Source organism: Rhipicephalus microplus, chromosome 2 (genome assembly GCF_043290135.1).
Source record: "Rhipicephalus microplus isolate Deutch F79 chromosome 2, USDA_Rmic, whole genome shotgun sequence".
Taxonomy (NCBI): Eukaryota; Metazoa; Arthropoda; class Arachnida; order Ixodida; family Ixodidae; genus Rhipicephalus; species Rhipicephalus microplus.
This window is the reverse complement of record NC_134701.1, coordinates 156,291,885-156,436,063: the sequence shown is the minus strand read 5'-3', so window position 1 is coordinate 156,436,063 and position 144,179 is coordinate 156,291,885. Positions and strand designations below refer to the sequence as shown.

General features: G+C 45.4%; 1 protein-coding gene and 2 long non-coding RNA genes across 4 annotated transcripts; 1 reads left to right on the top strand and 2 right to left on the bottom strand.

Annotated features, from left to right (window-relative positions):
- Window positions 1-38,487: 38,487 nt before the first annotated feature.
- Window positions 38,488-124,248, bottom strand: LOC142786481 (uncharacterized). Of its 2 annotated transcripts, XR_012889068.1 has the most exons (4): window positions 124,052-124,248; window positions 59,692-59,863; window positions 57,039-57,115; window positions 38,488-38,591 (listed from the first exon to the last, which is right to left on the bottom strand). It is a non-coding gene; the product is annotated as an uncharacterized LOC142786481 (long non-coding RNA). The 2 variants fall into 2 exon arrangements; XR_012889067.1 differs by lacking the exon at window positions 59,692-59,863.
- A 3,725-nt stretch (window positions 124,249-127,973) lies between these two features.
- On the top strand, window positions 127,974-137,746 carry LOC142796418 (uncharacterized). Its single transcript, XR_012893827.1, has 2 exons — window positions 127,974-128,303; window positions 130,321-137,746. It is a non-coding gene; the product is annotated as an uncharacterized LOC142796418 (long non-coding RNA).
- Window positions 137,747-139,940: 2,194 nt separating this feature from the next.
- On the bottom strand, window positions 139,941-141,613 carry LOC119170659 (serine hydrolase-like protein). The gene has a single exon (XM_037421885.2). The coding sequence runs from the start codon at window positions 141,238-141,240 to the stop codon at window positions 140,257-140,259; it is 984 nt and encodes a 327-aa protein (XP_037277782.1). The 5' UTR covers window positions 141,241-141,613; the 3' UTR covers window positions 139,941-140,256.
- Window positions 141,614-144,179: the final 2,566 nt, after the last annotated feature.

The window sequence follows — 144,179 nt, the reverse complement described above, 5'->3', positions numbered from 1 at the left end:
ATGTAGGCTCCTCCAAGCCCAAAACTCAACACAACCCTGTGTGATCACGTGACAACTGTTATAGCTGCTGCAAAGCTGCCTCTGAGCACCGCGCGTCGGTAGACGCCCTGCGTGTTTACACTGAGCGATGGACTCTGCGATTAACAAATAAAAAACACCAAGCCTGCGCGGAACGCGCTGCACAGTCACAGCGAAAGCTGGAAGAGCGGTCTTTCAGAGCCTTTATCAAATACTTTTTGGGTAATTGCTGCAAACACACTTACAGGGTACCCACTACACCATAAATCATAGTTTTTGAGCAGTAAGGAGGCATTCACTATGACATTCCTGATCATTCTTCAGAGATGCGTCGCACCTGCTTCATGCGTGGTAACCGCTTGCTTCATGCTACCCGCAGGTAGTTTTGGCCCATTTTTATGGGCTGTGCTTGACGAAGGTGAAAAGTTATGGGTCTAGCTTGTGTAATGGGTTGGAGCATGCATTTGATGACCCATTCGTTACGCACTTGGCATTGTGGACGCCTTGTTGTTCCTTTGCTGTTCGAAAATGCAAGGATATCTCGAGCTGAGGAGACTCTTCTATGTCACCTGTGGCTTGGAGTTGCCTTCACGAACGCATACTTTTATCTCTTTGGAATGGCCAGCTATTCTACATGCACTTAGTGCAGCTGCGAAGAAACCATCATACGCACCTTCTGTGTGAGTGCACCCATTTCAACGCGCAAAGACATCTGACTGCAGCTCCGGATAGACCTTGATAGACCTGGATAGACCTCTGGATAGACCTGGATCGGCCTTTGTCGAAACAAAGGATTCTGGGTCATTGTCCGAGCCCATCTTCAGCCCAGAAGGCTTTGAAAGCATTGCTGCACTTTTTGCGGACAACTGGCCTCAGAGACAGAATTTAGAGTCTTATACTCTTTGATGTTGCCTTTCCTCTGTCACAATTTTTGTTGTAATTTCTCTCTCTGTCTTCGCAACATTTCTTCTTAACATCTTTTATTCCCCTCACCCTTTTCCCCAGCAGGGTAGCCAGCCACCCTAAGAACTGGCTAACCTCTCTGTCTTTCCGCTTAAACTTTCTTCCTCCTCCTTATTACTCCTTTTAACGCGATTCCTTTCCCGACAGCCTCACAGATATTTATTTATTTATTCACAATACTGCCAGTCTCCAAAGAGACCATAGCAGGCGGGCACTACATTATACAGTTACAAAGAGCACTTAACACTTTCAGGATCGTAAATTGGTAAATAATGTGTAAAAATACAAACCAGCAATCTTGAAGCATACAATCAGCACTTATGTACACCATACACACCAAATACAAGTGAATACTGGTTTGCATGTTACAGAAAAGCAGACATATCAAGGATGCTAAAAGACGTTATTTTCAATTATTGATAAGAAATCGCACAATGACTGGGCATTACTGGTGAAAGGAGTTAACAAATTCCATTCGTGGATGGCAACTGGAAAAAAAGAGTATTTAAACGCATCATTGTTACATTTATATTCTAATAGAGTATTTGTATGTTGGTGCCGGGTAGCTCGTGTTTGCGAATATTGAACGTAGTTTGAGACATCTATTTTGAAATAATTATGTAGGAGTTGATAAAGAAATTTCAAACGTGCCTGCTTCGTCCGTGTTTCGAGCGTGGGAAGCCCAGAAACAGCTAGAAGGGTAGTGGGTGAATCAGCCAGTTTAAATTTGTTATGTATGAATCTTATGGCCTTTTTTGTACCTTTTCTATTTTTTTATGTTAGTCATGGTATGAGGAAACCATCCAGTATTTCCATATTCAAGGAGTGGCCTAATGAATGTTTTGTAGGCTAGTAGTTTTGTCGAGGTGGGTGCCAGATGGAGCGATCTGCGAATAAAAAAATAGTTTTTGCATAGCAGAAGAAGTAACATTATCAATGGGAGCGTCCCACCTTAGATCTGATGTTATTGTTAAGCCTAGATATTTATGTCTCTGTACATTCGTGAGAGCAGCACCATTTATGTTATAACGAAAGTTAGAGGGTTCTTTTCTCCGTGTTATCGTCATGCATGCAGATTTTTTTACGTTGATTGCCATCTGCCAATGAGAGCACCATTCTGCAACGGTATTAAGAGACTTGTTGAGAGAGAGGTGATCTTGTTGATTGTTAATTTCACGATAAATGATACAGTCGTCGGCGAATAACTTTATTTTACTATCTATATTAGTAGTTATATAATTTATATAAACGAGAAGTAACAAGGGTCCAAGCACGGAGCCCTGGGGCACTCCTGACATCACTGGTACTGTGTCTAATGCAAGATGTTCAAAAATAACAAACTGGGATCTATTAAACAAGAAATCTTGAACCCAAGCAATAATTTCTCCATCTCCGATAAGGCTTCTTAATTTAGCTATTAGCTTTGTATGACAAACGCAATCAAATGCCTTGGATAGGTCGAGTAGGATTATGTCGGTTTGGCAGTGATTGTTAATGCCTAGCGCGAGGTCGTGTATTACTTCGGTTAACTGTGTTATGGTGGATAAACCTTGGCGAAAACCATGCTGGTTATTGGACAGAATGCCTTCTTGTTCAGGAAAAATGGTTAAATGTTTTAGAATGATATGCTCGAGTAGTTTACATGCCGTGCTGGTTAGCGATATTGGTCTAAATTTTGTTTCAATGGATTTATCTCCTGATTTGTGTATCGGAATAATTTTTGCTATTTTCCAATCTTCTGGTAGTTTGGATGTTGAGAGGGATTTCCGAAAAATAATTTACAGGTATCTGCTGCACCACTGTGCGTATCGTTCAAAAAATTGATTTGGTATATTGTCCGGACCACAGGCTTTTTTGGTGTCTAGGCCAAGCAGAAGATTAAGAACACCGGCGTCTGTGAAAACGAGTGGCTGGATAGTGGGACCAGGCCACGGATGTAAGTCCGGCATGACACCATTATCTTTAGTGAAGACAGAACGGAAGAATTGGTTGTATCTGTTGGCTTTATCTTTTTTTTTTCAATGGACGAAAGCTTAGTTGTGAGTGTGTTTTTTTTTTTGGCGGAAGTGATGCCAAAATCTATGTGGGTTGTTTTTTAGGAAGCTGAACAGTACAGTGTTGAAATAATGACTTTTCGCTTCTCTGGATTTCTGTTTAAAAGTTTTTACTGCAAGCGCTAGCCTGGAAGCGTTAGATGGGTTGGTGCCTGGTACCTTGTTTGCCTTGCGAATCCTTTTGAGTTGGCGTTTTGCATGTATTAGTTCACGTGTAATCCATGAGTTAATTTTTAACGGTTTTTTTAACCACACAGAAATAAAATGTGTTACACAGTGCGACACTATATCTTTGAAACACAACCAGACATCGTTTACATCAGACAAGGGATCTGAGGCCAATTGCGAAAACACTGAGAATTTATGAGTCAAGTAGGTTTGTATGGAAGCGTCATTTGCTTTGTCAAAATTTATTATGGTTTGCGCTGCCGTTTGCATCGGTATTGAACAATCTAGCGGTAATAGACACATCGGTATTCTGTGATCTGATATTCCTTCAATTATTTCAACCTGTGTTTGTTCTAAAAGGAAGTTATTACTCAAGAAGATTAAGTCAAGTACACTGCGACACTCGCCTTTTACCCTTGTGGGGCATTCCACAATCTGGCGCAGGTTAAAACTTAGCATCATATCGACGAGTGCTTCTGAAGCCTTTGTCGTGTACTGCATGGTAGCCCAGTTAAAGTCGGCAAGGTTGAAATCCCCCATAAGAATAACCCGGCACTTTCCAGCATGTTGGTGCAAATACTCTTGTATGGCGGTTATGCATTCGTGCCCACATCCGGCGCTTCGATAGATGCAGCCAACAACTATACTTGTGCTTTTGGTAATAATTTTACAAAAAACTGCCTCAGCATCTGCTACTTCTGGAAGGATAATTAGTGGGATTGATTTCTTTATTACTAACGCCACGCCTCCACCACGTGACTGGCGGTCTTTTCTAACAAGTACATAATTTGGGGGAGCAACTTCATGACTCGAGATGGATGCCGATAACCACGTTTCGGTAACTGCCACTATATCGGGTTCTCGATCGAGTAGTATGCTTTCAAATGACTGTACCTTATTCAAGATACTGCGGGCGTTTATGTTCAATAACGTTATTTTTTCTTGCGCTGGCTTTGGCGCGTTGCGGGCCAGCTTGCTTTGTTTTTTCTTTGTTCCACTTTGTCGTACTTCTCTATTTCTACCCTTTCGTTCTTTTCGTCATCCCAGGTGAACACACGGTTGTTAATGAACAGCTTATTATATGCTAATGACACTTTATTTTCGCGGTTTTGCTTAGCACTGTCCCAGAGTTTTTTCTGGTTTCTCCGAGTTTTCGGCGAAAATCCTCTCCTATAGAGAAATCTGTGCCCTTCAGTTTAAAGCCGTTTTTTAGTACCGCAGTTTTTTCTCTGGCATCAAGTAATTTAGGTATGACTGGCCTTGTCTTGTTTGGTCCAACTCTTCCTAAGCGATGAATGCGCTCAATGGCCACAGGTTCAAGTTGAAGAATTTTTGTAACTGCCTGTTCTAGGGTTTCACTTGTTTCTCCTTCCGGTTCCGATATGCCATAAACGATTAGGTTTGACCTCCGGCTGTGGTTTTCCAAGTCGTCTATTCTTGCTTCAAGGCCCCTGATTACCCCCTTCATAGAAGCCATTTTTTTGTGGCATGCCGCGACTTCAGCCTCAAGTTTTGTAATTACGTCAAGCTTGTTATCAATATCCGAGAGTCGCTTTTCTTTGATATCCTCAATGTCTGCAGCAATTTCCGTCAGTTGTTTAGCAATCTTTTCGAGCTCGGGGCCGGGATTGCTTTCAATATCTCCACCTATTAACAGCAGTTTCTTGAAATATGTCATGCATGATTCACACACAGCGCAATACTGCTATGGGCACGGCAACACCAGCAAGAAACGGTCACTTGAGCGGATGCATTTTCCATATTGCTTCCTGACCTGAAAAATGTAGACGACCGGGCAATTTGTGAGCCGCATGTCGACGGTGCCACCGTGCCCAGTGACAGAGGGTTCCCTGAGGAACGCATATATAGTCCCGGACAGCGCAGACGCCAGGTGGTGCTCCAGGGCAGATGGGTGGATGCATGTGCCGGTAAGCTGATGCAGTCGATAGTCGAAGAAGATCCGTGTCGGCAGCGTCGGCACGTGGTCGCTCGTTGCACGTTGGTCCAGCGCAGTCGCAGTCGCCGCGGTTGTTCCGAGGCCCACATCGCATGCGCTGTGCAGCAGGCCGAAGACGAACTGAAAAATGTAGATGAACGGGCAATTTGTGAGCCGCATGTCGACGGTGCCACCGTGCCCAGTCACGGTGGCATATGCAAATCTCTTTATGCGTATCGCAGTCAAAACCGATGTGTCCTTGTGTTGTGTGTGTCATCGCAGTCGCATACAACTCTGAGGAATATAGGTGATGTCGTGCTTATATTGGCTGCTTCTTTAATGAACCGAGCCACACCTGGAGTTCTCGCAAATGCACAAATCCTTCAGCCTCTGACTTCTATATTTTGCATCATGATGAATTCTTACTATATTACAAAGCTATCTACACCGCTTACGTATTTAGGCTCAGAGGTGCTTCTGGTGATTCTACACTAATGCCTGTGGTGTACACGTATCCCGAAGGAGTACGGCCACCAGCGTGGATCCGGTCTTAGCGAGCCGCAGGGCACGCGTTAACCGTCGCCGTGGCGAGAACACGATACTGCTCAAGTCGCAACACTTTATTGTGGCAACACCAAACGCAGTACAGCCCGTTGCAAAAAGGCGCGGCGGGAAAGCAAGTAGGCTTATCCACGCCACGGGCACAAAGTACTACACAGGGGTGCCACGAGCACGTCTCCGCGGTAAAGGTGATCCACGGAGACACCGGAACAAAGGGCCCGGTTGCTCGAGCGAGGGCAAAGGCGCTCGCGTTGGCTTCGAAGGGAGACGGGTCGGCGTAGCTAGGCCACGCACTAGGACACCGTACTGCCCTTCGGCCGTGAGTACGCAGCGGGGCAACAAAAGGTGAGCGTTCGCATCGGGCGCGAGGCGCCGTCAGCGAAGTCCGACGAGCCCCGAGCGACGGGACTCGACGGACGGAAAAGAATGCGTGGCTCACCGTTTGAAGTCCCGGACTGTACTCACTGCTCCCGACGCAGCGCGCGAAAACCTCTCGGGAGGCTCCCCGCGCGGCGCCACAGTCAAACATCCGCTACCGGGTGAGGGAGTTAAACGTCACTCCGCCCTTCCCAGCGCGGCTGACGGCAAAGGAGGGTAGGCATGTCGGGACATGAGAAAAGAGGCGGGAAAGCCCGCGCAAAGGCAGCGGGCCAGCCTCAATTCCCACATCCCCCTCTCCTAAATTTGCCCTTTACAGGTCTGCAAAAGGCAGCCGGACGTCACCCATGCAGTTAAAATGACACTGCTATGAGCGACAGCTAACCTCAGTCCAGCCCTGTTACTGCTGCTAAAAAAAGATCACAAATGAGAAACAAACCATAAATAACGAAGTAAACACATGACACTATAAAGATAACTGCGGAAGGGAGCACAGAAACGTGGCACTAGTGTTCGTGGTGCTGAAGGGGGATAGCGTCCACTGCGCGGAGGGGCGGGAAGGCGTGACAGTGTCCGCTGGGTGCGATGCCCGAGTGCGAGGTCAGAGGTACCGGAAGGGGGCTGACTGATGGCTTGTTCCTGCTCTCGATAAGCCACGAGTCCGACGAAAGCCGCTTCGGTTGTTCGGGGCCGCCCCGCATTTCTGGCTCGATGACGGAGCTGGGCGTTGCGGGTAGCCGGGCCTCTCCAGTGGTCAGGGAGGCCGAACCCGAATTGGCTGCGAGGCGCCTTGGCGTTGGCCGGCAGCATATAGCTGCTTTCAGCTGGCCTCGCGCAGGAGCCATGGTGGAAAAGGCAGCACGGCTTCTTCGGCGACGGCCAAGAGCAGAGCACAGCCAGATGGTCTGACGTCAGTGGGTCAATGACCCCCCAGCACCTCCAGTGTCCGCGTCGATGGAGGGCAGCCATGACGCACTCTTCGCGGCTCGCACTGAAGCGTCACGCACTTACACACGCACACACACCGCCGACGGCTGCGCGAGCGTAGGCGCAAAGCGTCCTTCGTCTCTCTCCCTCCCGGCAAGCACCGACACACAAGGTCACACACAGCTCCCTTCGCGGTAGACGAAACGAACACGGAAAAAAAAGTAAAAACAGAGCAAAACGACACTCAACATCTGACAAAAAACATAAAATACAAATATCACTTAATATTAGACAAAAGAAACAAAATACACATGAACACTTCAAAAAAAAAAAGAAACACTGGCAGCAGACAGAGCGGGGTCAACTTCTTTACGAGAAAAGGCCGTAAAGAAGCTAACGTATACTGAGGCTAGACAGTAAACTGAGGGCCTTCGGTTGCGGAGAAGTCCGCCGTCCGGCGCGAAATCACAAAGGTGACCGCTTCCTCAGATTATACCGGTGCGGGGTCCGAATGCGGTCCGCCGCTCCGGGTGTGCCCGTTGCTTGCGCGAAGTGCCGCAGGGCACTGGCGCAAGCTCGTCAGACCATGACAAAGGGCTTCAGGTCTGCGATGTGGGCACGGCTGTTTTACCAAAGGGGATCTTTCAGCTAGTGCGCGCCACGGACGCTCACTGACAATCGGTTCATCAGACCGGGTGGTTTGCCACCCCTTGGCTCAACCGTTTGTCAGACGTGGCAGGCACGGAATAGCGATAAAAGCCACGCTTCGTGCCGGGCCAGGTCACAACATTGCTCAGTTTGCAAAAACTTTCGAGCCACTCAGGTGACCGGCCATGGATTCGTCGTGAGAGGATCGCAACAGTGCGGCTCTCAGACTTTTGGGCATAACCACCTTAAACGGGTCTATGGACTCGTCGTCAGTGGCTATATATTTCAGCAGGAGCCCGTCATGGTCCAGCAAAATGAATCCGCCGGGGACTCAGCGACACACGCTGTTTCAGCCCCCTAATCGCGCCCGCCGCAGAACAAGCAGCGTAACGGCGCTCCGCGCCTCGTCAAGACAGTTTAACGGCGCCCGCCGCAAAGCAAGCAGCGTATACGGCGCTCCGTCCCTCCGAGACTCGAAACGGATCACTCTGCTGAGCCTTCAGTAGCTCTTCGCTGCCGAAAGCAATTCCCATTCTCCCAAATGGGGGAGTCTGGTATCGCGCCCACTCAGGACCGCAGCAACCGCCGCGTGAGTCGGCGTTACGGGTTCGCTCTCGGCCTCGTGGCCTTCGGAAAGCTCCCCCGCTCGGCCGCTTCGCGGTGCGCCGCTTACCTGGTTAGCAGCCAAGGTTTGTCCGCATGGGGACTCACCCTTCTCGCCGAATGGCGGCGAAGCTGCTGTTTCGCCCCCGACGCTTGCATGTGCTAAGGCACCGCGAGCGGCCGTCGCACCGAAATCCAGGTTCTCGGCAGACAACAAGGGGCACGAGATAGCGCGTCAGCTACCACGTAGCGGTGTATTCACCACAAAAAGGGGTGACGACACAGGCGAGCGCCGAAGCGCGCCCGTCGATAGAGGCGGTGGCCTCTTGCTGCAACGCGGCATGCCACGAAGCAGACAACGTTCGGGTATGGCAAGAGGCCCATTCCGAAGCGACGCGCCATCTCCAAAGGGAGCGGCTAGGCGCCTCGTGTCGTCACCGCAATAGGGGGTGCCGACACGGACGGGTGTCGGAGGCGCTTGTGCGTAACGTTCGGGTAGGGCAAGAGGCCCATTCCGAAGCGACGCGCCATCTCCAAAGGGAGCGGCTAGGCGCCTCGTGTCGCCACCGCAACAGGGGGTGCCGACACGGACGGGTGCAGAATGGTTCCCGTCCACAGAGGCAATGGCCTCCGTGTGCAACGCGGCATCCGCTAAAAGGGACAGCGGACAAAAGTCCCGCGAAGCAGCCATGTTGCGACGAGCCCGAATCGCGCAGGCGAACTGACTCGCTAAGAGCAATCAAAAGCTAGAGCTTTTGATACCGCGTTGGGCGCCAGTGTGGTGTACACGTATCCCGAAGGAGTACGGCCACCAGCGTGGGTCCGGTCTTAGCGAGCCGCAGGGCACGCGTTAACCGTCGCCGTGGCGAGAACACGATACTGCTCAAGTCGCAACACTTTATTGTGGCAACACCAAACGCAGTACAGCCCGTTGCAAAAAGGCGCGGCGGGAAAGCAAGTAGGCTTATCCACGCCACGGGCACAAAGTACTACACAGGGGTGCCACGAGCACGTCTCCGCGGTAAAGGTGATCCACGGAGACACCGGAACAAAGGGCCCGGTTGCTCGAGCGAGGGCAAAGGCGCTCGCGTTGGCTTCGAAGGGAGACGGGTCGGCGTAGCTAGGCCACGCACTAGGACACCGTACTGCCCTTCGGCCGTGAGTACGCAGCGGGGCAACAAAAGGTGAGCGTTCGCATCGGGCGCGAGGCGCCGTCAGCGAAGTCCGACGAGCCCCGAGCGACGGGACTCGACGGACGGAAAAGAATGCGTGGCTCACCGTTTGAAGTCCCGGACTGTACTCACTGCTCCCGACGCAGCGCGCGAAAACCTCTCGGGAGGCTCCCCGCGCGGCGCCACAGTCAAACATCCGCTACCGGGTGAGGGAGTTAAACGTCTCTCCGCCCTTCCCAGCGCGGCTGACGGCAAAGGAGGGTAGGCATGTCGGGACATGAGAAAAGAGGCGGGAAAGCCCGCGCAAAGGCAGCGGGCCAGCCTCAATTCCCACATGCCAAAAAGAAAAAAAAAACGTTGAGCGGGAGATTACACTAACACACTATTGACAAAGCTTATCGCTTTCTGTAATAAAACGAGCCAGTCGAACAGCCAAGTTTGGGACATTATCGATGATCGGTAGTTGCAAACAAGTTCTCTTGTGTAACAGCTGTGGCCGATTTCTTGTGGCAGTCTTCGTAAAAAGAAAATGGGCAGTAGTTTATTCCAACTAAATTGTGCCTTAATGTATAAGTGACCCCTACGCATCCCGTCAGTATGCCATTGTTGGAGCTGCTGTTGCTGAACGATGGTTGCAGAGCAAGCAGCCGTGAAAAGACTGCAGCAACTCCTGTAGGAACTGGGGCGTTAACCTACCACACGAAACTAAACATCGGCCGACAGTACCCCCACAATTTCGAGACATGTGTCTTGTGGAATTCGTCTATACGAGCATGTGCCTCACGTGTATGAAGGAGAGGGTTTGACGAAGTACGCGACAGGATTTTGATGTTGTTCATGACACGACCAAACAATCGTATTCTTCAATACCTTCTCGTACCAATTTTCTTGTACAGCAAGCTAAGGAGGCGATTACGAGAGAACGCAGATGTAGGAAGCTAGGTAGATAGACAGACACGTAGATAGAAACTTTCAAAGGAGCTTTTGCTCGCTAAGAAATGATACGTAATTAAGAACGGCAGGAAGGTGAAGGTCAAAGCTTGCAATACAAAAGTACGTAAACAGGCGGTGTGGGCTCGAAATAACAGGGGAGTGTCTCAAACACACGCACCCTGTTCACGGATTCGCTCAATATAGATACCGATACATACGATATCCAAAGGCTTACCTTTTTATTCAAAAATACAGCTACAGTGACCTGTGTTGGAATATCATGAAACTTTCAGAAATAGAGAAATTCTCGATTTCCGAAGTCCTACATTTTAATCATAAACCCACTAATTACCCGTTAAAAAGAAATGAGTATTTCAGGTACCAATATATATATGGCAGCGATGGCGTAGTGGTTAGAACATCAGCCTCGCATGCAAGAGGTCCATGGCTCGAATCCCGGTGCCGCGCAGTTCCCAACCGGATTAAAAAATAGTCCGCGTGGTGATGGAACTGCATTAGAGGCCTGGTGTGCGGCCTCACTGGTGACCACCACCGATAACACCCTCACTCACCAGAGAAGAATAGGCCACCCTGGTGCAGTATCTGGCGACTACCTCCCATATTTATACGTTAATTAACTCACGCCCCTCAGTCCCTAGCGGCTGCGAAGCAACAGACCATGGCGGCGGTCAGTTCTTCAACGCACTAGAGGGTGCTAAGAATCTCTTGATCCGGACAGGCCACCATTGGAACCTGATTTTGGCAGCGTTTCACGCTGGAACCTTACCTAGTGATGCAAATCTAGCTGTAATATTCGAGGAGCTAGAAGGCATTAATTGGGATATAATAGGGCTCAGTGGGGTTAGGAGGACAGATGAGGCCTATACAGTGCTACAGAACGGGTTTCCTTGCTGTCGGGCTTGGCTGACAGAAGAAAACTGGGAGTGGGGTTCCTTATCCACAGAAACATTGCTGGCAAAATAGAGGAACACTATAGCATTAATGAAAGGGTGGTAGGTGTCGTAATAAACTCAATAAGACACAAGATGAAGGTAGTTCAGGCTTATGCGCCCACATCCAGCCATGATGACGCGTCAGTTGAAAGCTTCTATGAAGACGTGGAATCGGCAATAAGTAAGGTAAAAACACAGTATACTATACTGATGGGAGACTTCAATGTAAAAGTAGGGAAGAAACAGGCTGAAGACCAGGCAGTAGGAGATAATGGCATCGGTACTAGAAATGCCAAATTGAGGCTGCTACAAGAATCCGCAGAACGCAATAATTTACGGATTTTTATTACCTTTTACCGAAAGCGAGGGAACCGTAAGTGAACATAGAGTAGCCCTAATGGCGATAATAGGAATGAAGTAGAATTTATACTTAGTGCACACCCAGGTATCGTGCAGGATGTGGAACTGCTTGGCAAGGTACGATGCAGTGACCATAGAATGGTACGGTCCCGAATTTGCCTGGAATTGAAGAAGGAACGACAGAAACTGATACGCAAAAAGCTAATCAATGAACTAGCACTGAAAGGGAAAGTACAGGAATTCAGAGTCTCGCTTCAGAACAGGTACTTGGCTTTTATCGAGGAAAACAGCCTTAGCGTTGACGCAATGAATAATAATCTGACGAATATTATTACGGAGTGTGCAGTGGAAGTTGGAGGTACTGTATTAGACAGGACACTGGCAAGCTGTCCCAGGAAACAAAGAATCTCATTAAGAAGCGTGTAAGCATGAAAGCCTTAAGTACAACAGACAAAATAGAGTTGGTAGAGCTTTCGAAGTTGTATAATAAGCGTAAGGTATCCGATGTAAGAAGGTATAACATGGAGAGAATTGAACACGCTCTGAAGAACGGAGGATGCGTAAAAGCAGTGAAGAGAAAACTTGGGATAAGCAAAAACCAGATGTATGCATTAAGGGACAAATAAGGCAAAGAAGAACCAATATGAATATGATAGTAAAATTAGCGGAGGAGTTTTACAGAGATCTGTACAGTAGCCAGCAAAACCACGACCTCAAGATAAGAACTAGCAGTAAGCCAGATGACACCCTACCAGTAATAATAGAAGAAGTCAAAAAAGCCTTGGAGAGCTTGCAAAGAGGCAAAGCTGCTGGTTGGGATCAGGTAACATCAGATCTGCTGAAAGATGGAGGACAAATTGTGTTAGAAAAACTAGCGGCCCTGTTTACGGAGTGTCTCCTGACCGGAAGAGTACCAGCTTGGAAGAATGCTAACATCACCCTAATACATAAGACAGGAGATGACAAAGACTTGAAGAGTTACAGGCCAATCAGCTTGCTCTTCGTAGTATACAAGCTATTTACAAAGGTAATTGCTAACAGATTTAAGACAACATTACGATTCATTCAACCAACAACCAAAGGAACAAGCATGATTTAGAACAGGCTACACAACAAGTAACCACATTCATGGTAGAGAATCAGGTAATAGAGAAGTGCTTAGAATAGAGCCAACCACTATACATAGCCTTCATAGATTACGAGAAGGCGTTTGACTCAGTAGAAATATCAGCAGTCATGCAGACATTGCGGAATCAGGGCGCCGACGAACCATGTAATGCCGCGACAGTGCCTGCATTCAAACAACGCGTCCATCACCGCGTGCACTGGGACATACATGTGTGCCGTCTAGTGTTGCGCAGAGACGATGATGATAGCACGTGAACCCAGCTGGCCCCTGCTGATGTGCGCCACGCGCTTGGGACTCTTCTTGAAGAAGTAGAAGAAGAGGAGACATCTTTGGTGTTCTGCTGTAACGTGGTACGACCATAGTCCCTTTGAGTTGTGGGCACAGGCTCGCCCTTTAATAAATACGTTTTATTACACCCCGAGTCCTTCAACATCGTTACATTTCTGGTGGAGGTGCTGCGTGATGAATCAAAGCCCTACGAACGCAAGACAGCGTAGCCCCGACCACAGCGAGTTGATCCTGGAGAGCTGACACCTGTGCATCAGAGGACCAGTCGCCGTCTTTGAGGCGATTCACCAGAATTCAGTCCACTCCACTTCACGCCAAGAAAACTCAGTCAATGGACGCCGCCACCATGACAAGTCATGTAACACCAGCCCAAGTGGTGATAAATCAGCCTCACCAGCCACCAGTATTTCATGGCGACTCGTATGAAGACGTAGAAGATTGGCTGAACCTCTTTGAGAGAGTGGCACGTTTGAACGGTTGGGTCGAGAGAGAGAAGTTCCGCCGCGTATACTTTGCTTTGGAGGACTTCGCAAAGACGTGGTATGAGAACCATGAAACCTCCTTTACGACCTGGGATGAATTTCGGCGACAAGCTCTGGCGACTTATACCAGCGCGGATCGCAAAGAAAAGGCGCAGGATGCGCTCGAATCCAGGAACACACTCACCAACGAAAGTGTCGCAATGTATATCGAGGACATGATCCGCCTGTTCAAGCGCGCAGATTCCCATATCACTGAAGACAAGAAGCTACGCCTACTCATGCGCGGGGTGAAGCAAGAGCTATTAGCTGTTCTCGTCCGCAACCCACCACGAACAGTTGCGGAGTTTCATACGGAAGTGACAGCCATCGAGAAAACGCTAGAACAGCGGGCTCGACAGTACACTCGAGACATAAACTACGCACCTGCCAATGTCATCTCTGGACGCCAGCGAAGTGACATGGACGCCCTGCGAGAACTCATCAGGTCGGTGATCAGGGAAGAGCTCAGTAAGTTGCAAGCACCTCACACTACAGCAACACTGTCTGTCGTCGACGTAGTACGAGATGAACTGAGGCAGATGATACGTAAGCCGGAGCGTGTGCCACAGCCGATCCAACGCAACCCAACGTACTCTGAAATACTCAGAGAACCCGCGGCGCACACCAATGCAGCAGTTGCGATGGCCTCTCCTTGCCCACAGACGGTACGCAGCGCACCTCGTTCACTGGAACCGACGGCTACCTACCTGCCACGAGCCCGTGGTGTAGCTCGCTACGTGGATCAAAGGCCCCGGAAAAGTGACATCTGGCGTGACCATGAGCGCAGGCCTTTGTGTTTTCATTGTGGGGAAGCAGGTAACCTGTATAGGTTCTGCCCTTACCGACAGGCAGGATTAAGGGGCTTTCCGTTGTACGCACCATGCCCTCGAAACGGTGAACGGCCAACGGAGATCGAAGAGTACTTGTCCGCGTGCCAGAGCCCACTCACTTCACGCCAACATCAGCCAAGATCACCGTCGCCCAGGCGTTACCGATCACCCAGCCCACGTGCCTCTTCCACACGGTCTGGGCACCGTTCTACAAGCCCACACCCGGAAAACTGAATCAAGCGACCTATGGAGGTGAGGCCGCTGATAACTACAGTTGCGAAGATCCTCCATTACGGTTTCAAGGTGACGATGCTATGTTTACAGAGGATATGAGCAGCAGTGCGAAGATTACTTCAGATTTGCGGTTGAAAATAGACGGATACGAGCTAAATGCTTTAGTTGACACCGGCGCTGATTATTCGGTAATGAGTCACAAATTGGCAAAGAAACTGAAAAAGGTTGTGACAAAATGGAGTGGGGCACAGATACGCACGGCAGGTGGCCACACTATTACACCGCTCGGCAGATGCACCTCAAGGCTCGAAATAAGAGGCTTTACTTACGTTGCTGACTTCATCGTGCTGCCGGACTGTTCAAGGGAGCTTATACTAGGAATGAATTTTCTGCAAGCCAATGGAGCCATAATTATTCTGCGCAGATCCAGTGTAACTTTTTCGAACGAACAAGCTATGTCGGTGGAGGAATCGGAAAAGCGACAGATTACTGCTCTGCGCGTTGTTGATGATGACGTCACAGTGCCACCACGCTGTAGTGTAATGGTGCTAGTTGAAAATAAGGCATTTCGTGACCACGAAGGAATAGCGGATGGAAACGTAGAGCTCTTTTTAAAGAAAGGAATTTGCGTGGCGATGGGTGTTGTTCACTTAAGGAATGGCCGCTCAGTTGTCCTCCTTACGAATTTTGTGAATGAATGTCAGCACATCTGCGCAAGGTATGGCTATCGCGTATTTACACGAGTTCTGCATGGCGACTGAACTATGTAGTTTAGCGACAACGCCAACCTCTCCACAAGAGACCTGCAACGTCGACGCATCAGTTAACGTCAACCATAGGCTCCCAGAATATCAAAAGAAACAATTGTTCACCCTTATAAAAAAGTTTTCGAACTGCGCTTCAACGTCCTCTAAGGTGCGACGCACGGCTATTGCAAAACACAGGATTATAACAGAAAAAGGCACGAGACCGATTTACCAACACCCATATCGAGTATCGCAAAAGGAAAGAGACGTCATCAAGAAACAAGTGGAGGAGATGCTTTCAGATGACGTGATCCAGCCTTCCAGCAGTCCATGAGCGTCTCCCGTAGTGCTTGTTAAAAAGAAAGATAACAGCCTTCGATTCTGCGTCGACTATCGGAAACAGAACAGCGTAACGAAACGGGATGTATACCCTCTGCCGCGTATCGATGATACACTCGATCGACTACGGAGTGCGAAATACTTCTCCTCCCTTGACCTCAAGAGCGGATATTGGCAAATTGAGGTGGATGAGCGCGACCGTGAAAAGGCGGCATTCATAGCCCCAGACGGCCTCTACGAATTTAAAGCGCTTCCATTCGGCCTGTGCACAGCGCCAGCTACGTTTCAGAGAATGATGGACGCTGTCCTCGCGGGACGGAAATGGCAGTCCTGCTTGGTGTACTTGGATGACGTTGTCGTTTTTTCCGCTACATTCGACCAACATCTAGAGCAACTCCGCACAGTAATAAAGCCATTCGTTCAGCAGACTTGACCATCAAGCCAGAAAAATGCCACTTCGCTTTTGAAGAGCTTCGATTCCTCGGACACGTCGTCAGCTTCGACGGCGTTCGGCCAGATTCCGAAAAGACAGCTGCCATCGCGAAGTTCCCGACACCCAAAGACAAGAAGTCAGTACGTCGCTTCCTGGGTTTATGCGCGTACTATCGGCGATTTGTGGAAAAACTTTCGAACATTGCTGAACCACTTACTAATTTGACAAACGACGAGGTGCCCTTTACGTGGGAAAGTGAACAACAGGAAGCATTTGATGAGTTAGGAACACGCCCCGCCGCGGTGGTCTAGTGGCTAAGGTACTCGGCTGCTGACCCGCAGGTCGCGGGTTCGATTCCCGGCTGCAGCTGCTGCATTTCCGATGTAGGCGGAAATGTTGTAGGCCCGTGTACTCAGATTTGGGTGCACGTTAAAGAACCCCAGGTGGTCAAAATTTCCGGAGCCCTCCAGTACGGCGTCTCTCATAATCAAATGGTAGTTTTGGGACGTTAAACCCCACAAATCAATCAATCAATGAGTTAAGAACACGCCTGCGAGCCTCTCCAATTCTCGCCCACTTCGATAAGACTGCCGAAACTGAAGTTCACACTGATGGGAGTAACGTCGGCCTCGGAGCGATTCTAGTCCAGCGGCAAAACGGCCAAGAAAAAGTGCTAGCGTATGCCAGCCGCAAGCTTTCGAAAGCTGAGACAAATTACTCTGCAACTGAAAAAGAGTGCCTCGCGGTCATCTGGGCCATAAGTAAATTTCGGCCGTACCTCTACGGTAGACTATTCCGAGCAGTCAGTGACCACCATTGCCTGTGTTTGGCTGGCGAATCTTAAAAATCCCTCTGGCCGACTAGCAAGAGAGAGCCTTAGGCTACAAGAGTACGATGTTACTGTGGTATACAAATCTGGGAAAAAGCACAGCGATACCGACTGCCTGTCACGCGCACCAGTGGAGACGAGTGAGCCGGAGGAAGAAGACTTCCCGTTTCTAGGCGTCGTCCAGGCATCAGAAATCGCTCAACAACAACAAAATGACCCCGATTTGCTGCCGCTTATAAAGCGTCTCCAAGGACTCAACGTTAAAGTCCCACGCAATTTATCCAGAGGGCTCCCTTCGTTCTGTCTTCGTGAAGGGGTCCTTTACAAGAGGAACTTCAAGCCTCATGGTGACAAGTTTTTACTCGTTGTACCTGCACCTTTACGAAACGAGATTCTGCACGCATGTCATGATGAGCCAACATCTGGACACATGGGTGTCAGCCGTACATTCGCCAGAATTCATCTAAAATACTACTGGCCAAAACTGTTACCATCAGTTCAGCGCTATGTGAAAACTTGCCGTGAGTGTTAAAAACGCAGAACTCCATCCGTGAAACCTGCAGGCCTCCTCCAGCCAATAGAACCACCGCATGTCCCATTCCAAGTCGGTATGGATCTCCTAGGCCCGTTTCCGACATCGACTGCACACAAGAAGTGGATAGTCGTAGCCACGGACTATCTCACTCGCTACGCTAAGACTGACTCGCTGTACACCGCAACAGCTCTTGAAGTTGCCAAGTTCTTCATCAACAACATAGTCCTCAGACATGGTGCACCAAACGTCATAATTACAGATCGTGGCCCAGCTTTTACTGCAGACCTAATTAAATGTATGATGCGAATGACCCATACAGACCAGAGAAGAACTACAGCATACCATGCTCAAACAAATGGCCTAACGGAGCGCTTGAACAGAACTCTGACTTATATGCTTTCAATGTATGTCGACGTTAAACGTAAACTGTGGGATGAAATATTGCCCTACATCACGTTCGCATATAATACAGCCGTTCAAGAAACAACGCGAGTGACACCATTTGAACTTTTATTCGGCCGAACAGTCACCACTCCACTGGATGCCATGTTACCACTGAATGATGAAAGCAGCAATCCACCTGGCCTAGACGACTTCCTGCAAAGAGCCGAGGAAGCACAACAGATGGCGAGATACAGAATACGCCGCCAACAGCGTATCGACTCCTATCGGTACAATCTGCGTCGTACCGAAGCGCATTTTCAACCAGGTGACAAAGTATGGATATGGACCCCAGTGCATCGCCGTGGACTTTCTGAAAAACTTTTTAGCCGCTACTTCGGGCCTTACGAAGTACTCCATCGTGTAAGCGATGTAACTTACCAAGTCAGATCCGCTATACACGGGAGCTCAAAACGCCGCAACCCTACAGAGGTTGTACATGTAGTCCAGATAAAGCCTTACTATGAAACATCACCGGAAGACCAGTGACGCCTACCACGATTCTATTCATCGCCTGACGCATCGGGACGATGCTTATGAGGAGGGGGATTATGCCGCGACATAGTGCCTGCATTCAAACAACGCGCCCATCACCGCACCCACAGGGACATACATGCGCGCCGTCTAGTGTTTCGCAGAGACGATGATGATAGCACGAGAACACAGCTGGCCCCTGCTGATGTGCGCCACGCGCTTGGGTTTCTTCTTGAAGAAGTAGAAGAAGAGGAAACATCTTTGGTGTTCTCCTGTAACGTGGTACGACCATAGTCCCTTTGAGTTGTGGGCACAGGTTCGCCCTTCAATAAATACGTTTTATTACACCCCGAGTCCTTCAACATCGTTACAATATAAACATCCTGTAAGAAATATACAGGAGATCAACTGCTACCATAGTGCTTCATAAAGAAAGCGACAGAATACCAATCAATAAGGGTGTAAGACAGGGGGATACCATCTCCACAATGCTATTTACCAGGTGCTTATAAGAGGTTTTCAGAGGCCTGGAATGGGAACCGTTACGCGTAAGAGTTAATGGGCAGTACCATAGTAACCGGTGCTTCGCCGACGACATTGCATTGCTGAGTAACTCTGGGGACGAATTGCAACTCATGATTACAGAGTTAGACAGGGAGAGCAGAAAAGTAGGTCTTAAAATTATTCTTGGCAAAACGAAAGTGATGTACAACAACCTTGCAATAGAACAGCGTTTCTAGATAGGTAATAGTGCACTTGAGGTTGTAAAATGCTATGTCTACTTAGGACAAGTAATAACCGCGGAGCCGAATCACGAGACTGAAAGTACTAGAAGATGAAGAATGGGGTGGAGTATATTTGGCAAGCACTCTCAAGTCATGACAGGTAGACTGCCACTATCCCTCAAAACGAAGGTATAGAACAGCTGCATCTTGCCGGTACTTAGCTACGGAGCAGAAACCTGGAGACATACGAAGAGGGTTCAGCTTAAGTTGAGGACGACGCAGCGAGCAATGGAAAGGAAAATGGTAGGTGTAACCTGAAGAGACAAGAAGGGAGCAGAATGAATTAGGAAACAAATCGGGGTTAAGGGTATCATAGTTGAAATCAAGAAATGGAAATGGACATGGGCCGGACATGTAGCACGTAGACAGGATAACCACTGGTCATTAAGGGTAACTAACTGGATTCCTAGAGAAGGCAAGTTGGCTAGGTGGAGACATAAGTTTAGGTGGACAGATGAGATTAAGAAGTTTGCGGGTATAAATTGGCAACAGCATGCACTGGACCAAGTTGACTAGCGGAACATGGGAGAGGCCTTTGTCCTGCAGTGGACGTAGTAAGGCTGATGAAGATGATGATGATGATGATTATGATGATGATGATATACATATTTTGCAAATGCTTGCTTTTTTGTTCAGAGATACACGACCAATGAATTTTATTCCAATGGTATGAAAATTGTGGGGTCTTGCGAGGAGAGCACCACCATCCAGGAATGAAAGGACACAGCAAAAGTGGTCGGGCGAACCAAGTTTTCTGTAAATTTATTCAACTGCGTTAACAAACGACGATATCGTCAGCGGAATGAAACACGTCCTTAAGTGACAGGCTAAAATAGCCTTGTACAAGAATACCAATAACACACTCAAATAAACAACAAAACAAACAAAAGGTACCATGAGTTCGGCGTCGCCAATGTTCGATTCATCACTAGGAACCGAGGGGACACGTCCCGCAGTTCCCGTATCCCGCGGATCCTTTTCAAGGAGACGTTCATCGCGATCACCACCGCAACGGCGAAAACGCTCTATAAACTTTTCTGCGCGGTCACATAGCCTGTCCACGGGGTGGCACTGCTGGCGCTACCACGCCGACCGTAATGATTATGATGATGATCCAGCCCGAGCACAACGTCGCCTCTCGCTCGGTGGTTGTCACACTAAAAAGTGGCTTATCCAAGAGACCCTGGCGCTTTAAGGCGCAAACAACTCTTCAGGAGGCGATAGCACGCCTACAAATTTGAAATCTAGATATACTCAATTTTCTCTCTTTTTTTTTCTAAAATAGACCCGCCGTTAAGATTTACTAAAATGGGATCAGACATTTGAAAATTCAGAAATACAAGATTTAAAAAAACCATGTTAACTGTTTTCGAGAGCCCACAACCACATCACCGAAACTGTGGACTTCGAGCTTACTCGCACGACATTCGTCCATTCACCACAACTTTTATCGAATTCATTAACCTGTTAGCTGATGCCGTTATACTCTCAAAGAACGCTGGCTTCTATGTCTCACTTACTAAGTGTGAATTCACCGTCAAATTATTGACAATTCTTGGCTTTTTAATTTCAAAATACTGAAACGTCATAACCCAGCAAAGTTGGAAGCTATTCTATAAGTGTTAAGGCAGTGCTTTCGCAGATTCGAACCACAAGCTTTCACCGACCCTTCATCCCAGCTTTTCTCTTCTCGAGCAAATTGTAAAGAGGAAAGCTTTTCAGTTATCACAACACAGTGAGTCAGCATATCAGGCCTGCCACGCCACCGTGGTCTAGTGGCTGAGGCATTCGGCTGCTCACCCGTCGGTCACGGGATCGAATCCCGGAATCAGCAGCTGCATTTGCGATGGAGGCGAAAATGCTATAGGCCCATGTGCTCTGATTTAGATGCCCGTTAAACAACGCGAGGTGTGTGAAATTTCCGAAGCCCTCTACTACGGCGTCTGCCATAATCATAAGTATATAGTTTTGGGACGTTAAACCCAACATATTATTATTATTATAAGTATTATTATGTTATTAGCATATCATGCCATCCGCAATGCCCTCTATTTAGCATTTACTCTTGGTTATTTCTTATTTCTTGCCCACATCAGTGCGACTGCAACTGTTTCTGTCTCATGTTTTAGAATATTACTATTACTCTGTTATTACTTGAGTATGGAAGATGGGCGTTGACCTCTGTTGAAAAAAGGCTGAGCAGCTGTGTGAAGTTGTGCCTAGCGGTACATTCTGGCTGTCGGTCGCACAATCCGCAATCTTGCGAACAAGAAATTTTGCGTTTTCACAGATCAGTAGACTGCGCAATGCCTCTATAGTAGATTTCTGTTACCGTTCTGGTAAAACAACGCTACACACCATCAATTTTATTAAAATAGAATAACCTTATGAAAAATCGAAAAATAAATTTCTTTTTTCGATAAATGAAAATCCCCCTGGCATTGTTCATTTGCTGTAACAACCGCAAAGAAACAGCGCAAATGGTGACGTGAGACAGGAGAATGTTACAGCGCTGTGTCCTCATGTTTTCTGTCACCCTGCATAATTTCTTTATGAAAGAAGTAGATAGTATAAGGCAAACTTTTTTCGTTAACTCTTGCTCGGGTGAGGGTTTTAAACAGATCGGGCCTGTATAACTACACATTAACACACTGCAGTGACACTGCCACTACCGTGGTGGATATTTTTTAATGGTACCAAACTATACGGTTGGTTGATTTTACTATTATATTGCTAATCACTCTAAGACGAGCTCATCTCACCGGCGCGCTCCCAGAGCTTACCGTCCTCTGCCAGGTAACGTTAGAGTGACGCGGCGCAGGAAACACAACTCCGCAAGCAGCCCACAAATTTCACAACCAAACACCAGATGACCTCCGAGATTGAGGCACAGCAAGAGCTTGCTACTGCGCGCTATGTCGGAGGCCATAGTCTTGGTACGTTGTAGTTTTTTTTTTTCAGATTTTCGCATCAGAAAGGGGAGGGTGTTTGCTATACTTGTTGGGTGCTTAGAGACGCATGCACGCAGTAGTTGCGGCACTTAGTACTGTTGCAGTACTTATTTCCATAGATTGCAGAAGCGCTCCTCGTTCAATTATTTTTATTCCTGCCAACTCATATCATGTCTGACTTATGTCTTGTTTTTTCCTTAATACTATGCGCTTTTTGTACCTTGCCTATTCATCAGCACCAGTTATATTTATTGTTTAGCAACGTAATTATCATTAGCCAGACCGTTATGTATACGGGTTTCGCATCCTGGTTGCACCATACAAACAATATTTACAGCCTTATAAAAACACACTTTGTTCTGGGTGCTCTCAAAAACCTGACAAAAATGTTAAATAACTGATTAAGTGATGGAAAAAAAGAACCCTCATTGATAGCAGAATGTTCATTAATTTTTAAGGAGGTTAGCAGAGTTGCCATTTTAGAACCTGCATTAGCCTAAGGACTAATAAATAAAGTTCTTGTCACTGTCCGTCATCAAAACTATTTGGGGGAAATAACACAAGAACACCTGCAAGGTACTCACTACGCAATTAAACTTCAAAATTTTTGTGTAGTGAGGACGAATTCACCCCACAATTATACACAAACTCTAAAGAACCATATGTGGTCAAAATTTCTTTAGCCCTCCACTACGGCGTCTCTCATAATCATATAGTGGTTTTGGCACGTTAAACCCCACATATAATAGCAATAATAGCGAAAGTTGGGCTAGTTGGTGGTTCATGCGTGGGATGTAAAAACAGCGCAAAATATATAGACAAGGACAGATGAAGAGACGACACCACGCGGTGTCGTCTCTTTATCTGTCCTTGTCTATTTATTTTGCGCTGTTTTTACATCCCAAGCATGCCCCACATATAAATCAAACCATTATACGTTATTTTTCGCAGAATACAGGTGCCCGCTGCCCACCAGTTAGGTATTATGTGCACCTTGTTGCTGTTATGGCTGATGACGATGATGATGGTACAACATATTTATTTATGAAAACAAAAACAAAAAGGGGGAGAGGAGAATGTCAAGGATGGTTTCCCCATTCCACGACACCATTCGACGCTGCAGCACGACCGGCTTGATCCAGTCAGGAGACCCCTTTGGGTCTTGACGTCAGGTCGGACGAGGACGGCTTCCCAAGGCTCCGCCAGTAGCGTGAGTATCATAGGCGACTGAACCTCCATAGGCTTGTTCCGGCAGTCCCATGTGAAGTGTTGCAACGTCGGTCGTGACTGGCACCACGGACTTTGGTTTACATATGCATTGGTGTTTATGTGATGCCAGCTTTCCAAGTGTGGATAGGTGTTAACCTGAATTTGTCTTAGCTGCGAACTTCGTCAAGTTTAAGCGATTTGTGCGGTGGAGCATACCGCTGCCTTGTCTTCCGTTGACGCTCGAGTATATCGCGTGCAGTGCAAGGTTCGTACTCATTATTGGTGTCGTTGTTCACTCGGTTGCTCAAATCACGAGTGGAACATTGCGCCAGAGCATTACCCGAGAAACCCTCGTGGTCTGGGCACCAAATTATAGCATGGTCGTGTATCAGCCTGTCACCTAGTATTTTCAAGGCGACATTCGGTAGGGCATCACGGAAAAACATTCTGCGGGCTTCCTGGCAATCAGACAAGACTAATGCGGAGGCGTTCTCTGCCTCTTTAGTTCGAATAGCTAGCGCAATCGCCGCCGCCTTCACCGTCGCTGCACAGGTTGTTTTAATTGACGCTGCGGCCGCTTTAGTGCATTGATTGTACTGCTACTCTAACGCAGCTCTTGTTCGATTTAGTGGCATCAGTGTATACTATACTTCGTGGCTTTCGCCAAACTGTTTTTGAAGCTGGCGAGCTCTAGCGTGTCTTCTCGCCCCATGGTACAACTTTCTCATGTTTCGCGCAATGGGGCAGACGGTTGTGTGTTGGCGTGTTTCCCTAACCATGGCAGTGATGTTCTCCCGGCAGTATTGTGGTCTAGTAGGGTATCCCTAGTGAGTGGGGGTTTCTCTGCCGGCCTTTGTAAGGAAAGTGCGAGAGAAGTGTTGCTGCCGCAAGCTCTTCGAGAGTGTTGTACACACTAAGCGCTTCCACTTTGTCAGTGGGTGCATTAAGCGGCATACCTAAAGCTGCTTTGTATTCTCCACGTATTATGAAGTCAATCTCTTTAATTTCCGTTGGTGTGAGCTCCTTATATAAAGTCCATGTGTAACTATACTAAGGATAAAGCCTTGTACCAAGCGTAGAGTTTCTCCTTCGTTTAGCCCTTTGCCCTTTCTTCTTATTCTGTGAATCAATCGAGCGATGTTTTTTAGTGTACATTTCAGCATTTTGATTGTATAGCTTGCTCTTTTGTGGCTTTGCAGCCATAGACCTAATATTCTCATGATTTGTCTCTCCGGCAGTGTTTCATCTGCTATGCTTAGTTCTATGGCTGATTTGTTTCTATAATTTTTGCCATGAACGCGGATAAATTGTGACTTATCTGGTGCACATGTCATGCCATTATGTTTAGCAAACTACTGGATGGTGTTGATCGCTTCTTGTAAAGTTTGCTCCTTCTTTCCCAGTGAGCCTTTGTTGACCCACAGAGTGATATCGTCGGCATAGAGCGTGAATTGGAGATCAGAGATTCGCTCCATCTGCTTTGCTACTCGATTTATCGCTATATTAAAGAGGAGTACAGAAAGAACTGCGCCTCGCAGTGTGCCTCTATTTGGCATTGGAAATTTTCGGGAGCGTATGTTCCCCATGCCAATGGCTGCTGTGTGGTTGGAAAGAAATGATTTGATATAGCAAAATGTTCGAGCCCCACAATTCAATGATTGAAGTTCTTCCAGTACAAGTCTATAAGAGACTGAATCAAATGCTTGCCTCAAATATAGTGCTCTGACTACGTTCTCGCCTCCAGTGGTAACATTATGAATCACTTCATCTTTTATTCGCAATATATCCTGCGTAGATAAATGATGTCTGAATCCACACATGTTGTGAGACAGATAATTCTCGCTTTTTATATATTCAGAAAGCCTGGTGTGCACAACCTTTTCAAAAAGCTTGCTTGGGCATGATGTCAATGAGATGGGCCGAAGGTTGCGGAGCGTTTTATTCTTTCCAGGTTTTGGAAGAAGAATTATGATGGCATCCTTCCATTGGCTATAGAGATTTCTCCCCCTTCCCAGACTTTTTCGTCAAAGTATTGGGTAATATTTCTAGTTGCCTATCGCTCATATTTCTCAACATCACATTACTTATTCCGCCCTCTCCCGGAGCCGGACGAGCACGATGAAGAGCTATGATCGAACCCTTTATAATCGGTTGGACGCAACAAACAAGCCACTCGTTACGCGAGTCGCATTGTGTGACCCGTGATAGTTGTTTTACTCTCCTATCACCCTATACTACTTAGGTTACATGCTTGACATAGCACGTGTGTTGGGTACTTGTTGTTGATGCTGTGGACAAATACGACCATGAATTTCCGCATAGCCCTTCCTAGTGGGTTTGACGATACCATTACGAGTACCTGTAGAAGTTCCTTACACGCACCTTAAGTACCTGTTTTTAAGTAAAGCCCTCGTATTTCCGAGTTGCATTGAATGACCCACTCGTTACGCAATTCACAATATTACGCCTGGCTGTTTTTTTTTTTTTGTAGATCTGAGATGCTCATTCAGCGTTGAGCGGCATTGCCGTTTGCGTTGTCGGCGTAACTGATCGAGCGAACGAGTTTGATGGAGAGCGAATGCACTCTGTTGATATAACGACTCGCTAGTCTCCTACCTCGCTTCTTTCTTCTGTCGAGCGTCCTCCCCCTCAATTGGAGTTCGTGCACATGCAAGGCTGGCAATGCACTGCGGCTAGACTTGGTTGTTTTTGGGTAAGAGCAATGAGATGAGGAGGAGAAGAAGAAGACAGGCCTGCAGTGCCCAGAATGGTGCGAGCATTCGAACATTGGCAGTTTACTGTAACAATGTGCAACGAATGTTGCATTGAAAGAACTGCAGATAGCCAAAAGTTGAAATGCAGTTGCCATTGCTCTAAAATAAAAGTGCTCTCCGAATTCGTATTTAGGAGTATCACTATAATCAATATTTTTTTACTCTTTTACTATCGCACATTGTGTATGGTAATAATATTTTTTACTAGACACGACACCTGTATAGGGTCTTTATGCGAAAGAGTCCTTCGCTACCCTGCATGGTTCCGTACTGCCTCCTTGATCAGTCCATCTTTGACCAAGCTACGATGCCAAGAGATGATGGCATTATGTGACGTTACGACACTGTGACGTGATGATAACTTTATAAGGAAGTTACCAATTTTGGTGATCTGTGGCGTCAGAATGACGTCATTTGTCGACATGATCCCGTGGTGATGATTTTTTGCGTTACTAAAGTTGACGCCACTGATACGGGACGCCGATGGCATGAATTACTTTTAGAAATTTCAACAAAGGAGTAGAAAGGAGCCTCTGGGGTATTGATAATTACATATTTATGTATATCGATTATTTTCCCCCTTTCACACATGGTTCACTCGTACCAAGAAGTGAACGTCATAGAGGTTTTTAAGGTAAATAACATGAGCCTTCGCTTCAACTCAGAGCTGCCAACGAACCAACCTTGAGGTTTCTAATTTTACGATTTGTTTTGATAATATATATGTTTGATCTGGTTACTGTCCATGAAATGTCACATCAGTGCTATAATACAAGTCTGGGCATTCAAAAATAGTTAAGAATGGCATTGTGATAGCGTGGCAACTTTGCTGAAATCATGTGCCTTTTTCGTAGGCGATAGCTTCAGAAGTCAAGTATATAGTGAATAAAAATGAATCTGGCTACCGCCAGAAGTTGTGGAAATCAATGTGCAACAATTTATTTGAAGTTGTCAAAAGCTGCGCAGAGCGCAAGCAGCCACTTCAAAAAAAAAAAAATGGTGGCGTGTCTGCGTGCTTGGCCAAAGAGCGACATTTATTCCGTTCAATAAGAATTCAGTTGTGAATAAAGCACAATGAAATTCTTAATTTCTCTGTGTTCGTTTCACATGCGCTTAACAAACTTTGCTTTGAACACGAATGTTCGCCAACTATAGTCCATCTCGTCCTCTCATAGCGTTTATATGCAAAGCTATGTACCAGTACACCAGATAAGGATTAATGGTGCAGCCATACCGTATGCAACACATCACAGAAAGTTACGAGCAATGACTAACGGACATCTGTTGTGGCCGAAGCATGTGTCGATGCTTAGGTCCAAATTAGGTAGCTTTATTCAAATGCTTAATTGTAATGCACGCAAGAGAAAGGGGGTCATCAAAGAGATCATTGCTCTAACCGTAGAGGCGCTTTTCGTAGAATACCTGTGATACAGCTTACTTATTATAACAAGCCTTCGCCCATCCTGCCAACGTACGTTGAGAAGCTTGCAAGCTCGAACATTCAAAACGAGTCTAGGGTGCCCACGCTACCTTTCAACGAAGGAAGCTATTGCGGAAGTACGCATAACTCTCATCAGCGGCTATCTTTCATGGAAACCTTTGAGGGCATATCTTCGAATGCTGATCCGTCAGGATCGCCAGCCTCTCTACGATCCGTACTCACCAATCGCACAGCCCTTTTGCAGTATCAATTTGGCGCCGCGAGAATATATCCTTCTCTCGGGTTTCACTACGGCAAATGTTGAAGAGATACGACTGCGGATATTATCAAGACCATCTTTGAGCGCCATTCGCAATACGCTGTGTTTATGTATGTGCTTAGCACTTTAGCTACTACAATAATTTATTCATGACAACGGGCGTTAGACGTCGCAACGAAGATGCGCCACTAGGCGGCAACATGAGTACGTCTACGTCAAATGGTGCTATAACTGCCAAACACCAGTAGACCTTACACAAACTCTCATAATCAGTACACGATAAGCACCACTTCTGCGCAGAGAATTTTCACTTTCGTGTTATACCGATTCCTATGACGGAAGAATCAAACATGCTATAAATGCGAAGCATTCCTTAGTGAACTTCGGTGACATTGAGCGTATCTATCTATCTATCTATCTATCTATCTATCTATCTATCTATCTATCTATCTATCTATCTATCTATCTATCTATCTATCTATCTATCTATCTATCTATCTATCTATCTATCTGTCTGTCTGTCTGTCTGTCTGTCTGTCTGTCTGTCTGTCTGTCTGTCTGTCTGTCTGTCTGTCTGTCTGTCTGTCTGTCTGTCTATCTATCTATCTATCTATCTATCTATCTATCTATCTATCTATCTATCTATCTATCTATCTATCTATCTATCTATCTATCTATCTATCTATCTATCTATCTATCTATCTATCTATCTATCTATCTATCTATCTATCTATCTATCTATCTATCTATCTATCTATCTATCTATCTAGCCACTTACGCTTGGGTGCGCTCGTGATCATCACCTTCAACTTGGCGGGAACCAAAATTAGCATGGGAGGGTAAGATAGCTGTGACGAATATGACGCGCCCCGCCGCGGTGGTCTAGTGGCTAAGGTACTCGGCTGCTGACCCGCAGGTCGCGGGTTCAAATCCCGGCTGCGGCGGCTGCATTTCCGATGGAGGCGGAAATGTTGTAGGGCCGTGTGCTCAGATTTGAGTGCACGTTAAAGAACCCCAGTGGTCGAAATTTCCGGAGCTCTCCACTACGGCGTCTCTCATAATCATATGGTGGTTTTGGGACGTTAAACCCCACATATCTATCTTGACGAATATGACGCGCTGGTCAATACATGAATTAAGCCACAATCCCGTCGCGTACGTCGTCAAACACTGCCCGTCAGACAGTGGCACATACACACGGGCGGTTATGTGCCGCTGGTATGTGGCACATACCCGCCCACAAGTTATTGACAGTATCTAACCAGGAACGACGTGAACACACATGGGCAATTGTAATGCGTCAGCGTTAAGCAATACCCGACACCGGTAGCGTCGACCCAACTAAAGCATAGAATAAATGTCACTGTTAAGAAAAGCCTGACATTGGCATCGCTGACCCCCCGACGAATGCAAATAATAAACTTCGGGGTCCCAGCTGAAATAGAACACAAGCATTCTGCGTGGCAGTCAAGCATTCTACCACCGGGCTACGCCAGGCCTCGGAACTACTTTTCAAAAACGCAAATCTTCGTGAAAGGTCATTAGCGGTTGCAGTACTACGTACCCAATTTTATAATTTTCACACATGTTTGATACAGCCGTCACGTCGTGCTAACATCAATTGTGGTGAGGTGCCATGCACTGAAATTGATTTATATAGCAGTGTCCAGGGCCAGCATCAGCACGTCATATCACCTTCTGGTTTTGCTGTTACGCATGTTCCAGTTGACATCGTTGCGCAAGTTACGACAATTAGTGTTATATCTCTTCAACACATGTCTTCAACATATGTCTGTGTGCGCAACATTTGTATATATATATATATATATATATATATATATATATATATATATATATATATATATATATATATATATATATATATATATATATATATATATTCAGCGTCATTTCATAACGTGTCACTCAACAAAAAAAAATGCAACATGGTCACCTTCAATCCGCATGCTTCGCATAACGTCGATTCTCAGGTACGTGGAATCCGCATTTTTTTTACTGTGAAAGCAGTTATCAGGTCATAACAAAGGTAGCGTGCGCCATAGCTGTCCGCCTTCACCATCACCGGTGCCCGCGACCACTATCGCACGATAGAAAAAAAGAAACTAAGAGAATAAAACAACCACCGGGCCTGCGCAGAATGCACAGCACAGTAAGAGTGAAAGCTGGAACCAGAGCCTTTTTTGAACAATCCTTGGGTAACGGCTACAAGCAGACTCTCAGGGTACCCACTACCCCTTAAATCATCATATTTTTTCAGTAGTAGGCAGGCATTCACTATGCCATCCTTCGTAATTCTTCGTAAAAGCGGGGTAGTCGCGACACACTTGCAAGGAAGTTTGTGCAACCTTTTGATGCTGTGGCTGATGACTACACCTGAAGCACAAGCTTTTTAAGTACTGCAAGCACTTTTGGTATCTATCTATCTATCTATCTATCTATCTATCTATCTATCTATCTATCTATCTATCTATCTATCTATCTATCTATCTATCTATCTATCTATCTATCTGTCTGTCTGTCTGTCTGTCTGTCTGTCTGTCTGTCTGTCTGTCCGTCCGTCCGTCCGTCCGTCCGTCCGTCCGTCCGTCTGTCTGTCTGTCTGTCTGTCTGTCTGTCTGTCTGTCTGTCTGCCTGTCTGTCTGTCTGTCTGTCTGTCTGTCTGTCTGTCTGTCTGTCTGTCTGTCTGTCTGTCTAGCAGCTTACGTCTGGGTGTTTTTGTGATCCCCGCTTAACTTGGCCTGAACCAGAATTAGCATGACGCGGTAAGATGGTTTGACGAACATAAGACGCTGTTCATGACATGGACAATGTCATGATCTCGTCGCGTGGCACATACTCGTGGCACAATCTTTTAGAATGGCACATACAGTGGCGCATACCCACGGGTGGGTATGTGCCACTGGTATGCGTGTATGTTCCACGAGTGATTGACACACCCTCTACCCGGGTGCGACAAGAACACGCATGGGCAATTTTAACGCGTGAGCGTTAAAGGGGTACTGACACAAAATGTTCGGCTTCCCGTGTTTCCTCTACGATGTGTTGCTTGGGGCCTGCTAGTCATAACATGACAGATTGTTTGCTGCGCACACGACAGATAATTAATTACAGGCCCCTAAATATCGACCAGTTTCAGTTTAGGTTTGATAGAGCTCGAAAAAAGGAGAAGCCGTCGGGCGCCTCGCCACAGTGGTCTAGTGGCTAAGGCACCCGGCTGCTGACCCGCAGGTCATGGGATGGAATGCCGGCTGCCGCGGCTGAATTTTCGATGGAGGCAAAAATGCTGTAGGCCCGTGTGCTCAGATTTCGGAGCGCGTTAAAGAACCCCAAGTGGTCGAAATTTCCGGAGCACTTCACTACGGCGGCTCTCATAATCATATGATGGTTCTCGGACGTGAAACCCCACTTATCAATACACCGCGAGAAGCCGCCGGGTAGAACTACCGCCACCTAGAGTGTGCAGCCCTTGATTTCGTCAACACACAGAACTGTGACACACTTCCGCACAGTCTGCATAAAGAATTACTTTCGAATTGGAAACGACACTGCTGGGTTGATTGATTGATTTGTGGGGTTTAACGTCCCAAAACCACCATATGATTATGAGAGACGCGAAACGACACTGCTGGGTCGCCAAACACAAAACTTTCGAAGTGTGCGCCCCGGTCACGCACTGACGACCAGCGGCCGAGAAGTATAGACTGCGTGAAGAAACGCGGCCAAAAAAAAAAAAAAAGCTAAGACGGCATCAAAGTTTGTTTTATGGGCTGCAGCGTAGTGACATGAGGAAAGGGGGGTCCTCAAAGGGTCCCCTTCGAGGGTTGTCAACAGCACGATAGAGTCAAAGGTCACGCATACTTCAAAATTATTTTAAATACGTTCAAAACTATATTCACTGATGATATTTCGCAGATGATATACGAATGTTACCGTGAATCAACCCACCACGCGAACTCGGCCACGATATTTTGTGTCAATACCCCTTTAAGAAAACTGTGACAGCAGTAACGTTGACGCGACGAATGCAAATAAATGTCAGGGTTCCAGCAAGAATCGAACGCAAGCATTCTGCGTGGCAATCAAGCATTCTACCACAGAACCACGCCAGGTCTCGGAACGACTTTTCAAATAAACGCTAACATTCGTGAAATGTCAACTATGCTTGCAGTGCTATCTATATAATCTTATGAAGAAGAAAAACAGGAGGAAAAGAACGGCAGGAAGGTTAAGCAGCCTATACAGCCAGTTTGCTACCCTGCGCATGGGAGAGAAATGGGGGAGATGAAAGATAGAGAGCAGAGAGGAAAGAGAGATAAACCCAGCACATTCGGCAGCACACGCGCGCACACCCAGTCATAGTCCAGTCTTGTCTTTCGCGGTGTGTGACATTGCTGTCACAGCCGTTTGTTCAAGTCCGTGTCGCGTAGGAAGTTCAACAGAGATTTTGTCGCCTTCTGTTGCAATGTCTTTGATTTATATGTGTGATTTAACGTCCCAAACGCACCATGTGATTATGAGAGACGCCGTAGTGGAGGGCTCCGGAAATTTCGACTACCTGGAGTTCTTGAACATGCACCCAAATCTGAGCACACGGGCCTACAACATTTCCGCCTCCATCGGAAATGCAGCCACTGTTGCAATATCTTCTCTCGGGCACTTGACACGATAGTGTCCACAGACATTTTGCTGTTGCCGATGCGCGCAAAAACGGACGCCAGTGACTTTCTCTCGATGTCATACAACGGACAGTCGCACAAAATGTGGTGTGGCGTCTCTTCGCAATGCCAGGCATCGCAGAGAGCGTTGTTGGCCATTCCTATGGAAAAGAATAAGATTTTGTAAATGCCACTTCTAGCCATAAGCGATGCAGAAGGTGGTTTCTCTTCGGCCGAGCCCAATGGGCATGCAGAGAGCCATCAAAGAGGACAGGTGGTGTTGACAATTCAACTCGTTGCTTGGTGGGCACCATAGTGAAAACGTGATTTCACGCGCAAGTCGTTGAAGATTACTGGCAGCATCTGTCTGCGAAAGTGGTATGGCTTCTTCTCGTGTTCCTTCAAGAGCTGCTCGCGCGGCAGTATCGGCTTTTTCGTTCCCTATGACGCCGCAGTAACTTGGCAGCAGTTGCTCCGCCGCGATGGTCTAGTGGCTAAGGTACTCGGCTGCTGACCCGCCGGTCGCGGGTTCGAATCCCGGCTGCGGCAGCTGCATTTCCGATGGAGGTGGAAATTTTGTAGGCCCGTGTGCTCAGATTTGGGTGCACGTTAAAGAACCCCAGGTGGTAGAAATTTTCGGAGCCCTCCACTGCGGCGTCTCTCATAATCGTATGGTGGTTTTGGGACGTTAAACCCCACATATCAATCAAATCAGGAAAAAAAAAGTAACTTGGCAGCCACTGAAACGTCAAATGATGCCCTTTCTCGTGTGAAGTGTGAAGAAGGCATCAAATTTCGAAATCAAGCTGTTCGTATGGCTCGCGATGCAGTGCGGAGAGCGCAGATTGTAGGGCAGCCCTTGAGTCGCTGAAAATCGACCATTATTGAGGTGGTTCCCGATTGACCACACAAAGTGCAGCGCGCAATGCAGCTAGTTCCTCTGCTGTAGATGCCGTGGAGTGGTCAGTCCTAAAGCTGGTGGTAACACCTCTTGCTGGGACAACTACTTCACCTGACGAACACTGGTGGTTCGTAGAGCCAGTGGTATATATATGTACAGTGTCTGAATATTTCACATGCAAAAGAAGGGACAGTTCTTTCAGCACGGGCGACGAAAGCTCAGATTTCCTCCAGATCCCTTGTACACTAAGATGCACTGTGGGTCGAATAAGACACCAAGGGGGTATCGATGGTTTATATGCAGGAGTGAATCCCGAGAGAAGTTTCTCGTTGTACTTCACAATCATTTTATTGAACGATGCTTGGAGCCTCTCTGAAGGCAACAGTGCAAGGTGATGACAGGGAGCACGTGCAAAGTGTCTGATGTGCGTTCTCAGGACATGTAAAACAATGCGAGTGTGTATCGGATAATCACCAGCAATCGCAATTGTTGCCTCTGTTGACGTACATCTGGGCAGACCTAGGCACACTCTCAGTGCTTGGGCTTGGATTGCCTGTAGAACTCTAACATTGGTCTTGTAGGTATTGCTAAACACGGGCAAGCTATATCTCAGGAAACCGAGAAACAGGGCTCTGTAGAGTTTCACCATTACGTCTACTGACATCCCTCCCGTATTTCCTGCCAGGAACTTGTACAATGGGGAAATAACGGTCAGACACTTTTTCATATAGGCCACATCCGGATTCCAACAGAGGTGCCAATCAATAATGATGCCCAGATACCCGTCGGTTCTGGCGTAAGAAATCAGTCGCCTGCAGATTGAGATTACATAAGGGGTCATTGCTTTGCGAGGGAAGGCCACCAGCGCGCATTTTTCTGGTGATACGCTGAGACCTTGTTTTAACAAGTAGTTGGCAATTATAGCTGCTTTTTGAAGCCGGGAACGTATCTGAAGACGTGTGACTGCCGAAGTCCAGACACAGATGTCGTCTGCGTATGTTGAGATTTAATGGTACTTGGCAAGTATTCAGCAAGGCCAATTAGTGCAAGATCGAATAGCGTCGGACTAAGACTCCACCTTGAGGAACACCCCTGGAAGTATAGCGTCGCGTAGTTGGGCCATCTTCTGTTAACACAAAGAATGATCTTGCACCCAGGTAACTCAAAGTCCACCAAAAGACTCTACCACCAAGGCCAACCAAAGCAAGAGCACCCAAAATGGCTTCATGTAGTACATTATCATACGCGCCTTTCACATCTAGAAACAAAGCTGTAGATAGTCGCTTACGGGATCTTTCGTGCTGATTGATTGATTTATTTGTGGGGTTTAACGTCCCAAAACCACCATATGATTATGAGAGACGCCGTAGTGGAGGGATCCGGAAATTTCGACCACCTGGGGTTCTTTAACGTGCGCCCAAATCTGAGCACACGGGCCTACAACATTTCCGCCTCCATCGGAAATGCTGCCGCCGCAGCCGGGAATTGAACCCACGACCTGCGGGTCAGCAGCCGAGTACCTTAGCCACTAGACCACCGCGGCGGGGCCTTTCGTGCTGAACGTACGAAACTAGATCAACGACATTGTCAATGGAAGAGCGGTCGATCGCGTCGGAAACCAGCCATGGAATTCGGATATATCTTGTACTATTCAAGATACCAGTCCAAGCGGCCTAGTATCATCCGTTCTATTATCTTCCCTACGCAGCTGGCCAATGATATTGGGTGGTATGAGGCGAGTTCGTGTGGGGATTTGCCCTTCTTGAAGATGGGTAACAAGCGGCTTACTTTCCAGTCGTCAGGAACATTGCCATCCTGCCACGAGATGTTGTACAGGCTCAACAGTTCTCTCCTTGCACCTTCCCCGAGGTTGCACAAGGCTCCGTACAGAATACCATCTGGGTCCGGAGAAGTTGAACGCCTGCAGAGAGGTAGTGCCGCCTCGAGCTCCTCCATTGTAAAAGGGAGGTTCATGTGGTAGTCACGGGAACGGGGGACGTCACCTCTCACAGGAGAATCTGGACGAGTGGCTGAGTTGGCGATATGCGAACAGAAATCTTCTGCGACATCGGTGTCTTGCCTCTTTTGAAATAGCGCGAGCGCTTTGAATGGAAAACGCTGTTCCGTAGGGTGACGCAGACCTTGCACTGTTTTCCAAATGTGTGAGAGTGGCTTGCGAGGGTCTAGTGACTGGCAAAACATTGTCCATCGTTCCGGCGCTAATATATCCACGTGACTCCGAGTCTTCTTTGCATCCTCCTGGCTTCCCTAAGATCAAGAATTGGTTTTGTACGCCGATACCGACGCTCCGCCTGGCGTCGAAGTGCTCGGAGTCGCTCCAACTTTGATGTCGAAGTCGTTTCGTGTGAAAGATATCGTCACCGTGCGAGTGGCATTATGAATTGTGCTCTTAATTGTTTGCTCTAACCCAGATCGTAGGCCATCCCTGCAAGCATCTTCCATGTCAGATTTGAAGTTGGTCCATTAAACTGCTTGAATGGTCGTCTATGGACCCCAACTAGGCAAGCCTTTGATGCTAAGGTAGATAGGAATGTGATCACTTCCTCGTGTCTCAACATCTGGAAACCACTTAGCGTATCTCGCGAGGGAGTTGGAGACAAAAGCAAGGTCGAGACAGCTGCTGTATGTCACTCCTCGAAGAAAAGGGGGGCTACCATCGTTCAGGAGAGTAAGGGCCAAACCTCATAAGGTCGAAAATGCACGCGACAGTGACAAGCGACGCGACGTAGATCGTCTTCACGCGATCAGTCGCTAGCGCAGGCAAACCTCATTCACGCGACGGCTTCGGCGAGCGAACTCCACTGTTGCTGGCATGAGGCCGTCTACTCGCACAAAAAAAACGCGTAGTGAGCGGTATGCAATATAAAAATACGATATATTGTTGTGTAATGGAACGGAAAGTGTTTATGAGTGCCTTGCAGCACTTTTTTTATATGCACATGCGTAAACATTACGTTATTTTTTGTTGCGCAAACGTGACTCGGGCAGGGTCACGTGCACCTATGTAGTCTTTGTCTTTTCCGGTTGCTCACTATTGGCTGCTTGAGCCCAAGCTTTCCGGGCGATGAGCGACGGTTTCCAAATGTGGAGAACCGAGCGATTGCGCGAAAACGAGCACGCGACACGTCGCGCGAACGCCCTGTTTCGTCGCTCATAGCATCGCTCGTCGCTGTCGCGTGCATTTTCGCGCTTATGAGGTTTGGCCCTAAGGCCATAGTTGTAGGCGATGTTTGCTAACCTGCGTCCTCTTGCATTTGTCCGCATACTTCCCCATGCGTGATAGTGCGCACTGCAATCACCTATGATGATCCAGAGTGCAGGACACACTCTTAAAATATCCCCTAATCCCCTGGAATCGAGATTATTCGACGGCAGTATATAAACGCCTATGAGAGTAAACATGAGTTTGTACTTTTTCACAGTGACGCAGACATACTGATTGTCATCGTTAGACGCAAATGTTTGCACAACATACTTGAGGTCACGAGGAACAAAGGCGATGATTTCGCTGCGTGCACCGTTTGTTGAAGACATGACAGCTTTGTACCCTGAAAGTGTTATTGGTTTCGACAAATTGGGTTCACAAATGATGATGAGTGGAAACACGTTGGTAGACACACACTGACGAAAATCTGAAAAGCGAGATTTTAGTCCTCTGGCGTTTCATTGGATGACGAATGCAGCCTTTGCTTCTTTACGAAATGATGAGGTGTGAGTAGCCATCTTCCTAGTTGAGAGATTCAAGCACTGGGCTTAGGGCGTCCAATACTCCAAGCGCGCTTCGAGCAGATGGTGTCTTCATGTCGACTAATATCGCTCGAATGGCTGCTATTAGTGAACGCAGCACCGAGATTACTTGACGATAAATCTTTCATGCTTGGAGACGGCTCTGGTGTGGTGGCTGCTGAGGTTCCTTGGCAGAAGAGCGGGTCGGGAGCGTGGGCCATTCCTCCAGAGAAGGAGGCTTCTCCGCTTCTTTCGTAGAAGGGGTGGGTCCTTTCGCTGCGCTACTAGGTGGAACCGCTAAAGAGTGGGAACTAGCATTTCGGGAATGTGCCTTCTTTGAAGATTTTCGATGATGCCGACGTCGACGCCGACGCCGGACTACTTAAGCTGCCTTCCTGTGTGTCGAGTTGTCTCGGGCCATTTGTCTGGGAACCGCGCGCTCCTTTTGGATTCGAGGACAGTCTTTCGACGAGGCAGCGTGAGGACGAGGCTGCACTGCAGTTGGTGCATTTCAGAGTAGTCGCCCGGCAGGCATCTTCAGCATGAGGTTCAGCGCAGCGGGGACACAGTCGTAAGTTGGGGCATACGACCTCGACGTGTTCTAGCCTGAAGCACTGATGGCATTGAAGTGGCCTTTGGATGAATGGCCGAATCGGATGTCGGAAATGTCCAACTTTAACGTGGGACGGTATGCAATCTCCCTTGAAAAACACATTTACGCAGCATGTATTTCGAAGGCGCCGCTCTTGCGTGATGACAGTTCCCTCGTTTTCAGGCTTGATGAGGGTAGACAAGTCAACATTAGGAATGTAAATGTCGAAGTGATAAATTACACCGGCAATTGATTTATCATCTATTGGGGTAAAGGGTCGCATTTTAATGCCGTCTAGCTCAGTCATTTGCTGCAGCCGTCCTAGCGCACTGACATCGTGCACGTCTATGTCGAGAATATCCTTCCTTGGGTTTACTCTTACGTCCTTAATTTGATGTGGCACCACACATTCCAGGGCAACGGAAAGGGCTTGCCTGTTAAGAAGTCGTAGGTTGCTTGAAGGACCTTCCGGCACGAAGATGATGACGTGCGGCCAGCGCGCAGGCCTTGTCTGTACAGTCGCTGTACTTGCAGGAGCTGGTGCTGATGTATTCACCGTCCTTCTCTTCGCCCTCGTACACCGGACAGGTATAAAGCTCTCATCGGATGTGTCGTCTTCAGACACAGAATAGAGATCGGTGTCTTCAGTGTCACTGGGAGAGCCAGCTCTGTTCCTTGTGGTTCACGGGAGTGTGTACCTCTGACCAGGCGGGCCTCTGGCATGCTCCACGGCCATCACCGCAAGACGAGGAGGCGAGGCACCTCGAAAAACCGATGGTTTCACTAAAAAATACAGAGCGCAGAAACAAGCATTCTTCTAAAGAGACACTTCTTCCCTAGTTTTTTATCATATAAATACTTATGTAATTTTCCAATTTTATGAAAATTACATATGTACTTATATGATACAGCCCTCATGCCGGGTTAACGTTAATTCTGATTAGGTGCCATGCGTTAAAGTGATTTATGTTGCAGTATCCAGGACTACCATCCTCAACACTGGTGCTTCATATCAGCTCGGTGTTGCTAATGTCCATCTTGCTGTTGGCATCGTTACGCAACTGTAAACAAGTGCTAATATGACACATGTGTAGCTGTTTAGCGTATGGGCATGCGTGTATTTGTACATATATTTAGCGCTACTTCACAACGTCTCACTCAATAAAAAATAAAACATATTCACTTACCTGCAGCATGCTTCGTATGGTATCGATACCCAAGGTACATGGGTTCTGCCGAATTTCGCTAACTTAAACACAATGAGTTTTTTGAGCCAGCAGTTCTTACATATGTTACAAATGGGATATTCTATTCACTGGGTTGCTTCAAGATTGAGATCGAGCTTCGATTTGATTTATTGATTTGTGGGGTTTAACGACCCTAAATCACCATATGATTATGAGAGACGCCGTAAAGGAGGGCTCCGAAAATTTCGACCACCTGGGGTTCTTTAACGTGCACCCAAATCTCACTACACGGGCCTACATTTCCGCCTCCATCGGAAATGGAGCCGCCACAGCCGGGACTTGATCCCGTGACCTGTGGGTCAGCAGCCGAGTACCTTAGCCACTAGACCACCGTGGCGGGGCGAGGTCGAGCTTCCATTTAAATGGCTAAAGCTGTTATATGCTTATGATCAATCAATCAATCAATCAATCAATCAATCAATCAATCAATCAATCAATCAATCTTTTTTTATTTGTCGCAAAAAATATACACGCATTGAGGTAGTATATACAGCCTACGGTTATATGTATCGCAATACATTTATAAAAGCAACGTTGGTACTTCTGGAGTCATAACGTTAAGATATAAAAGGGGGGATATTGGCCACAATAATGCAACGAAGGCACCAATGGCGCACAGAGACCCTGTGAAAAAAAAAAAAAAACAATTGCATAAAACGTGGTTTGCCTTCGATTGCACAAACGCGGTAAATTATTTTAGGCATGATCTTGTTCTCAATAAATGTTATTCTGCATCTGCTCGATGTTGCTTGTAACTGCTATCACGAACTGAATAAGAAAACTCGAATTTGGCGCGGCGACTTGAGCGAAGACTAGCGGACATGTCCTCAAACGCTGGCAGAAACGTTGTTACAAAACCTCACAGGTGGCAGCAGCATACCTTAAACGGACGAGCGAGGACAGCGGTCCGTGCCAAGGAACCCACTCACCGACATTTCCTGCTCAGTCGCAAATAAGTGTTTTATTGTCTCCCACTACTTGGACCATTTATCACAATCGGTACGTGCTTGTAAGAGTCATTGCTTGGTTCCGCCACCTCGTGTTTTTTAAATAAATCATTTTGCTGCTCATAGAGGCCGCTGGCGCTTTAAGTAAAAGGCGCGCGTAATTCAAATGGTGGTGAAATCGCATTGCGGTGGTACATTTTGTAGACGCGGGCCTCTCACTAGTGACAGAAGATTTTAGTCGCCTATTGGCACACCACAGTCCATACCATGCATGAAGATTATGATGTCCCACAGGCCATTTTCCGATACGTCATCGGTATTGAGTGTACGATTCATTATGATAATGAGCTTTGAACATTACACAGACGCTAGGGATGAAAATAATGGTGGATAAAAGACAAAATTCGGCAGATACCACTTACCTTGGGGATATACGATGGGTGAAGCGTGTGGTGGGAAGATGATCGTGCTGTTTGTTTGTTTATTGAGTGACACATCATGAAACGACGCTAAACACATCAACGCAGACTTGTGTCGAAAGGTTCGAGATGTTTATTTAACCAGTTGTTTGCACTTGCGCAACGATGCCAACAGGAAGATGAGTATTAGCAACATCTCAAGCGATAAGCTGGTATGAAGCACGCGTGCTCATGAGGATGGTAGTCCTGGACACTGCTCCGTGGATGAATTTCAGCGCATGGCACCTAACCGCAACTGACGTTAACAAGACGTGATAACTGTATCATAAGAGTGTATATGTAATCTTTATAAAATTGGATAGCCAGGACTGCAAGCTCCATTGATATTTCACCAATATTAGTGTCTATTTGAACAGTAGATTCGACAGCGGGCATGGCTGTGTGGTAGTATGCTTCATTACCGCGCAGGATGCTAGGGTTCAATTGCTGCTGGGAGCCTCACATTTTTTCTTTGGATTCTCTCCGGTCAACGCTCACGCGTTAAAACTCCCCATATATATTTTCGTCGTTCCTGCATAGATGCTAAGTGTGGATCACCTGTGGCACGTACCCGCATATCAGTAGCATATACCTGCCAGAGGATATGTGCCACTGTTTGGAGGAAAGTGTTTGAAGACGTACGCGGCAGGGTTGTTAGATTATTCATATCTTGACCAGCGCGTCATATTTGTCAAGCCATCCCACCCTCCCAAACTAATTTTGGTTCACGCCAAGCTTAGGGAGTAAACGCGAGAGCACCCCGACGTAAGCAGCTAGATAGATAGATATATATAGATGGATACACAGATAGATGTCAAACTGTCAAGCGCCAGGAATTCGCAAGAGAGCGCATCTCTCGACGCTAGCTTTGAAGCAGGTGACTCTACTTATGCCGCGCGAAGGACGCCGAAGGATGATGGATACCGTATACCGCGTGGAGAGCCAGTTTTTTTTTTTCCCGTCGAGGTCGGAACTGTCTAAGGCTCTTTCCCAAAGCTCTTGTTAAGTGTGTTAGGCGTTTGGGCGGTATAAAAGGGGATTTTCCACAGCATCCTACTGTATGGCGAAAAGATACGGTTTTTCATGTAGAATCGGCACGGCGTAGAGAATTATGCAGAGGCTATCGGGCGATTTCTTGCTGGGTGTAAGAGTGTGTTGACCTGTAAGGAATAGAGGGGCTCCATCAGCTTTCTTTGTAGCAATCTGTGTGCAAGGTAAAGGGTTTGCGGGCTACCCCGCACTTAGTCCTTTGGGAGCGTAAGCTACACTGGCAGAAGTCGAGCAGTTTCGCGTGGCTCATCAAGAGCCATGCAGCGCATGCCCGAGGAGCAGTGACGTCAGACAGCAGCGCATTGATAGCATTCCGGGCAAGGCCCATGAAAGCTCCTAGTGTGATGTGTCACTGGTGGGCTGGCTGGCGCTCGACTCGCGTGAGCTCCCTCGCTCGTCCGTCCGTCCATTCGTCCATCCATCTGTGGATCGACGGCTGATGCTCTGTTTGCTACTATCAGTGTCAGTGTTTTAATGTAATCTGACTTTTCTTTTACCGGCCACCAGTTCGGCCAAATAAACAGTTTGATATGAACATCCAGTTTGCTCCCTTCGGCGACGTCACGCCCCTGTGACATCTCGTCCATCCATCCATCCATCCATCCATCCATCCATCCATCCATCCATCCATCCATCCATCCATCCATCCATCCATCCATCCATCCATCCATCCATCCATCCATCCATCCGTCCGTCCGTCCATCCGTCCGTCCGTCCGTCTGTCTGTCTGTCTGTCTGTCTGTCTGTCTGTCTGTCTGTCTGTCTGTCTGTCTGTCTGTCTGTCTGTCTGTCTGTCCATTTGTCCGTTCGTCCATCCATCCATCCATCCATCCATCCATCCATCCATCCATCCATCCATCCATCCATCCATCCATCCATCCATCCATCCATCCATCCATCAATAATCAATCGGCCTGTAGCTGGCGCTACGTGTTTCGTGGCATAGCCGAGCTAAGCCACTGCTAATGTTTTTCATTGTCTAGGCCCTCACGGGAGTATATTTTGTAACTGCAGCAAGTTAGCTTAGATGAGATGGAGACCCCTGGACTAGAGGATGCATGTTCTCAGAATAGGCTTTCCGAGCGTTGGCTCGGTGCGCCCTTATTGGCTGGTGATCTCGTTGCCATGAATGCCGCGATGAGCTGGCGCCCAGGTGGTCATGAGTGGTGATGATCGAAGCACGCATCTCAGTGACGAAACGACGCCGCCACCGTCTCTTACACCGTTGATAGCGTAATCGACGGAGACGTAACATTTGCCGGTACGTGATCAGTCGAACTATAGTTACACAACACAACCAGGGCAACGTCAATGAATGTACGCGCATGTTCACCTGTGTCCGCGCGGCGTATGACAGGCTACTCTATGACTCATTTCCGTTTTCCTTTTACGTCTGCCAGGGCCAGCTCTCAGCTATGACCCAATTCTTAAGGGTTTCTATGTACGTTCACCAGGCACCCACTGGCTCGAATTTTAATACGATGAGCGAGAGAGTGAAGGGGAAGAGAAAGAAGGAAAAATGAAAAGAAAATAAGCTAGACAAACGGGAGGAGGGAAGAGATAGTGGTAATCTTGAAGTGCGGTTGTTTTGGCCGGCTGCTCTTCTCACCTTCCTTCCAAGTCATACTGTTTTTTTCTTCTATGCGTCAATGTTTGCGCTCATTTGTTACGTGTATGGGCGACTTTCCGTTAGAGCCGGTCGCTGCAGCGGAGCTTGGCTTAGCGGACGGAGGTTTTAAATCACGTGCGGGTATCGTGAGGGTGACGTGCTGGTCTGGTGACCGCGTGCGTGTTGCGCATTTTAATTTGTCCGCTGTAAGGCTCTTGGGTTGGAGCGATGGCGCACGGCGGTAAGAACAAGTCAAGGTCATAACCAGTCAAGGTTGGTCTTGCGCGGTGATCTCGACCAAGGGAAAATGCCGTTTAGCAAAAAAGAACGAAAGAATAAATAATTTTTCGTCCCGCTGTCTCTGCCTTGAGGAGAGATGAGCGAAAAAAAATCCCAGTCTATCCATGGAGTGAAGGATGATGAGTAGGGCGAAGCGTCTGTCAGTCCGTCCACGCTTCCGTCCATCCGTTCGTTCTTGATTCCATCCGTCCATGCATCCGTCCACCCATCCACCCATGTATCCATCCGTCCGGCAAGGCCGGACGGATGGATACATGGGTGGATGGGTGGACGGATGCATGGATGGGTGGATGGACGGAAGCAGTTTACTCTGCCATACGGACCGACAGACGACGGACGGACGTGGCCAGTGGATGATTGACGGATTGCTGATAAAACCTTCTTAAGCTTCACCCCACTCATCATCATTCACTCCGTGGATATGCTGTGAGGTGGTTACCACATACATGCATACATACAGATGACCACCGACCCATGCCTTAACGAGCCTCGCCCCTAAAACAACGACGTGGAGAAGTCAAGGTATTGCACGTTTAACTCGCCGGCCGTAGATGTGGGCAACGGCCGTTAGAAGTAGTGGCTGTACCGCCAGAATAAGCTTCATTTGATATGTGGGGTTTAACGTCCCAAAACCACCACATGATTACAAGAGACGCCGTAGTGGAGGGCTGCGGAAACTTCGATCACCTGGTGTTCTTTAACGTGCACCCAAATCCGAGTACACGCGCTTACAGCTTTTTTGCCTCCATCGAAAATGCAGCCGCCACTGCAGGGATTCGATTCCGTGACCTGCGGGTCAGCAGCTGAGTATCTTAGCCACTAGAACACCGCGGCGGGGCAATAAGCTCCATATAAAAACTTCAAACCAACGATTCGAAGTTTGTAAATGCATGATAGAAATTGCTTTCATCCAAATTCCGCAAGAAATGGCAAGTATTGCATTAGATCTACTTTGTCTTGGAGGCATAGGTTGGCAAACTCGTTCATCAGTCGACTCACTCAGACTAACTCAGATGAAGCCGTGAATCTGAGTTTCAGTGAGTCAGCGTGAGTAATATCTAGAAGAGCTTGAGTCTGATTTAAATCGTCTGAGAAGACTTTGAGTGAGCCGAGTCGGACTTATCCGGTTGAGGAAAGTTTAGCTGACTCTGAGCCTAAGCACTAAATTAATTCGCTGAGTCCATCTGAGTGAGCTCCGCATTTTTAACATGACAGTGTTTTATGCCGGGGTCAACCAAGACTTTAGTGACATATCTCCGTCGTGGATTTGACGTCGATAAAATGGACGCCACCGAATGAGAAAGAACTGTAAAAAAGAATACCAGTTGTACCGTGTACGAATTGAGCGGATGAGTGAAGCTCCTAAGAAATGGGACTCAAGGGAAAATGCGCCTGATCTCACTGCTTTCTTTCATGAAGGTGGTAGAGTGGGGCGTCTGCTGCGCTTGGTGGTGACAACGACTGAATGACGGAGTGCGCGGTGCAGCACGCCATATGCGGTTGCGCCTGCGCTCGCCAGGAGCACGCGCCTGTTGCTTTGTTATGGACGCTTCTCCAGCTCTGGGAGCTCAGCCCGGTGGCGACGGCGATGGCGGAGTGCTGGCTTCAGAACCTGCGCTCATAAAAACTTGCTCCGCCAAAATCGAACCTAACACCTGGTGCTTTACCTGATAAACTGTTGAGGCACATACACGGCACTTCACAAACGCACTTTTTATCTTTCACACATTATCTCTCGCATGGTGCGCTCTGTTGGCCGGGTGAGGTGGTGGCGCAATCTGTACGTGGCGAAGAAAAGTAATGTGGAATGACACTTATGGGCGCCGCTGGAGAATGATTCTGGACCAACGGAGGTAAAGGATGGCATACGAAATTGCGCACCGACGCTGAGTCTCGGAGGCCGTGGTTAAAGCGTACCGGCACTAGCGAAAAACGCTGGCCGCGCTAGAATCGGGGATCCACCCTCTGGATGCAGTTATGTTCTTTGACATTAGGTCGCGTTAGTGGGTTACAGCTCATTGTCGTCGTATTGCAGCTTTCGCATGCAGCAGCAATGCAGTTGGTGAATGCGGCTGTTCGACAGAAATTTTGGTGTCGGCGTCAGCACCGTTGGTTGTGACCGAAAAAAATCATCTTGCCAATGACCAAAAAAAAAATCTAAAAATATCACGTGTTTCACGGTCGCTTGCCCGAAACTTTTTTTTATTTCTTTATTTGCATCTCTCTCAAGTGTTTACTCACGAAAAACGCCGATTTTTCACTCCCAACCAACAACGCGGACACCGATACAGGAATTTAGGTAAAACGAGCTATTTTAAGATATCGCGTTAGTCCAATGCTGTTCTCACGACCCGCCGCGGTGGTCTAGTGGCTAAGGTACTGGGCTGCTGACCCGCAGGTCGCGGGATTGAATCACGGCTGCGGTGGCTGCATTTCCAATGGAGGCGGAAATATTGTAGGCCCATGTGCTCAGATTTGGTGCACGTTAAAGAACCCCAGGTGGTCGAAATTTCCGGAGCCCTCCACTACGGCATCTCTCATCATCATATGGTGGTTTTGGGACGTTGAACCCAATATATCAATCAATTAAATGCTGTTCTCACCTTATAACAGCTTTCGCGGTAATATGCAAACGCGAGGGAGATTTCGCGATAATGTGACGACGCATAGAACAAAAGTAGATTTACGTCTACGCCTGTGAATAATACATGAAAGTTTGACTTACCGTTGTCAACATTCCGTGCAGTCGCATCTTCATTTCAGGTTGGCTGCCGTTATTACGGACAAAATTTGCTTTTATTTGTCTATTTTTCTTTTCCAGGCCCGTGGTGTTTGTATTCTTCAGCGCACTGCTGTTAGACAACGAAAGTGCCCTTCGTGCAATCCGATGCCCACGTAAACGTGTACTCCTCGAGCGCTTGCGTTCATGAAGCCCAAAGGAGCCGGAAAGAAAGGTCACTGACCTTTACCTCTTACGTACTTCGGTGTCTTTTCATGGGAGCACTTGACACTTAACCGGTTTTATATTATGTCGGCGGATCAGACCAGTGACGGGGAACCTTGACTTTGAATGGGTATTGACGACACCTGTAGACTATAAGCACACGAGAGATGTCGCGAGTGAAATGGCACATGCGAGATTGTTCGAGTCAAGTAAGCATTTAAACGACCGGGTCACAGATAACGAGGGTTGAATGCAACGTGCCCTGCTTCCAGTAAGACCAATTGGTTGCAAAAAAGCCGGTGGTGCACACAACGAAAGAAGTGCGAATAACACGCTATATCCTGAATGCCGCGTACTCTTCATTTGAATGGTGCTCTTAAGCTGTATACGCTTTCATAAACACACGAAAGGAAGAATAACGTAACTAGAGAGTCTTACGTGACATAATAGTGATGCAGGTAGGAAGCGCACCGTAGATGGGGAATCAGCAGTAAGACTGACCAACTAAATCTATTTAATGCGAGCCTATAGATATAGCCTAAGTACAGCGGTGTTATTGCATGTCATGTTGTTCTTCGACGAAAGCCACACTCGTTAAAAAAGTGCCTTAACACTTTTCCACGTAATCATCAAATGGAGTCATTACTAGAGTTTAATACTTCACGAACCGACTGCCACAGAGAATTTTAGAATGTACGAGGGGAGTTACAGGGACTAACGGCACACTTAAATGGGTACTCACACCTTTTTTTGGAAGACCAGTTTACTCTGCCATACGAATCTTCTGTATAAAGAGACGGCTCTGAGCATGTGTGACGCTCGGCAAACGCTGATATAACATTTTATTTTGATATTAAACTAAATTTTTTTGCAGTGCACTTACCGACATCGACACTTACTCGACTTCAGGCTACAGTAATAGTTGTAGTGACTTCACGTCCAGTTCTGATGACATCAAGCACCAAAGCGCACACAGACAAAAAATGGGAGCTTGAGCGTCACCTTCTGACCGCCTGCTTGCGCCGTGCGGTCACCGTCATCCAGCGGGCCTGTGAAGCGAGTAAGCGGAGTCTAGAATAGCAAACGTGCACGCGAATAGAAGATATACACGCACAGGAATCGTTCGATGAAGCCACGCGCGAGCGAGGATCCGTTACGAAAACTTTCGCGGGCACATACTACCGCGCCTCGTGGCGCTGCTCATACCAGGACATTCAGGTATTAGGAGGAGAGTGCGAGATAATTATACTAGGAGATATGAATGCACACATAGAAGATATAGGTGGGTATACCGACCCGACAGGCAAAATAATCATGGATATGTGTGAAAGGCTTGATTTGATCATTTGCAACAGTACCGAGAAGTGTGAAGGGCAAATAACATGGGAGGTAGGAAGGCTGCAGTCGATGATAGATTACGCACTGATGTCACAAAGGATGTATGATAAGCTCAGGGGGATGCACATAGATGAAGGTGGCTCCAGAAGTCTGGGTAGTGATCACAAACGTATCAAGCTAATTTTTGGAAGAGCAGTGAAAGTGGGAAGGAGACAAGATGAGCAACTACAGGAAAATTTTTATTCAGAAAGACAAATTGAAATAGCCACTAAACAAATTGAGAAAGTAATCACGGAGGATAATAAGACAGTGTGGACATACACGAATCTAATTAGAATCTTTGAGCTAGAGCTTGCTAAGACGCGTGACAAGTCACCCCGGAAAAGAAGAAACAAACCCGAAAGTTGGTGGGATGAGGAAGTTAAGACAGCCATAGCAAAACGTCAGGAAGCCTTTAGGGAATGCAGACATGCTAAGCAGCTGGGTGAACCGACAGATGATGTTGAAAGAAAATGGGACATCTTTTTAAGCTGTTGAAGGGATGCATCCCTTCTTATCAATGAAAAGATCAAAAGAAAGGGAGCTCAGTAGCTGGCAGAAGTACATAAAAAAGATAGAAAAGCAGCTGCGAAATTTAGGAACCATATAAGTTCCCTAAGAAAGGAGACGAGCCTAGAGCAGAGGTTTATAACTACAGCTCAAGGTGCTAGGCTAGAAGGGGACGTATCTATTGAATATATAAGAACAACGCTGACAGAAAAATTTCAACAAAGAAGTGCTTTTTGCACCACAGTAGCCAAGGATGAATCAAGTGGCGCAATGGCTCCATTTTCACAAGGAGAGTGGGAAAGGGCTGAGAAAAGGGTTCCTAGTAGTACATAAACAGGCCCAGATGGCATTCCAATCATGCTGATAAAGACGTTAGGTCCGAATTCTAAGCAGGCTTTGAGAGCGGCAGTGAGCGAAATAATAATCGATGGAGAAGTTCCCGATGGATGGAAACTTAGCAGGATGAGCATGATCTATAAAGGAAAGGGGGACAAAGCCGACATAAACAACTACCATCCTATAACAGTGACATCAGTGGTCTACAGGCTGGCGACGCAGATTATAAAGGAAAGACTGCAGGCGTGGATGGAGGATGAGGGGGTGCTGGGGGAACTGCAGAATGGGTTTCGGAAACACAGGAGGTTGGAAGACAATCTGTTATCTCACTGACGCAGTGCATCGAAATATCAGAAAAGGAACACAGGCCCCTGTGGCTATATTTTTTGGATATCAAGGGAGCGTACGATAGCGTGGTTCAAGAGCAATTGTGGGGAATACTGAACACACTAGGCGTGGAGGATGTAGTCACTAATCTTTTAAAGAATATCTATAAAGGTAACAAGGTAATTATAAAGTGGGAAAAACAGGTATCCAAGCCTGCAGAGTTAAAGCGGGGGCTTAGGCAGGGGTGTCCCCTGTCACCCTTATTATTCATGATGTACCTGCAAGGATTAGAGGTGAAATTAGAGGGAAGTGGACTGGGCTTCAACCTCTCCTTCGTCAAACAAGAAAAACTCATTAAACAGGCGCTACCAGCATTGATGTACGCAGATGATATAGTGCTAATGGCCGACAACAAGGAAGATTTCAGAGATTGGTTGTCATCTGCGGTAATGAGGGAGATAGGTTAGATTTCAGATTCAGTAAGGAAAAATCAGCAGCCATGATTTTTAATGACAATGAAGGTAGTGAGCTTAGAATACAGGAGGTCACGCTAGAGATAACAGATAAATACAAATATCTGGGCGTATGGATAAGCAATGGGGCCTAGTACCTAAGGGAACACGAAATATACATGTCGACTAAAAGTAACAGGAATGCAGCGGTATATAATAAAAAACAGGGTACTGTGGAATTACAATAGGTATGATGTTGTGAGAGGATTATGGAAAGGGGTCATGGTTCCTGGTCTGACGTTCGGCAATGTGGTCTTGTGCATGAGATCAGAAGTTCAAGCAAGATTAGAAATTAAGCAACGTGGAATAGGTAGGCTTGCCTTAGGAACTCAAGGGAATACACCAAATCAGGGAGTACAAGGTGATATGGGATGGACATCATTTTAGGGCAGGGAAGCTAGCAGCAAGATAAAATTTGAGAAGCGATTGAGAGAAATGGTGGAGGAGCGTTGGGCTAGGAAGGTATTCAGTTACTTGTACATGAAGAATGTCGATACAAAATGGCGGAAGCAAACCAGAAATTTGACTGGTAAATTCTTGGAAAACAGCAGGGGGCCAAACCAAACAGAATTATCGGATAAGAAGAAGGTGAAGGAAGCTGAGACCGATATGTGGAGAATCGGCATTATTAAGAAGTCCGCGCTAGAGATCTATCAAACTTTTAAGCAGGAAATTGCCAAGGAAAGGGTCTATGATAATACTCGGGGTAGTTCTCTACTGTTTGAGGCCAGGACGGTAGTATTGCGAACCAAGACATATCGGGCCAAATACGAAGGGGTAGACACGGTATGCAGTGCGTGTAGAGAGGAAGAAGAAATTGCCGAACACTTTATAATGTTCTGTAAAGGGCTTTACCCTATAGTTCAGGATGACGGCGCAGAGTTTTTCAAAGCACTGGGGTTTAGGTACAGTGAGGGCAAAATAGACTTTAAGCGGGTAGAATTAACTAGAAGGAGTTTATCTGATTGGTGGCTAAAGTCAAGGCACGAGTGAAAATTAAACCCTTCACTGCAAAGTACGAATCCTCAACTTCACTATTTTAGGAAAAAAATTAATCTAGTTTTTAGTTCATTAAGTATTACGGCTTGGTGGCGCTAGCCACCGACCGATCTAAAGGGTATAGCCATATCCACCCATCCATCCATCCATCCATCCATCCATCCATCCATCCATCCATCCATCCATCCATCCATCCATCCATCCATCTGACGTCAGGGTAAACTATGAACCAAGGCTAGGTTTGGAAAGCCTGCTGTAAGGAATTTTTCGGGACGCACTCAAGTATCCTATGCTCTCGGGGGCTTAGCCTGTCATTCGGCGCAAAAAAACTTGAAGTGAAAATTTCGTGTCCATCCCCTTTAAAGGGGCCCTGAAACACTTTTTCAAGTTACCATGGAATGAATCGACTGGAAGAGCGTATCGCCCCACGAATTCAACGCCGCAAACGTTTTAAGAATCCGTCCAGTACGACCAGAGTTACGAAAATTTGTCACACGCTGCAATCGCAATCTCTCTTCTCTAGTCCCGACATAAGTGCTGGAAGCTAAGCATGGAGTGATGGCAGGGCCACAGAAAAACGTCAAACGTGTCCCGTGACCTTGAACAATTTTTTTTCGAACGCGCGTCTTTTTCAGTGTGATCGCACGTGCACGCGTCGACAAGTGGCGGCCTCCCGCGGCGATCTGTGTATCGAGCGAGCGCGCCATGTTCAAATCAGCCATGGTCTGATAGACGTGCTTGCTATGGGTGTATATTGCGTGATTTGTCGAGAGAAGAGAAAACAATTTTTAGCTGACATTGATAACTTAGTGTGAGTTCTAGGCCACGTGCTGCGCTATAATATTTGACTCGCATGTTGTCGGTAGGCTCTACTACAAATCGGCAGAGTTTTCTGACCATGCAGAAAAAGTGTTGTAGGGCCCCTTTAAGAGCTTTCCTTGTAGCGCACTGCCATGTAGCGCGCTGAAGGCTACGCGGAGGTGAGATGAAAAGCTTTCTAGAAAAGACGTTTCTCCGCCAGCGAGCGTCATGACCTTCAGCCTTTTCTTGTCTTTTTTGTATTTCTATTTTTTATGCATCACTTCCTGTGTGATTGCTAGTGGGCACCCGGGCACGTGGCGGCATCTAGCAGCGGCCGCGGCAGCTATGCAGCTGCCAATGCTCAAATCAGTAAATGATCGAGGACATTGTGCCCATTTGAGATCCCTTCCCTTTTCGCTGCAAAGTAAAACTGACTGAGGCGCAGCAGGTTAACTCTCCGAACGTTCTTGCTTATGAGTCTCATTACCTGGTTTTCGTCTGGCCAGCATTATAAAAACAAATGAAAGTAATAAAAAACAAAGAGGCAGGTTTGTGATTACCCTACCTCGCGTTATTAGGTGCAATACCACTGCTGCACGTTTTAAATGATAATTGCAGGGGTTTTATGTCCCAGAACCACCATATTATTTGCCAGACGCCGTTGTGAAGGGCTCTGGAATTTCGACCACATGATGCTTTTTAACGGGCACCTAAATCTACGCACACCAGCTACGAGCATTTTGCCGAGGATACGAGCCTCCGACATTCGGGTCAAGAGTGGAGAACCTTAAGCATTAGACCAGTGCGGCAGGTGCACATCTGAAGTCCTTAAATGGTGCTGAAGTTTTTGAGGAAGACGGACATGTTCGAGCGGCTTTGAGAGTGATGTCGCGCTCCACGTCAGAATATCGGACTCTTACTGACTAGACTACGTCCTTGTGCACATGCTGTGTCATGTGCTATCCTTCTGTCCCCTTAATCTCATTCTTTCAATTTCCCACGTGTAGGGTAGAAAAGCGCGTATCCTGGTCTGGTTGACCTCCTTGCCTTTCCTTCTCTACCATTCTTTTTTGTTGTACTCAATGTTGCAATGACTGCGGCGTCGTGGAGTCTGTCAGTACATGTTTCTCAAGTGTCCAGCTATATGCAGACGACTGTCGACAACATCTCTAAAACATAGAGGAGCTCAACCAAGACCACTTGACATCTATTTTTATTTTTTTGTTTACATATACTTGTAAAGCGAGATATTGCAGGAGTTAGAACGAACACACAATAAATATACAATATGAAAAGAGAGTATATACATTGAATAAACAGACAATGAAGAAAATAATGACAGCTGATCAGTGAAAAAATTTGGCAACCGCTGAACAAATTTATCACTTGACAGCTCACGCAGGGAGCCCGGAAGACCATTTCAAATATTAATAGGAATTCACAGAACTCATTCTGGTTGCTTCAACAAATGGCCATCTTATCCCTTTCCAGCGGATTCTCACGCATTGCAGCGTGGTGGGAAACGAAGAGGCAAACGCTGAAGCTAAAAATGCCTTAAGCAGTGCCCCTAAAGTACCCATTGCGTTTTCACGAGCTGACACGAACGCTCTTCTTTGCTGCGTGATGCGCAGCTACACACTTCAGCACTGGACCAAACTGGAACTGCGACACCGGCGACTTCACAAATGGGACACGCAATTGAGGTTCCGCATGCCCCCTAAATTGAAACTGCAACTCGCAAATACAATTCGTTGCATGCGTCTTGGTGTGGCGTACACCAGATGTTACGAACAAAGCATCGGTCGCAGTGACACCGATCCTAATTGTGAACACTGTGATGTGCCAGAAACACTTGAGCACATATTTTGTGACCGTTCAGCATACACACGTGAACGGCAAACACTGATTTCTTCTACTGAACGATATCGCAGTAGGTCCTTAACTGATGAGACCGGGTTGTACCCTTGGCCAGACACCAGCAGTCATAAGAGCGGTTATAACCTTTTTGGAAGCAACTGGACTGTATGCGTGGCTATAAAATTCTTCTCAGCTAGAAAGAATTCTATATATTCACTTCTCTGTCGTCATACATTAGTGTTTTTCTCCCGTTTTCCCTCCCCAAGTGTAGAGTAGCAGGCTAGAGCAAGCTATCGCTAAGGCCGACCTCTCTGCCCTTCTGTAAATAAACCTGTCTCTCTCTCTCAATAGTGTGAGGGAAAATAAAGGAAAACTTAAAGCAATGAATGGATGACTTAAAAGGAGATTTTTTTGGCCTGGTGATTCGAGAAGAAGGGATGGTAAAAGCAATGGGGGCATGGATAAATGTTTCCCCATGAGCTATCTTATGCAACAGGACAAGACGGTCACACGTGCGTTGGAGAGCCAATGTTTCATCTGTAATTCACTAGCATATAACGTGAGAAAAATCACCATTATGGCGCTTACATAGGAATATGAGGACTTTTTTCGAATTAGAATCAAGCATATTTATATCTTTGGTATAATGACGTGCCTACACGACAGATTCATACTCTATAGAAGAGACATTATTAGTCATCTGAATGCCACTAATACGCATTCCATAGTTACATCTCGAAAGCTTCACTTTGGATAACTCAACCTTCATAACGTGGACACTATCCCTGCAGATGCTGCTTTCGGCCGAATTACCGAAACATGACAAATCACTATCCTTTTAATAAATACCTTCGAATCTATTGTTTTCGAAATAAAACTTTGATCCTTGAATCACGAGTCTGTGTCACGCACATAACTGTTCTTATTTAAATATATTTTACATTAACTCTTGAGACTGTGTACATCCATCCTCTTGAATTTGATGCATGCTTTTTATTTTTATTAATCTCCATCAGAATAGTGAAAGAGTGAGTATGTGATGACTAATCATTCTGCTTTTCAATTAAGAGATTTCTCTCTCTCACTCTATCTCTTTCAATACACCATCAGGCTGGAGCGCACGAGCGTCGGGCTCCGAAAGTGCTCGCTGCTTCCCAGCAGCGCCATTCTATAGAAGCAAATAACAAACAAAGAGCCTCTTGCATCACTTCATAATTGCACCTTTTCGAAAAAAAAAAAAAAAAGAACTGACATCGCTGCCCTCCCGCAAGTTCACGCAACGCTAATGGCGCGATAAGTTCAGCGACCCTGTACCGCGAACTCGTCGATTTGATGGCTTTCACTCACTTCGTTCACGCAAAAACGACCACGTTGTCTGAGAAAAGGAATCACGAGTGCGATAGAGAAAGATAAAAAAAAGAAAAGAAACTCAAGCGGTTAGGAGAATCATCTTACCCACAGAAGCGAAAACGCTCACGCGCGTTTTTTTTTTTTTTTCTGGGTCTGTTCTTATCTCTTTTTTTTTTTGCGCATCTCCGCGAGTGCGTGACACAAATTGCTGCTTGAAGACCGTTGTTTGAACGACGCAAATGGACGTCGCCGCGGGAGCCCCCATTTGAGGCAATTTGGCGTCCGGCCGGCGTGGCTCCACGAAAAAGCACGGAGCCTCGTGCTCCCACGGTCAACTCAAGCGTGACCACGCCGGGGTCTACTCGGTGGACGCACGATCGAGAGTTCCGTCGACGCTGTCGTATAGTCGATTGACGGGCCTTATTGGCTTGCGGGAGCGTCCACGGTCGAAGCCGAAGGCGAACGCCGTGACGATTATTCCGCGGTCCTGAATTCACTTCCTGGTTCGTAGGCTCCCTTGCACCTTCCCGCAAACGCGAGATGCGATTTGCTTATATCTGTAACGTGCATCGGTAACGATGGTTTCTATTGTTAGAAGGAGTCCGAACGAAAGTTGGGCGTGCTCGTGGGGTGGCGCTTCGGAGGGCGCTGAACGGCACTCGCTGAGCGGAGACGAACCGTGAGGCGAGATGCTGGGACAAAATGATTCGGCTGTTTCCTAATCATTGCTGCTAATCGACGGCGATGCTTGGAGCTCGCATGTGTGTAAGTTTGCACGAACTTGTTTGAAACTTAGGGGAGATCAATGTTAGTACCATGCTCGGTTAGCCAATTTTTATTAGGATTTCGCGTTCCAACCGGAAATACTCTGCGGGCACGAGAAACAATGAATGGCGGCACCTCACAACTGAGGCTTGAGATACTGTCGCGCGCATGCCAAGACAATCGTAAATGCCAATACAAATGACGGCACAAATTTATGGCTGGTCCGGCGAGGAAAACGAAATGATGCCACGGCGCATTTCAGCGAGCTGATCCGACATCATAATTACATAGCACGGTACAGATTGTTGTGCTACATTTGGCGGTAAAAAAGGAGTGTATAACGTTATTATTTGTCAGCAATAGAGTGATGTTATGGCCTAATTATTGCGACAGCACTCGACAGCACGTGTCAACAGTAAAACTAAGCGCATGAAGGCTGCATCTGTGTTGCTGCGACACACAAATATATGGTAGCCAATTTTTCGTTCAAACATAGGCAGAAATCAGTAGATTTTAAATCTTGTTTGCGCTTAGTTTCCGCATCGAAACTTCAGCGCTGATACTAGTAATCCACCATTGAGTATAGCTTCATGGCTTTCATGCAGCAGTCAAAACAATGACTCAGAGATTACAGGTGTCCCGAAAGTGTCAAATTTGTATGTAACAGCGCATAGACGAATCACGTAGTTAAAATAAACAACACAAGCGCTACGGTGCTCGTGTTGTTCAGTCTACGTTCGTGGTTCGTCTCTGCGCTCTTCCAATATGAACATAAGCCAACATGCCCAACTCTCCCTTTTCGTGCCAACCTAGCCCGATTCAAGACTGCCCCGCCGCGGTGGTCTAGTGGCTAAGATACTCGGCTACTGACCCGCAGGTCGCGGGTTCGAATCCCGGCTGCGGCGGCTGCATTTCCGATGGAGGCGGAAATGTTGTAGGCCCGTGTGCCCAAATTTGGGTGCACGTTAAAGAACCCCAGGTGGTCGAAATTTCCGGAGCCCTCCACTACGGCGTCTCTCATAATCATATGGTGGTTTTGACACGTTAAACCCCACATATCAATCAAATCAACCGATTCAACACTCATTAATTATACAAAGGTTCCCGATGACACTCATCACCTTCAAGCTTTAGTTTTTCAGGTGCGAAAAATGACACCTTGAGCCACCTTCTGACTAAAGGGGGTTGAATAGGAGCTTGGCCGTATCATTTGCGAATAGAGGGGGGCACAGAATTTGTTCCGAGATAAGATCAGCTCATGGGAAGTGCATTGCGAGCAATAAGAGACCCTAACAGACCCTCTTCTAGGAAGAGGGTCTTCGAAGTACACGATAAAACACAAATATAAGCGGGGGCATGGTGGTTCTGCACATGTTCACCCACTACCCACACGAGGGTTTTATACCGCTGGTGGTTCGATTTAATGCTCGCTTAATAACCCCGGGTGGCCGAACATTCTGAAGACTTCCGCTACGGTGTCTCTCTTAATCATGTCATGCTTTTGAGGCGTTAACGGTCAAGAATAAATACATTGTAATTAATCTATTGCCGAGTGTTCGTTTGCGATTTTCGCGCTATTTTCCTCGGAAGTACATGCCACGTAGCCAATGTCCCCATTGTGTTGCGAGGTTTTCTCATTGACTTTTGTGCATAGAAATTGTCTGCATCTACGTGCATTCACCCACCTACATTCCAAAAACAGTGCTGTAGAGCCAAAAATAACTGCCGTTTTCAAAAAAACCTGCCTGAATGTCACACCCGTGGGCAAGTTCTGTTAATTTTGCATGCCAAGAGAAAGAGAGAAGTAGCAGAGGGCTGATTTGAACGAGCTGATGACTTACTTTCTCTCCGTCACCACATGCGGCACCAAGTCAAGTCAAACTCGACGCCGAAAAAGTAGCAGCTTTTGCTATCGTTTCTGTAAAAACACAGAAAATCAGTAGATTCAGACACCTTATGATTCGATCAGAAGAAAATTTAAATATCAGTAAGTCTACTGATAAATCAGCAGCCATGGCAATACTGGGCTCCATTCGCCAAGCTGCGATGCTTACGAAGCCCTAAACGATGCCGCTAACAAGGCATCGCGTTCTTTGCAGAACAATCGCTAACACATTCAAGTTCTTCACAAGGCTAAAGCTTCAATGTCGACGGTGCATTGATGCACTGTCAATTGATTACGAGAATTTTTTTTGCACGTACTCATGGAACAATAACGACAGAAAATTACAAATTATCTGATGTGTGTGCACGGAGGAGATTCTCAATGATGGTTTCGTATCAATTTGTTCAGTTTTATATACTTTTACATTATTAGTCCGTCTAGCTTGTAGTTCAAAAGGACATTCGGGAGACAGTACTCGACTGATCAATAATAATAATAATAATAATATGTGGGGTTTAACGCCCTAAAACCACCATATGATTATGAGAGACGCACTAGACTGATCACCATGCCGTGTCCGCACGAATTCGCCATTTCTTTTGTTTGGTGTTTTTTTCTCGTTAGTCTTGTACCAGCCATTGACTATTATACAAAATATCTACACTGGAAGAAAATTGTTTACAAATATTCTAGTTGCCGTTTGTACCTTCGAGGTGTTCACGTCACCGAGGCATATACTTGTCGTTGAGAAGTGCGGAGTAGTATAAACAGTGAATTTACTGAAGTTTTAAATTCTTAAAACTGAATAAAGTCATTGAAACCCTGTTTGTGAATGTCTTTTTATTGTGCTCATACTTATATGTTCCTGCGCTCACTGTTTATTGAAGGCAGAATGGCGCGAATGTTAGCAGTTTACTCTCATCGGCATCTCACTGGGGCATTCACTAGTACCACGTTTAAACTATGCTAGGGACTAGACACTAGAATTACTTACTATTTGTTTGATTTGCATACACGGATACATAAGGACACAGAGGAAAGAGGGAGAGAGCAAGCTGGCAATCGCCATCTGAGAGGGCACAACTCCAGCTCACTATATTTCGGGTGGAGAGAAGAAACAGAAAAAAGGAAGAGGAGAGAAAGAGGTCTTATTGCACTAGGTGCGTCATTAGAATAGTAGGAGATGGGATGAAAGCACACTCCCAACTGATTCATTAAAATCATGTAAACTTCCCACCTGAAGCAATGCGCCTGCGCATTGACAGCAATGACCACGTGACGAACAATGACCACGTGACCAAAACACGTATAATTACACAACAAAATGAAGTTATCTTCTAGAAAAATACACAGATTTATCGATGATCGGCTGTTTCGATCTAGGCTCAGGTAAACCCAGTTAAGCGCATCAGCGATGCATCTTTGTATATTTTCAGGAGGCAATGATTTTCTTGTGTGGATAGCGGTGTTGGCCGGTATATAGTGGAGCGTTCATCAGGCCGTGACTTTGATTGCGCACGCGCATTGCTTCAAAAGGGAAGTTAATGCGGTTTTAATAAATCAGGCGTTAGTGCGCGTCTGCCCTGTGCCTCTACCCTGGTATCCCGTCCCTAGCGCAGTTCCAAGTTAAGGGCCAACTCCGGCGATTTTTCGGCCATGTCAAGGTGATGCTGTTTATGTGTTCCGGAGACACTTTTGCCACGTGCCCAATAGTACAAATGCTCAGGATATTTGAAAATGATTTTTAATAAGCAAAACGGCGCAATACCGAAACCGAAACTCAGCTCAGAACGCACTGTCTACGCATGATGTACTATTTCGTAAGGACCGGAAGTCGTATAGTTGTCCCGCTGGCGCGGCGCATGAAGCCTGTGAAAGCAAGACTATAGCAAAGCGCCGGCTAAACACCACAGAGAAAGGAAAGAAGCTTTTCCGTACCAAACACCACCGTCGCCGCCTTGTAGCCAACACAATAAGCACTGTAGTCATCGGCTGCGTCACTTTCGTCGACATGCCAAACGTGATGTCGCACCGACAACGTTGCCAATGATTATGGAAAGTGAGGTGAGCGTTTCGAGGCAATCTTTAAAATTCATTTCCAAACATTCAGTGGATTTCTCACGCCTGTAGTTTGATATAAATGACGGAAATGCGCAAAGGAACGTATTCAGCGAATTTATTGCGATATAGTTACCTCGAAAAATCGCCGGAGTTGGCTTTTAAGGTTTACACAACCATTCTAACTAACAGCTCCACAAGACACGCTGTTCGAATTCTGTGGTATATATATATATATATATATATATATATATATATATATATATATATATATATATATATATATATATATATATATAGGCTGACGCGTATTTCATCTGAGACAGAGAACGCAAGATTTGTCCCCCCAAGCGATTTTTATGATTAATTACCTTACCTGTTTAGGCAAAACAACGTGAAGCACTCCCCCCCCCCCCCAAAAAAAAAAGGAACAAATAAAGAAAGAAAACCGACGAGTAGTGAAGACGGCAGTGAGTCGTGCTGCTCTTGAGACAATTCCGCCTTTCGCGAAGCCTCCCTGGAACGCGGCAGTGACAGTGACGACGACTTACCATGCGCGCCTATGTATACGGCCTGGTTTATTCAGGAAGGCTCTAGCGTCGGCCAAGCAGAGCCTAAAAAGAACGACTGAAGCGCAGCATCCCGCTCCTGCAGAAGCACTTGCCGAATGGAATGCGGATGAAGATGTCGTGTTTTCTGGAGGGAGCTTGCATCCGCGATTCACTTCGAGCGGTAGGAGAGAAAAAAAAAAAGTTGGTCACAAGTGTCGTCCTTTTGCTAGAGCGCCGTGCGTGTGAATACATACATAAATGCGCACTTTTCATATTTTTCTACTAACATACCCCCTCCCCTCCCCCCTTTACCGTCCTGGTATGTATGCTTTCGGACCAGGCAGTGCTTCAAGAGAAGCGACTGTGTAGCGCACACATAACGTTTAAATGTATCCCGTGTTCCCGATATTTGACGACGGATGCACTGAATCGAATGGGGTTATCTACTTGACGGCTCTATATCCTGACGTTCATATTTATTTATTTATTTATTTATTTATTTTTACATAGTGCAGTCTCAACCAGGCTATTGCACGAGTTGTAAAAGAAGAAAGCAACATACAAAGAACGTTCATCAAGACGCTTCCAGAAATTCTTGAAGTGGTGGGGGAATGAACCCTTCCGGGCTGCGAATTTCGGTATAGATAGTTGACAGGAGAAAGCTGTATTTCAACATGTCAATGCGAGTGATAAAAGCTGCAATGTTCAGGACGTGGTTACTCCTCGTAGACAAAGATCTGGAAGCTTGAGCTTTGATTTTAAAAGGCACTTTTAAAATACACTTTACACTTTAATCAGATAATTGATGAAAGTGTAAAGAAGTTTGAGGCATTAAACATGGCAACGCTTCACAGTTAAAGTGAGACCTAGCTGGGCTAGACCATTCATCGGAGTAGAATCTCTGTCACATGTCAAGGACAAAAAAACGCACAGCTCTCTTTAGAGCTTGCTCCTTCTGCTGGGGGGTTGTCTCTCGTCATTGCGTCGGTACGTACGCTAGTGCTCATTGCTCCTGCTAATGACGCAGCTGTGCTCTTCGTTTCAAGAGCGCTCTCTAGATGGCACGCTGCCGCTTAGGCAACGCCATCTAAGAATAAATATACGGCTGGCTGTGTGGTGGCGGTATGGCAACAAGGAGCATGAAGTGAAAAGTCAGAGAGGCGGAGAGTATTAATTGAATGCCATCGATAGAAGAGAAGCTGGCTCTCAGTAGCTGCCGAAAGGGCAAGAACAAAATAAGGCGGGAAAGGTTTTATTTTAATTCAAGGGAAAGCTGATTACTGTTCGAAGGAAAGTCTGGTTGCTTCAGAACACGTAGTCATAAAGCGAGATTCAATAAGGAGGAAGAACAATGTACATGCTGTGGGGGAGTTAAGGAAACGAGAGAACATGTTCGGACTGAATACGGTGATACCCACCCAGGTATACGTGTGGGGACATGCCTACGAGGGTATTCGGGTTTTAGGGACAAACAGGGAAAGCTGGACAAATCCACGATAGAAGCAAGTAAGAAACAGTTAGGGTATTGGGGGCAGAAAAGTATACAGATAAAAGACAGCGATGGGGCTAAAATGAGGTCACTCTGTCTGAAGAGGCAGAGAGAGAACAATTATTTGTTTTTGTTATAGTAAGATCAATTTATTCGAAGTGGATAAGACATTAGGCCAACGTAAAAAAGAAAGTTGTTTCTTGCGAGCCTGGTGGCACGTATGTCGCCACCCCGTTGTAAAGAGGGCACTCTGGGCATCCATCCATCCGACGCTCGCTCGACTCTCGGCGCACGCTCTAGTTTGATGATGGGACCATGCCTATATATATAACGCTCGCTCATGCGCTTCCTCTCTCTTTCGCCGGACATCACCTCAGTGCGCTTCCATACTGCTAGCCACAATGATTGTCGAAGACGCTAAGGCGGCGCAGCGGAGGGCTCGCAAGGCGGTCGCAGCGGGGGATCCTCCGGGTCCACATGTTTCTGAGTTGGGGGAAGGGGGGGGGGTAGCCACCTTCTAGTCCCTAGAGGGGGGCGATAAACCTAATAGGGGTGAGAGCAGGTGCTGCAACGAACCTTCGCTATATAAATAATAATAATAATAATAACAATATTAATAATAATAATAATAATAATATTAATAATAATAATAATAATAATAATAATAATAATAATAATAATAATATAATAATAATAATAATAATAATAATAATAATAATAATAATAATAATAATAATAATAATAATAACAATAACATTATTATTATTATTATTATTATTATTATTATTATTATTATTATTATTATTATTATTATTATTATTATTATTATTATTATTAATAATGTTGCAGTTTAACGTTCTAAAACCTTTGCTGCCCCTGATAGGGCACGCCTTTGTATGCTGGTCTAGTGGATGTACGGAGGATTAACGGTTTACCAGATTCAAACTCCCGGAGCAAGCTCTTTGATCAACATTCACTTAGTGGATATGGCGTCATTTTTTGAACGGATTCTAGTTTCTTGATAGACATTTTTTATGGGTGTTTCGCACCACGCAGGCATACTAGAGAGTGGGACGAACTAATGAGAGTTTTGTACGTAAGGAGTGCCTCTACCTTAATGTTCGGTTCAAATAGTTCATGTTCTTGGTGTTGTTGTTGTTGTTTTTTGTTGTTGTTGTTGCTTTCATTCTTTCTTTATATACATTGCCAAATATATCTTGCGAATCGTAGTTTACTGCGGCCTTTAGGGCTCTTTTGTCTTGTCGCGGCGTTTCTCGCCACGGCCTCATCGTTCAACGAACATTAAGGAAAAAAAGGGTAATTTTAAGGACTCGCGTCTCTCACAATCACATGGTGGTTTTTGGCCGTTAAGCCCCACATATCAGTCAATTTTAAGGGCTCCTTTTTAGTTGTTAGATACAATATGAACGAGAATGAACAGGCAGTAATACCAGGTAAAGTATAACAGTAATAACAGTAATCAAAGTGATTTTCGAAATTAGAGCAGGTTTGTCTGGACGCGCTGTTTTTCGAACTTCAAACATTACTAAGTCGGAGCCTCAGATTTCACAACAAAGCAGCGTTTTTAAAATGACTCGGCTGCTTACTAGCAGGGTGGAATTGTAAGCAACGTGACTACTACAATACTACCCTTATGTGAATTTAGTTGCTTCCAAGTTTGTCTCTATTTATCGCGTAACCACGTCTCTATGCCTTTGCTATCCCTGGAACTACGGCGTTCGCATAGCACGCCCACCCTCCTCACGCCTTGTGATTCTTTTTACAGCGAAAGCTGTAATGAGATCACAACTCGGGTCATGCGCAGTTGCCCGCCGCCGCCGCCAGTTTCCGTAACCACATCGCGCGAAATTAGAAAAAAAAAACTAGCTCTAATCACACAGTGTGGCCCGAACCCGGGTCCCCTGGGTGCCAACCCAATATTCTACCGCTGAGCCACACCAGTTTTTTTGTGTGTTTATTACGACTGAGCCAGATCTGTGCTTGGGGCTTGTTGGCAAGCTTGCCTTAGGCAGACTTGATGTTGGGAAGACAATCGCGTTACACGACTTATAAAGCGTTTTACACCAGCAAAAGAACAAGCAATCGGCGCACAATGCGAATAGCGTAACAAGTGAGCCGTCCAATGCTCCAAACCATCACAAAAAATTGTTCTTGTTTCCATATTAACTGTGGCGCATACGCACTTCAGCCATAATTCCCTATCGTCGCCAGCCACTGCATGGGCGATTGACACTAAATTCCTTGCAAGGGTTTAGCGGATACCACGCTTCTCAGAAGAAAGACGAAAAATAACATAGCGAATGCCAGCCTACTACCCAAATGTTTATTATCAATGCCCTAGTGGGTACAAGGCAAGTGTGCTTGCAGTAGTTACCCAATGAGTGTTTTGAAAGGCTCTGAAAGGCCGCTCTTCTAGCTTTTGGTGTGACTGTGCTGCGCCTTCAGCGTGGGCGTGGCGTTTTTCCCTCAGCGGCAACCCAGCTACTAGCTGTCTTCCCACCCTTGACTTCTTTGTTTTTGCTTGTGTTGCCGTCGGTGACTACAACGCATATTTGAAAAAGGCGTTGCTCAAAGTTTTCATGCGCATTGACGCTGGTGCAATGCCTGTGTTCACTGCGAGCTTTCGTGTACTAACTTGAGGATTATCTTACCTCATACTCCTCCCTGCCCTACCCCTTTGAAATATTGCTCCCCCCCCCCCCCCCCCCCTGTTTATACGAACAGACGCCTTCACCTGAAACTGCTTGAGATATGTCATCAAGCTACAATCCTCGACTTTGGTAACATGTTTGGCGTACTTTTGCAGTTCTTATTGCACCTGATGACATTAGCTTTGTGGGACGTTCATTTTTAACAGGATGAGACTATCAACATGTGAGCCCTACATTCAGTAGTTGCAGGAGTGGAATTGAAGTGCCCGGCCATTTCCAGAGAAGGAATGGGCTGAGATTTTTCATTCCGAGGAACTTCAAGAATTGGAATTGCGGCATGTTCCGATTCCCCAGAGTGGAATTGGAATAGAATGAAGACACCCAATCCGCAACACTGGTTCAGACCATAAAATGTATGATGGAGATGACGCTAGTGATGATGAGCGTACCGAGCACACAACTTTCGCAGAGTTCCATAGTATATATACATATGGCAGTGTTTGTAGGTACCCGACGGGGGCCGCTGTGTAGTTGCGGGATTGGGTAAACCAAACGCCCACCTTGTGGCAAGAACTGAGCTTTCGCGTTCTGTACGCAACATGCTCGCACGTGCTGACCAAGAAAAGACAAACAAAAATAGGTCGCAATAAGAAAGATTTGAAAGGCAATGGCAATACCGTGATAGAGCCACTTCAAAGGTCTGGGCAAGGGAAAGGGGGTGCCTGCTGTGAATTGCCCATGTAGATTTAGGTACGCACTTGTGGCGCCACCTCTGAGGGGGGACCGTGGCGTACTACCATGACTGAATGTAGACAGAAAGAAGACAATCATATGTGAATAATAAAACTAGTTATTGAAATTCAACCAACTTTCTACATAGCAGACACCCACTTATTCCTGCAAGTATTCTAATGGTGTGGGACCGAATCCAAGGCTGCATGCCGAAGCAGCGGATATATTCCACTTTTTCCTATGTCTCACCTCGAAACATTTATCCCTGGCAGCACATACGTTAAAATGACAAGTTTATATTTTGTAAAGCGAGCCACTAGGCTATTATAATGTGTTGAAGTTTCTCGGACACAAACGCACTTTGCGGTACGACACTGGAGTTTCATAAGAGCAATCAAATGAATCTACACTATGTAGAACAAAGGGATCCCTATAGCTATAGGGATCCAGCTTGGATCCCTATAGCTCTTTGTGTCAGATATGAGTTTGCTTGCACTGTTCCCATTCAGTTACAATATAGGCTCTGCCGTCAGCGCCTAGAGATGGCGCTACATGTACGTGGCCACAATACTGGCCGTAACCAGCGCATGCGAGAAATGATAGCCCATGTTAATCGAAAGGCATCAAAGAATACAGTATACGAAACAGCCAGCTTTATCCAGCTGAAGCGTCCAGCTGACAAGATCCAAACTGTGCAGCTATCTTTGTGAAACCAACTTGAGCACTGGTTGCTTACGTAACGCAGTTTTGGATAAAAGCTGAGATGATGTGCTTGTAGTGACTATTCTTGAACAAGCTGCATGGTGCACGCTGCACTAATAAAGCTAAGGGGCTTGTTTCAGCATAGTCCCTGCCCGTATTTTTTGGACTACCTAAAGTATTTATTCCACTTGCCTGGTCAACCAAGAGAGAGAGAGAGAGAGAGAGAGAAAGAGAGAGAGAGAGAGCTAAGTCACGTATTTTTACCTCTATGGAGCTAAACTAAACCAGATTGCTGGTTCAATTGAAACAATTACGCTTGTAATGCTACGTAATTCAGACAAAAAATTTTAGACTCTTTACGAACCACTTCTCGAATAGTTTTTTTCTGCGCAATCGTATTCGCATGAGCTGTCGTAGTTATCGTCAGTAAACCTGATGGAGGCGTGATTGTTTATCCAACGCGCTATACCATGCGTAGTAAATATCACGGACGCTGACTGGTACTACCATTGCAGACATGTACTGTGCAACAACAATGCAATGAAACCTAACGTTCGGCACATACATGTAGTGACATCAGTTTCCCTACTTTTGTAGTCAAATTCTAATGTTCACGCGCTTTTAGTGGAGAATGAAAATCAACGATAAAGGAAGATAGTGACATGCCATGTAACAGATCAACAGATATTAATAAAGCAGATTTTTAAAATGTCAGGAGTAGCTTACTGTACATATTTTTCCTTTCCATCTTAGGGGAAAAAAACACAGTTAAACTATCATGGACAACATAATGAATATCTCCGAAATTATTTCGGGTATATGCGTTTCCTTACAAGTAGATATATCTAAGTACTACCATGCTATTGCTGTTTAAATTCAACGGTAGCACATGGTAATTGTGACCATCAAGCTCGAGCAAAATGACATCATGCATGTCATATTTCATTGGTTGACAATTCATTGGTATAATTGGTCATTGGTATAACTGGTCATCATGCAGCCGACGACGCTGTCTAACAAAGAAACTTTGCTTATAGAGGAACTTACATAGTTATGATCCCACTTTGAAGGATTGTCGCCGCAAAATAACTTTATTCGCCTGCTAGTGCTATCACGCACTTTTACTATAGTGGCCTCCCGGTTTTCAGAAGTGCCGTATTCATAAACTGCATTGATCTCTGGCTCTTCGGCACACTTATAACACATAAATGTCCCTATCTAAAATAAATAAAATAAACTGTCACGTGCTTGCAGCAAGAAAGACTATGGTGGCTGTGCATGTGCTATGAAGGACTCTGGAAAGGACAAAAAAGAACACGCTTGTGCTTTCTGTTAAACAAGTACTGACACAAAATTACGGGGCCGAGATAGCCTGCGGGGTGAGTTCTCGTTAAAATTCGTATATCTGCAAGATATCAACAGCGATTGATTGATATGTGGGGTTTAACGTCCCAAAACCACTATATGATTATGAGAGACGCCGTAGTGGAGGGCTCCGGAAATTTTGACCACTTGGGGTTCTTTAACGTGCGCCCGAATCTGAGCACACGGGCCTACAACATTTCCGCCTCCATCGGAAATGCAGCCGCCGCAGCCGGGATTCGAACCCGCGCCCTGCGGGTCAGCAGCCGAGTACCTTAGCCACTAGACCACCGCGGCGGGGCGATATCAACAGCGAATGTAGCTTGGAAGGTATTTTAAATTAATGCTGAAGTCTGCGTGAGCGACCGACTCCACAGCGCTATAGACACCCTCGGAGGTGACCCCGAGGTGACCCCCTACTTCCCCACGTCACCACGCTGCGGTCAACAAAACAGGTTATGATGACGTCATAGTCGTCATTTTTCTTTTGCCGCGTTAGTTTCCGAAGCCTATATTTCTCAGCGGCTGGTTGCGAGTGTGTGGCCGTGGCGCACGCTTAGAAAGTTTTGTGCTTGGCGACATTCAAGTGCCATTTTCTATTCGAAAGTAATTCATTCTTGATGCGGATCGTGCGGAAGTGCGTCACAGTTCTGTGTGCTGACGTGGTCAAGAGTTGCACACGCTAGGTGGTGACAGTCGCACCCAGTTCTTGAAACTGGGTGCAAACTGAAACTGAAACTGATTGATAATGAGGGGCCTGTAATTAATTATCTGTCCCGTGCTGCAGCAAACAATGTATTGTGTCATGACTAACAGCCCTAAAGGAACGCATTGCAGCAGAAAAACGCGAAGACAAATTTTTTGTGTCAGTACCCCTTTAAAAAAGAGACCGACCTGTTTGTAGTATCCTACCTCTGCGGCAAGATGCCTGTTTCTACGTCGTGACAATATTTCGCAGCTGCACAAGGCTGTCACTCACGAAAGAATACTCCTTTCACGTGGGATTGGTGTGACAATGTATAGGAGGGAGGGGGGGGGTAAAATTCCCAGGCCACGCTTTCAAAGGGTACATGAGATAGTGTCCTGGAAAAATTAACTTTTGCTTTTCGGCTCTATCTCCAGTTCAAATGAGCAAACTCTGCATGTTTCCTATTGACATTCTTGCCTTAACTTGCTTCTCCATCTAACACTCACTTCAACGACATCGACATACTGCCGCCGATGCGGGGAACAAACACGTAGCCTCGAGTTGAGCAACTCAATGCCTACACATCTACGCCACATCTACGCCAACATAGCTAATATCATGTTTGATGATGATGACGGAAAAAGCAAAGCATCAAGAAGTCTTACAGGTCTAGGCGCTTCCGTTAAAACCGCTGATTAAAGATGGGACCATCTACCTTGTGTCACAAGCCCAGTTAAATTTGTACCGTAGATTCCTTTGGTCGCCGCTCGAAGTAATTAGACTAGGTGAAGGCAAACGGTCGCTGAAAAAGAGCAGGTCATGACCACGCCATCGAGCGAGGCACACCCAAATCCGGAGTGGAGAAAATAAACAGAGAAGGTGGGAGCAGGTCAGCGAGCCTGCGTTTCGTGGGACGCGCAACAAAAGCGGTCAAGAGTTGTATTGCTACGGAACGAATGCGCGTACGAAGAAGCAGAAGAGAAAGAAGAAGGCGTCGCCGCGTGTCATCCTTTGTCACGAGCCGAGGTGAAGCCCGCTCTGGCTTCTGCGTGGGCCCAGCGGCGGACCGGCGTTGCTTCGAGACTCATTCCTGGTTCACGACGCCGCCGGAGGAAGCGACCTTCGTCCTGCGCGGCTTTCTGCTGCCTCTCGCCGAGCTCCTTTCTCGACTCGGCCTCCTTCTCTTCCTCGCGACGAAGCACAGCGCAGCCGTGACTGTCTCTCGCCATGCAGTCGGTCACCCAGCAGGTAACGCTAGCTTTGAAATAAAAAATACAGAAAAAGTCGCATGTGTGGGCAGGAAAGAGGCAGTGAGCCAAAGCGGCAGCAGCCCCTTTTGGGACGCCCGATGCACAAGCGCACACAGTCGTCCGCGAAGCATGAACGTGCTGTGTGGCGTGTTCCGACACGATGTCTTTGTGCGTGGGGTTTCCGTGAAGTCATGCCTTCATGAGGTCGCTGGTCACCGCCACTTTGGGATGCAGGTTCTACCGGAAGAGCTTAAAGCGGAGCAGCGATAGTAGTGCCTAGAGGCGGTTCTTTGTTATGTGATGAAAAACGATAGAAGTGAGCCCAGTAACTGTCCGCATCCGAGTGCGACACCTTAACAGTAGCTCACGAGGGATAGGGGTAAAGAAGGATTAAAAAGGTAGGATTAAAGGTATAAAAATAGAGAAGGAGGGAGGAGAGAGCGTGGCTCAGGGACAGCGACACCCTGAACCAAGGAGAAGATACGAAAGATGGACATGGTCGCAGGAGTCCGAGGACGGGGCACCACTCAGCGAGAGCTCTCGTCAGCGGCAGGATATGGCGTAGGGCGAGCCAGTTGACCAGAGTTGCGCTGTCGTCGGCTGATCTCAGTTTAGTTGGTTCTGCGTTAGTTGAAACAGTATACCACGAAATGCGTTGAACATGCTTGCTGTCTCAGCAGTAGCGTGCCGTAATGCGACGGTATTACCGCTTCACGCACACTTTGCCCCGATGCAAAAGCTTTGCCTGCACGACTCAACCGACGCTAATGGTAACGTTGCGACATCATCATAGAGGTTGGTATTGGCCTTGGGAATAAGATAGCTACGTACTAATTCCAATTGGCCTGCCATCATGGTTACTATCGGCACTGCACAAACACTGCCACGTCTCAATGCCCATATATACTCCATAAAGTGGACGAGGGATGAGCGCCGCAGTAGCTTATTTTGTAGATCTTTGGGACGCGGTATTCGAAGGTCGTAGGTTTGGTCCATACCAGTGTCTTCTCGCTTACGACTACAAACGGAATCCCTTATAGTTAGCTTCGCTTTCTTATGTGCTCGTTCAAAATAATGTTGAGTCTAACAATAGCATGAAGATTGTCATACTACTTGAAACCTTCTGTGATGCGATACAGAAGCATAAGAAGAGAAGAGAAACTCTCGTGCCTATCAGTAACCAGATCAGCTCAAAGGCCCTCACGACTTCTGCAGTCGGCGGTATGGTGGGCTGTCACAGCTTGATGACTGGTGAATAGATATATCGTGGGCATGCGTATAGACGCTCTCTGCTTCTAGCGCTATGGTTTTTAGTGGTGCTTCCGGGGCGCCGCTTCACCAAAACAACATATTTATGGCAGAAGGTGTTATCGTAAAGTCGCAGTCGTAGATTGACACTATAGGTGTACAGATCGCTTCTAATATCACGCTGTATGTAAAATTAAGCAAACGTTAGACAGCCTTAAAGACGTTTATAGGAACCTAACAATGATTACATTTTGCTTTACGTTATTGAATATATTGTAGCATGTATCTTGCCGAGCACCCGTCATCGAGATTGCACTTTCAGTGCATGCTTGAGTTCAGTGAATTGGTGATCACGTTCAATGGGCGAATACCACTAAGTGTGAATGTTTTTTGCATTGCCCATATGAAGCAGCAATAAAAGTGGCCTCAGCACTTCGTCGAATTCGCGCCCGATGACATGTGCCGTGTGACAAAGGTACTAAAGCTTCATCACTTTTTCGACAGCTATAGACCTACGTTTCAAGTATGTCTTCTTGCGTACTAAACGCAAATATGCTGGTCCCGCCAGAATGCCTGTCTTTGAGTCACAAGCGAGTGCAATGTGCTCTAACATCTGTTTCATTCCGAAGGCACCGAGCGCAGGCCCTTTGCTTGCGTGTTCTCATATGTCTTTCGAATGGTAATGCATCAAGCGGTGCGCTTGTGCGGGGGTGTCGAGCGTGAACACAGCGCGCACTACACGCATGCACGACCCAGAATGGTGGCGCTTATGACGAGCATGACCCCACTCACGAGTCGCACGCATCTGCGATCCACCTTTGTGTCCGAGCTGAGAAAAGAAGCCCCGACCGAATCCTTCGGGCAAATGCGGCTTTCTTTTGTGGGCCCGAAGAAACACAAAGGGACACTATTCGCTGCCCGCATGCCGCTTCTCGACGAGTTGTTCTTTGAAAGGCTTCGTCGTCACAGTCTCTTGACGTATTATGGACAAGAAGAATGAAGACCGGCATGGTCGCCGTTCGCATGAGGGTCACGATATAAAAGCTTACTAAAGGCGGGTCACCCACCATGCGCACGCATGTCTTCGCTTTGACTCTCCGGTCAACGCAGGTCAAGGGAACGTGTCGAAAAGCGGGGAGGGGGGGGGAGGGCTAGTTGAGCTGATGTTTCTCGGCGGGGTTCGTTTAACCATGTGCCCAACGTTCTCGCTTTAATGATGTCATAGTTTCCTAAAATATTTACCATGGAGAACCATGATGCGGTGATCGTTCAGATACCACGAGAATGATGGTTTGTACAGGGATTTACTTACTCTTCATGCTTGCGATCTTCAAACCAGTTTTGTACATGTTCCTCTAAAACAGTAACAAAATCTTGTTCCTCGTTTCTTTCCAATTTCGGAACGAGTTCACGTTATAAGTTCCTATAATGCGTAAGGAACACGTTAGTTACCTTCTAAATCGGAATGTGTCGTTACATTAGCGTTACATTTGACGTTTTTTTATAGTGTCGGATAATTCTGAAGCAAAATAAGGTAAGCAACCCAAAGCTCGCACCAATCTACACATATTAACAAATTATAAATCGCTGACAGCAGTTCATACGTAGATGAAATAAATCAACATAAATACTATAGGTCCTTCTTTTTATTCAGAAACCACCGGTCGTATACTACAAGTATGTCTAACTGCATCTTGCGCGCTCACCAGTTTCAAGTTCCACACATGTGGTAACTTCCAAGCCAGTTTTCAAATGCGCAGTAAACAGACTGTGCCTCGGATATTCAGAAAGTGCCCCCCCCCCCCACACACACGAGTTTAATTAAACTTCATCTACAGGAAACGGCATCGAGAGGGACAATACTTGGTCGTTTCATCAGTCGGGAATCAACGTTTCAGTTCAAGTATAGAAAACAACATAAAGAATACACATTTGCAACTTTGTAAATTCTCCTATTGGCTGCCAGCGAACATATTTGTGAGTATTTTCCTCTCTGTTTCTTGGTCTGCCACTTTCTCTTTTTCTCTCTTTTCTTCTCTTTCCTTATATATACTTTATCTTTCTCTCTGTAGTCATTCCGTCGCCTTTTTTCTCTCTTTCTTTCTTTTTTTTCTTTCTATCTTTCTTTCTTTCTTTCTTTCTTTCTTTCTTTCTTTCTTTCTTTGCTTATCTCTTTCTTTCTTTCTTCAATTCTATTTCACTCTCTTTCTCACTCTTTTTCTTTTTATACTCGTTGTCCCTTCTTTTTCTTCCTCCCAACCTTCTCTACCATTCCTCAAATCCTCGCTATATTTTACTATAGAAAGCTATGCTACACTTTGTTAGCGTGCGCTGTCTCAGAGAAACACATAGCCAATGTTGTGCTCAACATCGCACTACGTCAGGATGGTCACTTAGCTAAGGAATAAATGTGAGCAAATGGAAAGCCAGTCAGAATGGTATTCGCATTGGTGAGGTGTTTATACATCCTCACAGCCGGTGTAGTGTATAATTGTAAAATGCCGTTACTTGTATATAGGCATACTGATTCTAGAGATGAGTGCACATTTTTTAGTGCTATGCGTTCGTCGTTGGGCCGTGGTATCAGCAGAATGAACATACCATTCAAAAGTGTCATGCCTATGATAAATATCATGAAAGAAAACGAAAACTAGATAACCGAGTGGTTACAGCACTCGCCTTAGGATTGTGAATAGGCGGTTTCGAATCTTGCCTCGCCGAGAATCCTTTTTGTCAGAAATTTCTTCCTTTCTCTCTCTCCATATCTCTTTCAATCTCTTGTTCTCTTGCCCATGGCAGTTATTACACTCCACGCCGGACAAGTCAATGAGTGTGTTCCGAGAGCAAAGCAGTAAGGAAGAAGGTGAAGACAGCATGTGCTGGTTCACAATTACAAATTTTTGTTCTAAGGCAGACCACCAGCTTTAAGCATTGCAGCTCTGTTGTTAAAAAATGAACTGTCCCTTCCACACCTGGTGGGTTTCAGCGTCATAGACCTCCTCGCACCTTCGTCAGGCACCTTGAACTGAAAATTAGGATACAGTATATTAGCACAGTCGCCTGACGAAGTCGGACATTTCGCCTGTTTTGCGTAATGCATGCATGCATGCATGCATGCATGCATGCGTGTACACGATTGTTGAATGTCGAGGAACGTTTCTTTTAAAGAAGAAACGTCGTTTCCCATGCCTTTCCGTTGTAAACTTAACGTGTTACCGTTACAGTTCCACCGATCCTGAAAGGAACGGGGGCGTTTCTCCATTTCTCCTCAAGGGAACTATAGTTCCTGGAACGTCGTTCTTTGGAAAACCGTTTCGTACAACACTGCTTCAAAAGCTCTTGTGCCCTTTTTTTTTAATGTTGTGTTTTAGTTTTGTTTCGATTAAAAAAAAAACAGACTATTGTGAACTTCGCGAGACGATTTGAGATGAGGTTCGTATCCCGGCTGCGGCGGCTGCATTTCCAATGGAGGCGGAAATGTTGTAGGCCCGTGTGCTCAGATTTGGGTGCACGTTAAAGAACCCCAGGTGGTCAAAATTTCCGGAGTCCTCCACTACGGCGTCTCTCATAATCATATGGTGGTTTTGGGACGTTAAACCCCACATATCCATCAATCAATCACGATTTGAGATGATGAGCCTAAATGTGTGAAAGTTGCGATGCGTAACTGCGGAACGATTGTGGAACTTCGTCTTGTGGGCAAGCGGATCAGGGCTACAGGGAGCGAAACGTAGCAGGAAGAAAAAAGAATAAATCCATGTACTATCCATTATCTCTATGCTTCCTGAAGCGCCTTGCGTTGCTGCTCCCATAGACACTAGCGCCAGAGTTTTATTAAGCGCATTTATAAGTAACTCTATGAATTATATCAAATACAAAAAAAGACAATTATGGGACTGTTTGGTTCGGTGACATTCCAAGGGAATGACGAATGAAACGGGATGCAGCGAATTGCGTGGAAGCAGAGGGGTCGATTCGCTTGCGCTTGCGTGTAAGCGTGAACTGGGTGTAAAACTGACTCACAGGTAGGAGGAAATGCGTTGCCTTGTGTGTGCTTTTTGACATGGCATCAAATTTCTCGAGTGATCGGATGTAGGTTTACGTTTACTCACGTCGGGCAGGATGTTTCACAACGTGACACCCACATCACGAGACTATTCTGTCTGTATAGACAACCATAGGTCGACGACAAAGCGTGTAGAGCTCACTTAGATTGACTCATGAAATATATACTGAGCCCAAGGCTCCCTCAGATTCACTTACATTTTCGGGACCCACACTCACTCGGAAACATACTCACAAACTATTTTCTTACACCGGACTCGCTTGGACTCAAACTCGCGAAAACATTGCTCACCCGGGCTGTGTGAGTTCGAGTCAGTCGGCTCATGAGCCCATTAGCCTAGAGTTAGCTTATTCGACAACGCATGGTGTCAGTGTTCTTTAACACCAATATCTCACGTAATGGGTGCTATTAGCACCTTTTGATATAGTAATTTGGAATACGTGTTATGAGTCCTCAAGAACCAGTAACGTAGTTTTTCTGGAAAGATATGATGACGAGAGATATATTTATGAGGAGCTTTTCTGGAAAACCTGAGAGAGGGGAGAGGAAAGAGGTCAAGACACCTTCCTAGGTTATTCGACACGCTGATCAATAAATATTGGAATGGTGTATGAATAGACACTGCTTTAGAATGCTTTTGAGTAGACGTGAATATAAACATTATTCCAGGTAAGGTTGATAGCTATTCTGAAAAGGAGGAGATGGGAAAGTAACTGGGGTATTTCTAAGTTTGCTTAACGAAATACCAAATGTTAAAGAGATTGTGATATTTTTATTTGTAATGTGCGTTAAATGTTTGCAATAAGATTTTCGTCTCTTTTTCGTCTTCTGCACGGCCGCTTTGTCTCAGAGGCGCTGCATGAACAACCGATGTTGTAGCGCTGCCATCGGATGGGCTGGCTATTGGGGGTGTCGTGCGTTGGCTATACGCTAGGGCTGTGTAGCGCAATGAAATTGATTTCAAAAATAACATTGGGTTAGCAGATCAAAGTCGTTCAAGCGAAATGTCTCCTATGCAAAACCTCACTTAACAAACTTTTTTTTTTTTTGCAAAGTGCATAAGAAGACTTCCGGGAATTTCATGAGAGTTCGTTACCCTGAAATATTTGTCAAACGGGAGTTCGTACATATTAAAACTTCCTCTATTGCCTGTTTAGCAGCATTTGCTTAAAACCCTCTTTTAAGAGCAGTCATAGTGAAAGATTATTAATTAAATGACGCTGAGTCGAAAAACTGGGTTTGAAACACGAAAAAGCACAATGCGCCTTGTTTTCGACCATGCCATTCGCGAGGCTTCATTCATTCTTAGTGATTTTATTTGGTTGTAATAATGTTTATAATTTGCTCAACTTAGTTATCGATAGAATCGACTTAAGCACGGAGTGGCACGAAGACATGTAGCGGAGAAAAAAAAAGAACACACTAAGAGTCAAATAAGTTCTCATCGCAGAGTAGAGTCATACTTCTGAGATAATTCATTTTCTTGCCTGAAACTCTCGCAAATTCATCGCTTTGTTGCACTTCACTTCACTTTTCTTGTTTTGTTTGTATCAATCGGCAGATTCAATTATTCGGTGTAATAGAATTTCATCAACGAGTTAAACTTTCCTCGGGGTTACTGCATGTTATTGTTTGGATCTGTTTCCTGCGTATGTGTATGTTAAAATCAGCTTTGTTTTGTCATTGTTCTTCATTGAAGATGCAGTTTTAGCATTTTTGATATCGTGTTACATGTGATTCATGTGCTTACTTGTTATATTATTATTACATTATATTATTATTATTATTATTATTATTATTATTATTATTATTATTATTATTATTATTATTATTATTATTATTATTATTAAAAGACGTTCCAACCTTCTTCTGTTGGTTATCGTAAACAAAAACAACAGCCGGGTATACGAGCCAAGAAAGACAACAGGACAGTTGCTATGTCGCTCTGTAACCTTTTCGTAGTTTAGTAAAAACATTAACAAAATTCCTTTACTTCTTAAGTACGGACACTTCTGTTATACGAGCTTCAAGAGGCCAGTATAGTATAAGGATTCTTTGCCATCAAATATGTTTCTTTAAAAACAGTGCTTTTAGTTTAGCTGACATATCCTTAACTAATGTGTAGCTTCACGGTCATCACTATCGCATTCCGACAAGTAGTAACTCTTAAATGGACTACCCACGTCCTTTCGGCATTTGACTTTGTATTTACATACTCATTATTAAATTTAACTTGGTTATTGAATATTGCACACGCACCTTCTCTATACCAAGATCTGCCGTACAGTGATACGTTCCTAATTTAGGCTCGCAGCGACGCCCACCCTATACAAAGTTCCTCACAGCGAAGACCAACCTATACGTGCCCCAGTTGTCAATCAGCCACCGAGGGCACGGTGTCTCGTTTTCTTGTCTGAATATCTTGGATCGGTGTCGGCGTGACGTAAGCAAGCCGTAACAGTCGTGGACTATACCGACGCCACAGGGAAACTTGTGTCCCGGGGTGTACCATTTGCTTATCATTGTTTATTGCTTCCTTTTTTTTCCCGCAGGGGTTGCATTCCTCGAGGATATCGAGAAAGTACGTCAAGGTCGGTGTCATAGTGTACTTCGTCATCGTTCCCGTGGTCTCCAGCATAGCCATCTCCCACTTGTGGGCCGTAGGCAACGCGGACGTCCCTTTTTTCCTGCCGTATATAAGGTACGGAAGAAAATTTGAAGAAAACGCGACAGATCCCACGTACCGAGAAAATAGATGAAATGAGAACCATGCATCAGGAAGTTCGCAGTGTGGCGCTTAAAAAAATTAGCGCAACGTTACGAGCTGGAGGAATGTAGTACCCGGTGAACATAGGCAGAAAACTAATCCGAATTGATGTGCCCAGAAAACATTTAAACAGTTTTCACTGTTTTGTAACGACGCCAGCACCACCCCCAGCAGTGGGGAACGGAAATGTTGTTCTTGTATTAGACCATGATGTTGGTTGCGCGAAGCGTAATGCTCAAGTTTTTTTGGATTTGCGGCTAGTGTTACGACGTGTATCATCATTAAGTGCAGTAGTTGTGTGCGCATCATGTGCTTAACAGGAAATTCCAATACATTGGCTGGTGACTGAGCTGGGCAGCTTATGGTCTGGAATAACGTCAGCACTCCCGTTAGAAAACAGATGCTCGTACTATTGAAACAAAGCGCCCGTTACTCTGTGTCCATGTGAATATCACACGTAACCATTGTTAGCGTAGTATACGGTGAGGTATAGCGATGCTTGAATATAGCTTGCTGAATCATTGGAATACAAATGTATTGTTTATTACACCGCTATAAAAGTGTACTAAACATTGGAACCACAATTTAAGTCGACCCCAGATGACATTTGTGTCATATATGTTTACATATGTAATATTTGTTGCTTTGTTATAAAATCAGACAGCGAGCACTGGAAACACCAGGGAAGTTGCACTGACCTTACGCCTGCGTAGTGTCTCTTTCCAAAGCAGTTTCAACGCCTGGCAGGGGTCTGCGGTACAATACCTCATTAACACGCATAACTCTTGCGTTCGATTACTGTTGAGATAATGATTATTTATGGTTGAATTCACCGGGTGTACGCAGCCGATGTCAGTTTTTTTTTCCTTAGACCTCTTCGACATTGCCGTAGGTATAGATAGATAGATAGATAGATAGAGGTGATGATGATGATGATGATGATGATGATGATGATGTTGTTGTTGTTGTTGTTGTTGTTGTTGATGATGATGATGATGGTGGTGGTGGTGGTGGTGGGGGGGTGGTGGTGGTGGTGGGTGGGTGGGTGGATGGATGGATGGATGGATGGATGGATGGATGGATGGATGGATGGATGGATAGATAGATAGATAGATAGATAGATAGATAGATAGATAGATAGATAGATAGATAGATAGATAGATAGATAGATAGATAGATAGACAGATAGATAGATAGATAGATAGATAGATAGATAGATAGATAGATAGATAGATAGATAGATAGATAGATAGATAGATAGATAGATAGATAGAATACTAAAAGTGCCTGCAGTATGTGCAGAAATTCTTTGCTTTAGAGAAAGGAACCGATGCCAAGGTGTCTGTCGCAGGCAATGCTGGTAATTTATAGGCGCGAATGCTATATACGCATGCGATTGATGTAAAAGGCATTCCGTGTACAAACAGCCAATCGTACACACGCACCTCACACGCTGATGCACTCGCGTTATGGCCGTTGTTTGAACAGCAGCGCTGAGAATTCAGAGTGCCGAATAAGCTACTTTTTTTAAAACTGGTGGTGGCAGGAAAAACGTCTCGGATAGTTGGATACTTTTTGACTAAATTCGTGTTGCCTCATTTGAACCAAAACATTACTATCTCGGGACGTTGCAGCCTCTGGAGTTCGAGCATGTGGTGTGAAAACAGGGTGACGAAGTTGCGTTTTTCTCTTGCAAACTTGAATGAGCACTTGTATCGCATAAAAGAAAATAGATTCACTTAAGTGTCTAGGACTTTGGGGAAAGCTGTTGCACGGTGCCTCACTTCACATACCACGTATTGCTGAAGGTGACTTCAAACTGTTATTGGAAGTGAATAGGACGACACATAGTGCTCAACCATCCAGGGCGTTCAGCACTCATCGAGATTAGAAGTCGGATGCCTGACGAGCTGCTCGTTTCTTTTATTAGGAATAGATATGGATCTGAGAGCATTGACTGTTCTGAATAAGCATCACGCGACAAACAATTGTGGTAGGATAAATACTTTATTATTCAGTGTGAGCATCTTTGATTTCGAGCCCGCTCATGCAGTACTCCTTTTTATTGCCGCTGGTGTGCCTAGTCTTTATTCAGAAAAGTCACGCAAGACGCACAACTAAAATGTCATTCCTGCTACAACGTAACAAACTTCGTCCCATCTACGAAATGAGTGCTAGCACTCAAGTCAAGAATTCATTCATATATCTCTGAACTTTGGCTTTTAAAGGGTTTTCGCTGCACTTACTTAAATTTACACCTAGAAATTTGTCAACTAAACAACAATACATCACGTGTTTTTAATACAGTCAATAGGTCGGCCAACTTCATCATGGGTCGACTCGATTGGTCTCACTCAGACTCAGATGAAGTCATGAGCCAGAGTTATAGCGAGTCCGGGCGAGCAATATTTTGCTGAGATTGAGTCCGAGTGAGCCCGATTGAAGAAAATTTTCGCGAGTGTCAGTCCATTTAAGGAAAATTATGGTGAGTCAGTGTCTGAAGAAGCCCTAAGCTCGGTATATAAGTGAGCTCCCCAATTTTCGCTGACTTGTGCACGCACGTGACTACTTTACGCTACGCTTAACTATCTTTTCCTCATTTTGGACAACATTTTGACTACTTTTTGTTTTCAATTTCTCGGGTACTTTTGTCTTTTTGAACGGGTGTACAACATTGACTTTTAGCAGAAGTATATCACCAAGGTAGGAACGACGATCGAGACAAAATACCTGAAAGTTAAGAGTAAGTGTCGTAGAGTACAAAGACAGTTGTCCTAAGGCGTCTCCTGATTCCCATAACACGTGTTTACTCAGCTGTGAAATGGTCGTGTCCCACGTACGCCTGTGTGTCTGCAAATTTGCACAGCGCTATTTGGCAGTGTAGAACTGAACGCAGTGGTGGCCTCATACGTGTCTGCTGTCGACGGAGCGCTTTAAGTCGGACGTGACGCGAAGGTCGGGGTGGGTAAGCGAGACAGGCGTCGTGAATACTCTGGAAAAAATATCAGGAAGACGTCAATTTCATAAAAAGGAACTTCCGATTTGAAGATCCAATATTCGCAAGCGTTATCATAAAAGAAATGTTGTATTGTATACGTATATATCATACCGTTATAGTGTGCCACCGTATTATGGCACAGCACAAACAAACTTTTATTTTTCTCCAGTTGACGAGAAGCCAGCCCATGCCATGAGTATGAGTACAGCGAGCATGTGCATTGTTGCTGTACGAGTACGAGCGTGGGCCCATCGATCTTTCCATCCCCGTCTTTCTCATCGTCAGTCATATCTTCTGCGTGGCAATCGCCTATGAGTTTCTCGTGTAGTAAATGGTGGTGAAACAATTTAATGACGGGGTAGTTCATCACCAGTATTCGAAGTGTGCTGGGAATTGAGAGTGACATCGAATGCAGCACTTGAAGCAAAACGAGAGCTACTGCCGCGAGCAGACCGACAAACTAGGCATGCACCAGAACAGTGCCTAAGAATGGCAAGGGCTTCCGTCGTGTGGAGCAAGGTGAACTGCTTGAATACATGCAGTTTCATATGTCTTACAAGAAATTCTTGTGGTCTCTCTGGTTTATGGCAATGAAGTTGGCCACCGGTTATAACTTAACGGCTGACAACTCGATGATACAGCAGGAACCACAACAGAGCGAGAGTAAATTTACATCCAAATTTAATTGCAGAATGTCGACGTATATACGCGTTCGACATGAAAGCTCGTCATTTACGTTTGTGATCCCTGTTTTTCAGCCAGCTTTTGCATCATCGCCAGTGACCTTCAAGCAATATTTATAATTATTGGTAGGTGGGTTTCTCAATTGCACCTGTAAAGTGCAAATACACGTTTCATCATGAACATCAAAATGTAGAATGAAATCTGTAAATATTTTGCGCCAGATAATCGACAACTCGGGTAGTTGGTTGAAATGCATGGTGCAACTTTTCGTTTTGTCAGCCTTCGCATGATTTGCACCCTAGGACGTGGCCTCAAAGTACAAAAAGCGGCGGACTCGAAGACACACACACACACACACACACACACACACACACACACACACACACACACACACACACACACACACACACACACACACACACACACACACACACACACACACACACACACACACACACACACACACACACACACACACACACACACACACACACACACACACACACACACACACACACACACACACACACACACACACACACACACACACACACACACACACACACACACACACACACACACACACACACACACACACACACACACACACACACACACACACACACACACACACACACACACACACACACACACACACACACACACACACACACACACACACACACACACACACACACACACACACACACACACACACACACACACACACACACACACACACACACACACACACACACACACACACACACACACACATATATATATATATATATATATATATATATATATATATATATATATATCTATATATATATATATATATATATATCCAGGATAGGGAGAAGCTATACATTGAGCATATCATCTGTGCTTATGTGCTAGTGATATTTGTTGACCAGATGCGGCTGTCAGTCTTGCTGTAGCTACTGATGGGTTCAAAGAAAGGGGATTTGACTCGAAGTGCCCAAGTAGTCGGTCATTGTAGTTTTGCAAAGAGAAGTTCGATATAATGCTTCGCAAAATGGGATGCCAAAACTATGCGAGATGGTTCCATTCGAAGACCCTACAACCTAGCCAGCTTAAGCTTGTCAGTGGGACGTGCATTTACGCTAGCGTAATTTTTCGGCTTCCATTGAAGCTTTTCAGCAGAATCTCTCTCCATGTCCGTACTAAATGCTGTGTGGCAAAGCTGTACGAGCCCAAGTGTCTACCAACTAATGACGTTTCTTCACAAAGGCCAGGTATGTTAAGTATTTTTTTTTCTTGGAAGAAGCACCATCTATAGCAGCCGCCGTTGCCTCGCTTATTCTCCGCGTGGCGCAACAGGGCGCTTCGTGACTGTAGTGGTAGAGCATGTACAACGAAATGATTCGCATGGCCAGCACGCGGAATGACGGCAATGTGAGGGATTGCGAAGCTTATATTGTAATAAAAGGAATAGCATGCACATGCATTAGACTCGTTTCGCAGCTGCAGGAGGCCGTGGTTCCGCGAGTAGAGAATAAATTTGGCGCAATGCCCACGCAACTGCGGCCCTTTGAACATGGCCCGTACTCCATGGCTACGAACACCGCGCACTTAACGACCGGGCATTTCCCTCGCGACGAGAAATTCATGACGTCGACTCAAGGAGAAGCGTCACAAACCTCTTAAGATTCGTGCATAAAACACTGTGAAGCTGCTGCAGCTATAGTGTTCCCCCTTCTACTCCCGCACCTAGCAAGACATCCCTCTTTCATGCCTTGCTATGTTCCTGTACGTCTTCTCTGAATCAGTGTGGAGTTAGCCATGTCGAATCATGAAGCACATGTTCAAGAAATAATGACTTATGATATCCACGCCCCAATTTGTGCATTCAATCGTTTAGCAAGGATGTGAAAGTCTATGACACAAAGCTTCATGACACTATAGCGTAGGGATCTCAAACTCATCCTAGACTGCAGGCTGCAATTCACAGAATTTAGTTTCGCTTAGGCCTAGTTAGGGAAGAAGGAAGCACGAAGGGGGTAGGGGGAGTAGTTTGATTATTGTCTGTAAATGTTAACGTTGAAAGCAAAAGATTTTAGATATTGCTCAAGCTTTGGGTGCAGCGTTCCATCCAACATAACACCGGTACTGATTTTCAATACGAATCAAATCTGGAAGGCGATACTGAAATTGTTTCTCTTTTTTTTTACGGTTGCTTAAAAACATGTTGGGCGCATGGTGTACCTTGCGAAAACAATGCTATAGCAACGCTCTAGACCAATGATGGCTGTGCAATTAACGCGTATGCTCATAGTGAAAAAAAGAAAAAAACAAATACATGAACATAGCCAAGGGAAGGTCGCGGGCCACAAGCGAGAAGTTCGCGGGTGTTTGAGCTTTAGTGGCGTAATTAGTGCCTATTCTAGAACACCCTGTATCATAGAAACGATGCGACAAGTACGTCACTAAACTTTCCATCTCCGTCGGCAGCCTTGTGAAAACGACCCCCGCACCTACAACCATAGTATTGAAGGACTATGCTATAACCATTGAAAGTGCGAGGAACGGTGCATAAGAAAAGGACCGTTTGATGGTAACATCTTTACTATTAGAGCAAGTACCGTTTCAAAGACAAGGGTTTGTAAGGAAAAAGAAAGTTAGGCTTCTAGATTTGCAAGCAAAGCCGTGTACATTCCGTAAAAAAGGGTCACATGTTCAGGTGCAGAGCGCGGGAAACGAGGGGGGCTGTGCAAGCCCCAAGCGACATTGGCGGCGAATGCAGGGGGAGCCCGCGAGAGCTCATCCTTGCAAGGTCAGGGTTTCGTCAGAAAAGATGCGCGTGAGCCCCCCCCCCCCTCCACTATGCGCAAGAGGTGGACGAGCCCGCCTCCCTGGAGAGCGCGCAGAGGGGCTTCCACCAAGGTCGGCGGTTCCATTAATTGCGCAACGTGATCGAGACTGAGCGATGCAGCAACGGCAAACGCACGCTGGCTGTGCGAGGCATTCGTCTGCATTCGCGAGCCTCGTTCTTCATTCCTGCCGCGCTTCAACCGCAGAGACGGAATTTTCAATGTTTCGATAATGCGATGCAGCTGCGGTCGCACCACGTATAAGCATAAGTGCGCCCCCTCCCCACTTGCTGCGCAATTCACGATTCAGAGGAAAATGGGATGCCGGAATTCAATTAATGTATGCACACTGCAGGCGAGTGGTGTCGGTGTGAGTGCGTTCATTTGTGCAATTGAGAAGCGATGAGCGGTATACGGCAGGTGGGCTCGGATTGCAAAAACTGACTGCATGAATGTGGTCGCCGGGCGGGAAGTTATTCCGGTAAATCGATTGCTTACTGAACATTAAGGTGTAACTGTTCGTCAGCAAAAATGTTGCTTGACGTAATGCCTTGGCTTCAGCAAGGGACGATGCACTGCTCTCCCATAGTTGAGTACGAAGTACTCAAAATTGTTAAACACTTTTTCTAAATATGTATACTTCTCGGTTGTTCCAACAACGTCTATGTTCCATAAGCTGGTACGGCTCTATGCTCTCCCATAGTAGAGTACCAAGTACTCAAAACCGTTAACCACTTTCTCTCAACACACATTGACTAGGACAGTATGGGGACAGTTTATTTCTCTCCCATAGCAGAGTGCATCATGCTCTAATAAGTTGAATATTTGCTCTAAACACAGTACTCTAAACAAACGATAACTTTTTCTAAACGATTACTGTGTGCTAACAGTCACAAATAGGAACGGCTCAAGGCTCTCCCATAGCACAGAGCACTGCTGCGACTCCGGGTACAGTAGGTCTTATTTTGGTAGCGGGCCCCCATAGAAGGACCCATCATCTGCAAGTCAGATGAGGCGCTTGTAAGAATGACAAAGATGTTTAGGAACGAAGCTGCTGATAGCCAGACCTGGTTGGTTGTCTATAATCGATCTATCCACCGTACCCCGTAGTGTTCCCTTATCCTACCATGAAAGGCCCTGCTCCTTAGAGATGCATGCAAAGTTCAGTGGGGTGATGATGTGCTATTGATGGCACTGTACGCATTTCATGTCGTCATCTTCATTTCTCGTATCGTTTCCGAGAGGGCGCTGGCCCATAGACACGCATATAATAAGCCGGTTGAGTGAATGTACGCTAGATGGCGTTGGCGATGCAGCTGCTCTCAGATCTGCTGCAGAGTGGCGTTGCGCCGGGTGGCGAGCTCTCATTCCCCGAATCATCGCCGTACGAGTGCACTTGCCGTATCAAGCTGCTTGGCAGACAATGAACGACGGGAAGCGCCGAATGTGGAAGGCCGCCGCGACTCGTGCTCGTCGACCGAATCTCACCACGGACAGGGAAACGTGCACAGTTGTTCTCTTTGGAAACTTTAAAGTCCAGTCCATTCTAGAACCCCTGTCACTCCATTCCTCCGACATAAAGGAGGTAATCATGAAAACGAAAAGACAAGCGGTCGTTGAAGTTTGAATTAAATTTGACACACACTATCGCTTTGATTACTGCTGGGCATGAACACTGAAGATTTCACGCTGTTACTACGATTGCTTCACGAGCTTCGCCCCAAACTCTTCTTCATTCACCCTGTGGAGGTGCTGCGATTATTTTACACGGTTAAGAATTGAGAAATGGAAACCAGATTATGAAGTGATCAAGTAAGTAAGAGCTCGTAGAACAGAAATTATACAAAGGTCTTCAGCTTATGTAGCGCAGCGTTGCCAACCCTGGGCACATTGTCCATGGCTTCAGCCATTACGGTGCTCGATGGTCTCGGTGCTCCACTCACGAAGGCGGGAAAATACATCACACAACACATGTGGAGAGGGTATAGTTTAAACAATTCCCAAGTATGGCCACAAACACAACGCGAACGTTTTGCACACGACACTAAGATTTGCACACGTCCGGTGATCTTCTCTTGGCAATGAAGGGCAAAGCTATGGGGCGGAGCTTGTGCACATGTACCACTACGTGACCGTGCAGTCGAGTTTTCCGATCCGACTGCAGCGCCAGAACACATAGCCTCGCAGATTAAAAATGCATTATTGGGACGGGGTCGGTAAAAATAAAACGCCATGCGCACGTCTCGCGCCTTGCATCACAGGAAGGATTGTGACCGGCATACAAGGGGGACGCGTGCAGGCGTTTTTTTTTTTTTTTGCATGCCCCCAACGGGCAATGTCAGCGACTTTGATATGCGGCAGTGTGAGCAACACCGCTCCCTCGGGTCCGTAGACGGTGCCTCTACTAACAGTGGTAAATACAGAATACAGAGGGGGAGGGGGGTTGCAATCTCTCCTCCCAAAGCATGTGTCGCCCCCCCCCCCCTTTTCAGTGCTTGTCGATCGCCTCCAATTATCAATTACTAAGTAGGACCCATGAGTGGGACCATTGTGAGCTCAAATTAACAGTATTTGTGCTATGGCAGTTTTTGTACTGCTAAAAACAAAAAAAAAGTCAGGACCACGTACCCTCTCCAGTGCTACTTCAAGTGACCCCCCCCCCCTCCCCAACATAGAGTTAGTGGCTGTATCCGCCTGTGCGTATATACTGTGGAAAATGGTGGCTGTGTGAGATCAGCGTTTCATATCGACGCAGACGCCGCTTGGTGTTCAAATTACACGTAAAAGTTTCGCCTTTCTCACGTGTTCTAAAGCGCGAAGTGGGAACGAACTAGTCCAAATAATTATGGATATCTTGCTGATCTGTTCCCTGTGTCAGAGAGCTAGATGCCGAAATTGCAGGCAGTAATTTTCCCATCTCACCTTGGAAATAAGGAAACATTTGTGGGATTATACTCGCCTACAAGTTTCTGTGGCCGCACAGCTAAAGATACGAAACACAAGCATGCCCTCTTTTACTAAGCTTTTGCGTGTAGTCCACGAAAGCCAACTTTTATATACAGCGTGGCATAAAGGAAAATATAAAATGAAACGATATAAATATTATGTTTGGTATTAATTTCATTGCTATTAGAAGGCTTATGCCGTACAGCATTTTTGCTCTTTGCTGTTTCTTGGTTTCTGTTTTTGTGTGTGTGACGTCACCTCTTTACTGCAACAACGATGGCGTCAATCGGTTGCAGCAAGTTCACATCGACGCTTGTGAGCGAGCATGAGTGCGTGTTCATTAGTTTATCTGTATTCATCGAGCAGGTGCAAATGAAGACAGTGGTGCGTTGAGAAATGTTTTGTGTCCCACACATGCAATCAGCGAGAAGTTGTGTGACGCCATCAGCGAAAGTGGCAGTCCCGTCGCGATACCCGCCTCGAAAGTGACACCCGCGACCTGCCAGCCTTCAGCAAGACCATCTGTTCAAAAAGCAGCTGCTTGTGTGTAAAAGCAATGACCTTATTTTCTTAAATTGCATCGCATACGCAATCGGTATTTCGGCTGCTTGATACAATCACGCTGAAGATCGCGTACTGTAACACTTTACCCCCATGGCGTCTACGGAGGCTGTGGTTCAATGCACATTGCGATGACAGCAATTTATGAGGATATAATGACCAGTGAAAAGCTTCGCCTGGGCAACAGAAGCGTTTATGTATATTTTGATGTTGACTGTGCGAAACAGAGTACGTGGCCGACTAAAGGCTGCGCTTCACCTACTTGGATTTACGAATATCAGAAGCCCACTCATGACAGGTCGTGGCCAAGATTTCTGGCATCCGGCGACGCCTTCTCGTCTCATAAAGAGATAACGTGAGCGTCCTCCAAAAAGTTCTCGTGTCTCCAAAAGAAGGAAAAAAATGAATCTGGCTTCCTTCCCGAAGAATGTTACATTTATTGATTGGTACTCATGCGAAAACGTACATGTTATATGCGCTTGTGAAACCGAAACCAAAGTCGCACACAAACGGACTACTTGGCGTAATAACATGTGTGCAAAAGATTCGCCCACGAATAGCTTCTTTGGCTGTGCTGCCACAGGAAGCTGTCGGGAAGTATACATTATTTAGCTGGAGTACTTAAGCAGTAAGATGTGCGTGATATGGCTCTGTAGCTTTCACTGCATTGCCAACAAAACTATAGGTGTTTCGAGTTTCAAGAACTCTCCCAGTGATGCGCGAAAAGACCAGCTCCCGGTAGATGTGCCAAACTTGCCTGAACCTATTTGCCTTCGGGTAAAACAATGTAGTGGCCTGACAGGTTTATCGTCAAACATGGCACTCTGTGTAGCCGATGCTATGGAGAGAAGGAGGCTGAGAGATCCCTCATCGTTTGCTAGGAGTTGCTTCTTAACAACTGAACATTTCTGGGACTTCACACTCCTCGAAAGCTATGTAGAATTTAACGTCCCAAAACCATCGTATGATTATGAGAGACGCCGTAGTAGAGGGCTCCGGAAATTTCGACCACCTGGAGCTCTTTAACGTGTACCCATATATGAGCACACGGGCCTACAGCAGTTCCGCCTCCATCAAAAATGCAGCTGCCGCAGCCGGGATTCAATTCTGTGACCCGCGGGTCAGCAACCGAGTACCTTAGCCATTAAACCACCGCGGCGGGGCTCTCGTCGAAAGGAGCAGCTGCAACCGTTTCGGTTTTAGCTGCCACCCCAAACAGCAAATACCATGGTGGCTTCAAAAATCACCCCGTCGCCTTTTTTTACTTCCTAAAAATGTTTTTGTACTTTGCTTGGAATTGAGGTCACCATGGCCTTTCCTGTCTCGTAAGTTTTCTTGGAGCCGCGCTGGTCCGATGACACCCTTCCCTTGTTCACGTTTTACAAAGAGAAAATCAGCCCACCTCAACTGCACGCATTCGCTTGGACTGTGTCTAAACATTTCGCTGGTTTCACAGCTACCGAAAAAATTCAATGCTGATGACGATCATAGCAGCAGAAAACACTAATTAATCCAGCCTACACAATGCAGTGTGTGCTTTCGACAACCACCTAAACTTCAGGACTGTTTTCTTCTATCAAAGTTCTATAGTTCTCTTAACCGTCCAGCTTTGTTTCAATCAAGACTAACAATCTTTTTTTTTTTTTTTGCCATCAGCCAGTATGGACAACTTACTGGCCTTTCATCGGAGAGTATACATCTAGTGCACTGAACTGTTCATAATTTCTTTCAAACACAACTATGACACACCGGAGTACAAATGCTGCAAATTCTTTACATATATTTTACGAACACAAAACAGGGATGCAGTGACAGTACGATCGCAATAATTTCGTTATACCATTGTATCGCACTCTAAAACACCCCCCCCCCCCTTTTTTTTCCATATTAGACGCACAGAACAAGGCCGTCAGAACGGGTCAACGTTGTCACTTCGGGACACTAGACGAAATGCGTACTGCAAGTGGGGCATACGAACCGTGTCTCATGTACGAAAACTAGATGAACTGATTTACGTGTAGTACTGATAAAACACCAGGCGCAATGATGTCATTGTCGTTAAAGAATATGTCAGTAAGAGATTATAGGATTACGTGGGACGCCACAGTGAAGTTCTCCAAAATTTTTGACAACCTGGAGTTGTTTCGAAGCGCACACAAACTTAGAACTCGCCTAAAGCCCTTTTAGTCTACATATAAAATTCGACCGCTATGACTGGTATTTCATAATGTGAACTTCATAATGTGAACTTTATTGTATTGATTTCTATTGTTTTTGTCCTTTTCTTGTCATCCAGAGCCAATGATCTGGCAGGTGACCTTTGCCGGTGAAAAGAGGACACAATCCTAAAACTTTTGTCGCTGAGCGGTGCGTGAACATGGTTAAATATATCGGGAATTACTGCCTTCTTACGGAATGCATTTTGCAAGGCTGAAATATTGGACTACGATGAGCTGAACTATCAGCGCATTATGAAGTCTTAGTACGTAAAATGAGTACACTTTTGGAATTAGCGTACGGTGAGTTGTTTGCCACGTTGGTGGCTGAATCATTTCCAGAGAATCAAGAATGAATCGAGTGCAGATACGATACCTTGTGTGGTCAACGAAACAAATAATATATAAATAAATACGCTTTCTTTGTAGCGATTCCGGCGGTGACCCACCCCAAAGCGCAGTGTTCGGGCTTGGTCTCACGACGGCGGCCATTGCAGGTACATTTCCAAGGTGTCTCAGCCGGGTGCTAAGATGAATGTGCACTGCACCATCTGTGGGGCAACAGTTGCAGGACTTTAGTTTTAAAGCAAAAGAGTGCATATAACAAAAAAAGAATATTAAGGCTACTCGTTCAGGTGGTTCGAACGAGTGCCCCACAAAAATATGCCTTGCACACACACGTTCAGGGCAATGCCAGGCATCTTGTAATAACACGTTTACCATTTCTGTTTGTGCTCGGGGTGTTCGGCTGATTGAGTCACCTTAACGCGGTAGTTTTAACATAATCAGTTGCTTTTATTATTTTCATTAGGGGTTTTGCATACCATTAGCGGCACCTTATTTCCGGCTTTGTGGCCATACTCTGATGCTCTTTCACCAGTCTGCGTCTTTCACCTCAGTGCAAAGTGGCAGCGGCTGCTGCACGATGCATTGCTGCTTGTTATCAGTGTTAATTTTATGAAAGCTTAATGAAGAAAACGGTACTTTATTTCGCACAGCGTTGCACTAAAGAGATCTCGTTATTGAGCCTGACACATTTTCAATGCAAAAAAAAAAGAGGTATACCTCACATGACATTTGTTTTTTTTTTCATTAGTAAGAAATGAAGATCCTTTCTGGCCACCCCTGCCGGAGTTTGGGACAAGCACATACAAATACAGTACTACAAAGCTTATAGCCATAAAACGTCGAGCGAAAATTTGAGCGCGGTATAAAGAGGATGAGCTGTCCCTGAATATGGTCCACCTTTCTGGCAATGATTTTCCGATTTGTTGTGTTTAGCTTTTAAGACAGTTATAAAGGGTTTCACGAAAATGCGAATAACTACTTGTAATCATAGTTGCCAGTACAGTAATGTATTCAGTACTAAGGAATGCCAGACATTGACGCAAGCCATGATGGTCATTCGCAGCCAATAGAAAGCTCGCATGCGTGCGTGCAATTAATGTCTATTTTCGTCTTTGAAGCGATGAAGTAAGTTTTAGAAAAAAATTGTGTTTCTTTATGCCAAAATAAGCTTTTTTTTATTGGTTGCTGTAGCAATTGTTACGTTCTCGCTGCGATACGTCACCGTCATGGACATCTCCAAGGCGAAGAACCTGCCCGGCTACATACTGCTGCTCAATTACATCAACTTCCTCGCCGGAATCGGCATCTTTTTGGGTCTCATTCTGGTCGCCATGAACCCTACCGGTCATCTGCGTAGGGACGGCACATGGGTAGGAAATGGATTTCCTCGTAATTAGCATAGTGTGAATGAAATGCGCTCGGCAAGAACGAAAAAAAAAGAAGCAATTAGTTCCCTCCTTGTGTAGAGCAATGATTGTGTTAGTTACGCAATGCTGGAATTCGGCACAACTCTTACACACAACGCAGGCAGAGTGAGTCCTAGGAATTGAGTTACCAATATTTTCTAAGAAAAAAAATGAAGAAACATTCTTCCGGTGGCAGTATTATGCATGGGTCGTATAACCCTTCATTAGCATTCATCGCAAAAAAATATTTGTTTCATCTGAACTATCACACCGATGTAAAATGAAAAAAAACTCTGACCATGGAAGAACAGCGCTAATAAAGTGGTTAAGTAAGGAAATTGAAGTGCGTAGTCTACAAGTTAGCTATCGCAAGATAAGAGCATTAGGAAATTTCTCAAGCACGTATTTTTCCTTATGAGTGAAATTAAGGAAGCAGATCCTCGTGATGTGGCAATAAGCTCGTATGAATGGTAGATGTATGAATCGGTGTATAAGGCCTGTCCGACATACTAAGTTCAAAGCCGAATGCAGAGTGCTCAGGAGCACTCGGCGGTTGCTACCAAACGTAGAATGCGCCAACGAATAAAGCGCCGAATGGGAATCAAGTATAGCGGAAGTTTCATAAAATGAGAAATGAACACTTGCTGAGGTCATTATATCGTTCACAGGTGGCCAAGAGCAAAACTATTATTACTGGTGCTGTGCCTTTTTCTGGCTATGTCTGCCGTTTTTGTGGTATTCGGGCTTTCGCAACTATGCCATTGTGAAAATAGGGGATGGGTAAACTTTTTGACATGAATTTACGACAGCATAACTCTTGAAACGTGCGTGTTTTCAGGCGATATCTTTGCAGAGGGTGAAAAATGTATAAGATTTATAAACTTATAAAAAGAGAGGCTCGTGCGGTGGAAGAGTGTGATGGGAGATGCCATCGCATGCCTCAAGCATCCCTGTTGATGTACAAAAAAAGGATGTACAAAAAAAAACTGTACAATACTTGCACAAGCTGTAAAAACATGAGAACTTAATTTTAGGTATCAATGCGTCATGAACACGACGAGATAGTTTTTCTGCGTCACATGTTGACGCTGCCGGTGTGGGACGCAGCCTGTAAATTTTCGCGTTTGAGAAGGCCCGTGAGGCTTTCGCCTTAAGAGTAAAAACAATAAATAACAACAGGAAAAACATAGCATGAGTAAGCTACACAGCAGAGTAAAGGGCTGGGAAAGTACATTGCATGACAAACCAGACTTTTAACATGCCACGGCACCACAGTGATAAATCAACGCAAAACAAAACACGAAAACCAAGCAAAAGCCATTTGAAGTATCGCTTGATTCTCGTCATTTTGCGAACTCATACCACTGATTCATTGAAGCTGGCGGCTGTTTCGATGAATACCAGGTTATCGTAAGACATATACCTTCGTATGGAAACATCGAATGTACCTATAACTTCAAAGATTGCATATGTGCTCTGAAGTGTTGCAACCACTACGCTTCAGTGACGCGTCAAGATCCACCAGAGTCGTAGAAGAGTTTTCTACTGTCCACAAATTTTCACAAAATGCTCGAGGAAAAAAGAAGCCTGCTTTCATAGTGGTAGCATATCGTACAGTGAAAGCAGCACGTGTTGGGCACCGTCGAATTTCTAGCTTGAAGGCCTCCTTCGATGCTAAATTTGTCTGTGTTAGAGCTTCCATAAATTTCCTTGAAGGTAAGATCAATCTGCAGACGTAATGAACCTTCACGGGTATATTTAATGATGTTTCACACGACCGGTGCGTACCGCACAATTGCAGCGCCGGGGCTGCTCCGTTGCCCCCGAGCGGGCGAGGGCGCCCCTAGCGGCTGCTCCTGTCTCTATATCAAACTTTCGCCGAAGCTTCATGATCAGTAACAGTATACTGAAGGACTCTGGTACAAGGGTTGTAGAGGATGGCCCATGCCCTTGTCCTTTTCTGCGGGGCCATTTTGACGCTGGTGGCAACGAAGACTACACATATGTGACAGACTTCGATATTTCTTGTCTATAGTACAACTGTGGTGGATAAGAGCGTGCGGCTATAATAATGTGATTGTTAATGGTTACTGCATTAGGTGGGGGGGGGGACAAACACATCATGTATATTGCTACTAGAACAAATGCCCAGCTTGAAATTTGTCATTGCTTTGTTAAAGCGAATAGTGTTGAAAAAAAATAGCTATTAATACATGTGCAGCTGAGCCCCATTTTTGTTCCACACGTGATTGGCGCCTCGGTGCTTTTCGTGTCGGGCCTGGGCTATATGCTCGCCAACGCGCTGCTTACCCTCTGCCTGGTGGACCAGTACCGAAACTACGCCGTGTTCAAGGCTCGCATGGTCATCTTTGCCTTCGACCTGGTAGCCTGCGCACTGAGTATCCTTTTAACGGTGCTGTGGTGCCGTGTTGCGTTTCGCTGTGAACGTTATACTTACCCTGTTGGTGCCAAGCGCTGGTGCTAAAGTGTCGTCTTGAAAAAAAATTATAAATACGAAACCTGCCATGCAGCTTCATGTATATTTACGAAAATAAATTATTCTAGTCTTAGAAGTATGTGCGGGCTAATAAATATGCACTAGTTTAAAAATATCCACTACATAAATGCATGTTTGTCTATAATAGAAGCCGTTTTTACAAACCTGCCAACAACTCTGACTGTCAGTTTCTAGTGCCTGTTTGATCGGAAGTAGATTTTTGTTTTATGAACTGTTACCGTGCTACTTTGTTTTTCACAAAGCATGCAAGGAAGGTAAGAAGTAACAACCCACTCGCTGTCATCGCTAAGTAAAATCATGTGGAAGTCACTTCTTATTTTATCGGAAAATTTCAGCTCATCCTAAATATGATTCATCAAAGATTGTTGCTCATCGAGTTAGTCAACAGCTTGATACCGAAAAGTGCAGTGCTAAGCAGACCAAAATGAAGTGACACACAAACTACACACAGAGGTGGCATAATATGGACGTCCGCATGTCTTTGCGGTCTTACTTCGTCTTGGTTTGCATAACACTGTGGGTTTTGATTAGAAGGCTTAAATATGGCAAGCGCAGCAATTGAAGTTTCCCCATTTGTGCATATCATAATTTATATTTACGTTAGGTCTTTCTCATGTATGCATATTGACAGTAGCCACTAATGGCGTTGTCGCAATGGTTCGAGCTGGAATAGAATAAAGGCGCTGATTTATACATACTTCATTTTTACTCATTGGTGGCCACGCGCTTCGATAAAAAAATGCTCCTAATAATAGCGTAGCGCCACCTCATTTGCTGTTTTGGCAAGCGACGAGCTTTTTAGTCATTGCGGGTCGTGGAAATGAATATACGGCTTTCATTAAACCTTAGGCACAATTTGTCATGCGACCGTAAAAGTAGGCAGTCGTCCAACCTTCGTATGCATCTACCTGAGACTTCCATTGCCAGGACCAAGAGCTGATTTCAGTGTTCCGTCGGTATTACGACACGGCTACATGAATAATGAGCGCTTCGTTTCCGGTGATTCTCCACACCCCACCCCAACGGAAATCATGAGGCTGTTACCAGCAGTTAGCCCTTTATAATATGCATGGAAAGGAAACTTATCACGAGCTGCCGTCTGTGCGTACTGTTGTTTGCGGGCGTCTGTATTTTAACCATAAATAAGCTGTCCAGCCAGTTTTCAAGCCCAAGACACTTGGTAAGCCACTGTGTCCTTCACCTATACTTACACAGAGTGTTGTGTGGAATCTCTTGGCCGCAGCTTTCGGGTAAGACAGGAGCCTTGGTAAATGCTGGGATCTGTCCGTAATTATGCCATGGTATTTTGTTTGTGATAGCTTTTGGGTAAGGCAGATACTATGGCATATACCAAGACTTGTCTGCACAGGTACCGGCACCCCGAAAATGTCACAATTCCTTAGCGCAATCACAGGAACGAAAACATCTAGTTAAAAAACAAAACAATTGGGGTTCTGAAGTGCGAGAATTCTATACGGAACTAAACCGAGGTTTTATTGAGATGCATTTCGTGTCTTTCTATATTTAGCGTCACCGCGAACTTATAATGTTTAGAACTGTATATTTATGTAGCCTATCGAGTATTTTCTCTATTGTCACAGGGAACGAATAAGCTTGATGAAAAAGAACATTTACGATAGTGAGAAGTGCCAATGAACCCCGCCCTCGGTCTTACGCACATTTTGTCATTCTTAGCCTTACATTCCAAAATAATCTGTCCGCATTTACGATCTACTCGGACTCTAACAGATTTTAACCTATACGTGCTTTTATTTTAGTAAATACGCGATCAGGTCATCCAACAGGCTACACTTTCTTGGTGGATACAAATTTGAGTCTGTGCATATTTCGAACAAAACAGTGCAGGAACACATGAAGTCTCTAGCACCTCTTTCTTTTTTACGAAGTGTACTTGTTGGTTCCAGATGTCTCCCCTTGGCCCCCTTTAATAAAAACTCTCTCTGCCTCCACTTCCGTTCTTCACAATTCCAACACAAAAGAAGTACGCTCGCTCCAAGGGACACAAATGGTCGTAGAACACGCGAACTTGTTTCTCAAATTTAACAAACCGTGACTCCCATAGCGGTTGGCCGCACAAGGAGCGTTATTTTGCGAACTTCTATAGGCCATCGTGCCCTTTATCTGTCTGAAGTGTTCACTCCGTGCAAAGCGTTGTGTGCGTGTAAAGCGCTTGACCGAGTCTTAGCTGTCTTCTTCTACCTTACGCGCTCGTATTTCAAGCAATCATGAGTCACAAACTCGCCCAATCAGTCATTTTGAAGAGTTGTGTACAAATGGTTTTACGGTGGGCTTCGGTCCGTCGTATATTAGATCCTTGTCGTATCGTATCTTTAAAATCTAAACCAACAATACCAAGGTAGGTGCATACGCCTGAATATGGTTCGGTTGGCGCATCTGACGCTTCATGACCCTGTTATTATCGTCGTAATACACAAGTAGCAGTAGTATTATAGTAGAAAAACGTTATTCACAAAACCCACACAGGCTAGAGCCTCAGTGCCCTGTAGATAAACTAAGGATGAAAATCGAAGTTTGTCCGGCTGGGTAGTGCCTCCATTCCAAGGCCCCACTGGCACGAGCCATCCGTTTAGCAATTCGAATCAGACATCGCTGATCTTCTAGGTCGAGCCGGAGAGCAGGGCCTCCCATTCGTCCCATCTGCCATTTGTGTCGTGCACGTCTCCGTGCTCTGCACACTCCCGCATGATATGAGAAAGTGTCGGCGTGGCCGCACACCACGGACATATGTATATCTATACGCCGTGGAATAAATCAGGCGGAGTGTGTGCAAATTAATGTGAGTGTTCGTCTGTAGCCTTTGTAGCACGGTCTCGCCTCTACGGCACTGTTTTTCTTGTGGAGGAGGATAGATCTGTCTGTTTGCCCTATAATATTTAAAGATGGTTGCGTAGCAAGGGTTTAGGGGAATAGGGTCCGCTAATGTAGAATCTGAGGTGGCTTGGTGGTTGGTAAACCTTTGACCCGCCTCATCCGCATGCAAGTTAGTAGACACGCCCTCGTGCCCCCAGTGCCCATGTTACAGTCTGGACGTATTTTATATTGAGGTCCCATTTAATTCCAATGTATATCCAGAGGCGTGTGCTCCAATTTCGCCCTTTATATGGTTCTTGCAAGCTTTTTGTGGGACTAACAATTTTGAATGGATCATTTCGAGTCCATTTCTCTTTCATTGCAAGTGCTTATATGGTGACCTCTTCTGTGTCCGTTGTCGAGGCTCCAGTGAAAAAAAAAATGAATATGTTTATATCAGCCGTGCAAAGCTCAAGACACAGTGAAGCTGGTCAATCATAGGCTCTCATAGGCTCTTAGAAGAGAGGGGGAGGAAGGAAGGAGGGAAGGAAGGAAGGAAGGAAGGAAGAAAGAAAGGAAGGAAGGAAGGAAGGAAGGAAGAAGGAAAGGAAGAAAGAAAGGAAGAAAGAAAGAAAGAAAGGAAGGAAGGAAGGAAGGAAGGAAGGAAGGAAGGAAGGAAGGAAGGAAGGAAGGAAGGAAGGAAGGAAGGAAGGAAGGAAGGAAGGAAGGAAGGAAGGAAGGAAGGAAGGAAGGAAGGAAGGAAGGAAGGAAGGAAGGAAGGAAGGAAGGAAGGAAGGAAGGAAGGAAGGAAGGAAGGAAGGAAGGAAGGAAGGAAGGAAGGAAGGAAGCTAGCTTCCAGGGCGAACACCACCACCACCACCTGGTGGTTAGCACAATAAACGCTGTAGCGGTCAGTGTAGAGATGCAAACGGCTGCGTCACTCTCGTTGACATGCCAAACATGACGTCACGCAGACAGTGTTGCGAATAATTTGGGCAAGCGAGGTGGGCTTTTGGAGGCAATCTTTCAAATTTATTTGCCAAAAATCAGTGCATCCATCAAGCGCGTAGTTTAGCATAAATAAGAAAAATGGGGAAAGGAACACATACCCAGCGAGTTTCATTGTGGTTCATTGAACTCGAAAAATCACCGAAGTTAGCCTTGAAGCGGTTCTCTTAGCTCATGCTAGTTCCTTTCCTTGGCGTATACAAAGTTCGGTCAAACCACAGCTTGTCACAGATCATACAAACTCGAGTGTCATAGCTAAAGGGCAAAGCTGGTTGGGGCTCCCTCTTTAGAAGCGCAGGACTGTCGTACCGGTGGGAGCTTAGGGACGGGCGCCCGGGGATACACCGCGTTATTGTATAGGGTGTGCGGTAGTCTGGTATCGTCGAGCCCTGAGTTGTGGAGAAAGGTTTGGATCGTGTTAGCACTGTGGGATGTTTGCGTAATATTTAGGAGAGCGCGAAGTATACGCCACGTTCGAGGCGTGTATAGCGTGTTTAGATAATTGTAGAAGTTATGCCAATTGTTACTAGTTAGGGTGCTCGCAACGTTGTGATGGTTGGTTGAAGTGGAGTCGTTTTTTTTATTTTTCATGTTAAGTTACGTATTATGCAAATATTATTTAGCGTATGTAATTTCCCCTTTATAAATTTTATTTGTGTTCAGCTGTGCATCAATCATAATCTCTACTAATTGTATTCCCACCCCTAAAGACCACCAAAGGGTTTTTCAAGGTAACAAAGGGAAGATAAGTAAAGTATAGTTTTGGGTTTGGCTTCTGCCGCCACCGTCAACACCGAGAACTTGTGGTTAACTGAACAAACTATTTATTCTTGACAAGATTGTCTTCAGCGGCTGCCAAGTTTCCCAAGGATCTGCTGTCAATGAAGCCACATCCGAACAATCCTAGAGAGGCAAGTATACAGTACCTAACACCTCAAAGTAGCGTATTTAAAACTCACTGGTGATGCACAATTCCCATGATTTGCTTAGATATTGTAGGGTTATGTAGTAGCTGCTACAAAATATATGACACGAACTTCTTTAGCCGCCCACATCAAATCGCATTACCGTGCTCATGCAGCGGAACAGTGCCGGTCATATGCAAGTTCATCGCCGTTACGAGTTGAACACTTTTTCAGCCACAGTGTCACTTAGAATTGCACTTGCGATTGCAGATAACAACACTTTTAAGGACGAAGCTTGTTACGCCGTGGGTCGTGTGTCCCGTGTCGTCGTAGTCGTTGTAGAAGCCAGTTGCAAGCGTGTCAATGAAAACGGTGTCACAGGGTATCCACGGAGTTAATGATGTTGGTTGGGATGAAGCCTCCGTCAGTCCGTCTATGCGTCCGTCCGCTTCATCCATCTCGTCATTATTCATCTTGTGGATATGCTGTGATTTTTTTTTCACCATAACGGACTCTTTTTGGTACCAATAAAAAAAATATCGCCTCATCAAAAAAAAAAAAAAAAACTTCGTGCACTTTGCACTATACATGTAATGCCCTACGGGCCCTGAGGGTATTCTAATAAGTAAATAAATACATACATAAGAGAATAAACGCGCCCGTGTCTCATTCTGCAACACCACAATGTCCTTTCATGAAAGAACGCCTCCCTAAGAAAATGGTTAATAATGCACGCGTATGCGCAGTTCACTGCACTAAAGTCAGACAAGCGCCTTGGCATATAGAGTTGGGATTGATTTCGACATGTTTACTTTTTTATTTTAGGAATAATAAAACTGTTCATATTTCGCATTCCCAAAACAGCATGCCATTAGGCAAGACGCTGTAGCACGGAAGTCCAGAGACTTCGGCCGCCTGGGGTTTAACGTGCATCTAGAAATCATACCAGATGAGCACCTAGCAGTTCACCTCCATAGAAATACGTCCGCCTCGATGGAACTCTGGTTACTGGGCTTCGCTGCTGACTCGAAGATGCCGGGTTCGATCCTTGCTGCAGCGATCGCATTTCGATGAAGTCGAATTGGTAGAGCCCCCTGTACGTCGGTTTAGAAGCTGGTTAAAGAGCCCCAACAGCTCAAAATTTTTGAAGCCCTCCACTACGGCGTCTCTAATCGGATCTTGAACTTGATGTTAAACGCCGGATATTATTAATCCTTTGAAATGCGGCATTAGGGCGTTTTCAATCATTGAGGTCGTTTCAATTAGTATAAAATTACTTCAATCAAATCAGTCAATCAAAACGGGGTCGCCGCGGCCAGTATTCTTTCATGCGAACTTCCGCTCAGCAGTCGAGTGCGGTGACCGCTAAGGCACCAAGGATTGTCCTTTCCTATCGTCTACTGTTCGCAAACTGGTAACAACGTAAAGGCTCAACGTCCCCCGGGCCCCTCTGTTGAAGCGCGAATACGTGGAGGCACGGAAAAGATGTTTCACTACAGCTACTTTTTTGTGAAATGCTTCGACCACGTTATCATCACAGTTACTATCCAGTTTCCTTTCCCCAAGTTTAGGACAGCCTATATATTGCGAGGTCTTTCCTCGCAGGGTTGGACGTAAACGGCTATCATGTCTGCAAGGGTTCGGTGAAATCTTTCTGTGAGACCATTTGTCTGAGGGTGGTAGCTTGAAGCTGTCTTGTGAGTAGTTCCAGAAGCGCGCAGTACTTCATTTACAACTTGTGACAATATATATATATATATATATATATATATATATATATATATATATATATATATATATATATATATATATATATATATATATATATATATATATATATATATATATATATATATATATATATATATATATATATATATATATATATATATATATATATATATATATATATGGTACAGTGATAGTCAAACTTCTATCCCTTTTCTCTTTCGCCAAAGAGAGGTCGGCAAAGTGGGTACTTCATTTCAATATCTAGCTACTCATTGTGTGACATCAAGTGCTGTTAATACTTGAATCTCAATGAATTTAGGTTGGTTGTTCTACTAATTTATCGTCCAACACTCAATATCTTGAAAAAAATCAAACAATTAAATTGGCATGATTCTGGCACCCTCTCACTGCACACCCGAGGCAGTAACCATACACAAACGGCTTGAATGCTTTAGCATTAAAAAAAATGACTATAAACTAGCATTGTTTCTACGAACTTAGATATAATGAAAAACAATTGCGAAGAAAGTTACATATTATTACAAAAATATATCACTGAACTAATCAGAAAAAGAAGGCAAACCATCCTAAAACATCCGCCTAAATATTTGCGGAGTGTACTCGAATATGGCGCTGATTTGAAGCGCAACAAAGTAGTTAAAGTTCTTCAAGCTAGTGGGTGAATAAAGGCATAAATAATTTTTCTTGATAACCAACTTACTGCCTCCTGTTAACGATGCTAAAATAGAGGTTGCATATAACATGGCTGAGTTTCTTAGGGACGATCAATGTACTGTTCAGACGACTCTTGCCAATATACGTGCACACGTGGTCGAATAATAAAAACATTGAAAGCTTCCCGACTTTTCTATAGTTTCTTTGCTGCTGCAGGGAAGTGTGCCGATGAAGAAATCCTGCGAGGAGATTGAAATATATGTACATTTGCAACAAAGACTCTCTGGTTGCAAACATTTCAAGCTGCCCTGTGTTCTCTTGTAATTATGCGTGACCCGTTAAAAATTCATTGCTGAGTCAGATGCGTTAGTCTTCGTGCTACCGTGCAACAGCAATGATAGGAGGCACGAGCTCCATATAGCTGATGAAAAGATATCATTCCGGAAAACGCCTAATGTGGAAAAAAATGATACCAAAATAAAGATACAGTCGAGGCTCTAAGCTACAGTATGCATTAGTTAATTGTGAACATTAACTTAGTTTTGCCTACTCGATGTGAGCTCGATTATATTGTACAACGCAGAGAAAACGCAGCCGAGAAACGCGTAGAAAGATATCCTGACATATGATTTTTTCAGTGGGTTTGAAAAAAGAAAACGCGCCAATGAAGTCTGCGTCAATAATCTTTAACGTATACGTTAGAGAGCATCTTTAGAAAAACCAACAAAAAATATCCGTACCACGCTTCTTGCTCTTCGCAGTATCCAGACGGGACAATCATCTCTATCATCGCCGAGTGGCTTATGCTAGCCACCTTCATGGGCTACTTCTACACCATGAAGTCTGAGCTAGACGCCATGGTTGTGGTCATCGGCATCCAGAAGCGACGATCACTGTTGGGCGGGGATGAATCGCCGCATGACACAGCCCCGCCCCAATTTCCATCATCGGCTTCTACTGACAAAGTGCGTGATGCTCAAAACCTCACGCAAAAACCAAACGACGCTGCAGACCAGGGACTACTTAAATTCACGTCATCAGTTGCGTCTGCAGGCCATCAGGATTGTAGCGTCATGCCTAGCTGCAACGGAAGACACTTGTCATCACTGCCCTCGGTTATCCACTCGATGCATATGCCAGAAGAGGCTTCTAAGGTTCCAGCGCAAAGTACAGTTGAGCGCAGCCGTTCAACGGGTCACTCCGGCCTATCCGGGGCGTTTCAGTGTGATCTAGCGCGAGCCGTCGACGCCATCCCACCTCCTGGTCAGGGACGGATTGAGGGAAGCAGGCAGTCAAGCCTTGATTCCGGTCTTACAACTGCTAGCCCTAAATTCAGCACGTCCAGATTATCGAAGTCCACCGTCCAAAGTCAACAAAACGTGATCGCTGGTGTGTCGTCCCAGGACTCTACCAGCATTGTCATTAAACGGGGCAAGTCTCATTCTGAACAACTTTCGACGCCTAGAAAGGAAATGCCGGGCAAGTGGTCTAGTAAACAGGAGAGGACCACCACGCCTTCATCGGGACGCTCGAAGAGCCAAAGCAGGGTGTCATCACGATCGTCGTCTCGTGTTTCCAGTGGTCCAGCATCACCCCGGAGCCAACATGTCGCCGAATATCAGTAGGGCCTGAAAGTTTCGGACGTACGTTGCAGTTGGCATATGTGTATAGTGAAGGAAGTGGTGTTGCGCGTGGCTCTGTTTGTTTCGTTTCTATAAATTTATGTTAACGAAGCCGCCTTCTTTCATGCCGTCCTCAGAAATCTTGACGAAGCTGATATGAACAACTGCCACCATGCGCTTCAGTGTGCGTATATAATGAATGTTTCTTTTTCTTTTTTCTTGGCATATATCTTAGCAACGTTGCAAGCATGGTCATGTCGAAATGCAAGTGTAAATGATGCGCACGACACGATTAGCAAACACTGCACGCTGCCCATGGCCCTCTCAATAAATGAACGACTTGTCTTTCGCAAGCTAGTTTTTCCTCAAACTTCGCTCGTGGCTTGCGAACCTGGATATATATAGCATTCCTAGGAAGGAAAATGTGGCAAAGATAAAGTATTTGTGTACTAAATGCGTGCTCTCTCGCCGTTATAGTTACTCGTTGCCTTGTTTGAGAGCTGGAGTAGCAATGACGACGAAGAAAGGGCGCTGCCCGAATTGTCACGTAAAGGCAACTATCAATCTATTTTCATGCTGAATTTGCCGGCAGTGACCCTATTCACTAAACCATTAGGTCATAGATAGTCGGCGCTTCACACGTTTATGGTTATTTGCGACAAGTGGCACTTGCCCAGCATTGGTCGACGTCATTTTCTGCTTCACTGCACAAGTCGGGGTCCGATCGGAACAATTTTAACCCACTGTCTAATATTTGGTACATTGAATTGAGTATAACGCCTCCTAAAATACTATCGGTGTCATGGTAAGCAGCTGTTGCAGATTTGACATGTTATACAGATGGTACATTGACTTATTTATTGACAGAAATTATTTATTCATAAATGAAACTCATTAACGTATGCCTAAAAATTCATATTTTTCTTAAAATGAACTGAGCAGGAAGAGTAAAAACGATCCGCGTTTTGTTTCGATTTTTCTCAGGACATAACCAATGATGGGCGTTACATGGTTAAATCACCGAAGACTCCTTTCCTAATAAGTTCTGAAAGCTTGTTTTCTAGTAATTTTGTTACGGTAGATTGTCTCGTGGTTCGAGGGCTTGCGACTTTCACTGTGTGCTAAACGCTGACCACGTGTCATGCTAAGCTCATCATGAACCGCAATGAACATAAGAATGAGCTATAAGCCGAGGTAGATGCTTCAATATTTCAGCTTCTCTTAGTTCTCACTAAACCCTTCACGTAAAATTCGATTGTCGCCGGCGAGCTTCCAAGGCATATTTGAAATGAAATATGAAGGCAGTGGAGATACCAATTTGTGCACCCTTAATCTTCCGCTGAGAGTTAGTTGCCATTTCAATTACTTTTGTAAGAAAACGCTATTTTTTACATAAAGGCAATAAAATAACCACGAAGTCCATATATTTCATCGCCAAATTAGTAATCAACATCTCGAAACAGATTTCGCCTAATAAAATTCGTGCAAAGTTAACACGGTTTTCTAACTTACCGATTCTTGTTCGCTAATCGTGACGCGTAGTGACATCGTCGTTAAATGTATTCGAGGCTTCGTGGATTACACAATTGTGTGTTCGTGTTTCTCACGTGATCAATCCATGTTCGTGCACTCGAGGCATAGAGCTCAAGGACTACTGGTACGCCTTGCGTCATAAGCGCTTTCCGAAAAGTCTTCAATATTCAGAGGAAACAAACCAATGAAGCAGTACCACAACATTGATACTGTTTCTGAATACAAAACGGCTAAAAGAGAGGATAATACGAATACTAATGTACACCGTAACCAAGCAGTGCTCTTCCTCATGCTTAAGTCAGCGAAATTTCATAATTTTCCATAGACAACCTTGCAGCGAAGACGCACTGGTTTTTTCAGTATCACTTTTCCATTTTTGATCGTAGAGAATCTGAACAGATGCGTGCTAAGTGTACTCATTCACCGTACAGCATATCGTCACTGCTTAGCGTTTCAGGAACTTGAAACCATGGTTGGTATAGTGGGCTACGAACATGCCATTGCAAGCACTCTATCTGCACCCTAAGACGTCATACGATACCGCTTACGAGACAGTGCAGGAGCTGGCGCACAAGACAGCGTATATTGTCTAGAATAAAACGCCACAATGAAAATTCGTGAGCTAGAAAATGAATTCACCACCAAGTTTAGGACGTGCACGACTGCGCTGACTGGGGCCCAGCTATAGTCAACTTTGGCTCCCGTCTGGACTCCCTTTATTTGACACAGCGGTGCTTTGCCGACTGTGACTTGGTGCCGTTTTCACCTCCCGAATAAGCGGAGAAGACTGTGCTGCTTTCAAACGCAGTAGCAGTGAAAAAGCCAGTTCTATCGTTTTCAGTCACGGTGTCCACGTTTGAGGACGCGAACTTCGAAGGCACGTGACACGCCCCATGTTTTTTCAAATGGCTCGAAAGTCTGTCTGCACACTCGTGCAGGCTTCTTGAGTAGGCTGTTACCGGTTATTATCTTTTTTTTTTGCGTAATGATGCTGCAGAGGAGCACCTTGCTGGAGACACTATATACTATGTTCGATGATAGTTCGACGTACCACGGTCCAAGATCAAGGTGAAAAGTATTTTATTTCCCCGATTTAAGTGCATACTATGCATGCGTTTTGGGCCCAACAGCTGATTCTTTCTATACAAGTACTGAAGCTGGCTGATAGCAACATAATTATATAACTGGTTGCGCACTAACATTATTTGCTGAAACGGACACAAAACATACCATTCATTTTTTTGTTGTTGTTGTTGGAAAGTGACGTCGAGTGCCTTGGAGCTATGCCCTGCAAATTTTGACGTGTTTTCTACAGCTCATCATGATTCGTGACTGAAGGGGCTATTGTCGCTATTCTCAGTACAGCGCGCACAGACCGCTATAGGCTGTGTTGGCCCACTTTGACGACAGGCCCATGTTGGAACGATCGTCACTAAAAGAACGATCCGAACTCTCGTCACACCAGAAATCTGATTAAACCTTTCCGCAGCAATGGCCTGTTGGTAAGCTACAGAGCTACCCCTCCTCACCTCCTCTATTGTTACTTTTTTTCCTTTCGTACTCCTAATCTCTCCATGCCTTGTAGTTCATTCTTTTCTCTTCGGGCTTCCCGTATTATGGATTTCGAAGCCGACGTTTCCGGTTCTTCATGCAATTGCTCACGACGCACCAGAGTTAAATCACGGGCAGTAAAAGAAGATGACACAGAGCTTGTATTCTCTGTATCCCAAGACGTACTGTTGCGCTGTTAGTTGCTCCACGACGAATATCATCCTGCTCGTTAAACTCTCGATTCTGTTTCAATCACGGTTGAGCTGCCTGAATATCCCTAATTTTTACTTTTTCTCTTTTTTCCTAGCTCTCTCTCTTCGTGGCATCGCAGCTCGCACATTTCGCTATGCGCCTACAGGCAGGCCACGTGATCCGGCAATAGACTCGGCCATTTTCATACCGATCGTGCCAGCACCCAACTCTGTCGGCGCGCTAATGGTTACCAGTGCTAACGTCACTTCGAAGCCGGTCTTTCACGAGTCGTCTCTAAAAAGCTGTGGCCAGCCAGACGAGCCTAGAATACACTTGGCCGCCCGCCAACCACAAAAAAGTGGTTCGACCAGAGGCGTCGCACCAGCGTATACGAGTGGGTAGCAATGAACGGAGTTATATTATAGAAGCTGGCCTCTTAGCAGATCGCTTTGAGACTTCGCAATTTCAGGGTCGGTTATTTTGTTCCTTTTCTCCACAGCGGTATACGACCGTGAACCTTATAAATCCAGAAGGCAGTTCCTTGTGGTCTGAAGCTATCGATACATTCAAGTCGTCACTGGTGGTCACGTGCGCGGCTCAGAGGAAACTTTCCATCAGTGAGTTTAGGTGGAGGTTGAGGGAATTCTTCTCTCCCAAGATCCTAGCCCCCGACATGCGGTCACTGGGACGTTCACCTCTGCCAGCCCGACGCCCGGCTATATAAATACGCGGCGGCGCAAGTTCTCTTCCGAGAACATGCGAAAGTGAACATTTTGGACGGAACTAATGACCGGTGCACATTGCTGAGGGTGGGTATTACTCAAGCAATCTCTAAATTGCCCGGTACGGTTCACCTTCATGCTGGGTTTTTCCTCGAGCCCGAAAGTTTATAAGTTGGGTACCATTAGGCTCTCAGGAAACGGACTCGTCACCATGCTTCACTTTCGGAGCAATGGTTTTTCGTGCGTCCCCACCCAGCGAGACCTTGAACGTGTCGCCCTGGATAACCAGTGGTGGATGAAGTGCGTATCATTAGGTCATTATGGTGTCGCTTTCTCTTCTTTATTTTTTCTTTTTCCGCAAATGCATGTGCTCGTTGCCTTGCTTTTACCTGCTCGCGAATTCTAAGAACTGAAGCTCATATACTGCATCACCTCTGCACCAAGTATATTCGGCGTCCAATTATGATGAAAATGCAATTTCAAGTGATGCTCAATGAAAATGCCATTTACTTGCACGTGTTTACACGTATATTCCGCATGACAGAAAGCCAAAAGATGGGCTTACAAATGCCACAACCGTCTCTGGATACACATTGAGCTCAGTGCACTGCACGCTTTTTGCAATGGTGTGCATGAAGACATCTTGAGGATGCCTTGAAAAGCAGTTTCTTGAAGACATCTTTCTGTGTGCCTGCTTTTTAAGCTGGCTTGTTCTGTAGAGGTTACTGCGTTTCTGTAAGCTCTGCTTCTAAAAGAAAGACAGTGGTTATTCAAAATAAAAAATGAATGAGTTCCAGTTTCCATCTAATTTATTTCAATCAGTCTTTCCGATTACATGCCTATTTTTTTCATATCTGGTGTTTTTCTTTCAATCTCCATAGCCCTTTCTCCTCCCAGAACGCTGGAACATTTGCAAAGAAGGTCTGCTACATGTCATTCTGACAAATATTCCCAGGTGTTTTCGAGAAAGTTGCTTTTGATTCAACGTCGGTTTCATTTTAGTTTGGTGATGTTATAAAGACTTGAAGAACAGGCTAACTTGAATAATTATTGGACAAATGGGAAATTATACGGAGTCTTAACTGCTCTATTTTAATAGGAGTTCTCAAACTATACCTAATGTTCCCCTTTTAGATAACGTTTCTTTTAATCGTTTTCAGCCTTTTTTCGTGATTGACATTGAATTCACAAAGCACCCTACCACCCACTGTTAGACGTACTGCATTACGCGACATTTTACGTGTATCTAATAATCCTCATTGCACTACACGCCTAATGGGAGGCTTTCGAAAAAAATAAAAGAAAACAAGCAACTCTCTCACTCTCCTCAAAAAAAAAAGAAATATTCCGATTATGTGCACAATTTGCTATGGTGTGTCAGCTATGCCTGCTGAGTGAGACTTCCTCAGGGCTACGCTTCAAGACTGCTACTTGCTACAAAGGATTTAAACAAGGGTTGACGCGTGCGCTTGACCCGTAAGCGGCAGCCATCCCACATTAAATGCCAACATCAATAGCCAAGTGGTAGACGTCAACACAGCAATTTTTTTGTTTTTTTTTTCTACATGGCTTGGTTGACATGTTTGGTGCATAATAACAAAAGTAGGACGCGTTCTCCATTTTACCAGGAGGTATTTCAAACCAGAACGTTGTAAACATGCTCCAAAACGAAAACAAACAAAACAAACAGTTTGTGAAGTTCGCCTGGAAGTGAAGTGTATTTCTACCATTTGATGATTCAACGCGTAAACTTTGGTCAGGAGACCGAAAAGCACTCGCATTTATGCTACGCGATTCTGTCCTGAAAGCTGATTGATACCAAACAGCTTTAATGGCATACAACTTCGTTTCCACTGGATCAAGCATTCAACACACCTCGAATGTTCTCGTTTTCTCATTTCTTAAATGGTGCTTTTTTATAACGATGCAGTCTTCACCGAAAAAAAGGGCATCTTTATCTTCAACGCATAAGTTTCAAGTAAACGCGAGGACTTCTTAGATACAAGATAAACTTTCGCACACGTTAATTTGTACCTTCAATCATTCCTTTAGTCGCAGTCAGATCATGTGATTCTCTGCCTATACACTTCATCATCATCATCACAACAATAATAATAATAATAATACTAATAATAATAATAATAATAATAATAATCACAACCTCCACCACCACCACCACCACCACCACAATCGTCATCCTAACCACGCCCACTGCAGGACAAAAACATCTCCCATGTTCCGCAAATCAACCCGGTCCTCTGCTTTCTGCTACCACGCGATACCTGGAAGCATATCCCTGTACATACATATTCGCGGACCGAATGAGAGTCTGTGTACTTCGATAGGCTGGGACAAAAAATTGTTTTGATCGGTCAAGGCAACTGTGTCCCCCTTTCATTCTTCCTGACTTTCTCGTTTTCTGTTTTCTTTGCATGCTCACAGCATCGCAATGCTTCAGATGGCACGAATGCTCGAAATTGGTTTCAGTTGTTCAGCACACATAGTGCTTTATGATGCAATGTCAGCATTGGCCTTCGATTCTACGACACATCATGGGAGCTGCATGGTTCACGCTTTACATTCTAATATTTAACGATTGCGGTAAAGAATCTGAGTATATAGTTGAAATTTTCGGGGTGCTCACCACATGCTTATTTTTTCTTTCTTTCTTTCTTTCTTTCTCTCTTTCTTTCTTTCTTTCTTTCTTTCTTTCTTTCTCTCTCTCTCTCTCTCTTTCTTTCTTTCTTTCTTTCTTTCTTTCTTTCTTTCTTTCTTTCTTTCTTTGTTCTGCGGTGAAAATGGTGGGTCTATGGTGCGTATTGTGTGGGGCACCATAGATGATATTTGCCCACGCCCGTTATTGTAACATCCACTCTGGTGATATATTTGTAGGTAAATAAGGAACGGAAAGAAAATGCTGGCTGAGCTTTATTTTGGGCCCCTCGCGAGGAAATAAGGCGACGAACATAGCACTGGTAAACTGAAGACGAGTATGTGAAGGAAATTATTACGTTTAGGGGGGCCTACAAAATTGGGAAAGTTGGTTATGGTGTATCATTCGCAACAGTGCAATGAACGGGAACGAAAAAAAAACGAGGCAAAAAGAAATACACGCTCGCAAGTGAGGATATTTTAGTTTCGCTTTTGTTTTTGTCTATATATTTTTTCGTCTTGGACCCTTTCGCCGATTCCAGTCTCAGTATATATAGCTTGCCCCTCGCAGGACTCTGTTATGCTTGGATACCTAATCACGGATGCAGTTCAGAAATCTCTATAGACAAATATTTCCCCGCGTTGAACTCAGGGTTCGCAATAGGCGCGCTTCGTGAAATTCACTTTAAAACAGAGCGCGCTGTGTCCTAGCTCGATTTGCTTCCTTCTACCTGACGTGAATGCGACTAAACACGGCTCAGGCAGCAAAGTGCCACATGACACGTGACGGAAGCGAGGAAGTTTTCTTACCTGCCTAGATTTTGAAGATAGCCAAACCGCGCCATCGACGACGCAAAAGAGATCGGCACCATAGTGTAGAAAAAGCGCTCAGTTTGTTGTTACGGTAACTTTTAGCGCGAAATAAACACGAGAGACGAAGAAGTGTAAACTATCAACTGAATTTGTTTGAAATTCTGTTGATAGTTTGCGCTTGTCCGTCTCTAATGTTTATTTCGCGCTAAAAGCTGCCGTAAGAATGAACCAACTCGGCCAACAAGTCACTCTATACTGAGTTTGTTGGTAGAGGCTTTAATTCTGCTTCCACAAACTTCATTCCTCTATGTCGCGGCACCCACATGGCTGCGAATTTTGTAATAAACGTTCTTTAACCACAGCGCGATACAACACAATATATTGAAAACTTTAATGGCTGTTATCAACATCCTTTCCTATTGGCACTTTAGTATGTAGTGGAAACTTTTCTTCCTGTACTCCAAGTAATCCAAGCAGCCGCGCTATCTTCCGCTCATCGCCTCCGTCCCCGTTTCGGTGCCCGGAACTGTTACGTAGACGAAGCTCGTTCGCTTGCACGGGGCACGCATTCTATTCCTATCCGTTGATAAATTGGTGCATCTCGACAGAAGTTATTTTAGCATTCTGCTCGGCATCTGCACCTAGTTCGCAGCCGGCTTAGTTCCTTCGATGTAACGTGCAAGCCGTGTCCGTAGGAAAAACACCGGAATGAGGTAAGGAGTGGACGAACGGAGTATAGCGTAGCGGACGATTTATAGAATCCGTGCCCGGGCCGAGCGTAAAAAGGGAGTATGTTTCGCAACGGTGTGTCGCTCAAGCGCTTAAATGATTCGCGGTGCGCCGCGAATACGAGGCGTTCGATCTCGCTGCGGCGCAGAGAGGGCGGATGCTGTGGTTCTGCCGCCGTGGTACTCGTTTTTCACGTGATCAAGAATAAACCGGTGTTCGGCGAAAGGGCGGCCCGATGTTTCTTCACGACGTGGAATTAATAAAGCGTGCGCTACGCAGCTTTTCGATAGCCTCTGCTCAGGTATACGTAGTTGTATATGTGCGGCTTCCAGCTGGCACTGCGGTACGTGGTCACTGGCGCAGCTTCGAGGTGTGCTTGAGCCGATGAAAAAGCTGGAACGGACGGGCTCCAAGCACTTATAAGTGACCATGCTCTACTGGCACTTGTGTAGCAGAGTGTACATTGTATACACTGGACATATACTTGCGTAGAAAATGGCAATGCGGATGAATAATGAAACTTTGCTGTCTCGTTGAAAGTGAATACGGCCAGTATCATAACCGTAAATGACGAATGAGTAATTATTTAATCGGAAATTGTGTTTGTCATTCTCCAGTCACTTTTGTACACTGTTATTAGTATGTTTATCACCACGAATACCTGCGTTCTCTTGCGAAGAAGTTTCCTTTTCTTATTTTTGTGGTACCAGCAGCTCATGTATTCACGGAAAGAGTTCTTACACACTCACACACACACACACACACACACACACAAATGTCTGTGGAAATAGGAGTCGGCCAATAGAGATTCGGGCATTTAAGTGACGATGGTAGATTAGGACGCGAGGAAGGAAGGAAGAAAACAAAAAAAAAGACAAGGCAGGGAGGTTAATGAGACAGCAGTCTGGTTGGATACCCTACGCTAGCAGAAAGAGATAGCAGAGTTAAAGACGAGGGACCGAATGAGGGGAGAGAAAGAAAGAGGGAACGCACCCATTGATGCGCTGACGCGTCGCTGGATGTGGCACGGAACAATAGTCAAAGCCGTTCACAAAGGCTCGTAGCCCTTAACAAATTGGTTTAACTGCCTTGTGAGTCGACGAGCGATGTGGGCGCTGCTCTGGCACCATCTGGGCAGATTAAGGTCGATCTTTCAATTCGCCACATGGCATTGAACAGTGTTCGTTTTCCAGAGGCCAATCGAGGGAAACGGCATAACAAATGATCAATTCCTTCTTCGATGTCGCTGACCAGGCATGCGGTACATGTCAGTCACTCCAATAATTGTTGTGTATGCCGTCTGAAGGTAACCCCCAACCGAAGCCATCCACGAGGAGGAAATTCGTGCCGACAAAGTCCGGTTTGAGATCGAAGTTCTAACGTATGATTTCTTGGTGGAGTCTCGCATGTCTTATACTTGGGGAGTTTCGCTCCGCCAGAGATTTCGTGTCAGGCGGAGAAGCTGCCTTTCAGCGTCTGTCCGTGAAAGAGGTATCCGAACGGTGTGTTCTTCTTCATCGGACTAACGAACCACGTTGACTGGGGAAACGTTGGCACTGATTTAGCAATGCAGATTAGGGTCGATAACAAGCGAAGAGCTTTTTAGTTGGCCCACACGTTTTTAAATTAGCGTGAATTCATATGTGTATGCGAATAACTCTCGATTCGTTGGCATTAAGGTTGATTGTTTTAAACGCAAATATCTTCGAAAGGCATCTGTTTGGCTGGAGGCAGAATATGAGATGGGAAACAGACATTCAGAATTCTTACTAGATGTCAGTTAATTGTTGCATAGCCTCTTCGCCTCCCCTGACTGTGCCATGCGTGCGAACGAGCTAACCACGAGCCACATTTGCGTCCACAGGAAGCAGCGTACGTTCGCTACTACCGCAATAACTCTGCCTTCCAGTCTGCTGCAACGTGGTTACGAAACACATCATTGTATAAACGACTTCCACTTGGCGAGTGCCACTGCCTCGATGGCCCGTATACATAGTTGCGCAATATTCTAAAACACTCCGAGCACCCTCCTTTTCTAAATGCATAATCTTCCGCTACACCTTACACGGCCTGTTACCGGGCAGCAAAAGACAAAGCACCTAACAACGAAGAACACACCCATCCCGCAATGCCGGGAGAGCTAAGGCGATGGACGTCCCACCGCGCTTACTTGGCGCCAGCAACGAGGTCCAACGCCGTCGCCGCGCAACGCTGGCGCGAAAGGCGCGCGCGATTCCGCCGAGCCAGCTCGGGACAGCGGCTATCTTTTCAGTTCTTGTTGTCTCGAGGGCAGCCGCGAGAGTTTCCGGATCCCTTCCGAGAAAGAATACGAAAAAAAAAAAAGCGCGCGCCAAGTTAACAGGCGAGGGAGGCACGAGCCGTCGTTGCGCCGCTTTCGCATGCCGCGCGTTGCAGAGCCCGATAATTTGCGTGATGGCAAAAAAGAAGTGGCCGCTGCCCAGCTCAATGGTGCGAGGGTCCACCTCCGCCGGCCCGTTCTGCGTTAAGCTCGCGCTTGTGTACGCGCCCGCTAGCGCCAACTCTACACAACGCGGCTCGTATACACGCTTGAAGGAGGCGGCGCTTTTGGCGCGAACGCCGTTGTTTCCGAGTCTTCTCTTTGGCGTCCTTTGTGGAGCGTTCGTATATGTAAGAGGTGCCTCGCAAAACAGCCAGCGAGAAAGTAAATGGCTTCGGAATGGCACGCGGCTTCGCTTCGGGGAGATGATGGTTCCGCTCTCGCTCGCACTTCCTAAGGCGCAACTCGCGTTTCTTTTTCTTCTTCGGTGAAGGCTCAGCCGTGGAGGCGGTCCTGGTATGATGTATAGCGTTGGTTTTTTTTTTTCTCGCAGCTTGTCTGGGCGCATACCATTTGCCGGCCCGATATTTGCGGCCTGAGAGCTTATTCGCGTATACTCGGCAAACTGAATAAAGCGAGAGCGTTCTTCAACGCACATCCCCCCACCCAGCACTAAAGGCCACCGCAATTCCAAGCCGCGGCCGTGCGTTTCACACTGATCGCTTATATACACCTTTCTAATATCCAGATGGCACCTCGATGCACGCGATGGGGTAGCTGGGTGGCTGGTCGCTATGAGCACTCGCACTGCTGAACCCTTTCAGATAGGCTCTTTTCAAAAACGCGGCAGCAGCGTAAAGTTGGATGAGCTCCGGCCGTCTTCCTTCCGGGTTCGTGAGACGGTCACTAGTCGCATCTGTTGCTTTTCTGTTGCTTTAGAGACCTTAATTTGAAGGTTAAACGTCCCATGCATGTTGCTCTATGTTGCGATTAAACAGAACAATGAAAAACGTCCGTGTTAACGAAAATTGCGAGTAAAAAATGTGACGTAAATGTGTTTCTTAGTTCAGATGCTTCTATATTTCAAAACGTTCATTTATAGGCTACAGTGAAGATTAAAAGACATGCACGATAGGCGGACATGTTTGTGCACAATTGCTTTGTAACGTGAACTGGACAAGGTAGAAAGATATATCTAATAATTAGGAAGCACTAGTATACTGAAGATTACATTTGTTTCGGTGGGGCAATAGACCCATGATATCTATGACATGCAGTGCATACTGTGCTTGAAAGCTTTGACTTTGCTCAAGCATTATTAAGAAAAAGAGGACTCATCTTCCTCTATATAATGTGAAAAAGGAAGATTAGGTTGCAGTGTACCAAGTATATTTTCGGAATGCAATCAACTGAGGACTGTAGTAACAAGATGAGTATAAAATGTATACGACAAGCGCAGTGTGCGGTGCTGGAAACTCAGCTTATGCGGCACTATATCGGTTCAGAGTAAAAGGAAACATCAACAGAGGGGAGGGCGTGGATGCCTCGAGAGCTATTGGTAGACGTGTATCTCATTAGGAACCGGATGACTAAAACAAAAAAGTTGTGAGAACAGTAGCTCTTCCAGAAGTAGACCGGGGCTGCAACGTCGGCGCTTAAAAAATTAAAAAGAAGATATCGAGGCTTAGCCTTTATTATATAGGCTGTGATATATCCTTCTCTACTTTATCCGCCTCTCGCTTTCGAAACTTCATTTGTTTATATTTCACGAGAGCTGCTTTTGAATTTGCCGCCGCCGCCGACTTCGCAACGTGCCGAAGCGTCCCTATATACAATGACTGTCAAAACATGCCCATACCAGCGAGAACAGAAAACGTCCAAGCCAGCAGTTATATCTGTCAAACGAAAGAGGCGCGGCGTCTGTGGAAACGTACGTATGTAAAACGCAATTATAGGCCTCTGACCCTGTGTACATACTGTCATCGTTTTGCTTGCAAAACGGCCGGTGTTTGAGTTGCAGTTCACGCTATCGGCACGAGCGATTCCACGAAGAAGCATTGCTCTTTCACGTTTCCCGCGCGGGACATGTGCGATGGGCAACTGCCGCAGCCCCTGCACCAACGTAGCGTTGCGTGCGAACTGACCATTGCGGAGTGAGCAAAGCACGTGACGGTTGTTGGTCGGCGCGAGCGCATGCGTACGAGGAAACGAAAAGGCAGCTATACAAATAGAGTGGCGCGAATAGACGCGTGGTTTTAGAGGACGCGCGCGCCCCTGTTTGACAGGACGAGAGAAGAAAAAGGTCTTTTCCGCGTCGCGTCCTTCTTATGAAACTGCGCGGCGCGACGTTTCGCAAAAGGGAGCCCGCCACCACTGCACAGCCGACGCCCCGCACGCAAACACAACGCCCGTGCGACAGTTCGTACACAGAGCGCGAGGGGGCGCGCCTAATTGGCCTTCTCCGGCCAACACGGGCATCAAAAGTAATGGGGCTGTTCCCGCGAAATGACCGGGTATCGTATCAGACATCGTTGTAAACAGTGGACGGGAATAGGAAGATGCGCTTCTAAGAAGGGTGACCCTCGAACACTCTGTGTACGAATGCGCTTACACGAACCGATTGTGGCACTTAATGGGTGAAGGTGCGAAAACAGACACTCGCACACACAAAGGTGTTGAAATAAAGGGTTCCTAAGTGAGACGTTATATGCTAAGGCACGTTGCCAAACTAGTTGGTTGGGGTTCACCATTTATATGGGTATAGCGCACCGTGACAAGGACACAAAAAGAGAGAGACAAAAATCTCTCTTTTATGTGTCCTTGTCGTGGTGCGATATACCTATAGAAATGGATAGGTTTCAGTGGGGCGGGAGCAAGTGCCTTGATTTTCGCTTGCTTTTTTGACACAGTCCGGTCTCTTGCATTCTTTCGCGTACTATCTTACTTCTATGCACAAGTGTCGGTAAGGTAGAATAATTATATCTGGTGGTCATCTCTTTCACATACGACATCGTACAGCATACGGGTCTCTATCAGCTAATTGTCGCCGCGGCCGGCACCCAACCCGCGGCCTTCCAGTCAGCAGCCGAGCGACGTACCAGTCTACTAAGGAAGCAGATAACAGGGAAGGTGTCTGATGAATTTTCTTCTGTGTTGATGCTATATATACCACAGGATATACGTGTCGCCGCTATGAGCCCACTGTTATTCGGACGAAATTAGTTCCTATACAGTTACACAGTTCCGGTATGAAGTGATTGCCATCTATTTATTGACAAAACTGTCTTCTACCTTCCTGAATTTAATTGGTTTATCACTAGATATAACCAAAGACAAACGAAAATTAGTGGCTCCACGAAGAGCGAGAAACTGCTGCAATGTATTCGTGAAGCTCGTGTGCATACGCCTACAGAGTTGAAGTTTTCCGGTGCGTCAACCTTGCTATTGGGAGCACAATTCGCTTGACTTTACACCATTTTGAAGTATATCGGGGATAAAACCTAATATCCAATCGAAGCCATATTCAGTTTAGGGCGTGTTTTTTTTTTCTCTGTGGCCTCTCGCTTGCAGGAAGTTGATGCTTCCGAGATTGATTGTTTCAAAGAAAGTGAGAGCGAGAGATAATGTCGCATGCGCATTCTATAGTGACTGAGGTATAGTGCACGGTAGAAGACATTGACATGAAAAAGACAAGGAAAAGCGCAGACTATAAACTGAAGGTTCATTTTTATCACACATTGAATATAGAGATAAATAGAAAAAAAGAAGAAAGAAAGAGAAGTTAGCATTTCCGCAATCAACAAAATTCCTATACCCGAAGCTCGAGGCAGAATACCAGATCGATTATCCACATGAGCCGTTTGCCAGCTATACTGAAGCCCTTTATTCAGGAGAGCAACCGTTGGTTCGCTCACGCAGTTTACAGGTACCCGCGCCATTCTCTCTGCTTCAATATTCATCAGGGTGTGGTCATCGTTGTGCTTATGCAATACAGCCGTATTATTGAACTGCGCATGACAACCGCACCTGCTGACATGCTGAGCCAAGAAACCTTCAATGCCATTGCGTCACGTTCGAGTTCACGCAGGCGCTCATTGAGGCACCTCAGAGTCTGCACGATGTAGCACGCGCCACATGATAGCGGCAATTCGGTTTACTACATTCGTTTCACATCAGACAAACTGGGACTTGTGCCTGACATTGCAAGAGCGTTAGGGCATAATGCTTGCACATGTCAGTTTGGCAAGCTTGGAAAGCTTGTGAAGTGCGGGAAAGACAACCTGCACGCTTATGCATGGGTCGACCTTTTTCATCCGGTGTGATTTGATTGATATGCGGGGTTTTGATTGATATGTGGGGTTTAACGTCCCAAAACCACCATGTGATTATGAGAGACGCCGTAGTGGAGGGCTCCGGAAATTTCGACCACCCGGGGTTTTTTAACGTGCACCCAAATCTGAGCACACGGGCATTTCCGCCTCCATCGGCAATGCCGCCGCCGCAGCTGGGATTCAATCTTGCGACCTGCGGGTCAGCAGCCGAGTACCTTAGCCACTAGACCACCGTGACTTTGTCGTGTTTGCTCTTGTCCCTGTAATCAGCACCCTCTTCACGTCTGTGCCTTTTCTTCTTTTTTATATTTTATACCACCAAAACGAGAAGCAAATCCAAATAGCCAACTTAATTTAGACGATCCACTTGACTTTGAAAGCTTGTGCTCCTGTTACAAAAGCAGGATCAGTAGGGCGGTTGTGAAGCAAGAGGTTCGCTATGCCTCTCTAAACCAGCTTAATATGTGCCAATTTAAAAGGCAAAAGCGGTCTCATAGTCCCAGGCTCATACATCCAGCGTGCGTGGTTTTCGCTGAACACGAGTTTCATGTCCAAGAAGCGGATGGAATTGTTCACATGCATTTCGTGGGTCAAGACGAGTGGACTCAAGCACTTACTAAAGGCAGCGATGACATTTGATGGAATCTCGGTTATGCTCGTTGAGCCTCACTTGAAAACTATATACCATGTAGTCGTTTACGAACCTGAAAACGCTCACGATATGTTCTTAGCTCAGCGTCTCTTTCAAGTCTCTGTCGAACTTAGCATGCAACAGATCACTCAGAATCGGCGCAATGGATGACTATATGTACACGCCACTATTTCGATAAACATCACCGTTCTAGTCTCTACAGGTATAGGTCAGATAGGTAGCTAGCAGGTCATGAAAACTGCTGACACTGACACCAGTTGCGTTTTGGAACTATACGTCACCCAGCAGATCAACACATTCTTCTACACATCAATACAAAACGTCACGAGGAAGACAATAATACATATCGTTAGGCAGGTCCCAAAATTTACTGAAGGTTCATCTTTTTTTCCTTTTTTTCAACCCTGTGGTTTTTTTTTTCTGCCAAGAGCCCTTATCTGTAACGATCACACGGATTGGCACAGAAGCTTTGTGTGTCTTTGCCGAAAAAAAACATTTCTAGGGGCAGTTCCTCATTTTATTATACCTTTTTAGCTACTTCAGACAAGTGAAGCTGAGTGCGCATTTTTTTTTCGCTTTAGATTTGACTTTTAATAAGACCAACACCATTCCACTTTGGGAATACGGATGTGACCGCACTTTCAGCTTTCTTCAGACACACGCCTGGACTTTCTTGATGACCCTGAAGCTACCCTCTTTTTTCCGACGGCTCAGTGCACAGTTCATTTTCGCGGACATAAGAAATTGCCCTGCTTAAAATAGTAGTGTGGTCATAGGATCGTCTATTCGTCTGATTCTGAGCGATATGTTGCTAGTCAAGTTCGACAGGGACTTGAAGGAGAGGCTGAACTGAAAACATGTCGTGGGGGTTTTCAGGTTCGTCGACGACTACCTGGTAGTTTTTAAGTGTGACTCAACGAGCATAACCAAGACTCCATGAAATGTCATAGCTGCCTTTAGTCAGTGCTTGAGTCCACTCGTCCTGACAAACGAGCTGCCAGTGAACAACGTTATCCGCTTGTTAGACAAAAAACTCGTGTTCACCGCAAACAACGCATGCAGGATGCATGAACCTTGGGCTATGAAACCACTTTTTCCTTTTAAATCGGCACAGTACGCTGGCTAAGAGATGCATAACTAACTTCTTGCTTCACAAATGCCCTAGACCAATCCTCTTATTATAAGATGAGCACCAGCTTCCAAAGTCAAGTGGATTGTTTAAAAGAAGTTGGCTATCCAGATTCGTTTCTCGTTTTTATGGCAGAAAACATAAAAAAGAAGAAAAGGGTCATAAGTGCAGAGATTGCTGATGACAGGGACAAAAACAAACTCGACAATGTCGTGGTGATCCCTTACATGCACCACCTATCACACCAGATGAAAAAGGTCAGCTGACGCATGGGCGTGCCGGTTCTTTTTTCCGCACCTCACAAACTTTCCTAACTTGCCAAACTGACATGTGGACGCATTAAAGAATCCGTCAAACACTATTTAGGTAACCATAGAATAGATTCACTAAAACAGCTTATTGCCTCGCGAATTCAACGCCGAATAATTTTAAGAGTCCGTCCAGTACGAGCCTAGTTGGAAAGATTTATCGCACGCTGCAATCACGTTCTCTCTTCTCACTTCCCGACGAAAGCGCTGAAAGTGAAGAAGGAAGGGATGGCATGGGCAAAGAAAATACGTCACGCGCAACTCGTGACATTTAGCAGTATTTTCTTTTTTTTCCCCTTCGAATACGCGGCTTTTTTTGGTGTGATTGCGCGCGCATGCGTGGACAAGTGGCGGCCTCTTGTGGCGATCCCTGTAACGACCGAGCGCGCCATGCTTAAATCAGCCAATGGCTGACAGATGGCCTTCTACGAGTGATTTTCGAGCTTTCTCCATCATTTGTCGCCAGAAAAAAAAACAAGTTTTTAGCTGACTTTGATAATTTATTGTGAATTCTAGACCGCGTGCGGCGTTTTATTTGGATCCGGTGTTTTCGGGAGCCTCTACAACCGATTGGCAGCGTTTTCTGTCCGTGCTCAAAAAGCGTTGCAGGGCCCCTTTAAGCCCAAACGCTCCTCGGACACAAGTTCCAGTCTGTCCGATGTGACACGAATGTAGTATACAAAATTTCGCTATCATGTGGTGCGTGCTACATAGTGCAGACTCGGAGGTGCCTCAATGAGCGCCTGCGTGAAGACGCACGTAATGTACGCAATAGCAATGAAGGTTTCTTCACTCGGCTTGTCAGAAGATGTGGGTGTCATGCGTAGTTCAACAGTACAGTATTGCATAAGCACAAATATGATGACATCCGGAAGATTATTGAAGCAGAGAGAATGGCGCGGGAACCTGACAATGGCGTGAGCGAACCATCAGTTGATCTCTTGGGTAAACAGCTTCAGTATCTGGCAAATGGTGCATGTGTGTAATGAATCTGCTACTCTGCCTCCTGTTTCGGGTGTATGAATTTGGTTGTTTGTTGAAATGCTAACGTTTCTCTTCTTTTTCCTCTTTGTATGCAATGTATGATAAATAAACCTGCAGTTCATAGTCTGCGCTGGTCCTTGTCATTTTCTTGTCCGTGTTTTCTACCGCACAGTACAAACCTATCATGAATTATACCAACAGGACCAATCGTCTGCTTTATTTATCTCCAGTGGCAGTTTTGATGACAGATAAGAGGAAGGCACATGCTACATAACCACATGTTCACTGGTCCAGGGGTACTGGTTGCGTGAATGTCACTTCGAGCAAGTGCGGGTCATAACCGATATGCTTTTCACTCCTGGGTCACCCCATTTTTATGCGTTTCCGACAGAAATCCAAATTAATAGAATCTTGACCTCAACTAGAACTTAGCTATGTTAGCCATCCTGCATCCACCGTGGTGGTGAAGCGCTTGCAGTTATCGGCTGCTGACTCGAAGATAACGAACGGGTTTGATCCAGGCCATGGCGGCCTAACTTCACTGCAGGGGTCCGTAGAATGTTTTATGTCAGTGCACGTTAAACAACACATGTTCGAAATTACAGGAGCCCTCCACTACGACATTACACATAACGACATCGTGGTTTTGGGACGTGAAACCAGAAGCGCTATTATAATGATTATTAAGCTAGCCATTGCCTATACATGCTCCTACATACTTTTGAGAAATGACTTTATGACTGCGCCAGCTACCTGGTATTTCGCAAGAGGAAGACAAGAGTGTTGTATTATTGGCGTCTAGGTGTATCACTCAACAAACATACTAATTTAAAGTCGAGGTGGCAGGCGCCGTAGAGTGCAACGACTGTATGCTGTCGAATACTTGAACTCTTGAACACCTCTTGTGTTAGGGCCAAGCTTCCGTACGCGAGAAGCTTCACCTTCATACTGCTGCGAATTCCTTGCATAAAAGAGCTTTCACTGTCGAGAAAACGCTAAGATCATGGCCCGTAATCACAAACCAACCTTGGCTTTGCCTCGAATTTTCCTCAAGTTTCTGTACCCTCTACATGTGTTATAAAGATGCAAAAATGGTAACGAGGGGAAATATTACTACAAGGTTCGTTCATCAATACGAGCCTATTTTGTACATGAAGCGCAATAAAGGCTTACAAACGGTAAGAAAACCTCAACGTAAGAATGATGATTGTGTGTAATTACTGGCTTATGGGACTGCCCATTACAGTCGCGAAAGGCAAGGAAAGACTTCTGCAATGTCATAAGGATGCCGATCTGATGTGATATCAAGCGCTGAACAGTTACACCGGCATGAGCCATGACTTTGATTTATTCTGAACTTCTCTCCCATTCCACACCCCCGCTTCTCCAGTGCAGGGTAGCCTACTGGGTACCAGCCCTGGTTAACCTCCCTACCTTTCTTCAAACCTTATTCTCCTCCTAATCCTTGAGGAACCAATAATATCAGCCCCAATAACCCGACAACTTACCAAGTGATTGCCTCTCGAGTTGTTAACCTATTGCGCCATGCGTACCTGTGTCGGTACGAATCACCCGCAGTTCCTTAAGTTCACACGTATTTAAATATGCTTTCTCGTAATTCTCCGACCAGGGCTTATTATAGCCACAAGGAAGGGAACGTCTGCTGTGTGGATGATGGAGAAGAACGCGCTGAACTGCTCACGCGGTATTCCGCTGCCATGCCGCAGGCTAGGTGACCTAAAGAGAGCAGGTCGTCTCGGCGCCGTGCCCCACCGTAAGGAGACTTCCTCCATCCCGGGAAAGTTATGAAAATGAGCATCTTAATTGCGGGTGTGCTCCTAACTGTGAGAGCGCCGGGCGTTCACGTAGACCTGAGCGCAAACGAATATCCAAGTAGGTGTCGAGCATTGCGACACCGTAGTTGCACTGAAATAATCTTTCCAACATGATTATTTAGAACGACTTGAAATTATAGCTGCGAGGATTTCCGTACAATCGACAATTACGAAATATCCGCTTGAAGAGGGGGATAGGCTTTTTATTAGCAAGAAATGACGCTCTGCCAAGTTGCAGCTGTGCGGCTGTGCACAATGACGTGGTCAGCCAAAGCGTGTTGCTCAAGAACCGACTTGCCCTGCCCTGCGGTGTAACGCATGACGACGTCGATTACTCATTTGCGCGTTTTCCATGTAAGATGACCGTATGCCTTTAGTAAAGCATTTGAAGGAAGGCTGGCGTTGAAGTCACTCTCCTTCTGCTTACACTGCTCTCCCAGTAATTTATCTATGTTTCTCTCTCACCCACTTTTATAAGCCTCTTTCCCTAAGCGTAAAGTAGAAAACCATAGATGGCGTCTGGTTAACCTCCCTAACCTCTCCCCACGGTATTCTTTCTTCGTTCCTCACATGTCCATGGGCATACCCCGTATAGAAGCACCTGTACCCTTATATTAACTGCAAAGCAAAACAAGGAGGGTTCAGACAAAAACAGAATCCCCATGCATGTGTGACGTGGCATTAATACGCCATACTGTGAGTAAGATTTCAGGTGTACCATGGTACGTAAGGAGTGAAAGTGCAGTTAAGGGAGGAGAACCGGTCGAGAAAACGGTGATAATCGGAACATGAAAGTATCGTTGTTCTCTCTGATCGCGTCTTTGAGTTCCTCCTAAGAGGCCATTCAATAGAGAGATGCGTAATTAGACACACACGTAAACCGAACACGCAAATCCGTTCGTTCTCTCAGTGTACGATTGAGCAACTGTGATTGGAAGTTCATTTTAGAACAGTACTGTTCCAGTGTGCACCTCGAATGTCACTTTTATTTCAATTTGGCGTGTTAACTGATTCCAAACACAGATTGCAGAACAATGTGAAAGAGCCGTTCAGCTCTGCGACGATGCACAACCAGTGAAGCCGCTTTGTACACATCTCTACGTGGGTAGGTACTCGACTTGATATAGTATAATGCTAGCTTCGCATGTACGATAGCTTTATAGCGCATGGTCGCCGGACTCGCCGTGATAACTTTAGTAGGCTGCTAATAACAAAATAATATCCACAGATTTCGACGTACCAATGCCCGGATACGTTTATGAGGCACTCCGTAGAGAAGGGCTTCGCGATTATCGATCATCTGAGGTTCTTTAACGGGAACGCCCTGACATTGCGCGGCACGCGCTTCGCCTCCATCGTAAGGCGACCGCCACGGTCGAGGTTTAACCCAAGACTTGCGGATAAGCAGCGTAGCACCGTGACCACTGTATCACTTAGGCAGACTGCGGTGAGCTGCTAGCTTAGCCACTGTCTACACTACAGGCCTCGTGTTTAGGGAGTGCTGGAGGGAGACGGGAGAACAAAGAGCAAGAGAAAAAGACGACTGCTCGGGCCGTTCTATACTCCAGCATTCTTTGCGGTCACCTCAACGGGCATGCTTTCAAAAGAATACGTGGTCTCGTAAAGGGTTTTAAGCTCACGCGTGGCTCTGCTAGGCGAATGTAGATTCCCACAGTCAAGTCACAGTAAAGAGCACTTCGCTCCGTTAGTGGCGTGGATACCACCACAGTAGCGCGGCTGCTGAGAGGTGTTGCACTGTATACGTTCTCACGATTCTGAGGCCGCATATATATAGGCTGACCGCGACTCATCGTGTAAACGTTCGTCGGCCACCCACCTTGGGATGATCGACTCATGGGGATTCGCAAAGTGTTGACGCAGGCTCGTTAGCTCGGACGGTGCTGCTATACCCAAGGCTCACTTTACGAGAACGCCACGTCAGTCATGTTTGCCTTGACTAACTGTTCGGATACGGTATCGCAACCGCACTGCAGTATTATTTGCATAAACCACACGCAGTCATAAACACAGAAGAATTTGCAGACGTTTTGATGCTGTTGATATTCGAAGTTTTTACAATGTTATTCCATGTTGGCTTGGAATTCTAATGGGTTACTTTTGCTGAATCTGGTTTCTTTCAAAGGCTTAAAAAAGGCTCTGCATCCAATGCATTGTTGTGACAAGCAAAATAAAGAAAAAAATTGCTTAGGCTGCTTTGATAAGTTGCCCTTTAGCAATAAAAAAGACGTGGGGGGGGGAGGGGGTAGAGGACAATGGAGATTAGGTAACTGCTGCAAGATGTAAATTTTAAAAAACGGGAAAGACGATTGGCATTCCTCCTATAAAGAATTCGACACACCAACTTACCTTTACGTCGTAAGTATTCTCGGCGTCTGGTTTCTCCACTGACCAAACACGTCCAGTTAGGTCAACTGACGAGTGCATATTGAAATGTGGTGTTCATTTCAATAGGCACCGCTGTCGAAGATTCGCACGTTCGCCTGAATTCGAACCAGCGAACTTGGAAATAGAGTCATCTGCTACACCCTGTGCCAGTCGTAAATCAGTGGCTACCTACCGTAATGCAAAGAACTACACATGTATTATATACGGATTCAAACTGCTGGTTCAGCTCACCAGTTACGCAATCATGACGAGCGCCTACATTTGCGTCAGTGCATGACGGATCTGTGTGCGTTCTTCCTTGCTACGATGTAGACTGCCTCTGCAATCCTAGGCGCAATTGTGTGCACAGTGGCTCCCACATGGTGATTGCTCGAACATGCACTACGTGGGTCGCACTTTACGATTCCATAAAAGATACAGTAGTCTTATTATAAAACGTGGGCGTCACAGTGTGCGCTGCTTGTAGAGTCATACTGCGCCTGTCTCGAAGAATGGTGTGATAGTTCAAACTCGTGGAAGTTGCGAGTAAGCGTATACGTTACGTTTGTACTCGCAAAAAGCATCTGCGAGAACGTGGTCAGAATGTGCTTACTCTCACTCGTAAGTTATGACGAGGTGTCAAGTCGTGAGGGTTACAGAACGTCTAAGTTTGTGCGCAAGCATTTTAGATTGTTTGTATTAAAAAGACGAATAAAGACAGTTTTTCAAGCATTCTCTGAGAATGCAGGTACCTGTAACAGCAGAGCCTGCTGCTGAAACGGGCCTTAAAATTGAATCTTTACACAGAAATTACGGTGGTTGCCTCACTTATAGGCTGCTGAACAACGCACCTCTGTAGGAGTCAGCCCTCAAATAAGCAAGAATGAGAGTATTTTAGGCTTTCATTCTTGCTTTTCTTGCATTCTTGCTGTGTAGTCAATATACACAGGCTAAGAATAGGAGGCTAACGTTGATGGGCACTAAACTAGAGATACCTTCTGTAAGTTCCCTGTACGAATGGAATATCTGATGTTTCTCAAATTCCTACATGAACCAACAAGTTAAACTATTGTGCGTGGTTTCCGCTGCATCATTCCTTGATAATCGTACTCCTCTCCCGAAAAAAAAAAACAATGTGAGCATAGCGGTTGCAGAGTTCGCGACAGCAGAACACATGGCTTGAGTAATATCGAGACAGTATATTACGTTCATGCTCACTACGACCCTATAGGATACACTGCAAATCATTTCACACCCTTAAGGGTGGATTTTTGAATAAATCACCCATCTTACACCTATTATTTCTGCCAAACTAATCCGCATGGGTGTAAGTTCTGCAATTCCACCTTTTGTACGCCCATTTCTCATTTTTAGGTGTATTATAGGTACATGTTAGCAAATTACACCCAAGGGTGTTTCCTTGAACGTTACACCTATCATATATGTATATAGTTTAGAGCATCAATACATATCACATCTCAACGGATGCAATCAAACCGCATGCCAAAAGTCTGGTGAAAAGATCGATGTTGCGGCATTCGTTTTCATTTCCCATAATTCATTCGCCAAAATATATCGTGCTATGTATTATATTTATTAAACCACCCCCTATTTATTATATTCAGAAGATTCCTCACATGTTCAATGACTTAATTCATGGGTTAACTTTTTGCGATTCCTACTAAAAATATTTTGCTGCGCTTATGTTGATTCTTCCCTAATTCTCACAGAGACATCAGTAAAAGAGATTATGTTGCACTTAAACATAACATGAAACGATTACACACGGTTTTCGACAGGCTATCGTGCGCGCTTTCTCATTTGAAATCACACTAAGTTTTTTGTACTAGAGGTCCTGATTTATTAAAGACGATAGTCTTTTTTGGGGACCTTCAACGCAAAAATTTTGGTCTGCCTGTCTGTCTGTCTGTCTGTCTGTACATTTGTCGGTTTGTCCACTCTATACGGCATCTGGTACTTGAAATGGCCGACCTCATCTGCAGCGCCCACCAGTGTTGCTCAAGATTGAGCGTTCATGCTTGTGCAATCGTCAATTAAAAAGCCATGATTGCGCATGTCTGTGGCACCATAACAACACGTATATATTCTGCATGTGCGTCTTTTACTAGAAAAAGCATACATTAGTAATATTAAGGGCCGTAGCGCTTATCACGCTGCGCTGACCATGCAATGCTTGCACGGAACAGGGAGTGTTTCCAACGCTTTGCTAAGGTGGTGGAATCTACCCGTCGCCTTGCGTTCTACACCTTATCACCTCTGAGATGGGCGGGCACACCCCTATCAAAGCCACACGCTTTGTTTTCTAGGAAGACTGCCAGATGGCGCTCATGTCTCACGTGTGACATGATTTGATGTTCTTTTTCGCCTTAGCTGTACGCTCGAGGCACTCAAACGCAGTGCCTACAGAATACCACTCACCGACTTTCTTGCGCAAAACACCAAATAAATGTCCTGTTCACTCTCTCCACACGCAAGACTATCTTCTTTTGACGACATTTGCAGAAACATGGAGATACGGGGACAATTTTTTACAATGGGGGTCCATATATTTCCTCACACTGAAGTATTTCGCATCAATACACGAGTCCCTGATTTATTCAGTGAGTTATATTTAGATCTATGAACATGGGTCAGTTCAAATTTAGTGTTTGTAGTATTCGCATTGCCACGGAACTAGGCATGTTTGCAATTAACAGGCTAAGCTTACTCTGATGCAGCTGCTGTGCACGCATGCTGCGCCGCAGGACAAGCTTGACGCACATACGCTAAGCACGGGTGAACTCTTCCAATTGGTCGCACCACTCTGTGGGCACTTAGTGCTCTTTTTATATTTACTTGAAATGCACGCTTGCGCGTCGTATAATATACACGTGAACGATCGTAGACAACACTAGCGCAATGTACCCGTGCCACAAAGATGGAGAGTAGTTGACTAATTGCAGCATTGTAATTGACAGTTGTTACTGTCACGTTACAATGCACTGATAATCGCACATTGGTATGCTCACACAAAATTTAAGACTTGAAATAAAAGCAAGCGCCCTTCATACTTTGTCGGTAAAAAAAGCAAAGCCCCCGGTTCTTGCTGATTGGCAGAGTGTTATTTAAAAGAAGCTAATAGCACAGCAGGGGTGTTGCTAGGATTTATGCGTGCAAGGGAACAGAAAGAGGAAAAAAGGGGGCCTGGCGCAATTTGTATGTAAATTTTTGCCTGTAGTTGCATACGTGCGGATCCGAATCGCAAGCTTTATTTTTATTTTTTTGCGAAATGGGCCAAATCCTGACCCGAAAGTAGCTCAAATGACACTCAATTGGCTCATACATACGTTCACGTTTCCTTTAAAACAGTAATATTAAAACATTATTTATAAATATTACTGTTCTAGAAGAACGTTGATAGTATGTATATGTCAAGGCAGCGTTAGTTGAGCTTGTTTCGGTTCTAGATTTGCCCCATTTTGAATTAAAAAATATCTCCTCAAACGAACATAAAAAAGAGTGGGAGATGTGTCAAATATGGAACAACCTCCTTGCCACCCTTCCCTAACTTTTTATTTATATCTATGTTCCGCAAGTAACAAATTTTGACTCCGAAATGTCGAATCAACGCCGGAATAACGCCTCACCCGGGAAAAAAAAAATGTACATTACGAAGGCTACGCATTTGCCACCTGCACACGTCAGTGGCAAAAAAAAAAAGACTTTGAAGCTCTGCTAGCAAATAAATATGTTGTCAAGCATGAAATATTACACTATATCTTGGAGGCTTGACATAGCTTGGAAATTAGATCATAAAACGGTACTGCTGTGTGTTTCGGTTTCGGTTTAAGTTTTGAGGTCTCGGGGCAACTGCGCATCGCCATCGTCAATAGGCAGACTTTGAATTGGGTGGTAACATGTCGTGTGCGTGTTTGCTGCAGGCTGATGGTGGTTTATTATTTTACTATTCACTTGCTTTGTCAGGGACGCGTACTTATACGGCTTGCACAGTTTAACTTGTGCTTACAGTAGATACAGTACGTGTCACTGCAATCTGTGGCGTGTCGGCTAGTACAGAACAACTTCGGTGCGGCGGAGTGTGTGTCCTCTGTCAACGGCTTTCGTTGAAGCTTGTGCCCGCCGCAAGCAGAGAGTTTCCGATCAAGCAATCAACGGACTGTACGCTGGGAGCTACATGGAGAACGCTTTTGGATTTCGTGCTATTGCTGAAAAGGTAAGCTTTCGTGTATGCGAACAACGAAGTGCAGAAGTGCGTGCCTGCCTGCCAACCCCCGATTTGCCCGCGATACTCGTAATTGCAGGAAGCGACCGTCTCATGGCGTCGGTAGCTTCGTGACCTTCGCTCGCTGTGTGCTTATCAGCTGCGATGTCTCAACAGTCGCAGTGTTCGTGAACCTCGCTTTGCGGCATGGTTAAAGAAAACGGGGGGATGTGCCCCGCGCAGATAAACCTTACGGCATTCGGCAGCGGGTGAGAAAACAGAGGGGGGGGGGAGGGGGCTGAGCGAGCCGAGGTGGGCGAAAGAAATGGCATAATAATAATAATAATAAAAACGAAGCAGATCAACGGTAAAAGAGGCGCCAGTTGTCAGTTAGCGGGACTGCAGTGGACAAATGGGGCGCGTTTATTTCGCGGGAGAAAAAAAAAATCCAGATTTCAATGACTGAAGATAGGGGTGCGTTTTTAATGCGAGTAAATACGCTATTTAAAGCAACAATTGAAAAATACTTAAACTTTGTATCAGTACCCCTTCCATGCCTGCGCTTTGCAGCGGCGTGACGTGTTTTGTTAAAAATCGTGCAGCTAACCAAAGAATTTATATGTACCTTGTTTAATCAGTGATTCGCGCTTTTTATGCCTTGCTAGGTTTGTTTATATTTATACTAGTATATCGTAAATAATCAGGATATAGAAATATTGATCTGCTTTAATAAGGGATTGAACAGCCACACTCAATTGCACACATCTTTTTGCATTTTTGCACCATTGTACTGCAGCACATAGAATATTGTAGAATAGAATATTTCTGTATATTTTGGTGTAGGGTTTTGCGATGTGGTTACATATGAAAGCTTAGCCAAAGTGTACCAACAAACACGCACACAAAACTTTCAGTTAGACTGATACAGCACAGATGATAATGGTGTAGGCATAGTTAGCCACTAAAGAACACGCTCGCGAAAAACAAAATGAGGATGGCGACACAGGTGGCTGTAAATAAAAGCAAGCAGACCTAACAGCTCTTGTCTGTTTCATGCATTTTGTCTGTGCAGGTTTCATCCTTACGAATGTAAGGACACTGATCCAACTAATAAGCCCTCTGTGCATATATTCCTGTTAGCTACTTCTCCAATATGTCGTGCATTTTTTAAATTACACATATTTATGGTCCAACAGTTCAGAGCTTATTGAGCATATATTTAACTTACTTGTGATACATTATCCGTTGCATGGCTGTTTTTATGAATTAAAAAAATTCAACTGCGAATGAGCTGCTTATGCATGCACTCGAAGAATAGGGTTAGCACGTCTTATTTATTCTTGAGAGTAGTCAGTTTTACTAGTGGCCTAAAGTAATCATTTTGTTGACCAATAAGCAACCTGTGAAAGACATAAAATTATCGAGTACACCAAATTTATGTAACTGGAGAAGAAATTTAGAGGTGAGCTTCCACAAATACACAGTGCTGTTTTTCCAGCAGCAGTTGTCATATTGTAAGTGCTGTTGATCCTTCCATATTGGGGCTTGCTCGATGTTTTACACTATTTTCACACAGTAGATTGTACATCTGTGATGTGTACATGTCTACACAACGATCCTTCAAAGTAAATGATAAATATTGCTACTTTTCTGTCTGAATGGGTTTATATAATTTTTTGTATCAACCATTATAGTGGCCTATTGGTTAGGGTATTCTAGCTTAGCAAGAAAACTTGGTATAAACGCTGAAATTTGAGCTTCCCAGTATATTTCAAGCTTCTTGGTAGGTGCATGATTCAAGAGAGAAGCACTTTTTCACCACCACCACGGTGGTGAAAAAACTATACTCAAACATGGCACTTGCATTCGTACACTAATATGCACAGATGCTTGTAAACGTAAAAGTGAATAGTGGTAAAGCTGAAAGTGGAGAAGCTGGAGCTTTTTATTATATGACACATCATAATGAGGTTTTGATCCCAGTATTTTTTAAATGCTTAGTTGAATGTTGTGCATCTCTTACATGCAGAATGTTGAAAGGAAAGCACACTACGTCTTCTACGATGGACTGCGTGCTGACAATGCAGTGCACTCTTCATCACAACCTGAAAGCAGCTGTTCCGGGCTCACGACCTCACTCAAAGGGTCGCAGCAGTGGTGGACGCTACTCATAGGGTGCACCAAATATCTTGTACATTTTAGGAACATTCCTCTGATGGGAAAGGCTTCATCTCAAGCTATGTGTCCTATATACCTATTTATATTTTCAATATAAGTATCAGTTTGCCATCAGATCAACAGCAGTGCCTGTAGAAAACTGTGTACAATGCATAATGTTACAGTTGTATGAAAAACTGGAGATGGCCTACATGTCGCCAGCTTAAAAGGTTGATCCACTAATGGGTCAATCCACGCCAAACATCCCAGCTATTTTAGCGACCATCTCAAATGTATTAAAAAATTGTGATGATTTACTGCATTGAAAACAGTGAAACAGTAAAATAATTTCAAAAGAAAAAAAATTTCGGTCACGTAGTTGCCTTCTGAACTTACTGGAATATCGTTTCAGTGTGGTTTGTGGGAAGGTAGTTGAAAAGTACTGCTCATTGCTTCGATACCAAAATTTGTCTACATGTTAAGTACAAGTTCATGTGTAAAGTGTTTGAAGCGCAGTAATATTAGTGCAATTTCAGTGGCACATACGCCTCCAAGACTAACAATGTGCTTGATACGAATGGTTGGTGCTGTATGGTAGACAAAGAAAGTGCTTAACAGCGCAAAGGACAAGAAGAGAAAGAAGAAAGGAGAACAGAGCCCTGAACAAACAATCAAAGTTTATTGCAAACCAACTGCAATATATAGAAAACAGAATCTGCGCATAACCACGCAGCATAAGCAGAATCGCACATACATGCACCATACAGCCTACCTTATCAACAACCGGTCATGTAAATGGACCCAAGATAACTAACTTCACAGCAGTTAAGAAAAATTGAGGGTACGCTAACACGGGAAGCACCAAGTTGTTGAATATAGAAAGCTTCACTAATCTCGTGCCGATTTTTATATCCCCCGTGATCAAACACTTGTCAAGAATTGGCTGACAACAAGACTTATTACAATGGTCTGCCAAGTGGCTGGGAAGGAAACCTTTTAGAGAGTTAGCGTACCCCCTCAACCGATCATTCATGCATCGCCCTGTTTGGCCAATGTAACCATGCCCAAAAGTAAAAAAATATCTTGTAGAGAATCGCTAAAACACATTCAAGATGGCACGTAGCGTGTTTCTTAGTGCATTCTTCTTTCTTAGGTCCTTCGCTGTTGACCCTGTGACATAGCCCAGCGAGTTTATCGCGTGCGCAGAACACAACTCTTACACCTATTTTGCCAGTGACCTTCTTTAGCATTTGGGAAACTTCGTGTATGTAGGGAATAACAGCCTTGCTAGAATGAGGCTTGTTGAGTTAGCTGTTGCTTTGTCTCTTATCAACCACTCTTAGTGACATTAGGAGAGTCTCGGCAATGGAAGTTAGCTCGGGATTAGAAAAGCCTCCTTGTTGAAGGCAGTGAGCTTGGAGCGAGAAACTGCACTCTATCTGGCGGTGACAAGAGCCAGTTAAAATTGCCTTTAGGCAGGAAAAAGCGATGCTTCACTTGACCAGCTTAGAATGGGCGGACGTAAAAAGGAGGTTCTTTCTTGAGAATGACTCGTACCGCCAACATACATGATGAACAAAAAAAAAAAAGCATTTCTAATTCTAGACATCGTAGCTTGTCGTCAGAAATAAACTCCGACGTTATTTCTAGTTTCTTCATTTCACACCCGAAAACGTCAAATATCTCATCGGTGGTTCGCCGAGGGTCAGATTGATCGATGCGGTAAAGCTCTAAAAAGTCGTCAACGTAGTCGAACACTTTAACTGTACTCGTGTGATCAAAGGTAGCCATGAGACTTCTTTCATACCGCGCGAGTAAAAAGTCACAAAGAACCGGTGCTAAACTTGTGCCATTGCACACATGTGCACCGGTGAGATATTTGACATTTTTCGGCGTGAAATGATGCAACTGGAATTAAAGTCGGAGTTCGATTCATGACAACAAGTTACGATGCCTTGACTTGGAAATGGTTTTTTGGTTGACCATGTATATTGGCGGTACGAACCTTTCTCAAGGAAAAGCGTTCTTTTTACGTCCACTAATTCTAAGCTAGTCAAGTGAAGCATCGCTTTTTCCTGCCTAAAGGCAATTCTAACTGACTCTTGTCACCGCCAGATAGAGTGCAGTTTCTCGTTCTAAGTTCACTGCCTTCAACAAGCAGGCTTTTCTAATCCCCTGCTAACTTCTATTGCCGAGACTCTCCTAACGTCACTAAGATTGCCTGATGAGACACAAAGCAAGAGCTAACTCAACAAGCCTCATTCTAGCAAGGCTGTTATTCCCTACGTACACGAAGTTTCCCATAGGCTAAAGAAGGTCGCTGGAAAAATAGGTGTAAGAGTTGCGTTGTGCGCACGCGACAAACTCGCTGGCCTAAGTTGCAGGGTCAACAGCGAAGGACCTGGGAAAGAAGCATGCACTAAGAAACACGCTATGCACCATGTTGAATGTGTTTTAGCTATTCTCTACAAGATATTATTTACCTGTGGACATCGGCCAAACAGGGCGATGCATGAATGATCGGTTGAGAGAGCACCCTAACTCTCTAAAAGGTATCCTTCCCAGCCACTTGGTAGACCATTGTAATAAGTCTTGTTGACAGCCAATTCTTGACAAGTGTTTGATTATGGGGGATATAAAAATCGGCGCGAGCACAAGATTAGTGAAGCTTTCTATATTCAAGAACTTGGCGCTTCCTGTCTTAGTGCACCCTCAATTTTTTTAACTGCTGTGAAGTTAGTTATCTTGGGTCCCCTTATATGACCGGTTGTCGATAAGGTAGGCCGTATGGTGCATGTATGTGCAATTCTGCTTATAATGCGTGGTTATGTGCAGATTCTGTTTTCTGTATATTGCAGTTGGTTTGCAATAAGCTTTGGTTGTTTGTTCAGGGCTCTGTTCTCGTCTCATCTTTTCTTTCTTGTCATTTGCGCTGTTAAGCACTTTCTTCGTCTACTACGCCTACAAGAACTTAGCCAACATGTGTTATGAATGTCTGACTAATGAATACTAACTACACAAAAGGTATATTTTGAGGAAATAATATTATGAGTCTTCTTAAGCTGCTAAACATTACGAGAAAAAATTACGAGTTTCGCAGAATCGTCATTTTCGTTTATATTGAGACCCGATTTGCACTGTGGAGTGGTCCAAATAAATATGACCTTTAAACCTGAATCGAAAGGAAAAAAAAGGTATTTTCATGTGCCAATTGTTATCATTACATTTTTTTGTTTTAAGGAAGAAAATAAGTTCTGAACTTTCCCATTGATGAAAATAGGAAATTTCAAGGTGGCAGCTGTCGTATGACGAAATGGGAAGATAGGCACCAATGGGAATGCTAAAGAAATATTTTCTTCCTTAAAACAAAAAATTCAATGATAGTATATGAAAAGAAGTGTTCATTTGCTTTCAATTTATGTATAAAGGTAATTTTTAGTTAAGCCACCACATGGCGTAAATCGCATCTGAATATGATCAAAAATTACGATTTTGTAGAATTTATGATTTTTTCTCATAAAGTTTACCAGCTTGATAGTCTCAAATATTTTTTTCTCAAAATATACCTTGCGGGGAGTAGGTATTCACTACACAGATATTCATACAAACTGCAGTATTGCAATAAAGAAATTGCAAACATAGCACATTTTGGATAAATTCTTAGAAGCTTATGTGCCAGTATAGTTGCAATAATATTACTGAGCTTCAAACACCTTACACAAGAACCTTTACTCAACATGTAGACCAAGTTTGGTATAGAACGTACTTTTAAAATAAATTTTTTCACACACACAAACGACATCCCCGAAAGTTCCGACGGCAACCTTGCGACCAAACATTTTTTCTCTCCGAAATATCCTACCGTTTCACTGCTTTCAATACAGTTAATCAGCACAATATTTTTCGAATGCATTTGAGATGGTCGCCAAAACGGCTGGCCGTTTAGCATGAAATCACCCTAACAGTGTGTCATGAACACAGAAAAAGGTCCTATGCATATTAAGCCCTTTATTTACCAAAAAATATACTGAAAGTGCCTCCTCTGAGGCACTGTATAGTGCCCCTTTTATCACAGTTCTAAGGGAACTAACTGCACGTGCTATTGTTGTTTACATGTGCAGCAGTAGCATCAATATGTAGTAGAACTTGCTGTTGGGATAGTTGGTGCATGTTTGCATTAAATAATAGTCAATTTTGTGCCAAAATGACGACCACACAAACGAAGAAAACACATAAACGGATTGGGCACTCATTTGCAATTGTTGATTTTTTGAGGAAATAGGCTGATATAAACCCACTTTTTGTCAACACTTGTGCAACCTACTCGGGCCGTCCCTTACCTAATCGCGCTATAGGACACATGATCGCTAGATACCGTGCTTCCAGCTCATACATGATGAGTGAAGTTTTGCTAACGTAAGTGATACCCCTTTTCTTTTGTGAAAGCCCATCAAAATGGCTCTTGGTGTGAATCCACATGAAGTGACATGTGCTCTTGAACGGGCACCGTCGTTATTCTTTGCCGTAAGGGCGTGTTCCCTCGCTCGATCATTGACGCAGCGCCTCGTCGTCTGGCTAACATGTGTCTTTCTGCACGATAGGGGTATTTTGTAAACCACTTCAGTGGCAGACCGTGAATGGCCACGCATGCTTCTTTTTACAGCCTTTCAGCTGCTCAGCATGATTTTTAGCGATGCACCGGCGCAATTTTGCTAGTTTGTTAGGGGCACGAACACAATCAGTACTTCATGCCGGCTCGCCACCTTTTTAAGGTTGTACGTATGAATATATAGTATATTATGACTATAAGGTACAAACAGCTGCTAGTGAGCACCCGTCCTGTTCATGTGTTTTCTTTGTGCGGTCGTAGTTTTTACGTGAAATTGACTATTCGATTCAGGCATTCATGTCTATTCACAGCACATGTTTAATGTCTGTAGCAAAATATTACATGATATTTTCGTATTCATATTTGCATGTTCAAGGGAACAGCAGCCGTGCCGATTGTGTCAATTGGATACAATTTCCTAATTTTGCACAAAACCATTATGAAATGCCCAACCAGCCTCAATTATTTCTCAGTATTGTTAATTTTATCAAGAAACATAAGATCCATTATTCAACTTAAGTTTGCGCATCACCATCCAATTGATTGATGTGTGCAGTTTAATGTCCTAAAGCCACCATTTGATTATGAGACGCTTTAGGGGAGGGCTCCAGAAATTTCGGCCGCCTGGGGTTCTTGTGCACCCAAATCTAAGGAAATGGGCCTACAGCATTTCCGCCTGCATGAAAAATGCAGCTGAGTACTTTGGCGACTAAACCATCGAGGCGGGGTCATCATCATCCAATCTAATACAGATGTGCCAACCGTAATTATAACTTTTAATTGACTATATTCTAACCTCACAGCAAAAGAAAAGAGTAGAACGGTTTAAAAGAAAGTTCTACCTCCCCTTTCTATGACGTCCATAACGCTTTTTAAGTCGCTTTTGCCAGAATAGGCTTTCGCTCTGCGGAAAAGTGCTTTTTGATTTACAGGACACAAAATATTTTTGTCCCTATATTACTCTGCCATGCAGATGCCATTCAATAACGAGTACTAGTATAAGTGCTGGCCGTCTTTCAGAGTGATTTATGAGGTTTTTGCAGCCTTAAGCGACGATAAAGAAAATCGTATGCCACTTTTTTTCTTTTCGCCACCCCCTTGAGCTCCTCCTTTACGAATATCTGGAATTTCTGGGTCGCCTGTCAAACAGTTGGACAAGCTCACCAAATGCTACTGCGAGTTTTACACCCGTATTTTAGAACGTCCCTTCACTAAATGCTTCACCTTGACTTGAGAAAATTGATTCCAGCGCAGTCTCTAGGCAGAGCAAGTCACTCAATATCAGGGATAATCTGCTGCGATTCTCAAAAAACGCAGCGTCATTTTTAGACAAGCGGTGGCGCTGTGCTCAGCTAGTACAAGTGAAGGATGAGATTCGAGTCGAGGAGCATTCGTATATAGGGAGGATAGCATTGTTTGCACTGTGGGACAGTTCAAGAGTGCTTTTGTTGAAATAGCTGCACTCTCGTGTATTTTGAATGAATTAGCGTATGTCAAATAATTTCTACATATACTTTTTTGTGTGTATGATTCAGTATAATTTGTTGTACTACTGTAAATTTGGAGCCCCACCGGGGTGGTCTAGGGGCTATGGTACTCGGCTGCTGACCCCCAGGTCATGGGATCGAATCATGGCTGCGGTGTCTGCACTTCCGAAGGAGGCAGAAACGCATTAGGCCCGTGTGCTCAGATTTGGGTGCACGTTAAAGAACCCCAGGTGTTTAAAATTTCCGGAGCCCTCCACTACGACGTTTCTCATAACCATATGGTGGTTTGGGGGACGTTAAACCGCACATATCAATCAATGCTGTAAATTTGAAATTTCAAGCTCAAAAATGCTGTGTTTGTTTTTCCTGAAACCTGCTCCAAGTTTAGATTTTCTCCCTAGAAAAGCAAGATATGATGCTCCAAAATATTGCTCCAGATGATAGCTTGGCTGCTCCACCTCTGCTAGCTGTAAGTGGTTACTCTTTCACCCTGCTTTTGTGTGCCCATTTTATGTTCTTTGATGTTGCATTGTTTCAGGGGGACATATTATGTGATGCGCTTGATATTTTACATCTTTAAATCAATTATTCTGCGTGGTTAGTATCCAGTGACACTGTTAAGCTATTGTAATTTTGCCTATTGTTTTCACTCCTGTATTATTGTTTCCCCAGTATTTTGAATGTCTGAACACACAAGGGTTATTGTGAAATGAAAATGCCATTTTAAGACTGTTTTGTCATTACATTCATTAGAATACCACTAGCCTTGCATAATATGCATAAGGCATGCCACAACACATGCAAACTGTGGCGTATCATTGTGGTAATTGTAGTGTGCATTGATATATTATTTCAGTATATTGGAAAAACAAGGCATGCTGCATTGCACTACTCTTCCTGCTGTTTGTATGCTTCACTGCACTGTGCTTTTGTGCTGCATTGAAGCATGTTAAAATTAGTTCTTCATTTTTAAGTGCAAATAAAGGCTCTTTTGTTGTACTTTGATATGCATGCATTGGTCGTTAGAGCTCCATGCCGTACCATTGACGTACCATTGACGTCTGATTTCCGGTCTTCTTTTGTAGCAAATGGCATTCTGCTTTGCAAAATTGAAAAAGGCTTTTGATTAAGGTACAATTTGTCTCTGAATCCTGTATGTTCTCTGTGCCTAATAAAATAAAGCTTGATTTGGTTTTGCACAATGGCATGACTTTGTGAACGTTGTGTTATGTGTGGCAGCTCATTTTGAGTGATGCCTTTGCATTAAGCTAGGATTACGTGTTATATGCCGTGCTTCATATATGGACCATAAAAGCTGTGCTAAGGCCAGGATTACCACACTGTGGCAGGAGCCACTACAATAGGACATCTGCACATGAAAGGTCTAGCTAAAGGGTAAGCTTTTACGTGCTTCCACAGGGGCTTACTGGAAAGGGGTAACTTTCGAATTATGGTATTTTTTGCATGGGTGTTGGGGCATTATTCAGCATGAACACCCCCACACCCTTTTTGCTGTTTGAGCAATTACACCCCTACACTACTTTTGTTTTTTAAGGGTGTTAGGGTGTCATAGCAATATTACACCCTTACGCCCTTAAGATTACTTGGGTACATTCGCTTTTACACCCTCACTCCCTTAAGGCCACTTGGGTGTACATTTGTCTTTCCACCCGAAAAAATGTTTGTGCCATAGGGTGTAAATTCGGAAATCCGCCCCACGATATAGGTGTAGCCCTGCTTGATACACCCATTTCGTGGGGTGTTGGGGTGTGAGTTATAGACACTATAAATCACCTATATGGGTGTAATTTGGTTTACAGTGTACGCTCTCTGAGGTGCCAGTGACAGAGGACAATCGTACACCTTTCAAATACCTACATCAACTGATACTTCCGTGTGATATGCGAATTTGCGCTGCATCAATTGCATAATATTATCTTGTATTTTCTTCATTGGTGTCCGAAGCGTTCGAAGGACGAAGCTGCACTGCATGGGTTCACTGCGATTAGAATCACATGAGGTGAAGAACTCGTTTAACGATCTCCTTGCATAACTACGGTAAGTGTTGCCTACGCTTTGATTTAATGATGAGAGGTGCCGATTCGGTGGTTACAATGAAGGCTCTTTTTTTCTCTACTGTGAATAATATATCTAAGATATTGTGCCCACTTCGTTATGATTGTATAAGAAACAATTAGTTAAAAAAATTAACAGACTCGCCTAACGTTTCGTTCCATAAAGTTAGAAACACTACACATGTCATTCGATATGTTTGCCAAGATAACAGTGAATAATTTATGGCTACGGAAGATCCTTTCTCAGACATATTTGAATTTTTCTTAGAATTCTTTCACTTAATGTAACGCGGTATGCGCCACACGACCTTGACAATCTCTAAGGCTGTTGGTTGTGTAAACTGGTCTAGCGAGTTACCTGCTCAGGACGTCGCACCTGCTTTGCATTCACGGAGGAGGATAAATTCTTATCAACTACGAAGATTGCTTTTTGGCTTGACGAGCACTTTGCTTTTTGGCATCCTGCGATGCTAGAAAAAAAAAACATTTACGCTTTTTCATTGTGAAAGCACATGACAATACTACATTATGTTAAGAAACGAGGAAATTATACTTAGCGTAGTTGCTGCTCTTGTGAATTCATGTACAGCCCTAACAACTTTACTCCGCTTCCTCGACATTAGAATCGAAGTTCTTAGGCTACAATAAAGTACCTGTCCCCCATACTGAACACACTACTGTGTACGCGAGTTCAGTCACAAACGAACTGTCCGCTACGAGCAGTTGTTTTGCAAACACGAAGTGCAATACCCCAAAAACTTGAATTTTGTATATTTTCACGGTGTGCCGTTTCACATATCGTTTTGCGTACGTGGTCAATATATGAAGTAAAAATTGAAACAGCCCTGAAATCGTTAAATTTATGACCGCTGTGTAAGCGTTGTCCACTTACTATATACGGAACCCCCAGACTTATGCGATTTGCAATCTACATGCCATGAACGAACGCTTCTTTGTATATATCTGACTGACTAAGAGAAATATTCTATATATCTAGCCATATAATTTGAGAGCCTTAGTTCTCCAGAGATTCGATAGTGCTATGACATAAAGAATACAGAGGATAGCTGGACCGGCAGGATGCCTGACATAAAAAGATAAGTCCCGTACGAGCATTATGACTTTGTAGTTCCAGAGAAAGTCTCTCATTACGGACTAGAAAGTGCAAAACATAGTATGCCTACCCTCCAACGGACATAAGTGGCTCCGTCCTGTGCATCACGCTACTTGGTATGGTAGAAACGTCACTGCATAGGATCAGGCCAGAAGAGTTTCGGAAGGAAACTGCACTCTGGTGATCAGTAATAAACATATCAGACAATTTGTAAGGTGAGAAAACAGGAAGCTTTGGTTTATTTGGCGTTCACGAAAAGTAGAGAACTCTTCGTCTTCGGCCACTGGGGCGTTGGCACGCCCGGGCCTCGAGAGGATAAATACACGTATGAGAAACAAGGAGTAGAACGCGAATGACATGTCTTACTCCAAGATGCCCGAAATAGATACTGTACAGACGATTGCTGCGACACGTGCTACACAAATACATGCAAACTGCTCACGCAATGAATGACATTCGTGCTTACAAAGTCTATATACATACAGTCAACCAACAGAGGCACTAAAGTGTCGTCACTCTCGGGTTATAACACGAAGTCCATGAGCAGCGGAGCGGCATCCACACAGTTCCTTTCAAGCGAGCCTTCGTAGACCAGGGAGTGGCAGGACAGGTCGCACGACTTTCGGAGAAAGTCATTCACTTGGCTCGATACGAGGCCGGGGTTGTTGAGGTGAACGTGATGCGTGCCGTCGACCTCCAGCTTGACGAAAGGGTCGCATGAAGTCCGGAAAAAGTCCTCGCAAATGCGGAGCATGCCTTCTTCGTCGTCGTCACACCAGTCCTTGGCAGACACCATGAGCAAGGGGCCACGGTAAAGAGTCATAGTGTTCTGAATTGTGAGGGCATCCTTCTTGATCTCGGAAAGCGTGTACACCTTTAGGCACCGGGAGAGTACTGCCAGTTGCAGGGTCTGACCAGCCTCGTCCTCAGCGCCTAGAAGAACACGCGCAGAGTCTTCGTCCAGCGAACCTCCCGTGACGTCGACGAGGTCCCGAACCACGGTCTCCATGGTCTCCTTGTCGGCCTTGTGGTATTCGAGGTTTCCGGACGCCTCGATGTGTTGCACTAGTGTCGGCAGCATGTGGCCTGGATGCGTGTTCACGGTGTCCGACATGCTCAACGACACAACACGCGTGCAGACGTCCGGCCGAAGACCGGCGTAGTAGAGTGCCATCGTGGCTCCGACTCCGTGAGCCAGGATGGCGCAGCAACTCCAGCCCAGATAGTTCAGCACGTCGTCGATATCCTCGACGAATTGCTGGTGGCTGTACTGGTAACCACGCGGCAGGTTGGACGACGCTCCGTGGCCCACCAAGTCCAGGGCAACCACTCGAAACGACGGGTCCAGCAGGGGAACCAGGTTGTCGAATGAGGCGCAGTTATCGAGCCAGTCGTGGATGGCGAGCACGGGCAAGCCATCTGACGGGCCAGAATCCTTGGCATGCAGGTAGCCATAGCCCACGGGTATCAGCAGGTCCTTGGACTTGAGAGATCGTCTTCTCTCCATGGCAATATAGCCTCTGTTCGAGGAGTACGTCGGTGGAAAACGAGAAGTTGGGCGAAAACGAGTAGGCCTACAGTGACCGTTCCACGCTTTTTCGCTCGTTGCGCGCACACGAGAGACACGTTGGTCGTTGCTTCGTGAGCTCTGGGAGAATAGTGTGAGCTTGTTTGGGAGCGACAGTGGCTTTTATGCGCCAACTGAGGTTACGACTGCGCTGTGGTGGCTCCTCCCTGCCTCCTCGCACCCCACAGCTTTTTCCCCCTCCTCCTCATACGCTCACCCTCTTCCTTCCTCAGCGTCGACGCGCGCGCTACGCGCACGTGCTGGCTCTGGAGGTACGCTCGCGAGAGCTTTCTCCGGTCCGCTGCGCTCTGCAATCCCGCTGTCCCGGTTCCTCGCACAGGTGGCGGAGTAGATCCACTACAACTGGAAACGACGACGTTGAAGAGAGCGAATTGTGAAAGGGTAGTTGGCTGAGGGAAGCAGTGAAGGTGGAAGCGAGGGGCAGTAAGGGGAGAAGACTCGGCAAAGCTCTTTTTTTTTCACTCTGCCAAAACAACAACGGTATTCCCCCGGCGTGTGGCTTCCCCTTCCAGAGAGGCGCACTCTTTCTCGTCCACTCTCTCCGGAGCGCCGAAGCAGCAGCAGCAGTTACTCTGCTCTCTCCAGCGGCAAGGCCGCATACAGATGCGAGCCGCCAAGGGCAGTCGAGACCCGCCGGCGGCAGCGCGGGAGAAGGCCAACGAAGCCTCAGCCAGCACTGATGCAAATGTCGCGCAACCCAGTCGCGCCCGGTGTCACCAAAAAGCGCGTGAGCGCGCGCCTTGTCGGATCGCTTTTTCCATTCACGTGCACGCGGGTACATAGCCGTCTCCTCGCGCGTCATGGATGAGGAGGGAGCAACTCTGCCTAAGCAAACGTTATTTTACGGCGCAGAGGGGGGTGGAAGGAGGGGGGTGCGGATTAAGTTGGTTGCCCAGGGGCGGCGGCTGGTGGCCCAACCGGTTGATTTCGCAGGCAGGTCGCGATGCCCGACCGATTCGTCTTGTCGTCGCGCGCCGCCGGTGTTTTCGATATCTTTTCGTTCAAGGTCGAGGGCAAGGTGGGGGGCAGCCTGTCTCGAAGACGGGGTGGGGAGGGGGAGGATTGTGGAATGGAAAGTATAACTATGGCGTAGTGTCCGGCGTGGTGAACGACTGGATGGTAGCAATAGCGGCGGGGAGGAGCTGGCACGTCGAGTTGCCGGCTTCCGTTTCACCTGGACCTGGGATTCTCCTCAGTTTTACGGGTTTGCGACATACGAGATCTACGAAGTGGAAGTCAGGGGTCACTGATTTTTCTTCTACTTTCTCCCATTGACCAGCATGAATCAGCGATCACGCGTAAACATACGCGCGGGCGTATTTCTCCACCTCAAAACAGGAACCACCCGGAAAGTTTCACTTCTTTTCGATCCGCCCACATGTCGGTCACTCGTCATGACGCTCTTTCCGCCGTCCGCGGCAACAAACCGTGTCATGCATGAGCGATAGCACCTGCGTGAAAGGAGAAACACAAGCGCCTCTCTCAAGGTCACGTGACTATGACAAATTGGGCGTTTTTTTTTTCCTTGAAAGAGAGAGGGAACGCATGCTGTCATGACGAACTCCCCTATGTGTACACACAACAGAGCTGTGCACGTGTGAAGGCTCTGCGATTATCGAAGAACGGGAATCCCGATGTTTTCGCTTCCCAAACACCAATACTCAAAGCCTGATGCTATCCTGGGCCCATATAGACGCTCAAAACAGACTTCTGTTTCACGGTCGTGCCGCAAAGGCGTTAGCGTACTTTCCTGGCCCCCGTCCCGGGGAGTTAATACCGCTGATTACACAAATTACACGCTGTCTTTGCTGTGTGCTGCACGTACAGCCCGTTTTCGCTGTAGAACGCTCGTGTTGGTTGAGCGGAAGTGCGGCCACAGGAAGTCGGCAAAGTATACGTCCTTTTCACTCAGCACATGACTGGGAATAATTAGATGGCTGGTGCCTCGGCGCCATACAAACGGTTACCTCCGTTTTGACCCAGTCCTGTGTACAGTTTTTCCAACTCATGCGGCTGCTAAGCAAGGACGTGTCACGAGTGTCCATTGTTTTTCAGTAAATGGTTCACCTTCCCTTCTAGTTGACATACACAAGGTGGTAGTAATGGCCTTCTAGCATTAGCCACACGTTTCTCATGCCTTTCTTTCTTTATGGTATAGAACAACAGCGTGCGGTTCTGTAAGCGTTTCCATGGCTTTTCCTTTTATCTGGAGATAACTTCCCTGAGCACGAGAAAAATGCAAAATGGCTTATTTATCTGTATCCTCGCGAAACACTGACCTTAAGTATAACGTAAGTGAACATTTGGTTTTAAGTATATTCCTGCGCCAGAAGAAATTAGTGAAGCCTCTTGAAGCACGCAAATGGAGGGGATTGTTCTACGGCCGTCTAAGCTCTCTCCAACTTTTATTTTTTTTCAATCGGTAATTAAAACAGACGCGCTTACATCTACCATTGTCTTGCGCTGGCTAATTATGTTCCCGCTAATCCCACACAGTCGCTGTACGCAGCAGAGTGCATTCGCACGGTAAAACGATTAATTAAGGAACAGCTTTGCGTTACTTTAGGCGTTAATCGTTCATACATACGTGGAAAAGTGACTTCAGAATACATAAAAAAATTGAGAATTTATGTGTCCTTTAAACATTTGTCTATTCGGTAGTAGAAAAACGACCTTCTTTGTGATAGTCGTCTCTCAAAGGAAAGCCCACAACGGCACGCTCAACGGTATTACGACCCATCCCCGTATACGTAAATCAGGATTCCTTCACTCTGGTCCCCTCCGTCATCGTACCGAAGCGCTAATAAAGCGCTAGAATCTTTTTTTCTAATTTAAAAAAACTAAGTAAGAGGCTACAG

Excerpts from the sequence above, each read along its gene's own strand:
- LOC119170659 (XM_037421885.2), bottom strand. The coding sequence starts at position 141,240 with ATGGAGAGAAGACGATCTCTCAAGTCCAAGGACCTGCTGATACCCGTG.